General features: G+C 48.7%; 43 protein-coding genes across 43 annotated transcripts in view; 23 read left to right on the plus strand and 20 right to left on the minus strand.

The window, feature by feature from the left end:
• Positions 1-6,984: 6,984 nt before the first annotated feature.
• BO85DRAFT_504052 (uncharacterized protein) lies at positions 6,985-7,514 on the plus strand (the record flags this gene model as incomplete). The annotated part of the gene is made up of 2 exons (XM_025664279.1): positions 6,985-7,005; positions 7,042-7,514. 2 exons carry the CDS (start codon positions 6,985-6,987, stop codon positions 7,501-7,503), a joined length of 483 nt encoding a protein of 160 aa, XP_025511359.1. The 3' UTR covers positions 7,504-7,514.
• Positions 7,515-10,235: 2,721 nt separating this feature from the next.
• Positions 10,236-10,642, minus strand: BO85DRAFT_152245 (uncharacterized protein). Its single transcript, XM_025654157.1, has one exon. It carries the CDS (start codon positions 10,600-10,602, stop codon positions 10,348-10,350), a length of 255 nt encoding a protein of 84 aa, XP_025511360.1. The 5' UTR covers positions 10,603-10,642; the 3' UTR covers positions 10,236-10,347.
• A 1,350-nt stretch (positions 10,643-11,992) lies between these two features.
• BO85DRAFT_523465 (MCT family MFS transporter) lies at positions 11,993-13,703 on the plus strand. The gene is made up of 2 exons (XM_025665353.1): positions 11,993-12,396; positions 12,468-13,703. The coding sequence occupies exons 1-2, from the start codon at positions 12,040-12,042 to the stop codon at positions 13,425-13,427; spliced, it is 1,317 nt and encodes a 438-aa protein (XP_025511361.1). The 5' UTR covers positions 11,993-12,039; the 3' UTR covers positions 13,428-13,703.
• A 3,474-nt stretch (positions 13,704-17,177) lies between these two features.
• BO85DRAFT_452980 (alpha/beta hydrolase) lies at positions 17,178-18,883 on the minus strand. The gene is made up of 2 exons (XM_025660963.1): positions 18,474-18,883; positions 17,178-18,343 (listed from the first exon to the last, which is right to left on the minus strand). The coding sequence occupies exons 1-2, from the start codon at positions 18,579-18,581 to the stop codon at positions 17,549-17,551; spliced, it is 903 nt and encodes a 300-aa protein (XP_025511362.1). The 5' UTR covers positions 18,582-18,883; the 3' UTR covers positions 17,178-17,548.
• Positions 18,884-20,045: 1,162 nt separating this feature from the next.
• Positions 20,046-28,118, plus strand: BO85DRAFT_381333 (putative polyketide synthase; the record flags this gene model as incomplete). The annotated part of the gene is made up of 15 exons (XM_025656413.1): positions 20,046-20,430; positions 20,508-20,625; positions 20,713-20,820; positions 20,883-20,902; positions 21,005-21,315; positions 21,377-21,460; positions 21,520-21,643; positions 21,709-22,332; positions 22,425-23,834; positions 23,904-25,972; positions 26,031-26,108; positions 26,175-26,249; positions 26,333-26,670; positions 26,727-27,207; positions 27,273-28,118. 15 exons carry the CDS (start codon positions 20,046-20,048, stop codon positions 28,116-28,118), a joined length of 7,071 nt encoding a protein of 2,356 aa, XP_025511363.1.
• Positions 28,119-32,087: 3,969 nt separating this feature from the next.
• BO85DRAFT_381225 (sugar porter family MFS transporter) lies at positions 32,088-33,687 on the plus strand (the record flags this gene model as incomplete). Its single annotated transcript, XM_025656407.1, has 2 exons — positions 32,088-32,203; positions 32,262-33,687. 2 exons carry the CDS (start codon positions 32,088-32,090, stop codon positions 33,685-33,687), a joined length of 1,542 nt encoding a protein of 513 aa, XP_025511364.1.
• An 831-nt stretch (positions 33,688-34,518) lies between these two features.
• BO85DRAFT_471788 (DUF453-domain-containing protein) lies at positions 34,519-35,924 on the plus strand (the record flags this gene model as incomplete). Its single annotated transcript, XM_025662505.1, has 2 exons — positions 34,519-35,038; positions 35,103-35,924. The coding sequence occupies exons 1-2, from the start codon at positions 34,598-34,600 to the stop codon at positions 35,922-35,924; spliced, it is 1,263 nt and encodes a 420-aa protein (XP_025511365.1). The 5' UTR covers positions 34,519-34,597.
• A 120-nt stretch (positions 35,925-36,044) lies between these two features.
• On the minus strand, positions 36,045-38,423 carry BO85DRAFT_429116 (fungal specific transcription factor domain-containing protein; the record flags this gene model as incomplete). The annotated part of the gene is made up of 3 exons (XM_025658236.1): positions 36,045-37,714; positions 37,787-38,118; positions 38,320-38,423. 3 exons carry the CDS (start codon positions 38,421-38,423, stop codon positions 36,045-36,047), a joined length of 2,106 nt encoding a protein of 701 aa, XP_025511366.1.
• A 231-nt stretch (positions 38,424-38,654) lies between these two features.
• BO85DRAFT_471790 (mitochondrial carrier) lies at positions 38,655-39,784 on the plus strand (the record flags this gene model as incomplete). Its single annotated transcript, XM_025662506.1, has 5 exons — positions 38,655-38,687; positions 38,751-38,819; positions 38,889-39,032; positions 39,087-39,259; positions 39,316-39,784. 5 exons carry the CDS (start codon positions 38,655-38,657, stop codon positions 39,782-39,784), a joined length of 888 nt encoding a protein of 295 aa, XP_025511367.1.
• Positions 39,785-40,205: 421 nt separating this feature from the next.
• On the minus strand, positions 40,206-41,164 carry BO85DRAFT_504082 (uncharacterized protein; the record flags this gene model as incomplete). Its single annotated transcript, XM_025664280.1, has 4 exons — positions 40,926-41,164; positions 40,765-40,860; positions 40,479-40,672; positions 40,206-40,424 (listed from the first exon to the last, which is right to left on the minus strand). The coding sequence occupies exons 1-4, from the start codon at positions 41,122-41,124 to the stop codon at positions 40,206-40,208; spliced, it is 708 nt and encodes a 235-aa protein (XP_025511368.1). The 5' UTR covers positions 41,125-41,164.
• Positions 41,165-43,030: 1,866 nt separating this feature from the next.
• BO85DRAFT_381460 (SDR family oxidoreductase) lies at positions 43,031-43,965 on the plus strand (the record flags this gene model as incomplete). Its single annotated transcript, XM_025656419.1, has 3 exons — positions 43,031-43,061; positions 43,120-43,578; positions 43,625-43,965. The coding sequence occupies 3 exons, from the start codon at positions 43,031-43,033 to the stop codon at positions 43,963-43,965; spliced, it is 831 nt and encodes a 276-aa protein (XP_025511369.1).
• Positions 43,966-45,075: 1,110 nt separating this feature from the next.
• On the minus strand, positions 45,076-46,470 carry BO85DRAFT_381471 (TauD/TfdA family dioxygenase; the record flags this gene model as incomplete). Its single annotated transcript, XM_025656420.1, has 4 exons — positions 45,076-45,235; positions 45,298-45,603; positions 45,672-46,158; positions 46,221-46,470. 4 exons carry the CDS (start codon positions 46,468-46,470, stop codon positions 45,076-45,078), a joined length of 1,203 nt encoding a protein of 400 aa, XP_025511370.1.
• Positions 46,471-47,263: 793 nt separating this feature from the next.
• Positions 47,264-49,510, plus strand: BO85DRAFT_442159 (Zn(II)2Cys6 transcription factor; the record flags this gene model as incomplete). The annotated part of the gene is made up of 4 exons (XM_025658827.1): positions 47,264-48,212; positions 48,308-48,701; positions 48,756-49,047; positions 49,106-49,510. 4 exons carry the CDS (start codon positions 47,264-47,266, stop codon positions 49,508-49,510), a joined length of 2,040 nt encoding a protein of 679 aa, XP_025511371.1.
• A 420-nt stretch (positions 49,511-49,930) lies between these two features.
• Positions 49,931-51,828, minus strand: BO85DRAFT_523473 (uncharacterized protein; the record flags this gene model as incomplete). The annotated part of the gene is made up of 5 exons (XM_025665354.1): positions 49,931-50,882; positions 50,944-51,092; positions 51,145-51,186; positions 51,242-51,443; positions 51,500-51,828. The coding sequence occupies 5 exons, from the start codon at positions 51,826-51,828 to the stop codon at positions 49,955-49,957; spliced, it is 1,650 nt and encodes a 549-aa protein (XP_025511372.1). The 3' UTR covers positions 49,931-49,954.
• A 1,917-nt stretch (positions 51,829-53,745) lies between these two features.
• BO85DRAFT_405511 (uncharacterized protein) lies at positions 53,746-54,380 on the plus strand. The gene is made up of 2 exons (XM_025657302.1): positions 53,746-53,884; positions 53,946-54,380. Exon 2 carries the CDS (start codon positions 53,954-53,956, stop codon positions 54,155-54,157), a length of 204 nt encoding a protein of 67 aa, XP_025511373.1. The 5' UTR covers positions 53,746-53,884; positions 53,946-53,953; the 3' UTR covers positions 54,158-54,380.
• A 740-nt stretch (positions 54,381-55,120) lies between these two features.
• BO85DRAFT_462858 (uncharacterized protein) lies at positions 55,121-56,434 on the minus strand (the record flags this gene model as incomplete). Its single annotated transcript, XM_025661874.1, has 4 exons — positions 55,121-55,174; positions 55,204-55,522; positions 55,575-56,297; positions 56,376-56,434. The coding sequence occupies 4 exons, from the start codon at positions 56,432-56,434 to the stop codon at positions 55,121-55,123; spliced, it is 1,155 nt and encodes a 384-aa protein (XP_025511374.1).
• Positions 56,435-57,492: 1,058 nt separating this feature from the next.
• Positions 57,493-59,142, minus strand: BO85DRAFT_452992 (cytochrome P450). The gene is made up of 2 exons (XM_025660964.1): positions 58,961-59,142; positions 57,493-58,883 (listed from the first exon to the last, which is right to left on the minus strand). The coding sequence occupies exons 1-2, from the start codon at positions 59,006-59,008 to the stop codon at positions 57,690-57,692; spliced, it is 1,242 nt and encodes a 413-aa protein (XP_025511375.1). The 5' UTR covers positions 59,009-59,142; the 3' UTR covers positions 57,493-57,689.
• A 397-nt stretch (positions 59,143-59,539) lies between these two features.
• BO85DRAFT_381503 (cytochrome P450) lies at positions 59,540-61,084 on the plus strand (the record flags this gene model as incomplete). The annotated part of the gene is made up of 2 exons (XM_025656423.1): positions 59,540-60,587; positions 60,648-61,084. The coding sequence occupies 2 exons, from the start codon at positions 59,540-59,542 to the stop codon at positions 61,082-61,084; spliced, it is 1,485 nt and encodes a 494-aa protein (XP_025511376.1).
• Positions 61,085-62,157: 1,073 nt separating this feature from the next.
• On the minus strand, positions 62,158-64,564 carry BO85DRAFT_381268 (MDR family MFS transporter; the record flags this gene model as incomplete). The annotated part of the gene is made up of 8 exons (XM_025656408.1): positions 62,158-62,564; positions 62,818-63,075; positions 63,153-63,268; positions 63,320-63,673; positions 63,751-63,970; positions 64,158-64,353; positions 64,414-64,428; positions 64,508-64,564. 8 exons carry the CDS (start codon positions 64,562-64,564, stop codon positions 62,158-62,160), a joined length of 1,623 nt encoding a protein of 540 aa, XP_025511377.1.
• Positions 64,565-65,012: 448 nt separating this feature from the next.
• Positions 65,013-66,293, plus strand: BO85DRAFT_491975 (uncharacterized protein; the record flags this gene model as incomplete). The annotated part of the gene is made up of 5 exons (XM_025663749.1): positions 65,013-65,241; positions 65,294-65,361; positions 65,420-65,793; positions 65,862-65,935; positions 66,022-66,293. The coding sequence occupies 5 exons, from the start codon at positions 65,013-65,015 to the stop codon at positions 66,291-66,293; spliced, it is 1,017 nt and encodes a 338-aa protein (XP_025511378.1).
• A 308-nt stretch (positions 66,294-66,601) lies between these two features.
• Positions 66,602-67,295, minus strand: BO85DRAFT_452996 (uncharacterized protein). Its single transcript, XM_025660965.1, has 2 exons — positions 67,223-67,295; positions 66,602-67,149 (listed from the first exon to the last, which is right to left on the minus strand). The coding sequence occupies exon 2, from the start codon at positions 67,129-67,131 to the stop codon at positions 66,895-66,897; it is 237 nt and encodes a 78-aa protein (XP_025511379.1). The 5' UTR covers positions 67,132-67,149; positions 67,223-67,295; the 3' UTR covers positions 66,602-66,894.
• A 636-nt stretch (positions 67,296-67,931) lies between these two features.
• Positions 67,932-71,680, plus strand: BO85DRAFT_452998 (terpene synthase family protein). Its single transcript, XM_025660966.1, has 3 exons — positions 67,932-69,062; positions 69,119-69,399; positions 69,464-71,680. The coding sequence occupies exons 1-3, from the start codon at positions 68,393-68,395 to the stop codon at positions 71,198-71,200; spliced, it is 2,688 nt and encodes an 895-aa protein (XP_025511380.1). The 5' UTR covers positions 67,932-68,392; the 3' UTR covers positions 71,201-71,680.
• Positions 71,681-72,435: 755 nt separating this feature from the next.
• Positions 72,436-74,016, minus strand: BO85DRAFT_504129 (alpha/beta hydrolase; the record flags this gene model as incomplete). The annotated part of the gene is made up of 4 exons (XM_025664281.1): positions 72,436-73,405; positions 73,455-73,563; positions 73,627-73,765; positions 73,828-74,016. The coding sequence occupies 4 exons, from the start codon at positions 74,014-74,016 to the stop codon at positions 72,526-72,528; spliced, it is 1,317 nt and encodes a 438-aa protein (XP_025511381.1). The 3' UTR covers positions 72,436-72,525.
• A 185-nt stretch (positions 74,017-74,201) lies between these two features.
• On the minus strand, positions 74,202-75,716 carry BO85DRAFT_504135 (short-chain dehydrogenase/reductase 2). The gene is made up of 3 exons (XM_025664282.1): positions 75,365-75,716; positions 74,915-75,308; positions 74,202-74,854 (listed from the first exon to the last, which is right to left on the minus strand). Exons 1-3 carry the CDS (start codon positions 75,684-75,686, stop codon positions 74,587-74,589), a joined length of 984 nt encoding a protein of 327 aa, XP_025511382.1. The 5' UTR covers positions 75,687-75,716; the 3' UTR covers positions 74,202-74,586.
• Positions 75,717-76,519: 803 nt separating this feature from the next.
• BO85DRAFT_381321 (uncharacterized protein) lies at positions 76,520-78,100 on the minus strand (the record flags this gene model as incomplete). Its single annotated transcript, XM_025656412.1, has 2 exons — positions 76,520-77,818; positions 77,876-78,100. The coding sequence occupies 2 exons, from the start codon at positions 78,098-78,100 to the stop codon at positions 76,520-76,522; spliced, it is 1,524 nt and encodes a 507-aa protein (XP_025511383.1).
• Positions 78,101-80,247: 2,147 nt separating this feature from the next.
• BO85DRAFT_381515 (Zn(II)2Cys6 transcription factor domain-containing protein) lies at positions 80,248-82,131 on the plus strand (the record flags this gene model as incomplete). The annotated part of the gene is made up of 3 exons (XM_025656424.1): positions 80,248-80,325; positions 80,383-80,519; positions 80,586-82,131. 3 exons carry the CDS (start codon positions 80,248-80,250, stop codon positions 82,129-82,131), a joined length of 1,761 nt encoding a protein of 586 aa, XP_025511384.1.
• Positions 82,132-82,249: 118 nt separating this feature from the next.
• Positions 82,250-83,648, plus strand: BO85DRAFT_153257 (Kelch repeat protein). The gene is made up of 2 exons (XM_025654159.1): positions 82,250-82,527; positions 82,599-83,648. Exons 1-2 carry the CDS (start codon positions 82,368-82,370, stop codon positions 83,459-83,461), a joined length of 1,023 nt encoding a protein of 340 aa, XP_025511385.1. The 5' UTR covers positions 82,250-82,367; the 3' UTR covers positions 83,462-83,648.
• A 94-nt stretch (positions 83,649-83,742) lies between these two features.
• On the minus strand, positions 83,743-84,555 carry BO85DRAFT_453002 (uncharacterized protein). Its single transcript, XM_025660967.1, has 2 exons — positions 84,459-84,555; positions 83,743-84,399 (listed from the first exon to the last, which is right to left on the minus strand). The coding sequence occupies exon 2, from the start codon at positions 84,304-84,306 to the stop codon at positions 83,836-83,838; it is 471 nt and encodes a 156-aa protein (XP_025511386.1). The 5' UTR covers positions 84,307-84,399; positions 84,459-84,555; the 3' UTR covers positions 83,743-83,835.
• An 826-nt stretch (positions 84,556-85,381) lies between these two features.
• Positions 85,382-86,098, minus strand: BO85DRAFT_442172 (uncharacterized protein; the record flags this gene model as incomplete). Its single annotated transcript, XM_025658828.1, has 4 exons — positions 85,382-85,503; positions 85,535-85,569; positions 85,671-86,024; positions 86,076-86,098. 4 exons carry the CDS (start codon positions 86,096-86,098, stop codon positions 85,382-85,384), a joined length of 534 nt encoding a protein of 177 aa, XP_025511387.1.
• Positions 86,099-86,985: 887 nt separating this feature from the next.
• Positions 86,986-87,887, plus strand: BO85DRAFT_523484 (WW domain-containing protein). The gene is made up of 2 exons (XM_025665355.1): positions 86,986-87,140; positions 87,216-87,887. The coding sequence occupies exons 1-2, from the start codon at positions 87,073-87,075 to the stop codon at positions 87,754-87,756; spliced, it is 609 nt and encodes a 202-aa protein (XP_025511388.1). The 5' UTR covers positions 86,986-87,072; the 3' UTR covers positions 87,757-87,887.
• Positions 87,888-89,326: 1,439 nt separating this feature from the next.
• BO85DRAFT_491984 (aminotriazole resistance protein) lies at positions 89,327-91,086 on the plus strand (the record flags this gene model as incomplete). The annotated part of the gene is made up of 3 exons (XM_025663750.1): positions 89,327-89,571; positions 89,643-90,152; positions 90,222-91,086. The coding sequence occupies 3 exons, from the start codon at positions 89,327-89,329 to the stop codon at positions 91,084-91,086; spliced, it is 1,620 nt and encodes a 539-aa protein (XP_025511389.1).
• A 254-nt stretch (positions 91,087-91,340) lies between these two features.
• BO85DRAFT_153300 (seipin co-factor family protein) lies at positions 91,341-92,644 on the plus strand. The gene has a single exon (XM_025654160.1). It carries the CDS (start codon positions 91,595-91,597, stop codon positions 92,273-92,275), a length of 681 nt encoding a protein of 226 aa, XP_025511390.1. The 5' UTR covers positions 91,341-91,594; the 3' UTR covers positions 92,276-92,644.
• A 758-nt stretch (positions 92,645-93,402) lies between these two features.
• On the plus strand, positions 93,403-94,998 carry BO85DRAFT_462872 (metabolite transport protein; the record flags this gene model as incomplete). Its single annotated transcript, XM_025661875.1, has 3 exons — positions 93,403-93,528; positions 93,603-93,974; positions 94,075-94,998. 3 exons carry the CDS (start codon positions 93,403-93,405, stop codon positions 94,996-94,998), a joined length of 1,422 nt encoding a protein of 473 aa, XP_025511391.1.
• A 1,454-nt stretch (positions 94,999-96,452) lies between these two features.
• On the plus strand, positions 96,453-98,145 carry BO85DRAFT_491987 (amino acid transporter; the record flags this gene model as incomplete). The annotated part of the gene is made up of 5 exons (XM_025663751.1): positions 96,453-96,570; positions 96,639-96,747; positions 96,812-96,927; positions 97,020-97,262; positions 97,322-98,145. The coding sequence occupies 5 exons, from the start codon at positions 96,453-96,455 to the stop codon at positions 98,143-98,145; spliced, it is 1,410 nt and encodes a 469-aa protein (XP_025511392.1).
• A 253-nt stretch (positions 98,146-98,398) lies between these two features.
• BO85DRAFT_429161 (pectinesterase precursor) lies at positions 98,399-99,775 on the minus strand (the record flags this gene model as incomplete). The annotated part of the gene is made up of 5 exons (XM_025658237.1): positions 98,399-98,805; positions 98,861-98,925; positions 98,980-99,371; positions 99,438-99,545; positions 99,614-99,775. The coding sequence occupies 5 exons, from the start codon at positions 99,773-99,775 to the stop codon at positions 98,399-98,401; spliced, it is 1,134 nt and encodes a 377-aa protein (XP_025511393.1).
• A 515-nt stretch (positions 99,776-100,290) lies between these two features.
• Positions 100,291-102,597, minus strand: BO85DRAFT_453008 (sugar porter family MFS transporter). Its single transcript, XM_025660968.1, has 8 exons — positions 102,519-102,597; positions 102,417-102,468; positions 102,109-102,364; positions 101,814-102,062; positions 101,521-101,762; positions 101,078-101,465; positions 100,892-101,022; positions 100,291-100,841 (listed from the first exon to the last, which is right to left on the minus strand). Exons 1-8 carry the CDS (start codon positions 102,585-102,587, stop codon positions 100,636-100,638), a joined length of 1,593 nt encoding a protein of 530 aa, XP_025511394.1. The 5' UTR covers positions 102,588-102,597; the 3' UTR covers positions 100,291-100,635.
• Positions 102,598-106,047: 3,450 nt separating this feature from the next.
• BO85DRAFT_153471 (tat pathway signal sequence domain-containing protein) lies at positions 106,048-108,399 on the plus strand. Its single transcript, XM_025654162.1, has 2 exons — positions 106,048-106,244; positions 106,345-108,399. The coding sequence occupies exon 2, from the start codon at positions 106,368-106,370 to the stop codon at positions 108,318-108,320; it is 1,953 nt and encodes a 650-aa protein (XP_025511395.1). The 5' UTR covers positions 106,048-106,244; positions 106,345-106,367; the 3' UTR covers positions 108,321-108,399.
• Positions 108,400-108,477: 78 nt separating this feature from the next.
• BO85DRAFT_504151 (dienelactone hydrolase family protein) lies at positions 108,478-109,487 on the minus strand (the record flags this gene model as incomplete). The annotated part of the gene is made up of 3 exons (XM_025664283.1): positions 109,251-109,487; positions 108,740-109,213; positions 108,478-108,686 (listed from the first exon to the last, which is right to left on the minus strand). Exons 1-3 carry the CDS (start codon positions 109,336-109,338, stop codon positions 108,478-108,480), a joined length of 771 nt encoding a protein of 256 aa, XP_025511396.1. The 5' UTR covers positions 109,339-109,487.
• A 399-nt stretch (positions 109,488-109,886) lies between these two features.
• Positions 109,887-111,718, plus strand: BO85DRAFT_429171 (MFS transporter; the record flags this gene model as incomplete). Its single annotated transcript, XM_025658238.1, has 2 exons — positions 109,887-110,807; positions 110,915-111,718. The coding sequence occupies 2 exons, from the start codon at positions 109,887-109,889 to the stop codon at positions 111,716-111,718; spliced, it is 1,725 nt and encodes a 574-aa protein (XP_025511397.1).
• A 1,406-nt stretch (positions 111,719-113,124) lies between these two features.
• BO85DRAFT_523493 (FAD-dependent oxidoreductase) lies at positions 113,125-115,143 on the minus strand. The gene is made up of 5 exons (XM_025665356.1): positions 114,111-115,143; positions 113,972-114,011; positions 113,681-113,776; positions 113,566-113,597; positions 113,125-113,476 (listed from the first exon to the last, which is right to left on the minus strand). Exons 1-5 carry the CDS (start codon positions 114,810-114,812, stop codon positions 113,156-113,158), a joined length of 1,191 nt encoding a protein of 396 aa, XP_025511398.1. The 5' UTR covers positions 114,813-115,143; the 3' UTR covers positions 113,125-113,155.
• Positions 115,144-115,712: 569 nt separating this feature from the next.
• BO85DRAFT_381378 (cytochrome P450) lies at positions 115,713-117,328 on the minus strand (the record flags this gene model as incomplete). Its single annotated transcript, XM_025656415.1, has 3 exons — positions 115,713-116,261; positions 116,336-116,911; positions 116,978-117,328. 3 exons carry the CDS (start codon positions 117,326-117,328, stop codon positions 115,713-115,715), a joined length of 1,476 nt encoding a protein of 491 aa, XP_025511399.1.
• A 1,651-nt stretch (positions 117,329-118,979) lies between these two features.
• Positions 118,980-120,453, plus strand: BO85DRAFT_504164 (FAD-binding oxidoreductase; the record flags this gene model as incomplete). The annotated part of the gene is made up of 2 exons (XM_025664284.1): positions 118,980-119,117; positions 119,179-120,453. The coding sequence occupies 2 exons, from the start codon at positions 118,980-118,982 to the stop codon at positions 120,451-120,453; spliced, it is 1,413 nt and encodes a 470-aa protein (XP_025511400.1).
• Positions 120,454-121,564: 1,111 nt separating this feature from the next.
• The window catches only part of BO85DRAFT_504170 (lovastatin nonaketide synthase), a gene marked incomplete at its 5' end in the record, with an annotated part of 12,175 nt that continues 2,643 nt past the window's right edge, over positions 121,565-131,096 (plus strand). The window contains 3 exons of the mRNA XM_025664285.1: positions 121,565-121,849; positions 121,924-130,671; positions 130,752-131,096. The exon at positions 130,752-131,096 is cut by the window's right edge and continues 2,643 nt beyond it. Coding sequence (XP_025511401.1) covers positions 121,565-121,849; positions 121,924-130,671; positions 130,752-131,096 — 9,378 coding nt within the window. The remainder of the gene's footprint in view (positions 121,850-121,923; positions 130,672-130,751) is intronic.

Raw genomic sequence — 131,096 nt, forward strand, 5'->3', positions numbered from 1 at the left:
TAAAACCCTAAATAAAACCCTAATAAAACCCTAAGCCCTAACCCAACCCTATAAATCATAGATTCATAAAGTTTCTGGTTATACTAGAATCTACTAGTACTTGAGCTGGTTAATCTAGTATAACTGTCTAGATTTTCAAATATTTTCCTGATTTAGTAGCTGCCAACTGTTGGTCTGGCTAATGAAATTTTAATAGCTTTAAATATCCCTGTGAAAATCTTGAACTTTCTATTTTTATTATATAATATATTATATACTGATTATTAAAGTATATTATCCAGTATATTATATCATAGTATAGATATTACTTATACTCTATATATAAATAACCAAAGTTAAGATATAAATAATGGTTACTTCTAGCTTCTACTATTTCTGGTATTCTCAGTCGGTATCCTGTAATATATTTCTGGTTATAGTATAGAAAATATATATCTATATAATATATAATCCAAGAAAGTTTATTATGTTTTTAGTATTTCTTATTTTCTTTGAAGTATTTATATAAATATCTTTTATAATTATATTGAGGATCCAGTCCAGCCACTCTTATTTTTTAGTTAATTTTAAATAAGTAGTAATAATAATCTATATTATCCTGTCTATATATTAGACAAAATTTTAGATAATAGAAGTATCTCTACAGATATAGTTTTTAATCTTTATTCTATATCTTCTAATATCTTAAGTCTTAATATAAATAATATTATATAATTTCTTTAAGTCCTAGATAGAATTGTGCCAGATTCTTCTTAAATTCTTTTATAATACAGTCTAATCAGTAAGAGATATTATTTTTATTATTTTCTTAGTTTTTCTTATCTTCATCCCACTGCGTCGGGCATGATTCGCTAGTTTCTGATAAAGATTTTTCTAGAATATTAAATATTTTATTAAATCTCTCCTTACTGGGTTCAAGGCCTTTTAATTAAATATTATACTCTTTATCTAAAAGATTAAATTTATTTTAAATTATATCAGAATATTTATTCTCTAGAACTAGCTTATTATTATTATCAACTTTCGTGGGCTAATTAAATAGCTTAAATAATTAATAAGTTTTTTGTAGCTCTGTTAGTACTATTAATTTATCTATATTAATTTATTATCTTAACCAGTTCTGGTATATTCTATTTACTAGTACTAGTAATTATTTTTATTATATAATTCATAGCTTCTTATTATTTAATAACTTGGTTTCTGTCTAGACTTCTGGTTATTTATTAATAATATTATAGATTTCTTTAGCCTGATCTTTATTAGTAATTCTTAACTATTTCTGAGATTATTATTATTTCTATTTATAATTCTTTAACTAATAATTTATCTTATTGTAATTAAAATATAAGCAGTTTTTTTTATATCTTTTAAACTCCTTCTTGGAGACTCTGTTTAATTAAGTCTAGTATTATATTATATCCAGTTCTATTAGTTTTAGTCTATAGAAATCTTTATATTCTAGATTTCTAGACTATACTAGCTATCTATTATTAGCTTAGTAATCCTGTTAATTATTTTATTAAGATATAGATTTACTGGTTTATCAGTCTTCCTTCTATTTTATATTATACTTATATAACTTATTGTTGATTTTAACTGTTACTATAATTATTTATTATAAAATATTCAATTATTCTTGCTAAATAAGTTTCTCTTAGACCTTTATTTTAAGTCCTTTCTTAAATTATATAATATAGGCGTCTTCATTCTAGTCCAGGTAACTAATAACTTACAGAAATTTAAAGATATATTTAAATATTAATTCAGTCTGCTTAAGTTGCTATAGTTTTTATTCAATATTATATACTGTATTAATATCTCCGAATATTTATTTAAGATGTTCTTTGAATTTGGTATAACAGATAAATATTTTTTTAGTATTATTATCTTAATCCTTTATTAATTTCTTTTAGTATTTATAAATATACAGCTTAAACCAGTTAAATACTATCCCAGTTAGGTAGATAAATATAAAGAAAATCTTATTAATCTTATTTTTAAATTTCTTTTTATTTATATTAAGATACAAGTCTAGCTGGGTCAAGAAAGCTCTAAGCTTTAATTTACTATTATTAAATAGTTTTAATAATCTGACTTTAACAGACTTGACTGCTAAATAATCTTTAAGTAATTAATTTTATTACTTCAAAGCTATAATACTTTCTTATAACTGATTAATTATATTTATTAATTTTTATATTATAAGACTCTGCTGCTGTTCTTCTTCTTAAATATTAGAATTCTGTTACAGAGTATATAATAAGCTTAAAATAATTAATATAATAGATAATTATAACAGGTAATACTTATATTAACTGGTACTTAATATATTAAATTCTAGGATTACTTTTCTGTTTTTATTAGCTTAGCTTTACTAGTATATATACTGTTAAACTGGATTGAGATAATATCAGACTAATAATTTATCTAAGATAATTTAGTCTTAAATAGAAGAAAAGAAGTAAAGCTAGATAGTACTGTGCAGTTATCTATAAATAAGTACAGATAAGTATTATATTATTAAGCTTTTAATAATAAATTATTTAAAGATAATATAGATTAAATATAAAAAACAGAACTAAGTACATGAGTGAGTATTCTTATATATTTTATTCTTTATATACTATATTATATACTATCTAAGGTAGATTGGTGGTCAATCCAATCATGGCTTCAAGATTCCAGTATATTCTAAGTATATTCTTGATAATAGATCTGATAATAGATAATTACATGACATGAGGCCGTCCTGGGTATTATAGAAGTAATCTAGAATTCTTCTTAATAAGAGTTTCTAATTACTCAAGCGCTGCCTTTATCAGTACTTTCTGCCTAACGAGTCCGCCTTACTAGCAGGTTGACTAGCAGGGGTCCGTAACACTAAGTTACTGCATAAATCATGGATTTATAAAATTCCTGGTTATACTAGAATCTACCAGTACTTGAGCTATTTAGCCTAGTATAATTATTTAAATCTTTAAATATCTTCCTGATTCAATAGTTACCAACTATTAATCTAGCTAATTAGATTTTAATAACTTTAAATATTCCTGTAAAAATCTTAAACTTTCTATTTTTACTATATAATATATTATATACTGATTATTAAAGTACATCATCCAATATATTATATCATGGTATAAATATCATCTATATTTTATATATAAATAACCAAAATTAAGATATAAATAATAATTACTTCTGGCTTCCACTACTTCCAGTACTTTTAATCAGTATCTTATAATATATTTCTGATTATAATATAGAAAACACATATCTGTATAATATATAATCCAAAAAAATTTATTATGTTTCCAGTATTTTTTATTTCTCTTAAAATATTTATACAAGTATTTTCTATAATTATATTAAGGGTCTGGTCCAGCCACTCTTATTTTTTAACTAATTTCAAATAAATAATAATGATAATCTATATTATCCTGTCTATATATTAAATAAAACTCCGGGTAACAGAAATATTTCTATAGATATAATCTCTAATCTTTATTCTATATCTCTTAATATCTTAGATCCTAATACAGATAATACTATATAATTTTCTTAAATTCTAAGTAAAATCACACCAGATTCTCCTTAAGTTTCTTTATAATATAATTTAACTAATAGAAAATATTACCTTCATTATCTTTTTAGTTTTCTTTATCCTTATTCTATTATATTAAATATGGTTGGCTAGTTTCTAATAAAAGTTTTTCTAAGATATCAGATATCTTATTAAATCTTTTCTTACTAGATTCAAGGCCTTCTAGCTGAATTTTATATTCTTTATTTAAAAGATTAAACTTATTTTAAATTATATTAAAATATTTATTCTCTAGAGCTAATTTATTATTATTATTAACTTTTATAAATTAATTAAATAGTTCAGATAATTAATAAGTTTCTTATAACTCTATTAATGCTGTTAGCTTATCTGTGTTAATTTATTATTTTAACTAATTCTAGTATATCCTGCTTACTAGTACTAGTAATTATTTTTATTATATAATTTATAACTTCTTACTATTTAATAGCTTAGTTTCTATCCAGACTTCTAGTTATCTATCAGTAATATTATAAACTTCTTTAATCTAGTCTTTATTAATAGTTCTTAATTATTTTTAAGGCTGTTACTATTTCTATTTATAATTCTTTAATTAATAACCTGCCTTGCTGCAGTTAAAATATAAATAATTTTTTTTATGTTTTTCAAGCTCCTTCTTAGAGACTTTATTTAATTAAGTCTAGTATTATATTATATCCAGCTCTATTAATTTTAATTTATAAGAATCTTTATATTCCAGACTTCTAAGCTGTACTGGCTGTCTATTATTAATTTAATAATTTTATTAATTATTTCATTAAAGTATAGATCTATTAGTCTATTAATCTTTTTTTTATTTTATATTATACTTATATAACTTATTATTAATTTTAACTGCTGCTGTAATTATTTATTATAAGATATTTAGTTATTCTTACTAAATAAATTTTTCTTAGATCTCTATTTTAAACTTTTTTTTAAATTATATAATATAGATATCTTTATTCTAGTCTAGGTAACGAATAACTTACAGAAACTTAGAAATATATTTAAATACTAATCCAGTCTACTTAAGTTACTATAGTTTCTATTCAGTATTATGTGCTGCGTCGATATCTCTAAATATTTATTTAAAATATTTTTTAAATTTAGTATAACTAGCAAATATTTTCTTAGTATTATTATTCTAATTCTCTACTAGTTTTTTCTAGTATTTATAAATATACAGTTCAAACCAGTTAAATACTGTTCCAGTTAGATAGATAAATATAAAGAAAATCTTATTAATCTTATTCTTAAATTTCTCTTTATTTATATTAAGATATAGATTTAACTGGATCAAAAAAACTCTAAGCTTTATTTTATTATTATTAAATAGTTCCGGTGGTCTGACCTTAATAGACTTAATTATTAAATAATCTTTAAATAATTAATTTTATTATTTTAAGATTATAATATTTTTTTATAACTGATTAACCATATCTATCAATTTCTATATTATTAAATCCTATTACTATCCTCCTCCTTAGATACTAAAATCCTGTTACAGAGTATATAATAAGCTTGAAATAGTTAATATAATAAATAATTATAATAGATAACACTTGTACTGACTGGTATTTAATATATTAAATTCTAGGATTAGTTCTCTGTTCCTGTTAACTTAGCTTTATTAATATATATACTATTAAACTAGATCAAGATAATATCAGACTAATAGTTTATTTAAGATAACTGATCCTGAATAAAAAAAAAGAAATAAAGCTAGATAATACTGTATAACTATCCATAAGTAAGTATAGATGAGTATTGTATTATTAAGCTTTTAAAAATAAATTACTTAAAAACAATATAAATTAAACACGAAGAACAGAACTAACTAAATATATAAATAAGTATCCTTATATATTCTATCCTCTGTATACTATATTATATACTATCTAAGATAAATTAGTAATCAATCTAATCATGACTTTGAGATTCTAGTATACCCTAAATATACTTTTAATAGTAAATCTGATGGTAGATAATCACATGACATAAGACCATCCTGAATATTATAGAAATAATCCGGAATTCTTCTTAATAAAAGTTTCTGATTGCTCGAGTGCTGCCTTTATTAGTGCTTTCTGTCTAACAAGTCCGCCTTACTAGCAGGTCGACTAGCAGGGGTCCGTAACAATTTTCTTCAGAAAGAATATTACCTGAGTATAAGAACTATAAGAAAACTATTAATTATAATTTATATTATTTTTTTTTATTATTTATTAGCTCAGCAGGATCACACAGATTTAATTATATTAATATAATATTATTTTATAAATTTTTATTTTATTTTTATAATATTATTATTTTTATAGTTTACAGGCTAGAATATAATCTCTACTTTATTATAATTAGCTATAAATATATATATAAATTATTATATATTAATATTATAAGAAAAAATATTTTTTGAAAGTATATAATTTAAGCATAGTAAATATTATTAAAATAATAAATATATTTAATTTGATTTTTCCAGTAGATTAGGATTCCGAGGATCTATAAGTATATTAATATATTAATTTATATAATACTTATTAAAGTAATATTTATAAGTATAATACTTATTAGAGTAACACTTATAGCTGTAATATTTATTTTTATAATATTTAATAGACTTAATTAAGCTTAGTACCTGTATAAAAATATATTAATCTAATTTAAATTTCTATTATATATACTAATCCGATTAAATTTCTATTATATATATTAACCAAATTCAGAAGTATATACTATTATTTTTAAATACTTATAACTCCACAGAACAATTGAATAAAGAAATAAAAGTTATATTATTATATTTTCAATAGAAAGTCCTATCAAATAATATTATTTAAAAACTTATCAGACATTATTTGACCGTTGTCCCGTTGTGACGATTTCCCTACTAGAAAGTATTTAGTATAGACATGTATAGACAAGTATAGAACTAGTAGAAATATAGTATTGTGGAAAATCTGATTAATTCTATCATGATGCTTTCCCATGGCGTATATAAGGTAGGCGGTAGGCTAGATTATAGGTGGTGTAGTAGGTGTGGGGCTAGAGGCAAATACTTTTAAAACCTGACTGTGGGTACCCTGTACACGGTTGTGTAGTATGTTAATATATACTGTAATACCAAGGTTCCTACCCAATCATCTCAAGGAAGCTTTTCTTAATTCCTATATATTAAAATAGTTATCTGCCTAACTCCAAGAGCACTCATGATTCTCTGAGTTCAACTCATGTAATACACAACATTGGTCTTATCTTATTTATAACCTTATTAGAACATGAGGTTTAGCAGCATACTCGTCTCCATCATCTTCAACTTTCTATTGACTCTCTGCCAATAAGTCATTGGCTGCTCATTTCCCATCAGCATTTCCTCTATTTTCTCTTAATAAACAGTAATGCGCGACTCAAGGATCTTTGTACTAATAGGCCCTGCTCTATCAACAATTGAATAGACTGTTTTTGATCCTGGAGGATGTGTTGTCTACGGCTACCCCTCCACTGGCAGGATCCTTATCAAAGATAGTCCTGACCTTCTCAACATACTTTTCCTATCGGTCCCCCGCTCCCATGCATCACAGCACTCACCCAGTACCGATAAAGAAGACAGATTCTGTAATCTTATACAACGCACTGGTGCGAAGTTTTGGCCAAGTAAGGAGGAGTGGATTGCAGTGAAGATGGAAAGGAGGGATATCACGGAGGAAGAAGAAAAGGTGATGGTGTATGGTTGGCTGATAAATGGAGTGGGTGTGTGGGTGTTGAGGTATAGGAGTACCAGTCAAATATCCCGAGATTTTGGGAGAATGAGTTTTGCGATGAATATGGATGAGAGGATACAGATCATGAAAGAGTATGGCGCTACGTTTTTTGAAGATGTGACGCAGGTGAAGGAACTTGACAGAACCAGTGACTAAATACATTTTCATGCCTGCTAGCTAGTCTTGGGATGGGTATTTGCTGAGAGGAATTTCAATATGCAACATGAGAGCCGTGGCCATCTGGGCATTCAGAAACCGAGATAAGCTTTTGTTAAGCAAAATATAATTATGAGTTTGAAGCCTCTGCAATACCTAGAACCATTTCATTGATTTTGGTCAGGTAATGCCCTATGCAGTACAACCTTGGAAGGCTCTTAAATATCAGTTGAAGCCTTTTGGATATGTTTTAAATGTGAAAGAGTTTTGACTCATTCTTCTTAACTTCGATAACAGATAGGAAGGATCCTTGGATCGCCAATACATCTACCAGACAAAATCATATTTTAATTAGGGTAAGTAACTGAATTGATACTTATACAGTGGCAGTGTATAAGTTTGAAACCATTTCCTTAATGCCAAGGCTTTTCTGCTAGTCAAAAATCTATCGAAGAACAGAGATTTCATCCCAAACAACATTATATTTTGTATATCACTCTTCTAAGTCTATAATCTCTTGTACCCTGTGAGGCATCGCACCTATATCAGCTAATAAAATAAATAACGCATCTCGCGAAAGAGGTAGACGGTAATTGGGAGTCAGTAACAGGTGGTATCTGTTTTCAGATCAGTGATATTTCTGGTAGTGACACAAAAATTTAGAATGAGCTCGCATGGGTTTGTCTACCAGGCAAGTAGAAACATTCATCGTTAATACCCAGGTCATCCAATGAAAGGTGTTATCTGATAATAGAATAGCTACACTATTTCCAGAGGTCGGCACCAACATTGTCTATGGAGATAGATCCCATCACTTCTACGTTGGGAATCCTCTGTAGCTAAGTAAATTCTTTTGAACTTTCTTTTCTATGATTCAGTTGAGCCGCCAGAGCCTTTGGAAGGATCAGGTTGCGTACTTTGCACACAAATCTCACAGTGTATTTTTCGCCCAGGCCATACCCTCCAATGTATTGGCTTCTTAACACGCAGTCTGTAATTTATTGTCACTCTCATCTTGCGATCTGTCTTTCGCAGCCCCTTCTCTCTCATTCAGCGTAGAGACACGTCTTTGAACCCTTTATAGTGAGGTTGAGGTCTGCTGCAGGAGCTATGTGGTTGTTACTTCTCATCAACAGGGCCAGCCACTGGAATCTCTTCCCACAAAACCTGGAATTCCACTAATACGTCGGACCACTAGGCCATTGCTTCGAAGGACGGCTGTATATTTTTCGGACGCCCACGGCTATGTTAACGGAATCCATGCTAAACTTCTCGAAATGTAACCCTGAAGCAGCAAGCGTGCGGACAAGATCATATTACATCATGATCACAGTGGTGTTGGTCACACTGCTCGTAGACTAGCGTAGCTCGATAAAGACACTGCTAACTGGAAGTACTCTTCGGCTGGCCTCAAGAATGAAAGGAGTGGCCACAGAGCTACATAACTGTTTCATGGGGTTTTATCAACCCTGATCAGTGATTTTGATACATAAGCGTGAGCGCGGACTCAGTTAGATAGCGTAGCCTTATGGTTTGTCGAGATCAGACCGCTGTATTAATCACCTGCGAAGACCTAGAATCACACATGCCAGCAAACTCAACGACGCTGCTAATGCCCTGTAACCATGGTGACATAAAGCACGCATAAATGCAATGTTCAAAACGCGCATTCACCGCGGTACTGGTCGCACGCTATCGGTTGACTAGTAGGATCGGAATTGCCACAGGAACGCTACCTTCCCGATGACCCGAAGCCCAGGGTGGATTATCTGGAAGTAAAAATTGACAAGCTCGGTCGCCCCTTTCCCTGACAGCTGAGCATGAGCCGCCTTAGAGCCTCCTGACTGCCCCGATTACTCCGTTGCTTCACTTGGGTGTCAAACAAGACTATTGTGACCTCTTGGCTACAAAGGAATTCACCAATCTCACCCGCCTGCGACTTCTCAGCAGCGACCCGCTATTCTCCGGCGAGCATGGTCGTACGTATGCACAAATCTCGCTTGCTGCAGTGGTTGGGAATCACCAAAAATATTGCAACGAAACGAACAACAACCTGCTTCTATGGGATCAACGACTCGCTAATTGGTTTATCACAAGTTTCAACCATTTTGACACACTGATTGTACATTACCAAAAGCAGTGCTTGCCCGCGGAGTAAAATGCCAGAAGGGGAAGAGTTGATTTTGCTACTGTCGTGAATGACACAGTCACATTGCGCTCGAACTTTCCTCTACTATGGTATTTTCCGTGACCACAGATCCTTCGGATACTTCGCAGACGCCAGATGCACGAGGGATGTTTTGTCTCCTAGCGTAGGATCTCTTAGTACTAGCCGTTCTGGTAATGGACATTCTGTCATAGCGATATCTCAGTATCCGTGTCTCTCGTCGATAGGCTTCGACATGTCGAATCTGGCTCCAAGACGGACCATCCGTTGCGGAACCGCAACCCAACCCATTTTCCTCTTCTCTAGAGAAGAACATTTCCATGGACGATAATGCCTCACGTAATTGGTAGTCCCAGATCCGAGCCTGAAAGAGGGGTGATTCCTGTAACAGGATGCACATCTCCTTGATCAAACACTGATTGGGATCCACTAGCAACGACCGTAATGGAACCATTTGACACGAGATTGGGATCACCGATAAACTAAATACAGATCAGGGCCAGGCTTCCTTGCTCTCCGATCAGATGGTTTGGCAACTACAAACAAGTCGCATTCAGGCTCTGCGCCGATATCTGCTCAATCCCACAGGGGAGGTAGCAGAGATGGTTGCGCAGTTGATCGCAAGATATGGTCGAATTGATGAATCGGTACTGTGCCAGATAGTTGTGGATTTGTTCCTAGCACCGCTGAGTGTCCCGGCAAAGTTGTTGCCATGTCTTCCCTTTCATGTCGGCAAAGCTCTCCAGGCCAACCTGCGGGTCCCAATCCTCTTCACTGCGGAGGATGATGTCCCCTAGTTGCCGAGTATCCCCAATCGTTGCCGGTAGCGAGGACTCCAGACTCACGTAAGAGATTAAAAGAAGGAGTCGGTGGAATGAGAACCGTGTTGTGATTGTAGAATTGGCACCAGGGGGGCTGATTGATTGGATCATTTCAACCTGAGATAAGAAGTTCTTCGTGCAGGGGTAGTTGGAGAGGAAGCGAGAATTTGTAAGTACATATTCTACAATTCATATGCCGCATCACTCACATGCCTTAGTTGTTTCCTAGGTTCTTTACCTTTCATATGACGTATCATGACCCGTGATTGAATCTGCCTTGTATGCAAACCCATAACAGAGCTTCTATAGCTGCAAGGAGCGTTACTCTCATGTCTAACATCCTTCCCCCTAAGCACGCTAAACTCTGCTAACCATTTGGGCGAACTGGGAACGGACATGTTACTATTACATTAACAGTTCAATTCCACATTGCCTTTGGCAAACCATGAGACACCAGACATTATCATGTTTATTAGTTATATAAGAATCTATAAATTATAATAATTAATTATATCTGAATAAAGCCTGTGTATTTATAAGAATTAATAAATTAAAAAAAAAATTGTTTATTTTTTAGAGATTAAGCTATTTTATATATCTTTAAAAATTAATTTTTTTTTTTAAAATTATATTCTTTCTCTATTAATCTTCTACTAATTTTCTATTAATCTTCTAGTTTTTTTCTTTTATTTTTCAGCTGGTTCCTGTCTTATCTCTAGTAAATCCTATATTTTAAGTATCTTCATCGAAATTACTGTTAATAATCCTTTGGGTTTGGAAGATCATGTGACCTGTATATGACAGTCATGCGATAAGGCATGGAATGACCAAGGTCTCACACATATTATGCGGTAACAGAGATGGAGGGATGGACAGGGAAATAGTAAATTGCTTTTGTTGGTTGCCTAGCAATGTTTTTGACTTGGTTCGCATTGTTCACCGACCAATGGATGATCAGACGCAGATCCAAACAAACCAGATACATGTTGGCTTCCATTTTCTGGAAATAAAGGTTTTTTATTTTTCCCCTATCTATTGAAAGATAGGTTCATTGTTTTCGGTTACCTATAGAAGGCGAATCTTATTACAACTATGCAACAAATATTCGACATTGAGGAACGTGTCCTATCGATAATGGGTAACCCAGAAATGCTAAGAGATAGCCACTGCAGTGGTCAAGGCTGAGGAAAAGATCATATGGCCAAGGGGAAATAATACACAGAAAGTGGAAAAGGTTTCTTTGTTCCTGATGTTCCGAACCACCTTCGGAGATCGGACCTCCAGACTCCGTCTCACCCGCCCTCAACAAAAAACCACACTCGTCTCCTGTCTACTACTAATGCATCTACTAATACTATTACGGAATACAACAGTAATGCTATATGTCCATCCGAGATGATTGTCCGAGAAGAAGAAAAAAGCAATAACCTGTGGTCTGTTGATCACAATTTCAGCTTGTAGCATATATAGTAGTGTTCCAAATGAATATCGTTGGCCCTACATTGACAATTTCTCTTCCATTCCGTATCGCTGTCATTTATAGACACCATGGGTGCTGAATGGGAGGCTTCATTGGAGGGAGAGACGCAGGCGACGACCAACGTCGAGGCCAGCGCTCCGGACAACATACAAGCTGACGAAGGTCAATCCAATGCCTCCCTCGCTGGTGATCAAGCCCCCGATGGCGGCACCAAGGCATGGCTTGTTGCAGTGGGCGGAACATGTATCTTCTTCGCAACCCTGGGCTTTGCGAACTCATACGGTGTACTGCAGGAGTACTATATGGCTCACCAACTTCGAGAATACTCGGCCGACGATGTCACCTGGATTGGATCAGTTTCTGTTTTCCTTCAGTTTGCATTTGGCTCTATAGGAGGACCAATGTTCGATCGGGTAGGCGCATGGGTGAGTTAGCTAACTGTTCCCTGAACAAAGGAGCATCTTTGACATCATCCTAACATGAATTTTCCAATTAGCTCATTCGACCCGCCGCCGTTCTTTACGTCTTCGGTATGATGATGACCAGTCTCTGCCACAAGTACTATCAGTTCATCCTAGCCCAGGGAGTTGTGCTAGGCATTGCGAATGGCTTCCTTCAGTTCCCCGCCATGGCCGCCGTATCCCAATACTTTGACAAAAACCGCGCTGCTGCCCTCGGTGTGGCCGTCTCCGGTTCTTCTATCGGAGGCGTGGTGGTCCCAATTGCGTTGACCCGAATGTTTGACCACACCTCACTCGGATTCGGCTGGTCCGTTCGAATCATTGGCTTCATCATCCTTCCCCTCCTCGCCTTCGCATGCCTCACGGTGACGGCTCGACTCCCGCCTCGCCACACGAATTTGTTCATCGCGGATGCCTTCAGAGACCCAACCTACCTGATGATTGTCGTTGCTCTCTTCTTCATGTTTCTCGGAATGTTTCCTCCATTCTTCTTCATTCCCACCTACGCCGTTACTCGTGGTATGGGAGTTACCCTAGCTTCGTACCTGCTTGCCATTCTGAACGCCGCCTCAACCTTTGGCCGTGTCATCCCCGGCATCCTGGCCGATCGATTCGGCCGCCTGAACGCCTTTGCCATCGGCGGCATCACCAACGGCATAGTCACTTTTTGCTGGAACAGGGCAGAGAGTAATGCAGAATTGATTGTCTATTCGGCCGTCTTTGGTTTCACCTCGGGGACAATCATCTCCGGGGGCTCTGCGGCCTGCACGATCTGCACGAAATCTTCCCAAGATGCAGGCACGTATCTTGGCATGGCGTTAGCCATTGCCGCTCTGGCAGCACTGGCCGGTCCGCCCATTGCCGGCAAACTCGTGGATGTCTATGGAGGATACCTCGAGGTTTCCATGTTCTCCGGTGCTACTTGCATATTTGGGGGTATTGTTGCATTTCTGAGCAAGGCAACCACTCCACAAGGACTTTTTGGGAAGATATAGGATTTTCCAACATTTACTCCGTGGCCAGCTTATTTTCCTCTTCTTCTTTTCGAATTACTCTCTGTTACTTTCTTCAAAATCTGTTCGTAATGCAATTCATGGTCATTATTCGTTTTCTTTCACCTCATTGAGCGTCCTGTATATGATTGTACTATCTTTCCCTAACTTCGGAGTATATATATGAAAAAAGCCGAATCAATACCGCAATAAAAGCATATGTAGAGTTAATCAAATAACGAGGTACTGATATGGACATCAGCAAAATCTTATCATTACCTTCTCACTCATGTCCAAATTGGTAGTATCATAACTTTTATCATCATTCTCCAGTAAAAACTTCCTTATTCCTGGAAGCACAACAACGCCAGTAGAACTGTAATATGCATTTGCCGCTCGTGAAGAAATAAGTACGTACAAAGGGAGATCTCAACCAAGTACAAATCACATTGTCACATCATGATTGAACGCCCTATAGATTGACTGGGCACGGGGTTCGGGGCTTACAGTCCGGCCATCGGGAACACGGAGGTCGGAGACCGCATGACCGATGCATATTGTATTCCAAATGATATTCCAAACTTGCGACCGGCATTGCGAGGCCTGAACTCCTGACTTGCATACTATCGTCGATCGAAGAAGTTTCGGGCTTCGCCGTATGCAAATCGACGACGCTATCGGCAAGATGTGCTTGCGGACTTTTGTCCACGTTGACTACTTACTCACTCTTGCAAATCCTCTAAGCAGCTCGGGAGATTTGTTAGGATCCTTACTGGTCCGTGACTTGGACGGGATCGGTGGATGTAGTATCTATCTATTTAGTAAGTTGGCGATTAGCTGTGTTTCTTGCTTTTCGTTGGAAGTTTTTTGTCCTTGCCCGCCCAGCCACCGCCCCTTCGGTTGTCTTCTTGTCTATGTAGATTATAATGTAATCTGATGCACAACTTTAGTATACTGTATATATTGAGTGGCGGAAAAACACCTATCAGATTTAGATAGTATTTATTAGTCTTTTATTTTCAAACTTACAGTATCAGTAATCCGCGTAGTTGCTTTAAATATTGCATTTACTCCATCGAAACTCTGATATACCTAGAAAGTATACGTTTTCAAATCGATAGACAAGAGTGAGAGTTTGGGTGTAGATTATATAATTTTCTCGTGTACATTGCCGAAAATATTATCCATATGATATGACTTCATGCATCTATTAGTTCACTTGTAGGTGATATACTATATATGCTACTGCTTTCTTTCAGATTGATGAGATAAAGTATGGATACTACTATATCTATATGTAGACATCAATTTAGATAACTGTACATATTGCATAGTGATTGATATCATTATATGTTCATATGTACAGATATAATCTCTTTATTTTTCGACTAGAAAATATATAAATAAAGAAGATATCATAATATGATAGGATCTACTTGTCAGGATGTAAAGCCTGTTGACTAGATAAGAACTTAGAAATCAGTTACTGAATAATATAGATTTATCTAATAATAATAAAGATAGATCATATTTATAAAATAGAGTAATTGTTAAAAGATGATTAGTTCGGATAAAGAAATCAATATTTTATAAATATTAAAAAAAGTCTAAAATCACCATTAATATTTTGATATAGTCATAATTATTATAATATATTACTTTAATAAAATTACTCCTGTCAACTGGGTCATTTTAATATGAATAATATTTTTTTTGCTGGAATAAGTTATCTGATCTAAGTATGAGAGAAAGTCTTATACATTCCTGATTCAGAAGAGTAGAAATCTAAAATAAAAAAATAAAAGCCTTATGAAATATATGCATTATTTCTGTATGATTTTATAAATACTTAAATATATTTATATCAGTAGAGTCTTAATAACATAAATTAAATAAAAGTTTTCTATCTATTACTTTTCTTTTTCTTCTCATTCACTTTTTTGCTATGTGGATATTCTTTATTATTATCATCATCACTACGAGTATTATTATTATTTGTTGATTGTTTTCACTTTATTAATGTCTTTTTATTATTATCCTGCATTTTAATGATTAATAATTATATATTTTATTGTATTCATTCTATTCCTCATTTACTGATACATTATATTACTCTTATTATTTTATATATCATCACTGCCACACTGGTGGAGTGGTTGGTTAATATTATCATTATTATGAAAAATAATCAATGATATATAAATAATATAATTTATTTATCAAGCAGTGATTAAACTATCTAAATTGGAATATATATGTTGTTTATATACTTTTACAAAACATCTTAAATCTAAAAACATGGAAGTCCAGGAAACCTTTAATATTAATTATATTCTCAATAAAACGATTTCTTTTAGTAATAATGTTTTGGTTATTAGAAACTAAAATAATTACAAAGCAGTAAACATTTATAGCATGTTTAAACATATTTTAATTAATATATTTAGATACCCGCTGCTACTTCTAAAAATATTATTTAATTTAATTAAAATTCTAAAATAGTATTTTATTTATGATATAAAGAAAAAAAATAATAAGTTATATATAAATTTTAATGAGAAAAATCCTTCATAATATTAAGCAGTATAAATAGAAACTAATATACACCTATATAAAACTATTAATCTAGTGTTATTTATAATATATATCATAATAAAATTACAAGTATTATAAGCAGGAAGATTAATATATCATATTTCTCTATCTTAGTAACAAGAAATATATAGATACAACAGATAAAAAATATTATTACAGATCAGGTACAGATTAGAATAGGGTTTAAATCTATAAAACGAAAAACTAGAATGTAGATTATTACAGGTATTGAAAGTATTATTGAAATCAAATATATAATTAATAAATTACTGGCATTCCGCGTGTTTACTCTGATAAAAATATCATAAGGCGAGTAACAGAAATACTGAGAAAGTTCGTATGGATTCTTTTATTATAATATACTGAGAATCCAATATTAATATTACAAAGAACTTCAAGATTCTTATTACTTATCACAATATTCTGAGCTGCTTTTAGCTTCTCGGAATTATAAACCAGGCAATCTAAAATAATACAAGGTTTGAGACAAAGCTTAAAGAGATCCAAGGTAATCATTCTATACTTTTTATACTGGTAGTACAGCCTACACTGAGGACCGGGATCAATGCATTGTGCTTGGCTGCGCTGATGTTCTTGAGAAAGTCATCTCCTGTTGATATAGACTCAACCGGGCAGATAGGTTGAATCCAAGTAGCTGGAGACGAACTCTGAACTTGATTCTCATGGACACTATGTTTCATTACGTGCCTTGTATTGGATTCGAAGGGGCGGTTGTATGGTGGAATTCATCTGGTCAGATTAGCGTTGTTCGATATACCTTGCCAGAACAAGAAGTCATGAAATAAGGCTCCAAACTGGCGTATCATGGTGTGATATGTCATCTGATATTTGATATTATGAAATGACAAGCAGATGTAACCTACAACGTGGTCCCTGCCCAGGTCGGCTATTCATGTGGTGCCATACAAAGGATGCCCTATTCAAATTAGGATATCCCAACAGTACCGACAGATCGAGGAGTAGGATAACCTTAAACATTCAATATCCGGAGGTTAATTTCCATCGTAAGACTAATTCTCATATATCGACCTAAATATTTGTTCTACATTATTGACTTGGTCAGTATACTATGCAATTCTTGATTGAAAGATGCCTATCAATATTTAAAAGATAGATATATATGTATCAATGTGATAATTGAAATCAGCTATCATGAGTCTCTAGTCATTGACATAGTAGTTCAATCTGACAAAGACATCTTTCAGATGGCATTACATTGCGCTGCCAATACTATCCTGAAGTACCCGTCCTCGTGTCAATTTAGTTTTAATGCTCCTGCTGCTGCTGATGATCATCTTACTTTGACTAGATCAGCTTTTTTTTACAACTTTTATAAGCACAACTTTTTTTTTCTTTTTTCTTTCGTTATCTAACCAGGCAACGGTATTTTATATCGAATACATTTGATGCATGTCTAGTATGTCTAGTATTTCGTATCCTCCTCGAAACATGGCCTTGGTAGCTGTGGGAGTCGAATTACCACCACATCATCCGGCCATCTGGCATAATCAGGGTTTCGGCCCAAAGACTTCCCATAAATACTCAATCTGCTTCTGCAGACCCTCCTCCGCATAGTCACCCGTTACCACACCACGATGTGGCTGGCCCGGGGCCCAGAATAATCTCTTCGGCCCCGGCACGTTATCGTAAATCTGCTTCTGCAGGTGGGCGGGCGAAATCTCGTCGAGTTCGGGGGTTAGGAGCATTACCGCAGTGTTTGGACTGAGAAACCGCATAGTGGACACAGGGTCATACTGTACCAACTGGAAGTATGACTGAAGGGTCATATCGGGGCTGAAATTAGGCGCCACGCTATTGCGAGCGCGTTGCGACAGTTCATAGTCGTCCTTGGAGTAGGCAGGGCCGAAACCAACGGGGTTTTTGCCCTCCTCGTTGACTATAGGCACATAGAAGGGTGGGTTGCCTCTGACAATCGACTCCCGGTCCTTCATGGCATTCTTTAACATTTTCATGGAGGCTGGGGAGGGGTTGATATCTTGGACCATGGGGCACACGGAGAGGACGAGTTTGGCGCGCGGGTCGAGGGATGCCGCCCCTAGAGCGACGGCACCGCTCCAGGAGGCTCCCCAGAACGCGATCTTATTGGGATCGACCATGGGAAGACCTTTGAGGAATGTAAGTGCATCACTGTAGTCAGTGACGTTGCGGATAGAGTCTATATGGTTGCGTGGTTGACCGTCGCTATCACCGTAGTTACGGGGGTCATAAGCCAGTGCGGTGACGCCGTTGCGTTGGTACTGTAACGCGATGTCGCCGGCCAAAATCTCCTTGACGAGATGAAACTAGGTGAGTAGTCAGCATGTGGTGCTTTGATGGAGACTTTGCGTTTCATAATTGATTGCCCAGCACGGTGGTAGGGGTTGAGACTTGATAGTATATAGATAAAATAGAGGGAGTAGGAGAGATACATACCCCTGGGGTGATGATGATGGCCGGCCCACGGGTTTCAGCTGGATAGAGATCTCCCCTCAAAGTAAGCCCATCGAGGGTCTTAAACTCTACCCTCTGCCTACTAGACATAGTAGCTGGGATGGTTCGGGATTCCCGGAAAGAAAGAGTTTTTGACAAAGTTTGGCCGCTAACGATGCTTCAATGGAGATATTAGAAGAGCAAATTCAGCTATCAGATGAGAGTTTTTCCTGTATGATTGAGCGTCCAGCACGGGAGGCCGTCCTTTTATAACCAAGGCCACGTTGTAGGAGGATTAGGGCACGCCAGGGAGGGCGGCGACAACCTCTTCCGTGCGATAGGCATGCGTTGGGGTGACTAATCAGCTCGATACAGATTTCCCAAATCTTTGTGGCCGCATGGAATTGTGTGTGTAGAAGGATACGATTCAATTTGCTCCATCGGGGAAGCGGAAAATCATCTCACAGCTACAGCTGGCGCCACGGCGATGTTTTGCTTTTGTTTTGTGCTTACTTACCTCCGAAGGCGGCCGGCGGACATTCTTTGTGCCTTATTTGCAATTGTTTTGTTTTTCTGCTTCTTTTCTTCCTCTTTTCTTTCCTTCCTTTTTTTTGATTTGCTTTTCATTTTTTCCTTTATTTCTGCAATAAACCTGCAGCCATCATCACACATTCTACCAGTGTGCCCTCTCGTGCTTACTTGCATTTGGAACCATTGGCAAGGCTGCAGGCCAGAACTCCTATCAGTTGTCGTTTTGTCCAATCGCCGACTTGGCATCGGATTACCGGCTGTAAGAGGGAACTTCAGTGACGAATGCTGATGGTGAATCCGTAGCTTGGATTCGGACCCGAAAAGATGCTCACCGGTTACTTACCAAGATTAAGTTCGATGAGAGCTTGAGAGCCCAAGACGAGCTACTTAGACTCATGTGCGCCAATCCGGGTGTTAAAGTACCAACACATACTGATTTCTAGTTTGCCTGAACACTGTCAAGAAGCTCTTAGGCGATACAGCAACGTAAACGATGGCGGCCAGGCTGCTAGTAGGGGAAGCTGAAAACAATGCCGCACAGCCCCATCTGCTGCAATTCAAAAGTCAATATGAGGGCAATGTCGTACCAGGATGGATCTGTGCATAAATTCTGCATGCATTAGCTACCCTAATGCCGTGATGATCATGTCCGGCCTGGGCAACATCAACAGGCCAGAGCAGGTCAGACCTACTCCACACAGCCTGAAAACTGGGATTACCGCTTTAGCACCGAACATGTGGAAACGTAGCATTCAAGAATCGCTTCGGTTGAATTAATTCGGAATATTATTACGGAGTTGAGAGAGTTAGTGATGAGATAGCAAAGGTCATTTGTCATAGAACCTCTGTGAGTGATGCCAAAGTATGCAGGGAAGTTACTACATTCAAGTAGCATCAAAGTATACTATATAAAAGTGGCTGTACACCTCCCGAACCTAACCTTCAACTTCGCAACCCGAACAGAATTCCGACTTCCCTTCCCAAAGTCATCTAATCTTAGACATTTGCGAACCCGACTCAAGACCAACTCAGACAAGCAAAGCAATGGCTGAACCAATCGCTATCGTCGGCATGGCTTGTCGCCTGCCTGGAGAGAACTTCTCGCCCTCACAGTTCTGGGAGTTTCTCAAACGCGGTGGCCTTGCTTCCAGTGAGGTCCCTGAGTCTCGGTTCACTATTGATACTCATTACGATGAGACGCGAAAGCCTCACTCCATGAGAACTCCTGGTGGCAAGTTCCTCGAAAAGGTCGACTTGCGTGACTTCGATGCCGGCTTCTTCAATATATCTCCGGGTGAGGCAACGGCCATGGACCCGCAGCAGCGCTTGCTGCTGGAAGTCGTTTATGAGTCACTGGAGAATTCTGGTATCTCTCTTAGTACTGTGAACGGGGCACAGGTGGGTTGCTTCGTTGGGTCATTCCTCTCCGGTACGTAACCCCTCCCGGAAAGAGGCCAACAATTGGCCTGGTGATATGCCACTGACAGCTGCGTGCGTGGTATCCAGACTATGACTACATACAAGCCCGGGACCCCGATAACCGGCCAAACTTTATCTTGACTGGCATCGGGCGTGCGATTTTGAGTAACCGTATTAGCCATGTCCTGAACCTCAAGGGACCCAGGTAAGGGCAAGACGAAGTTCAATTTTACGTGTTCTAGAGGGAAGCCCTATCAAAGTGCAAAGCTGACCCATTATTCCATGGCAACAGTATGACAATTGACACTGGCTGTTCGGGGAGTTTGGTAGGCGTCGACGTGGCGTGTCGATATCTGAGTGCTGGGGATGTGGATTCTGCCATCGTTGCAGCATGTAATCTGTTCTTCAGGCATGTTTAGCCCGCCTTTATGAGTATCTTCTTCCAGCTGACGTTTAAAATAGCCCAGAACATACCACTGACCGTAAGTGAAGCCATAACTTCATGATATTCCGCATCCTCCACCTCCCATGCCTCGTCCTGACAGTTGACTGGCCGGGATGCTAATGAATCTGGGTCGTCACAGCAAGTTCGACGGGTGCGATTTATACTGGGACTGGACAGTGCCACACGTTCGATGCGAAAGCCGACGGATATGCCAAGGCAGAGGGAGTGGGGTCGGTAGTACTGAAGCGCCTCAGCGATGCCATCCGTGACCGCGATCCCATCCGTGGCGTCATTCGGGGATGGGCTGTCAACAGTGATGGCCAGACCGCAGGAATTTCCACACCGGATGCCGTGGCGCAAGCCGAATGTATCCGTGCTGCTTATGCAAAGGCTGGCATCGAGGATCGTAGTCTAACACCGTACGTCGAGTTTCACGGCACGGGCACGAAGGTAAGTCAATATGCCATGCTTCTGACCCTTCGCGTACTGACAGGATTTGTGAACCACATAGAGAGGCGATCTGACCGAAGTGGAAGGCATAAATCTGGCCTTTAATCCCGCAGAGAACAGAGATCAACCTCTGATGATTAGCTCCGTAGGCCCCCCTGAAAACCCCCCAAGCATGCCGGAATTATGCTAAGTTTTGGGGACCAGGTCAAAAGTAATATCGGACACGGTGAAGCAGTGGCCGGTATGAATGGTCTTCTCAAGGCCATCTTGACGGTTGAGAATGGCATGATTCCTGGCAACCCGACATTTCTGGAGCCCAGCCCACTGAGTAAGACTAGAAAAGATACCAAAGATATTGTTACAGGAACCACATGGCTGACAATTAGCTCACAGTCGACTTGAAAAAATTGAATCTACATGTCAGCAACAGGGCCACCCCTTGGCCGCAGGATGCTCTGCGGCGTGCCAGTGTCAATTCGTTTGGCTACGGAGGTACCAACTGCCATATCGTACTAGACGGGGCCGATATGTGGATGGGACCTTCGGGTCCGTTTCATAAATCGTCGTACAGCTCAAATAAGGGAGGTCTCATGTTGGATGACGACAGTGATGACGAGGACGGAACCGAGTTCAAGCGACCCTTCCTGCTTGTGCAATCCGCTAGCGATGAATACTCCCTAAAGAATAACTGCACGGAGCTGGCCCGACACTTTTCTAAAATCAATGTCAAGGCTGAGCTACGGGACGTGGCTTATACGCTGTCGGAGCGACGGAGCCACCACATGCACCGGGCCTTTGCCATCACCGATCGGTTGCAAATCAGCGAGAATGACTTTGTGCATGGCAAAGTCGATGTGCAGTTGCCTCATATTTGCTTTGTCTTCACTGGACAAGGAAGCCAGTGGCCACAGATGGGCAAGGAAGTCCTTCAGACATTCCCCGTGGCCGCTGATACTATCAAGGAGCTGGATGCGGTCCTACAAACACTTCCGGAGGCCCCCTCATGGAAGCTCTTGGGTACGTCTTGCGCGCTGTTTCTTATTTCCCCATCGTAATACTGCCATCATTTAAGGAAAGCATTCAGTTGCCACTGACCGTAAGGAATACAGACGAACTCACCGAGTCACGAGACGGCAGCCATATCCGTCAACCGGAGCTATCACAACCATTGGTGACCGCTCTTCAGCTGGCGCTGGTTGACCTGTTCCGCAGCAGTGGGATAAGTCCCAAAGGGGTTGTGGGTCATTCTTCTGGAGAAATTGCGGCAGCCTACGCGGCCGGATACGTATCCAAAGCCGACGCCATCAAGATTGCTTTCTACCGGGGTTATGCTGCCAAGGTGCACCCCATGAATTCGGTCGGAATGATGGCAGTAGGACTAGGCCCTGAAGCAGTGCAGCCATACATCGAGAAACACCAGGATCTGGTCCAGATTGCCTGCATCAACAGCCCTCAGAGCGTCACACTATCTGGGCGTACCGACGGGCTGGAGGCTGTGAAGGAGCCTCTTGTCGCAGATGGCCACTTTGCGCGCCTGCTGCAGGTGGACCTTGCGTATCACTCGCGCTTCATGACGGAGATCGGCGAGTCCTACCACTCCCTCCTGCTGTCAAATATCGCGTGCGGTGAAACTGGGACCGATACTACCACAATGTTCTCCTCGGTGACCGGATCACGCATGGAGGCCATCCCCGACGCGACTTACTGGAAGCGGAACATGGTGTCCCCAGTCCTCTTCTCAGGCGCCGTCCAAGAGATGGTTAATGCCCACCGGGGTAGCAATTTCGTCGTTGAGATTGGCCCCAGCGCCACGCTAGCGGGGCCGATTAAGCAGATCACCGAGAGCGTGACCCAGGCTGGCATTAACGTCAGGTACGCCGGACTGCTCAGTCGGAAAGAGGGCCTGCTACCACTCTTCCGGACGGTGGGCAATCTGTACAACTCAGGCGTGTCCATTAAACTGGACTCGCTCAATCGGACGCGCGATGACGAGACTACGAAGCCGGCGGTGCTTGTGGATTTGCCCAACTACTCCTGGAACCACACCACCAAATATTGGTATGAGACCCGGCCCAGTCGCGACTGGCGTTTCCGCCGGTTCCAGCATCACGACTTATTGGGGAGCAAGATCCTTGGAACGGCGTGGCAGTCGCCGTCATGGTCCAAGATCCTGCACCTCCGTGAGCATCCTTGGTTGAAGGATCACAGAATTGGCGACGATATTGTGTTCCCGGCGGCCGGATATGTCTCTATGGCTATGGAGGCCCTGTACCAGGCCAAAGTGGCCACTGACGCAATCCAGACCCAAGATCGTAATGAGTTACAGTACCAAATCCGGGACCTACGTTTGACCAAGGCGATGGTATTAGATGAAAACTTACCCGCAGAGATCCAGCTGGTGCTGGAGTCGCATATTTCACCAAATGGCCCCTGGTCCCGTTTCAAGATCTCCACATTGAGGGACGATGTTGCGGACGTAAATTGCACCGGATTGATTCGCCTAGATCAGGGCGCGCCAGGTATGGCTCCCCTGCTTGCCTCGTCCCTGTTGGGAAATGCGAATAACTTGAAAATGCTAACATAATTAGCGGCTGTACCACCCCAAGACCTAACGATGAGGGGCGCCCAGACCCAAGGGGCCTTGTGGTACTCGAGCCTGACAAATGCGGGCCAGAACTACGGGCCAGCGTTCCAACGCATCAAAGGGGTGAAGTCTCTGCCAGGGGTTCAGCGAACAGTATCAGAGCTGCTCATCCGGGACGAGGAGCAGGAGAAGGGCCAGTCGTCTTATCCCTTACATCCCGCCCCCATGGACACGATCTTGCAGTGCATACTGACCGCTATCTGGCAAGGGGACCGCACGTTAATTCCGGGGCCTGCGGTCCCCGTGCAAGTCGACTCCTTTACTATCTTTCCTATGGCTGGATCCTCCCCTTACGCTACTTGTGTGGCCACTTCCGGCTACAAGGGTCATGGCCGACCTACAGATCCCCATAGTCTCAAAAGCCATGCATATCTGCACGATTCCCAGACAGGCGCGATACTGGCGTCAATCGAAGGCATGGTTATTCAGCCGCTGGGTAGCTCTGGGATCAACCGGGTAGATACGTCTCCTGTAGCACCAGTGTGGCGCCCCGATGTGTCACTCTTGCAGGACCCAGCTCAAAGCCCCAGAGCCACCATGGAGATGCCGACAATGGAGGTGCAGGCCTTGATCGACCTAATCACCCACAAAACTCCCTTCATGAATGTGGTCGAGGTCAACCTCACGCAGGTATCGACCAGCCTCTGGCTTGGAGGCGCCGAGAGCAAACGGAACCGTAAGTTCCGTGATTATCGCTTCTTGCTGGGCCATAGTGGTGCGGCTGAAGAGGCTCGTGAGCAGCTGGCGGACCGAGGCGTGCGGGTCGGATACATTGACCCGGCCAGCTCCAAGCTGGGGACGGTCTCGGGTGAAATCGACCTGCTCATCATTCACTACGAATCAGATACCCAGCTCCAGACATTGCAGAATTTGGTCCCCGACGCCTTGAAACTTATTTCGCCCAACACCGGCACTGTTTTACCAGTACAGAAACTGACTCCCCATGCCCTGATGAATGGTAATACTCCCACAAAGCCCTCAGAGGTCCTTGATCAGATCCTTCAAGCTGCCAGCTACACCGCAGTTCTGACTGCTGGGGATCCAGCTGGCGAGGCCATCCTGTGGCGAGGCTCCAATTTGGCCCTCATTCCAGAAAAGACACGCACAGTTGCTATTGCGCGGTTCCGAGGGGACGCTCTCCCGTTGGGGTCCTTGGCCAAGGCCCTTGGTAGGTACAACTATGACTTCCAGGAGCACTTCTATCCGTTTGCCGAAATCCCCACGGACGCCATAGTCCTGGTTGTTGATGAAGTCCAATCCGCACTGCTCGCTGAGGCAACGGACAAGATCTGGAACGGATTCAAGACACTTGTGGATAGACACTGCCGCATGGTCTGGGTGACCCGAGGTGCCCTGGTCCAGGTCAGCAATCCAACGAACGCGGTCAGCCATGGTCTGCTCCGTACTGCTCGTCTGGAGGACCCGTCTCAAGCCATTATCAACCTTGATATCGAAGGCGACCTAGGGTCTGCCGCAGGATGTGCAGCCATCGTGGAGATGCTCTTCCGCGTGGAGCATCTAGAGCGTGCCAAGGCCGCCGATTGTGACTTCGCCGAGCGCGGTGGACTGCTCCATGTTAGTCGGCTCGAAAATCAATCCGCCATTGAGGGCTTCCATGAGCCCCTGGGCGGCTCCCAGCCATTGACGGAGCTGAAGATGCACGAGTCCGATTCCATTATCCGTCTGCAGACTGGGACCGTCGGGTCTATTGAATCCCTGCGTTACGTTCAGCTCCCTTCCAATCTGTCAGAGCTATCAGAGGATAAGGTCGAGGTAGAGTTGTACGCCTCCGGTCTGAACTTCAAAGATATCGCCATCTCCATGGAACTGGTTGATGAGGATGAGCACATGCTCGGCAGTGAGGGCGCAGGCATTGTCCGCCGGGTTGGCCGCAATGTCTCGGGCCTCCGATGCGGCGATCGAGTCGCGGTGATCTCGCAGGGCTGCCTTGCCAACCGTATCCAGGCTTCTCCGTCCAACGTTATCCGCATCCCCGATAGTATGTCCATGGAGGTATGGAACCCAGTCTATTCCATGCGTTCGAGCTTCATATCGCTAATGATCCGCACAGGCAGCGGCTTCAGTTCCCGTCGCTTACTGCACGGCCGTCTTGTCACTCCTCCATCTGGCCAGTCTGAAGAAATCCCAGGTAATCCCCTTCCTTCCCATCAGACTGCTCGATTGTCTTTCTTTAAAACCTACTAACTATTTCTAGTCCGTTTTGATTCATTCCGCCACAGGTGGTGTTGGATTTGCGTGTATCAAATTGGCGAAGTATATTGGTGCCGAGGTAGGAGAGAATTATGCACTTCGTTTCTCCGCAAAAGAAGCAAGCCTATGTCCGGTGACTGACCTGCTCCCGTGCTCCTGTAGATATTCGCGACTGCTGGATCGGACGAAAAGAGGAGCTATCTGCATGAGGCCCACGGCATTCCAAAAAGCCACATCTTCTCCTCTCGAGACTCGTCCTTTGCTTCAGGCATCATGAATGTCACAAACGGCAAGGGCGTCGATGTTGTGATCAACACTATGATGGGAGAGATGCTGGAGCATTCCTGGCGTATCTGCGCCCAGGATGGTGTCCTCGTCGAGCTTGGAAAAGCCGACATCCGGTCTAAGGGTTATTTGTCTCTCGAGCCTTTCGACCGCGGTTGTTCGTTCCGAGCCCTGGATCTGACCCTGGCCTTGGCTCAACCTGAGAGGGTTAGCAGGTATTATATGATCCCTTAAGCGAACGAGTTTACATTTTCTGACGGGTCGACTCTAGCGTCCTACGAGAAGTCTTCCAGCTCATCGAGGCTGGTCATGTGCCCCCTGTCGAGGAGCGGTCGGTGTACACATATGACAAGGTCAAAGATGTCTTCGCGCAAATGCGGTCGTCCCGTCATTTGGGCAAGCTAATCCTGTGCAATGGTGAAGGCCAGGACTGTGTCGTACCCGTACAGACAGCCGTCCAGCAGCCAGCCATTCGAAAGAATGCCTCCTACCTGATTATTGGAGGCCTGCGCGGAGTCTGTGGTCGCTTTGCCATCTCCCTGGCGCGTTGGGGGGCCCGTAACTTGGTGGTCATGTCGCGCTCCGGTTTGGGCGATGAAAAGTCCCAAACCATCATCGAGGCTTGCCGTCGCTTGGGCTGTACTATCGAAGACATCCACGGCAACGTCCTGTCGCCGACCGATGTTGGTCGTGTCTTCGACACAGCTCGACTCCCCATCGCTGGTGTCATCCAAGGTGTCATGGTCTTGAACGTAAGTTTCTTTACTGTGTTTCATAAGACACCCCTGACTTTGACCCCGGCTCTAATATCGATTAGGATAAGCCTTTGGAAACAATGACCCTGGAAGAGTTCCAGAGCACTTTGTCTGGTAAGCTCCACGGAACGTGGAACGTTCATCATGCCGCAGTTGAGCGCGGATTGTCCCTGGACTTCTTCAGCATGTTGTCCTCTATTCTCAGTGTTATGGGACATGTTGGGCAGGCCAACTACGTTGCTGGCAATATCTTTCTGGATGCCTTCGCCGAGTACCGCCAGAGCCTGGGCCTCCCGGCGCACAGTATCAACCTCAGTGCTGTCGAGGATATTGGGTATATCGCTGAAAACCAGGGTAACTGGCAACGCCATCTTCCACTGAACGACATTTCCTTGATCCGCGAGATGCACTTGGAATCCATCCTTCGAGACTCCATTCTCCAACAGATGGATCCAAGTCAGAAGCGCCCTGGAATCACCCAACTCGTTGTGGGGATGCGCGAACGAATCAACACAGACTCCCAATATGCCCGAGACAACCGATTCCTCCCTCTCATCGCGCAAGGAGACGAGGGGGGTCGCGCTGACGGCCCAGGGGGGGGCAGTGGTGAGTTGGCTAATTTCATCGATGTGGCTACCTCAGCTAGTGACCCGGCCGCTGTGGTCGGTCATGCGGTCAATCTCTTCAACATCCAGTTGACCAAATTCTTGCATTTGGCCGAGCCCATGGAGCCCTCGAAGCCGCTGGGCGCCTACGGTTTGGACTCGCTGACTGCGATGGAATTTCGGAACTGGCTGCGTGATACTCTGGCTGTGGAAATGTCTACTCTTGACATCGCTAGTGCTGGGTCCCTTTACTCTTTGTCCGAACGCTTTGTGTCCAAGTTCCTGGCCGCGCGTAAGGAGTAAGGGACAAACCTCGCCGTAGTCGGCCTCGTTTCTCCAGCCCCTATCATGTATATTCGTCCCAATTGAGAAATCAGGGAGGTAGTTAGTACAGGACACAATGAAACCTCATTTACTTTCCCCCAGTCTTGATGATCTATCAAATCCTCTTTATAGCTATCTACACCCTCACGGCTTTCCCCCACAGCTTTTTGCCTATACTCCTCAACCTCCAATCTGGCTACTAACAACGAACGTTTCAGTAAGATCGGTCGTCGCATCCTGGAAGTCGGATATAGCGAGAAGAAGAGAAAATACGAAAGCTTCAAGCAAGGAATGGATGAGAGCGGCTCACCGTGCAGCCCAATGAATCAATGGTGCTCGGGCTAAAGACTACATTCCCACATTTGGAGAAAACGGTGCAAGCTTTGTCTGGCCAATAGAAGTCAGAAACAGTATCACGGACTACTCCAAACATCAGATACCTTCAAGGTACTTGCAAGAAATACTGAAAAGCACAACCTTCCAATAGCATTACAAATCAGGATGTCAGGAACCTGCTGCTGAGCACACGGAAGTAGCCAATGCCGGAACCCGAACCTCCCTACTAAGTGAGTCAGAACTGTCGGCGTCGCAACAACGATCGCGAACTAGAAGAAATGTTTGGATACCATCGGTCATGTAGACTGTGTTATGATTACGCCGGATGGAGGGTCAAAAATCACATTAGGGACCGTAAATGGAGGATGGATGAGGGGCGGATTGGGTTGGGGAATGGAGGTGACGATTGGAGAGGAAGACAAGGCGGGGATATGAAGTTCAAAGCTTAGATGAAAGATGAAGAGGAACTATGGAGGGAGGAGACTGTGGTGATGACTTTGACAGATGGGTTACTCTCTAGATTATCTGGGCTTATCCTAAGCTTATTGTCGTCTTTGACTGTGCTATACATCCTGGATCCCTCTAGCTGCCTACAGGCTGGCATTACTGTACTGAGGCTCAGCTCTTCGATCATTCTCTTGGAAGAGGACCCAATATATGAGCCGAGGTGTAGTGAGCGGGACTATGTCGCGACTACATGGCCTGGCTCTCGAGTGCCGAACATCATACTAAATGACGGAGTGTCTATTCACGACCGCTTTGGACCCGATTTTACTCTGGTCGACTTTACGATTGATGGGGCCTACGCAAAGGAGTTCAACAGGGCAAACCCCCAGGTCATGAATAGGCTGACTATTATACATTTGCCCCAGGAGACCATGGCTCGGAAGTTGTGGGAGAGATCTGCTGTTTTGGTACGCCCTGATATGCATGTGGCTTGGCGGAGTGGTGAGGCGGACGGACCCTGGAGCAAGGAAGACAGCGAGAGCGTTCTGAAGAGGTGCTTAGGATATTTATAGAACCAGTGGCCCCTATGTAGAGTCAATAGGAGTGAATTGAGCGCTGAGGAAGCGAACTTGTTCGGGATGAATCAGATCGGGGGTGGTTGGCGGGGTCTATGCTCTCTATCTGATGGGGACAGTTTATGTGTGGACAATAGTGTACAACACCGAGATGGGGCCTACACTTAGTGCTATTCCTCGTGGATCAATGGTGATTTGAGGTTCTTTTTTTTTTTTTTTTTTTGATAACAGAATCTTAGTTCCCAGGCGACTCATATACCCAGAGAGCATCGCGCCCGTCGGACCACATCCACAAGAGACGACATCCGCTGTTTCGTATGGCGCCAACAACATGTTCGTTCAGAGGTCGTCGAGCTGACCCTTTCCGACTAGATTTCTATTTTCTTGCTGGTTGCTAATGGGGATAATGCGGTAGTTGAAGAGATACATAACTATTTAAGCAGTAGCAGCTCGTCGGTCCTTCAGGTGGCCATATCCGCGGTGGAAATGTCTCTTGTGCCACTGATAGATCCCATATCTTGTTGAAGGTATTCATAGGGCTATAGGTCACCACGACGAACTCTCTCGTCCCATTTCCCTCCCCGGGTTGAGTATGGAGACTAGCCCCACGGCAGGGCTGAGGCGGATGTACTCAGCTTTGCCGAATGTGGGACCTACTCGGATTGGAGGCTTGGCATACACTGCCAACATTCCACGGATTTACGGGTGTCCGAGCAAACACTATACTCCACTAGAGTGTGGACTTTCGTGAGCGACGCGGCATGCCGCGAGACGACAGTCAGTTAGGCAACCCGAACTTGCTGGAAATATTCTTTAGCTCTCTTTGAAGATGTTATAGATGGTCGGAGGATGTCCAGCCAATGAGGCTAGATCAATGAGGCTAGATCAAAGCAGGTCGGGAATAGAAGGTGCCCCGAGCAAGTCGCGTCCACCTTCGTTTCCTACAAAAAAGGCTGTAGTATCAGGGAAGTGGCTCGTGGCCGTTTATAGCTAGATCTATCACTCTGATAAATCGATTAAACAAGACAGTAAGAAATATATCGCATTTTCACGCAGGATAGAAATACTTTTGACTCTGTTTAAGGTCAGCCAGTCCCTCTGGCAGCCCAAATAACAAAGACGCGTGAGGTTATCATCTCCTGGTATTTGTTCATATAAGACACCGTCGGACTAATACGTCATTTTTATAAATTTGAAAATCCTTGCAGGGCCTGTCCTTTCTGCTGTTATGAATAATTCTTAGAGAGGGTATGGCCTTAATGTAATACGTTATTGTAAGAAAAAGAAAAGATCGACGCCTTGCCTGTGATATAGTGAGATGAAAGACGATCATATATAGGAGGAGGGATAATAGCTCTGGATTACATCAGTCAATGAACTGTAGAGATAAAGCTCAGAGTATGGTAACCTTCACATGAATTTTATTAATAGGACTGATAGCATATTTTAATATATAGCTACAACAATTTAATCAGTTTTCGATTCCTTGACATACCCAGGGCCCAGCTATCTTATTGATACAGATCCGTATATAGTAAAATTTGACCAGACAAATCACGATCTGACTATATATAGTGTTTATCAATCCCAAAACCAACTGCAATGATCTAGATAACAGCTCAGATAATATTCTGACAGGAGATAGATATTTCTTTACTTTCTAGCTATATTTCTATACCTGCAGAGTGTCTCTAATACTATACACATAATATAATCACATTAGCTATCCCTCCAAATAATCTGATAGTGTGTAATAAATATATTTCTAAAATACTCGGTTATTTCAACATAGCCGCTGTCCAACAGGCATTAATAGTCATACTCTTACCAACAGGAAACATTCTGCTATGGATTATATATACTAATTATATATATGAGATCCTAGACTACTATATTACAATATACAAGTGATCTTATAGTATTAATTTCATTCTAATATAGATAAGATGGATCTCTAGATTTTTGGGACTTCTTCTACGTATGAATTCACCAGTAATTACATAATCATATATAACGTCTTTATATTTCGTTACCCATAATAATTATATTTTATCTGGAAATATGATAGCATCACATCTCCAGTTTCTTTAACAAGCCAATTAATCAAAGGTTTTTCGGGTCAGGTACTCTAATAGCATCAATGATAATAAACAATGAAATGCTATGTCTTTCTAGGTATCGAATTGTGGTGCATAAACCGGAATCTTCCGAGAAAGAACTGGGGCCGCCAGGCAGCTCCGAATGTACAAGCAAAATTCTGTATGATTTTAGCCGGCAAGGAGTTAGCCCATTTTGCGCCACGGGATCTTAGATTCCGCGGGAGGACACAATCGTACACCTCTGAGTGGCGGCTTATTCAATCCCCGCACACGAAAACTGGGGTAAGAAGACTCACAGTTAAGCGAATGCTTGGACTGGGACTCCATTAGCAAAGTCCATGTCTTTCAGCCCTGAATGGCATGGCCAAAGCATATTGCGGGGTCCCCGGATTTCTAGAAAAATTCTGACATGATATAAAATGCATTGACATCCTTGGCTCAATCTGATCAGCATCATACTTGACAGGCAGCTGATACTGACACCATTCACTATGCTTCGTGGAAAGTCGCTCCACCTCGCACAGGTCCTTCTCACGGTAGCTCCCGCATTCATTACCTACGGATACAACCAGGCCGGAGTAGCACCCCTTGCCAGTCTGCAGTCATGGTAACTCACCCCTTGAAGATGTTATTGGAAGATTTGGTTCGGCTGATCAATTCTGTAGGGTAACCACATTTCCAGAGATTGACACGGTTAACACCCATGGTGCCATTAAGGAGAGAAACTCAACGAGGAAAGGTGCAGTCATTGCCTCTTATCAACTGGGAGGCCTTCTTGGGGCGCTTGCGTGTGCGCATATCGGTGACCGCTTCGGCCGGCGAAGAACTGTCTTTATGGCTACTATTCTTACGATCATTGGGGAGCTGCTTCAGGCATCTTCTTATAGCATCATTCAGTTCACCCTGGGTCGAGTCATTCTTGGCATCGGGGTCGGGCAACTGAGCGCCACTGTACCAGTATGGCAGGCTGAATGCAGTTCTGCAAAGCATCGTGGTCAGCATGTGGTAGTAGATGGGATCTGTATGGTCCTAGGCTTCGTGATCACGAACTGGGTTTCCTATGGGTTCGGGAAGACGGCGGGTGAAACCCAGTGGCGTGTCCCATTAGCCTTGGCTCTTGCCTTTCCCCTGATTATCCTCGGGTCGTTATTTATGATTCCGGAATCACCAAGATGGCTAGTTATGGTATCCAAGAGGGACCAAGCAGCTCACAGTTTAGCGGCGTACAGGGGTCTTCCCATCGACGATGACATGGTCCAAAGGGAAATTGCGAGCATTGAGTCATCGCTGGAGCTCACAGAGCAATTCAAGAGCTTCACCCTACGAGAGCTATTTACGGGCGATGATAAAGAACGTCTACTGTACCGGTTCGCCCTTTGTCTTGTCATCCAATTCTTCCAGCAAATGTGCGGAGGAAATTTGATCTCCACCTACATTTCCACCATCTTCGAGGAGAATTTGCACCTTGATAAAGATCTGTCCAGCATACTAGGCGCCAGCGCACTCACATGGAAATTCGTATGCAACTTCATTCCGTTTTTCGCAATCGACCGCTTTGGCAGGCGCAAGGTGTTCATGCTTAGTGGGGCTGGAATGTGCATTTGCATGATAGTATTAACTATTACGACCAAGTTCTCTGACGCCAGTCGGGGCCTCTCAATTGTCTCTGTGGTCTTTATCTGGCTTTTCAACATGTTCTATCCCATTGGATTCTCAGGCGCAAACTTTCTCTATTGTACCGAAGTTGCTCCTATGCGTCTGCGTGTGGCTATGTCGTCCGCATCAACCGCAAACAAGTGGCTGTGGAATTTTATTGTCGTGATGGTTACACCGGTGGCTCTGGATACAATCGGGTGGAGATACTATATTGTATATGCTGTTATCTCTGCCTGTATCCCAGTCACTGTGTATCTCTTCTACCCTGAGACCATGGGCCGCAATCTCGAAGCCTTAAACGAGGTGTTCCACGATGCTCCGTCCGCATGGCATATCGTGGCAATGGCGAGAAAGCTTCCGCAAGGAGATGTGACGGACGTGCATGCGCAGTTCGAGGACGAGAAGTGTACTGTGGAGCAGAAGGAACATGCTTGACTTTCTTGCTATTACTGTCTTTGTTTCTGCTTTTTTTTTCATTTCCATTTCATTTTGGGCTGGAACAATGCATGTTTAGCTGTGTCAATGAAGACCCCTCTGCATTGGCTATCCAGGTAGACTCCTCTCATAGTATGTACAGAAGAATGGAATGCCAGATACAGCACACAGTCTAAGAATATGTCAAGTGCGACTGTACAAATCACATAATTCGAAACTAATGGCAGACATATATAACCGGCCATGGTAAATAACGAATAGGAAAGCAGAGAGGTACAAAATGAAAAGAACGCTATCTCGTACAACCTTGATTACAAGAGTCCTGAGGACCCTTCAAAGTATAGCAATCTGGCATAGTCATTATCCGACTTGGTATTGCGAGTTCGTAGGGACCAGCCTCTTTGCGTCATCTACTTCAGCATATCGTCCCAACAAAACAGGCAATGATGTAGGGCCATGGTGTCGCGAAGGATTAGTCACCAAGCGGGAACGGATTAGTTCGATGCTCGGCCTTATTGCCTTCTGCTGCCTTCATGTCGTGTCCACATGGGGCTGCGGTGGCGTGATCCGTTCCGCGGGAGCCCAAGGAACATACAGTCTTTCAGCTAGGCAGTGGAGTGGGTGGATAGTTATCATGGCTGATGGACGGAACAAGATATGCCGCGGAATAATACCCATGGAAATTACATCAGGAAACAGCTACCTTCTATCTGATCTCGCATTTCCGAAGCCAGTTTTAAATCTAGAAGTACTACTATCACATAAGAGAACTTATATAAACGAGGTGTATAGTATAACGACAAGGTTTTCGCATCTGGGAAAGCAGAATACCACTGTCTAACTCACCCGCCCGGCACAAAGCATTTGAGATTTCATACGAAAGACCGTCCATTTGGACATCCAGCCAATCATGACACAGACATATTCAGTCACCCGGAGTGAACCCATCCCCGTCTTCCCGAAAATAACATACAGGTCGAAAGAATCGGTTCGGAAATCTATTCCGGCGGTATGGATGCGTGCGGGCACATCCAAAGGCCTTTTTCTCCATCGCCATCATCTTCCCGCGTCGACAACGCTTTGGGGACCGATTTTGCTATCCGCGATGGGCTCGAGTACAGGTAGTTCTCGCCAGATTGACGGGGTTGGCGGTGCATCCTCGACAACTTCCAAGGTCGCCATTGTAGAACGGTCGAGTCGTCCCGGTGTCGATGTCGAGTATACATTTGTGCAGGTGGCGCCGGATCAGCCACGGATCGATATGACTGGAAATTGTGGCAATATTGCATCTGGAGTGGGGCCGTTTGCACTGGATGAGGGTCTTGTCAGCGTCCCTGAGCGGGAGAAGGAGGTTTGTTCTCTTTCTGGTTTTCAGTGGGGTGGTGTGAGAACAGCAGAGACTGATTGAGCCACAGATCAATATCAGGATTTACAACACCAACACCGGACAACATATAGTCGAAACAGTCCAGGTCGCAAATGACGGCTCATTCCGAGAGGATGGCGACTATGCGATTCCAGGGGTTGAGGGCACAGCCAGTCCTATTAAAGTTGCATTCCTCAAGCCATGCGGTAGTATGACGGGCCACATGTTTCCGAGCGGGAGACATCAGGAGATGCTAACGGTGCAGTCCCGGGGATTTGGAACACTATCCGTGCGAGTCAGCCTTGTAGATGCCGCGAATCCGTTTGTGTTTGTTGATGCTGCGTCCCTGCCGCGGGAAGCCTCGTCCGCTATCGCGGATGCTGCAGATCCAGCCTTCCTGGCATTGATCGAGGATATCCGGCAACATGGTGCGGTGCGGTTTGGCCTCGCTGAGAATGTGCAGGCTGCGAGCCAAGTCCGCGGAACCCCGAAGATTGCTATTTTGTCTCCCGCAAGTGGTACTGTGGACGGCGTGGACATCGAGGTGAAGGCGTTCAGCATGGGAAAACCCCATCCGAGTCTGCAGCTGACGGGTGCGGTATGTCTCGGCGCGGCGACAATCATACATGGCACCATTGCTTGGGACTTGGCCCATATCAAAGAAGGGAAGGAGATTCCAAAGCATGGGATGTCGCTAGGAGACCACCAGATTGCGGGTGCGGTGCCGGTCGGCATCCGCCATTCAGCTGGGGTCGTCCATGCGGAGACGGTTCTGGGGATAGACAGGAAGGGCGCGATCGACGTGGACCGGGTAGCGGTATATCGGACGGCTCGACGGCTTTTTGAGGGCCGTGTTTTTTATAGACCTTAAAACACAGCGGTTACGAGGTTCGCTGCAAATAGACTATGCCATCCCTGGCCCAATATAGGATGCGGGGACGTTCCGATCGACTGGACCGACACTCACAGCTAGGCAATAAGCAAATACATTTTAGTTGTCCGTGAATGCATTATCCTGCGGAGAACCGTTGAACCCAAATAGCATATCGTCAAATCTGGGATAAGAGTACGCGTCCTCGTACGGCCCTACAACGGGAGCCATAGGAGCCGGAATGTTCGAATGAGATACCGTTGGACCAAAAGAGAGATCCATAGGTTCGCGCATCAGTCCATCTGCAGGCCTGGGTTGTGTTCCGATAAAACTTTGAATGACCATTTCAATGTCCAGCTCGGACGGTTCAATCTCTGGCGGGGAATCGTGGCTGATTGCAGGCGCCGGTCCCAAGGGTCTTTCGGTTGGGATTGTCAAATGGTCTGATCGGCCGTCCATACGATTCGGACTGTCGTCGACTACCGTTGTGCAATCATCTAAGCGAACACCCATGCGGTCCATGAGGTGTAAAATCACGTTGTGGGCTCGCCGCACTGCCCAATTTGTCTCCTGGTTCTTCTTGAATATGTCGAGGCAACTCTGGAGGCTCGTATGGGCCCGACTGACACGCTCTCGTTGGGCTGCGACACGGACGAAGATTGTCGCTGCTACGTATGTGGCGTATGAAATCAAATACGGTGCTCGTCGGATGGAAAAGGTGTTATCGTAGGCCTGCAGCAATTGAATGATGCTGGAAGCGGCAGTGGTGCAGGTGGTAAAGGAGCTCTTGGCCACTGATGGATCGGCAGTGTAAAGATGGCCCTCGGAAACAAACGGTCGGTGAAGCAGGATCACCAAGACATTGTACAGAGCGAGTAACGAGATAACGTGTGGTGGCGGCACTATCCCCACGGGACTGTTGTAGCGCAGGTGATCTGGAAGGCTTTCGTACCAAGTTTTCAACTGCCCATCGAGTCTGTTAAGGGTAGCGATGAGATCGTGGGGCGACCGATTGGAACTCCTTTCCGAATAGACCTTGTTCAGAATCTCATTCAGAACTAGCGACAATTTACACAGCCACGTGAATGTCGACACGCTATATGCCGGGGATCCAGGGTATGACTGCACATCAGAATACGCAAAGGGTTGCCAGGGCTCTAGCTCCTCATAACGGTCCAGGAAGGACAAAAGGACTTTGGTATCAAAACTTTGGAGACTAGCGGGTCGCCCCTGGTATAGGGACTGAATCTTGTCCACCACAAAGGCACCCCAGAATACACGTCGTCGGATTTCGAGGTCTTCTGGCGAAAGACGGCGCATGTTGGGGAGCATCGTGGCATCCACGTGCATGCCGAGGTCAATGATCATTCGAAATGCCGTACCAGAATAGAGCCATGCGGCGCTACGTTCATCCCCCAGTGCGAAGAGAGAGCTCGTCATGACTAGCAGTGCCTGGATGGTGGTGATCTCACTCCGGTCCAAGGCACTCCCGAGCAGCTCCTTCACCCTCATGCGAAAGGTCCACCCAGCCGTGCGAGCATCATCCGGGTCTCTCCGCACCTCGGGACGATTACTGAACTTGGCCGCCCCGAAGTATATCGCATTCAGGAGCAGCTTGGAAAAGTAAGGCCCGTTGGTGGCCATATCACGCATAAAGCTCGGGCGATGCGTTATCAGGAAGGAGTGGTGCTGACGATTCCAATGCAGGGACAGCAGGTGCATCCCCAATTCGGGATCTACGCCATCAAAGTCCAACTTACCTTGTTGGAAGTTTAACGTTTCTAGCTGCCCTTTGACACGAGAGTATTAAAGCCTGTCTGCGAGCAATTTCTGTAATGGGAAAGGGCATCTCTACTACTCACTTTGATACGCGGCCTCTCCCATCAACTGTTGCTGAATAGGCTCCACCGGACCGGGGCGATTGGCCAGTTGGGCTGAGCCATGGCGGCCGACGGGGGCACCGTCAAAAAGGGTACTAGTGAGGCCATGGTAGCTGGAGTCTCCGTTGGCGGAGATAAAGATGCCGGATACAACAGACTGCGGATGATCCATCTTGGTGGACTCCGACTGTTGGTGGAGATCTGCATCAGGGGTTGCCTGTTCTCCATGGGCCGGCGCGGCACTTCCGTCGCCAAGTCGCTGCCGAAGTTGCTCATTTTCGATCACCAAGTGAGCGATCCAGGCTTTGGATGGCCTAGGCAGGTCAGGTAATCAGCATCTTCTGCAGACGGATTTAATTCTGCGCACCTGGGCCTTGCAGGGCTAGTCATGTACACGCATTCCTTGCCATAAGCTTGACAATTGGAGCACGTTGGCTTTTCGTCGCAGCGCAACTATAGCAGCCGTGAGCGGTAGGGCACGGTCGGAGGGGGTGAATAAGTGGATCTCAACTCACCTTCCTCCGGCGACAGAAGCTGCATGCCTTGGCTGCTCTCCGAGAACGGGACGGAGCCATTCTTTCCATGGCTTGACAAGGTCTCCGTGGATAGCACGAGACATGGACTTGGGAAAAGAAGATGGAAGATGGCAGATGGAAAGATATACGTTACCCGGGTTTTTGCACGGAAGGACGGGTTCCGCGGCAATTCATCCTCCGTCGGCAAAACCCGCGATTATTGTGGAGATTTGGTATCACGGTTTACCAAGTAGCTAGTAGTTATAAGTTGGTGCAAGCGATTGGACCACTCAGCAGCTAACCATTATCGCTCTATTACTGGTACTTGGATTATCATGGCTGTTCCTGCCTCAACGAAATCGCAAAAGGTCGGCTTATCTCTCTCTCTCCAGCGACCGGGAAGGACATTGATCAATTAAACTAGTTCGCAGCAATACACTCCACAGTGGGTCTCTCTGGTTGCCGGCGGAGTGGCTGGGGGGGTGGAAGCTGCATGCACCGTCAGTAACTACTACATCCTTCCGGCTTGCAGCGCGTATTAGATGCAGGACTGAGAAGATGATGAATAGTACCCGTTCGAATACGCGAAGACCCGTGTGCAACTCTTGAGGACCAGCAAATCGACCCCCTCCAACCCATTTCATCTCATATATACCGTTGCGCAACGGGAAGGCATCGGTGCTTTATATACCGGATGTTCTACACTGATCATTGTGCGTTCTGATCTAATCCTCTTTCGCTAAGGATCAAGATTTAATCGTTCGCAGGGAACGACGGCCAAGGCCGCTGTGCGATTTGTTTCATACGACACCATTAAGAACTCCCTGTCCGATGAGCGTGGGTCGCTCTCCCCAGCACGGGGCATTCTGGCCGGTGTTGTCGCAGGGGCCACAGAAAGCGTCCTGGCCGTAACGCCTACGGAAAGAATCAAAACAGCACTGTTGGTCTCCTGCTTTCCACGCAAACCCCCAAAGCCCTTTTCACTGATGGACGAAGGATCGATGATGCGAAAAACGCCAGGCAGTTCCGATCGAGTCTTCACGCCACGCAATTCTTAGTTCGAACCCACGGTTTGCGCGAGCTCTACCGGGGTCTTGTGTCCACCACGCTAAAACAGTCGGCAACGTCGGCCGTGAGAATGGGCACGTACAATATCCTCAAAGAGATCGTCAAGGCACACGATATTGCGCCGACTGTTCTCACTACCTTTTGCATGGGAGCCGTCGCGGGAGTCGTCACGGTGTACGCGACGCAGCCTTTTGACACGATCAAGACGCGGGCGCAAGGGGTCCAGGGGGCAGGGCTTGTCGAAGCCGTCCGGAACATACAGAGTGACTATGGAATTCGGGGTTTCTGGAAGGGCAGTTCAATGCGGCTGGGCAGGTTGCTCCTAAGTGGCGGGATTGTCTTTTCGGTGTATGAGAAAATGACATATCTGCTGCATCCGAGTGTTCGGATCGACTGAATGTTTAGCTCTCTCGGTTCGTTCACATATTTTTAACTGCATGTGGAGCATCAGGAGAACAGATGGAAATAATGTTCTTTATTGGGTTTGATTCTACTAAAAAAACTGGTAATAACTAAAAAAGTGAAGAATAACGGAATAATTGCGATAATTTGTAAGGTTTTAATGAGTGTAGTTTCTAAAATCCCCATGTAAACTATGTCTATTCAGTGGGTTACTACCTGATCCGATCAACAGGATCACAGGAATATATCTTTCAAGAGCCTTACTTCTCGCATGGTTGAACGTCTTGTCCATTGACCACACGCCTTCTGAATATATATTACCGCCCAATATACATCATATTTTGCTAGTTTTAGCTTCTCACAAGGCGTTACGAAAGTTTATTGCCTTCCAAGAACGATCACTTCAACCCTACGATTTATTCATATGTGATCACAATCCTCCCATCCTCCCTATGTTCGACATTGGCGCGCAGCGCGCCATCGGTATTCAAAAACCGAAGCATGCCCGCAGTCTGGATCGCGTCGGTATAATCCACTATCTCACCTTCCTCGGCGTCATATGCACAAACCCAAAGTTGGATTACGGGCGCCATGACAGCAAATTGAACTGAATTGGTATCGGTGGGAGCCGGATACTACTACTAGGTTAGCTGCTTTTTACCGTAGGACAGGGCAACGGAGGAACATACATAAGCAAAAGGCCTCTTGCCCACAGTTCCATCGGGTAACCTGTTGCCCTTGGCCATTCCATACACAATGTATTTCCCATCCGATGGGGAAAGGTCACCACCGAAATCAAACCGGACCATGTCCATTGGTGCAGTCTTCTCTTTCACCGTCATGACTGGGTCGCCTGTTTCGTTTTTTGTGAGGCCAAAAGTACCTGTAATACTCTCATTCAGTCTCTAGTCACCCCGCCTGTTCCTTCCAGCTTTTGACAACTCTTATAAAGCGATGATAATGGGGTATACATACTCGCAGGCGTCGTGGGAGTCGCGGGATCAGCCTCATTCACATCTATCGATGTTACCTTCACGCCAAACCCGGGTTTCTCAGCGGTAGTCCCAACCCCTTTGCTAGTATTAGTCCGGTGTATCTAATGGGAAGTGTAAGGGTGGGTAGAGTATGTCACGCACATCCGTATAGTTGATACGTGGTTGATGTCTCCCACGGCTCTTTGTTGTCGGTGTCAAGTTCCTTTGCGTGCCAGACAAGACATCCCCCTTCATGCTTCTTATTTTCGCTTCCGAGGGTCATCATGGGTGGAGCGGGAATAATGACATATTTCTGTTTGCGGCCGGAGTGGTTCACGACGCTGATGGTATGGTCAGGCATGTTTCCAGGCAAGTGACTGAGATGATGTACAAGGCAGGGCTACTTTAGGAGTGAGGGTCAACAGGTAGTAGTCGATGGGGCTACTTATATCCCTCTGATGTGGTATCTTTTTTGTTCCTTTAAGGGCAAGGTGTGGTAGTCATGATTCATTAGACGCCGTGAACGGTAGTTGCATTTATAAGGAAGGTAGCATTGGGTTTTTCCCAAAGGTGGAGCTCCTGTCATCATTACATTTACATTGTTTCTTCTGTCATTCTGGTGGATTCTATGTTTTTTTGCTGTGAATGTGGCTCTGTCAGTTATGAGGAAGACTGCATGACGAGGTAGCAATAGACTGTCTACACTTTTATGTTGTCTATGTTTCGGCTGTTCGTCATCCGAGGAAATTCGGGCGCTAACACCGAAGTAGCATCTTCCTATGAGTTGCCCTATCACCCAAATGTGTTAGGTTGAATTTAACACACTTGTACACCCCAAAACCGGACGGAACCTGTTAAACCGAGCCTTTTATTCTGAAGTATATCGTCAACATCATCAGGGCCGTCTTTGGTTTACCTACTTCCACAGATTGGTGCCTTATTAATGCCTTCTCAAGCCGAGGCCCCAGCATCCGAGCTGTGCCAACGAGAATAATAACCTTCCCCTGGTCGGCTACTGTGAAGGCCCTCGGGCATTGTTAGAAATGCTAATCTGTCCTTATTGTCATTAACAAATAAAGTAGACTTTCGAGATAGTGGGTCAAGACGGCTGTCCAAGGTTGCCGACATTTCGCAAGCCACAGCCGTTCTGTCAACCGAGCCTTGAGAGCATTGCCGCAGATCTCATTACCAGACCAACTAATTTTTTGGCTGCGCAGGTCCTGGTTTCTGTCGGGAGGGAAAGGAACAGCCAAAGTCCTAAATGACAGTTAGTCAGTCCGGCTTACAAGCAGTGGAATACTAACAATATTGCCGAACCGGGGATTCAAGCCAAGAAAATGATACCCATGTCCAATAACGCCCGAATATCAGTGAACCATAGTAAGAGAAAACCCATTTTGTATTTGTTGCTTGATCTGGCCAGCAACTTACATGAAGCGTGCGTGCACTTTCGTCTCATTCCCTTATAAGAGCAGGATCCTACTTGTAAAGCTAAGATCTCTGGTGAGCCGGCTTAACGTAATTCTCTCTGATATTATTCCGGACTTGATACGACAATGGTTTGATACCATATAGATGATAAGCATTGATGGTAAATTTTTTAATCTTCATCTCAAATGGGGAGCGTGATACTAGCTATTCTGTGACACTAACTGAACACAATAAGCTGGAAGGCTCCGGGCTTAATTTCCGGGCTGACTCAGGATGAGGGGTTCCAAATGCTGCCATGCTGGAGTCATGTGACCTCGGCTAACTCAATTTGTAATGGACTAGTATTACATTCCAACCTCTCATAATATTTATTGATGGGAGGAGATGCCTCAGTTGAACCTTATTGGGCCATTAAGAAGGAGGGGGCGGGGAATGTGACCGTGGATTACATTAGTCGAGACAGTATCAGGGATTGACTGACACAATCCGATGACAGTGTCCACTGGTCAAACGACCTTCTCATTTATAATCTACAAGGTAAAATATAGGAAATAGTGAGCCGAGTGTAATGCGTGACTAGAAAGTGTCGGAATAACTGAAGTTGGGTCACTGTTTACTGTTGAGCTGATCGGCAACAACAGCAACGAGGTGAACAGCACTGGTAACATTCTTCTTCAGCTTTACCCACATTCTATTCCATCTTTGTTTAGCATATTTCGGTAGTTCGCACAAACCCTCTTCCATCATGATCGCCATAGGAAATATAAATCCATGATGTTCTTGTAGTACTTCACTTACCACTGATGTCATCAGCATTTCTAACCGAGTAATACAGTATGGTTTTGGTAGCACTTATCACAGGAGGAAGTAAGTTACCATCCCCATATGCCCATGATCATGGCCGACCCTGAATAACCATTCATAGCCAGTGGCATCGGCCTCGATGTCGCTCAACAACTCGACCTCACCGGCCTCTGGAAAGTTCACATCATTGGTAGCAACTTGGAACGCGGCAAAGCGGCCGCTGCGTCGCTTAAAAATACCACATTTCACCAGGCTGATGTGACAAAGTACGAGCAGCAGGGCAATACGTTTCAGAAGATCTTCAACGAGGAGAAGAGATTAGACTTTGTCTTTGCGAATGCCGGCGTCGCCGAAGACACGGTCTTTTTCTCCAAGCATGAAACAGGAATCCCGCCACGGCCTGATATTGCTGGACTAACGGATATTAACTTGACCGGCGCCATCTATACAAGTTACCTCGCCATGCACTATTTTCGCCGATCGCCGGAGGTAACGATGGGGAAGAGAAACCTGATTATCACGTCGAGCATCGGTGGGTTATACCCATGCATGCATACGCCGGTATATTCAGCGACAAAACGTAAGTACACGATGCCGCCATGGCGGATCAAAGCTAAGAATTCTAGATGCATTGGTTGGGTTTACACGCTCGATCGGTAAACAATTGTGGAACGAAGGTGTGAAAGTGAACGCGATTTGCCCAGGAGTAGTCATCACACCTTTGATTACACCAGAGCTGAAGGCTTACTTCTCGGAGAAGGTCCTGATCACTACGAGTGATGTGACCAACGTGATCTTTAAGCTGATCTCGCAAGATGACGTAAGAGATTCAAAGGGGACGTTTGTCTCGCGCGATCAGCTTCATTCGCAAGCAATCCTAGTGTCCGGGGAGAAGTACTACTGTGTCGACATACCAGAATATTTTGATGAGGTGACGCAACTAACTCATCAGCATATGATGGGTTGAAGATGCCGGGCGTTACTCTTCGTTTATATAGTTGGCAGGCGTCCCGGGGGTCTTACTTCTCGACGATTGAAGTAATAATGACCTTGGAAAGCCGAGTTGAGATGGTTTGCACCTCATCATCAGTCTCAGGTCATGCTTTGACAATATACATTTTGATAGAAATTGGACCCACCAACAAGCGCTGATCGATCCTGCACATATTTCACTGTACCCACCAGTCCATCGTGTTTCCAAATTGCGTAATCAGTCTTCGGTCGGAACGTATTTTACATGATGGGCGATAGTAGTGGAAAATCAGTCACTATATGGGCCGGGGAAGGATTAGCTTTGACTCGACCATCCCTCTTCCTTGATTCCCCGCCTCTTAAGATGAGATGTAGGTCGCTATTGATTCGAATGGCTGACCTCAGTTCGCTCGCTTACACTCAAAATCTCTCTACCTGGGTGACGTACGACCTTTTACATAAAGCATACAACGTGATGACCGATGTGAGGGTTACTACTGCTCTTGGACCCATATAAATAATAATGTCTGCACACATATATCGTTCCCGATAAGATTAAGTTAATAAGAATAAAGGGAAAAAAAAAGGGGGGGGGGGGGGGTTACTCGTTCTATGTGGACGTAAATGACTGCGTGCCGGTAAAGCTTTATTAGTGTGTTCGTGAGGATTGCAGCAAGAAAGGATCCAGAGTCTAGTGGGCCTCATCGGAGCATAGTCCCAGGACTGACCAGCTCTGTAAAGGTGACCAAGAGAAGCCCGATATTCTCTTTCTGAGCCAAGGGATCCCATTGCCTACTTGGCGATCGCTATAGAACTTCACCAGTGACTGCTCCCATGGGATTAGTGTGAACGAATTGAGCACTGGGATGAAGTAGCATCTCCGAAGCGTCCAGACATAGCTCCAATATTGAAGTCACTATCTTGTATGCATTACACGATGCCTTGATTTGACAGGCCAATTATCGTCTAATATATTTAACTTAGACAATAATTCGCTACACGAAGTATATTTTCGTAGTAGTTTTTCGCAATATCGCGTCTGTGAGAGCATTACAGGCTCATATGATATACTATACTCCACCACACTGTTATAAACATGTGGTCTCTATGTAGCCACGTTGCTACTACGTATGGTAGCTTCCAGCGGGTAGACTGAGTTCTCAACAGTTACGCCGTCATAGACCCGGTCAAATCGCTCCTTCAACTCAGAGGGCTTCTTCCACTCATATTCTGGATCACGCAGCCAGAGTCGCAGGAGGTGCCGCCTGTCGAGAAAGGATAATCAGCTCTTCTTCTCTTTTAAGCATCTCGACGCCAGGATACTTACTGTTTCTCGTTGGAGTCGGTGAAGGCACCCCTAGCGTGTAAGATGCTCAAATTATTGGCAAACTGAATGTCGCCCTTGCGAAAATCCAAAGAAATGGAGTGAGCCTCAGCAGTGAAATGGATCGCGTCAAGCGCTTCTGCCTGGGCCTCAGTGAGTGGCGGTATATGGGCTGATCGCTTGCAGTCCATGTACCCTGTCAGATTTCGCCGCGAATACTGAATCATCAATCGCTCTGGGTCTTTCCCGGTGGCAGACTGGTAATAGAGAAGCGGCCGTAGCTTGTATACATCGCCTGTTGGCGCGAAGCTAAATGCAGACATGTCTTATCAGTCTCTTGCACCGGAACCTATGCCATTCTGCAGCGGTGGACTCACTCATCGAACGGCCAAGGCTCAGACAGCGTCTTGATCAGGTCTGGTCGTGTAGCTGCTAGGACATTGTACACATGGCAGGTACTGGCAAGGTAACTCTCACCACCCCAAGCACCCTCATTCAGACAGAATAGGGCGATGACATCACCAGCATCCGTGTGGAACACTTGCTTGTCAGCCGTCACCACCGGACCAGGGATGTCCTTGGAGTTGCATGATTGACTCAGATCCTTGACATGAGCTATCATAACATCGGCTGGCCTTCCTTGCCACTTACTATCCTGGCGACCTCGGATAGGGGCGACGTGTGATGAAAGACCAGTGTAAATTATCACGTTCTCTTCACGTGTGTACTTGTCGACTGGCAGACCCCGGATGACTTTGAAGCCATGGCCTTCGTGAACCTGCTTCGAGATATCGCGCAATGTAGTATGCAACTTTGGCAGTGGGAAGGTGTTCGGACAGATTTCGCCCATCGGCTTTGATAAGGCTGATAGAAACTAGGATGAGTCGGAGCCGATGGTCCAGGAAGCATGGGAAATAATCACATACACTGGAAGTATCGGAGAGCCCCATCTATCTCAGAGATATCCCCAGTGCTGAGTTGATAGTTCCAATCATACCTATCAGCAATGGTTCTTGCATCCCACACTAGGTCACCTGACAGCTGTGTAGGGAAACCCTCAGGAAGATGCATGGCCAGCTCTTCGGTTTCTTGTCTGCGCTTACTACGCGCCAGATATTTGTCATGGTCAGGCATGTAGTCAATATCAGCCTGCTGGGAAATCGTAGATGCAACCATGATGGGCGAAATATGACCAGGTGTTCAAGGCACGCAGGAGTGCAGGAATCCGATGTAGATAGAGACGTGACAGGTGTTGCATCTAAGGACACTGAGTTTTATATTACTCAGGGAGATGTATGGCGTGATAGTACATTGTGAAGCTGGGCTACCTCATTTGCGATCATGTAGGGCTATCTAAGAGAACTGTCCAATGGTTGGACTTGGAATGTAGTTCTCTGTAAGAAATGACAACTGCGGCATGTCGGGGTCAGTATCGGGGTGTCGGCGTCACTGTCGGCGTTCCAAGATCTTTGCGCCGGCGTATAGAGGACCCGCTCATCTGATGAGTTGACGCCATGAATATTGGTAGTAGACTATCAGTCCAGTTTGAACCCCATCAATTACCACCGTCTCGTATGAGTTGCCATAGAGTAAGAAAGGTTGATAATGATGTTGGCACTGTGATGCTAGTCCTTAGTTAATTAGTCATGTTCCCGTCGGGTCTTAAATTGTCGACTCCCTGCCCATAACCGAGACCTATTGCAATTGGCCGTTGGGCTTGAACAATCTAGTATCAGAGCGCAATAATGTCGTAATTATGGAGAAAGATTATGTGATTACTTTATACCGATGATGTTAAGTAGGCCTTCTATCCCACAGCTCCGTTGAATGCTCGCGAGACACTAATTTCGGAGTCGGAGTAAAAATCGGAGTCTCACAAGTCACAACCGCTTCCGCCGGAGAGAAAAAACATCGCACAGCGGGCGGTGTGGCATTTGGTGCAGAGATTTGCAGTCACCGATGCCTCAGGATGCCGACTCCGACATCATCAAATCGACTCACAGCGAAATCTGGCAAGCTCCCTGCCTGTGATCCATGCCGAGCGATAAAGCTGCGGTGCGACCATGACAAACCGGTTTGCTCACGGTGCAGGGAGCGTGGCCGAAGTGCAGATTGTACCTATCGTTCACGACCTTTCAAAAGACCATCTGCTCGGGCTGCAAACTGGCGAAGGCAAGAGAATGATCCGTCTCGTAATTCCGGAGTCACGGCCGATGAAACTGTCAACCCTCCAGCAGCTTTCCAATACCCCAACCCAGGCTATTTAGGCTCGTCGAGTCATACAACATTCTTCGATCAATTGCAAATCCAGAAGACCGCAGAATTAGGCCCCACGACTGACATCAACTCTCACCCAAATCCGGCCGATGACTATATCTTCGATGACACCTGTATCGCCAAAGGTGCCGAGCTCATTCTCGAACTGCACCGAGACTCATTGATTCCGCAGTTTACTCAACTTTTCAGAAGATGGATAGCTACGGGGACCAATCTTGCTTTAGCTGGCCCATTGACTACGCCCTGCGCATCTACAACTTCTCACCTAATCTCAAACTTTGATGGAACACATGCATCGGCCACGACTATTTCCAAGCGCCTCTTCTACAATTCCCGCTGCCCTCTCCGTCCCAACCATGACACAACATTGGACCAATACTGTGCTAATTTTTGTGGGCCTCATGCGCGATGGGAGACTTTGGGTTTATTTTGTACCGCTGTCTGTCGAGCCTCTATTGACTTGACTTATGCAGAACCAATGTATGGCTCGGAGCAACAGCGTCGTAAAATTCAGAAGTTGACCCTCTCGTACTCGGATCAATTCTTGGATCTATGTTTACCCCTGGACTGTATGAATGACCTTCAACTTTTTCTAACCTACGAAAACTTCATATCTCATTCCCAGGTTGATGGCGATCAAAGTATGTAATTCCTATTCCCCACCCCCAAAAGACAAAGAATAAACGAAGTCTCAGCTACACATATGTTATTAAATACTTATTTGATATGATTCCAGGCTACTTGTCCTGGAGGAAATTGGGGGATGTCGCAGCGGCTCTATTTGCCCTTGGTTACCACCAACAGCAAACAGAATCCTTTCGTGCAGCTCCTGCATTCCTACGAGATCTGCGTCAGGCCGCCTTCTGTCGAGCATACTCTGCCGACAAAAATGTTTCCATTTTTCTTGGCCGCCCACCTCGAATCCTACGTAGGTTCTGTCATTTTTACCTACCGGGTGATCATGATGCGAATTCACACGAGGCATCCCGCAGCCCAGCAGTTTGGCTTCATACTCAAAAGCTGGACTTTGCTACTGATTCGAGATGGGCTGGTCTCTGTGCCATTCTGAAGGATGATATATTGGACCTGTTCACCGAGGACAATTATGATGAAAGGGCCCGAAGAGCATGGTAGGTTGAGTGTTCCGTGTTAATAACCCTTAGTGTGGTACTAACCCCAATAAGGCTGATAGAGGCGGATATCCAGGCCCAATGGCTTGCGGTTCCTCGAAGCTGCCGGCTGGAATGTGGCCTTAAAGCCTGTGATCGACGACCAGTAGAACGAGACTTCATGGTTAATATGAAGTTGAACTACCTACATGTCCAATTCCTTCTAAGACTTGCATTAGTCCGCCCTATGTCTACGGAGCCCGACTCGGAGTTGCTCGAGATTTCCTTGAAGATGCTGGGCCTTGTTGTAGAAACCATTCTACTCAAAGACCAGATAGTGAACTCTGGTACATCGCTCGTATGGAAGGTGGGTTACGTTTGCATCAAAACTTGCAATGTCCTGTCTAATGAGAACGATTTCGAAGGTCGCATACTACGGCTTGTCCGCTGCGGGAATGATATGCCTAACTCTTGTCAAGCGCTCATTTGCCATCCAGAGCTTTACAACAAGCTTTTCGAAGATATTCCAAGAACTAAGCATCCTTGCCGCAGAAATCGAACGCGGAACTTTAGTATATATAGACTCACCCAACTATGCCTTGCTAGCTCGCGCGACCCAAACCATAAAGGCTATCCTGGATCGGATGATGACGCCTTCCTTGGACAATACGATGGTCGCTTCAGATAACCGAATTGAACATCCGACTGCCTCCGAGCAAAGGGAAACTCTAGATGACGGATCCTGGTGGTTATGGGACAATACCAACCTCCAAGAATTTGAGCTCAGTTTCTGGCACAATCTTGCTGGCCACCCGTCGCTAAACCAATAAAACACACTTCCATACTGATAGTACTTTGATTATGATCAGCTATGCATTGGTTTCGCGTCAGCTCGTAGGGCTTAGTTATGGTGAGCTGTATTCACCAACAAAATGACGTGGATGTCACACATGGTAGAATTTTAATGAAGAGTACGACATCGGTTCCTTGTCTGCAGATTGCATTGGCAGATTCTACTGCCACTAAATGGTTAACTAGGGGCCTTGATACTAGTTTACTGGCCTTTGTCTATTGCACAGGTACCACAGCTCGCTGCTGTGCATTAATTTACACATTAGGGTATCCTGGCATGTATAACTTGATCATTGTGGGAAGCGGAGGTTTACTATTCGATCTGAAGATAGCCCTCAGTCTTCCGATACCTTGTTGTAATATATGAGGTTATAACTATTCTATCTATTTGATCATTACTCGCCTAACATTGATCATATCTTTCAAAACATCCAGTTTCTGACTGCTTTGAAGAAAGCCAACGACCATGTCACACACCTTAGCTGACCATTGTTCGGACATCCCTCGGAGACATGCAAGCCGCGATCATCAACGTTATCTTCCCGCTGGTATCGGTCTGTTTCCAAGTCAATCTCACCGAGAGGAACAAGCTTGGTTTTCTTGTAAAGCTTCCAAATCAAGAATAGGGAGCCCATGATTGGGATCTCAATATAGTATGATACAAACCCAGCGGCATCGAATCTTGGACTAAAGGATTTCCAGCCCTGTATGAGTACCAGAAAGAGATTCAACCCGGCTGCGAGCGCCGGGCCCCACGGGTACGTGACATTTTTGAAAGGTAGCAGGTGTTCGAGGCTTTGATGTCGGACGGCGGACCGGAAACGCAGCGAAGTCAGGCAGATGAAGAACCATGATATCTGGTTTGACACCCCCACCAGATTCTGCAGCCACGACCAGACCTGACCGGCACCAATCTTACTTGCCCCGAAGCAGAGAGCACTGATAGCTGCGGTCGAAAGGACTGACACCCATGGGACATTGAATCGGTTAAGGTGGCCCAAGAAACGAGAACCGGGAATGTGACCGCTAATGGCAAGGGTGTAGAGAAGGCGTGCGCCGGCGAAGAGGGCGTGATTGGCAGCAGATATTGCACTAGTCATGATTACAGCATTTATAAAGCTGCCCGCCACGGTACTGCCGGCTTTGTCGAAGACAATAGTGAAAGGGCTGGTGGAAGCACTCTGTGTCGATAAGCCAGGATAGTTGTAAGGAATATCGAGACCGATGATGATGATAGATACGACGTAGAAGAGAAGAATGCGCCAGAAGACATTGCGGATGACACGAGGATAGGTCTGAGATGGATCCCGTGTCTCGCCAGCTGTAACGGCCACATTTTCGGTTCCGCCACTAATACTTAAAATCAGCGATCATGATCCAAATTTGCTTGGGCCATGCATGTGAGTGTTACTAAGCGAAGGAAGCTGTCACAAAAACGGAAGCGAAGCCTCCAATCCCCCCGACAAAGGGCGCGTCCCCGGTGTAGAAGTATTTAGCGCCCAGGTATGTTTGATCAGTATTAGCGCCACAGTTCACAGCAATCCCAACAATGATGAAGACCTGAATGATATAAGATGGAGGCACGGATGTAAATGAGGGCTTGCGCACATACAATGATGGTCACGACTTTCAGTAATGACAGCCAGTATTCGATCTGGAGGGATGATTAATAGGATGTCACATCTCACTCTTCGTTATCACCAAGATACCTCTCCAAAGACCCTGACTGAGCAGGTATTCAGGGTCAGAACAAGCGCAAGGCAAATGAGGCTTAAGCCCCAGCCAGGGAAATGCTTCGTCCAATATTCCAGCAAGACTTGCAATGCTATAATGTCTGAAGCTGTGGAGACGGCGTCATTTGCCCAGTAATTCCACGTTAAGGCGAATCCAAGCGCATCATCGACGAAACGCCTGGTCAATGTCAGCAAGAAAACCCAGAGCGACGCTTTCATTGATGCTCGGCATACCCTGAAAAGGTGCAAAACGAGCCTGCAACAGGCATGAATGCTACCATCTCTCCCAAAGAGAGCATGGTGAGGAAAACAATGCCACCGCAAATGGTATATGCCAACAGTATCGACGCGGGTCCTCCAGTTGCCAGCGCCTCGCCTGTTCCCAAGTATAGCCCTGTTCCTATAGTACCCCCAATGGCAATCATCTGAACTTGTCTAGGGGACAATTTTCGAACGAGTCGATTCGGTCTAATATCCTCTAATTCTCCATCCATCGGACCAGCTGGAGGGAGTGGTCTCGGCGTACTGCCGGGTTGCAGCTTTTCGGCGTCGAAAAATGACATTTTGGTGGGCGAAAGCAGCGGTGCTCTTAGAAATTCATATACTGCTGGTCAACGGGCGTTGCTTTGTATATATGTTACCGGATGTGAGGATGCATTCAATACTGAATGATTGCCACTGTTGGAAGCTGTGGGTCTATCAACCCCCGCTAGCCAGTCGGCGGGAGGACAAATGAGCAATCCAACCTTCCTGCTGTCGTCATTCGACACTCCGAAGCCTAGGGTCAATGGGGTTAGCTGATATTCTAACCCGTGGCCGCTAAATGCAGCATTTCCTTGACGTATTGCCAACTTGCATGCTATCGAGGTGAGCGCTAACCATGTGTATATTTTAACCGTACTACAAAGCTTCCTACATTGGCAGGTGATTATCAATATAGAATCGAACATGACCGTATAATGGGAGTTTGGGTGTTCACACAAATTGAAACTAGATGTATATAAATGTCTTCCATAATCACATACAGGTCGGCTTTCATGCCTGCTCGTGTTCTTCGTTACTACCTATTCTACTAGTATTAACATTACCTCAACCGTGACTGCGCCCAACAAAGTATTATAGCCATCAATATGCTTCCTTATGCTCCCTATGTTACGAAACTTAAAAAGTTTTTACCTGCTACTTATACCTAGAGCTGCTTTCGAATCTTCGTAGATGGCTGGTTTCCTTGAAGATTTCCAGGGAATCCCAGAGCCTTCGTATTACAACACTTCCAAGCTATTTAGCAAAGACCAGATGCATAGTCAAAGATATAATGAACAACTAGCCATTAACATTTTAGGCATGCGGGGATCGCAAAGAAATGATGCATGATGAGGCAATCAATTCTGATTGGCTTTTTCAAAGATAAAGGATATGTCTAAAGCGAGGTATCTGATACTTAGATAAATGGTACCTAGATTGCTGAGTATGATCCTCTTCCTACATGCTTAGGTCGACGCTAGGGAGAAGTCATCGCGTGTCACATTATTAGTTTGGAAGAAATAGATTCAAGCTATGCTGTCAGTATAAATCGGATTGTTCGGGGTAGTCTAGCAGTAGGAAAATTTATGTGTGGGTTTTATTGGAGTATTAAACGTCTAGTAACATTTAGGGAGATTCCCCGTAATATTTTCTGTCGAGATCCCGGGGATATCGTTTGAAAGCCCAAGATCGAAAAGGCTTACTCCGAGAAGAAAACGGTACATGGTTCAGATGTGGCAAACAAACATCTGACTGGGTGTTTTGCCAGTCTAAATGAAGATACTGTCATTGTGGTAACATACTGTCATCAGTCCGGGCGGGCTTCAATGGTCATCTACGATGGCCCCTAAAGATGAGGACCACCGCAAAATCTAGTTACCCAGCACTGTCATAATTGGATTAACTAGTGATATCTATTGGATTTCTGCAATTGCATCATGTTTACATTAGACTGACCCAGTATTAAGTCTTAGTGCTGAATCTGTTCTTTAAGGGATAACTAGCACGCTCTGCGTATTACTGTAGGCGGATGCATTTATAGTACATCCCCCAGTGCAGTCTCTCGACCTGAAACAATTGACTGGTACCTGGACACCTAACATTTGGTCTGACACATTAATTGAGTCATCAACTACAAACGTAGTGGAGCTTTAAGTATCAAATAGGAAGGCACATATCTTGGAAGAATTCGATCGGAGTGCCTTGGACGTTCATTGACAGAAACAATCAGAGTATACAAGTCAATAAGTAGCCAGTACAGAGCTGTAGTGGTCTAAATTGCGCACCCACAGTGTGCTCAATACCCGAGGATCATCTTCGGGGATGCGCAGATGCAGCCACAAGAGACTAACCACTAATCGGGACTAGGGGTCGGCTAGTTCTCCGATATTGTCGAGGGAATTGAAAGGGGCGGCCAAGCACCCTTGGTCCAGAATCGCCTCTTATACCATGTTCCATGCTCCTTTCCTTTCCCCTCGGTCATTTAATTCCACTCTTCCGAAGGACCATTGTTTTCTATGATTTGAACTCTTCTGCCTCTTGATCAAACCCATCCACTCCCATTGGGTTGCAAAAGTCCAAAGTCTTCAGTCTAATGTAAGTCCTCTATCTGCGAGGCAGACATTTAAGAAAAGGCCTATTCTAACGGTTTACGAAGACAGCAAGATGATTGTGACGCGCGGAATATCATTGACAAACTTTGTCGTGGCATCGTCGGCACTCGCATTCCAAGTTTTTGTTCTGTATCCATGGCACAAGCAGCTCGATGAAGGATTTGAGGCCCTTAAGAAAGAGCACCTCCGAGTCTTAAAGTCTCTCGAACAGCTACAGCATGACAGCCGGAAGCAGCTTGACGGACGATTGGCTTAAGATATTGATGGATCACTACGGCGAGATTTGGCGATAGAATAGACGGATAGGGTTAATCAAACGCGACATAGACACGGCCTCCTTCTCGATAGTAATGTCGGATTGCATGAGCCAGCGGAAGGTATTACTGGGGATAATGTACAGGGGTCTTACAATGAGCTTATCGAGATTCTTGTACATTCCAGATTTGAAACAGCGATGTATTACTGCCTTGAAAGTCGAGAGCCTGTAACATTAAGCCACTCTCTTAAGTTGATGGTCGAGCGACGCAAGCTATGTGTAAATTGAACTACGATGCGTCATTATTCGAGGAAATGACCGCCGCAGAAATTGAAGGTATTTTGGTTCGCATATGGCCGCTATGATCGGAGCGAACTCCGGTCCCGTCGGTGTTGGTTTAAAGATACACACATAGCCCCCCTTGGGTAACGGGATAGGCGTAAGGTAGAAATTCATTATTATCTCATAATAAGGCAGGCATTGATATTGCTCCCATCATTGGTCAATGTGGGTCTTTCCAGTGTATTTCAATACGAACCCCTTCTGAATAATCTGGCCGGAGATCGTTCGTATCAGTCGGATCCGACTGATAAGAAACCTGGAGTCAATCATTGCCCCAATGGACAACAATCAAGAATAGGTCCTTGCTACCAGTAGGCTCTTACACACTTCCCCTTTCCCTTCGTTAACAACATTTTCCCGGCTTTCCAACACGCCGGCTAACTAATTACTATTTCTACTGTGTGACTTGTGAGCTGCGATTGTCAATATTCATGCCACAGGCATTATTTCCCAAGCGTCGGGAATCTAAAAGGTTCGCCACCCAGACAGTCAAGTCTTACTCATCGGAGAGTGCAGATATATGCATAATAAACACTTTGTCTTTTTCATCACCTGTCTTACCGAGGGACCATCATTGGGATCCTCGCAGAGGAAATGGGACCATCTGCCGAAACTGGAGCCCTAACCAAATTGCAGAGTCAACGAGCTACTTGGGAAACGGAAGTTGCGGCACTGCTGGTGCGAGGAACCACCACAAAGTTGACAGGCTTGGGGCAAGACCATGATTGCAGTTGTTGCTGTATATGATCGCAATATACATGCCCATTACAGGCATTCTGGAGAGGTCGGCTGAAACCAGTTGTCCGGTAATTACGATCGAATGTTTCGCCAAAGTCTGCCCCTTTCTGACAAGTATATGTTTTCCGTGCCTTGGGGTAGCCGAGCAACGCCCTGCGAAGGAAATTATGCCTGCCATTAAGGATGTGCCAGGGGTATAGTACCATGACCGCTTTTGCACATGGATCGGACCAGCGTTCAGTCAACATTCTGGCACTGTTATACGCGCATGCATCATAGACAGGTCTCAGCTTTTCTACAGTGATAACGCCCGTCGCATATATCTGCTGTATTTAACAGTGCGTTGAGTAGCTCTGAGTTGAGGATATCGGATCCGACATCCACAATGTCTGTTAACGGAACACTCTGCATCAAGTCATGTGCTGTAGCGGCACAATCAAAGCCGCGTGCTATCGCCTCAACGCCACACGGCCAGATAGAACTCTCGCATATCCATAAAGGTAGCGCCTGGTCACGATTGACGCGTGCCACTTTCCCCGAAAGTTGTGTGACGTATTGCTCCTCTAGTGATGTCTTTTCTCTCATGTATCGCAGGGCCAAATCCGCGGCGGTCCTTCGATCTCTGCCGCCTGGCGTAACTAGCGCATGGGTGTCATGAATCGCCTGTTCGAGGGTCTTGACAAAGTCGGGAAACACCAGGTGATAGGCATGCTCCCAACAGAAGATCATGTCAGCACAGTAACTTGAGTAGAGTGTGTGGGCATCGTGGGCTCCACACAGCATATTGAACAGGCCACTTCCGAAGAGTGCAGCTCGGGTTAAGAGCGGCTCAGGCCAATCCCGTGGATTCAGCAGTTCGACCACCTTCTCTGGCACACGTGCCAGTCCGTTGCCTTTGGATAGTAATATCCATCCATTATGTCGTTGATCAATCTGCCATTGCTGCAGCTCTGGCAATAACTTGAGATTGACTACCGAACAATGAGTAATATTCAACGTTGAGGATTCATTTATTGCCTCAAACATAGACCTGAGCTTCTGCAGGCCGCTGCCAACCATTCTTTCAAGTCGAGGAATGGATCAATCACCCATTAGGTTCCGACATTCTTCATATCCGGCCACCGGAAGAGGTTTGGACACAGAGGTATTGCCCCAGAAATAAGGTGGGGTTTGCTTGACAGCTTGGGTGGGCTGCATCGTGTTCTTTGAAAAGATATATTTGATCATATTTTGCTCGGATTAGCTTAAAGGAGTCAATTGAATACGAAGTGTTGGATCCACCTAGAGCTGAGGGGAGGTAGTGAGTGATGGTTCAGTAAATGCCATGCTGCGCTTGCTGTTTATATGTGTTTATAGACTGGCGCTGACAAGTGTGACTTTGATGAACATTATTGAATTGCTAGGGTTCCAAGGAAAATGATAGTAACTACATCTAATCTGCTGGCCGCGTAAGACCCTGTTTTTAATAACTACTGATGTAATATTACCCGATCAGGAAACAATGGGTTGCATGAATCCGATTCTGACGCAAGGGACTGAAGATCAGACGGCCTTACCTGGTTACACACACATTGAGACCCATACTACACCTCCCACAATTTGCTCTTGCCCCTCCAATGATTTATTGGATAGAGTGTGACAATCTAACATATGCTCTGGTCAGTAGCCAGTGATGTAACTGAGTGATTAACGTCTCCTGTGCTACGCAGTATCGGTGCCCGTTTCTATTGATAAGGTCATAATCTGCAAATCGGTTGCTACTGCCAACGAACCAATCGTAGTTGTTGCTTAAATGCAACGTACCCAAATCTGTAATGAGCATTGCCCATAATCGTATGAGAACATAGTCATCTCAACCTAGTATTTCACCCGCGCTTTGAATATCCCTATCACACCACCAAGTCTACCTAAGTGTGGGGAGTACATATGATTAGCGTCATTGATCTGTCCAGATAGGTGGTTGTTTTTGCTCTAAGAAAATGCCGCAGCCTCGACATACATCAAAGTTCGATTGGATGCCTTTTGAAAAGGGACACTCATTTCATGTCCTTTCTTGTTCTCAAATACACTGGCAGCGGAGTCTTAACCCAGACAGCATATGTCTCCTGATCCTCCCAGCGTCCGAGGGTCTCCTCTGGCTGCACGTCAAAGTGATACAAAATTTTGCCCAGAATGAGGACGATCTCCATGCGGGCCAAATTCTGACCAATACAGTCCCGCGGGCCTTGTAGAAACGGCTGCGTAGCATGTCGCCGGTCCTTTTCAAAAGGGTCATCTTGCGGAGATAAAGCCTGCGGGCGCGAGTTGAGCCAGCGCTCAAGGTGGAAGGCCTGAGGGTCGGTATAGTTCTGTGGGGAGACATTGGCAGCCCATTGCATGTAGGAGACAACAGTCTGTAATTCATCGTTAGCTTCTATGAGTCTGTTATCTCATGTCCCCGCTCCGGGCTAAATTAGACACGCAAGTAATGAGAAAAGTGCAGACAAAAGTGACTTACTCCCTCTGGGAAATATTCCCCGTTGATGGTATGGCCCCCAATGGGAACCAGTCGAGTCAACCCCAGGGGCACGGGGGAGGTGAGACGGATGCCTTCCTTGATCGCTGCTTCTAGTATGGGCAGCCTGAGCAGGGTGGACACATTTATCTGGTCGGCAGAGAGAAATGCACTGCGCACCTCGCTCGTCACGCGATCCATTATTGTTGGATTCCGAAGGAGGTGAAATAGAATACCAGTGATGGCGGTTTGAAGGGTGTGGCTCCCAGCAACGATGAGAGTTGCGGCGTTCACTACCATCTCCCCTTCGGAAATTTCCCGGCGGGATTGCTGCTGCACAAGATGTGCTAGGAAATCCGGCCTAGTAACCCCTGCGGCATCATTGCCTTCAGCACTGGCATCGCTGTCCAGCTGCTGTAACCGGCGCTTCACCTTTTCCTTGGTTGTGGCTTGGTGCTGGGCCATGAGGACACCCGCAGACTTGGGTAGGCGCTTGACAAGGTAGTTGAACAACCAGGGATAGAAGCGGCAGGAGGCTAGCTGGACTTTGGCTTTGAGCGAGTAGACGAGTTGGCCCACCCATTCGTGGTAGCGTTGATTGTCCAAACAGGCGAAATCTTCGCCGAAGCTTAATTTGCAGACGATATCAAAGGTGCAGAAGCTGATCCACTCTTGTAGATCAACCTTCTTTGTAGCTAGTTCGCTCTGGGACTGCATTTGGGTGATCATCTTGTCGACGTAGCTGGCAACGAGCGGCTCCTGGGCGCTTAAGGCCTGGCTGCTGAAGGCGGCCGCATAGGCCTTGCGGAGTCGTGTGTGGTCAGAATCGCCCGCATCGAGGATGCTAATGGGCTGCCCTGGCCTTGGAGGTGCCTGGCGGATGGGATCTTTAGGAAGTGACTTGAAACCGCCGCCGCTCGGTCTGCGCTGATAGATGTCTTTGACAGTGTCGGGGTTGATGAAGGACACCTCATTCGGGGCAACGCGGACGGTCTCGCCATAAACGTCGTGAAAAGACTTTATTTTATGTGCTAACTTGCCATTCCGGAATGCCAGCATATACGGCACACGGGTTAATGCCCAAAGAAGCGGTCCATTGTACCGAGATAGCGGGTGGAAGTAAAGCCGCTTCAGGGCCAAGAGGATGGGAAGCTAGAAGGCGTGGGTCAGAGAAGGGGACACTTTTCGTGGTTTCGGCCCCCGGCGGGGCTTGGGACGGCTGAACTCACGAGGAGAAGGGTGATCAGGGTGGCAGTGATGGACGACGGGATTGCCATGGTTTCAACATGCACTCAGCTACGACACCAGATAGTAAGGAGTCATAGGAATTGGGACCGACAGAGGAGGCAGCGCCTGCAGGGGAAGAAGTGCCGTTTGTTTAATAAAGGCTGCCCCCAAAAGTAGAGGCCCGTGACCTAAACTCAATTCCGCCGTCGTCTCCACAGAAATGCATTACAAATGATCCTATACCATAGTACAGTTCACCCACCGTTAGGTGGCTGATCCATGCGGGTGAGAATTTAGTGTCACTGTTAGCGCGGTGGGAAAGAAAGCTACAGACTACCAAATTCGCGGTCCCGAAAGCGCCTCGCATGGTCTCCTCCGAATCCATGAGCGATAAGAGCCTTCGGCTTGCCCTACGTTGACCACTTCAACGACTCTCTTGATCCTCATCGTTATCACCCATCCTTGATTTGACATTCCAAATTGCTCTTTTGCGCTTCAAGATGATTCAGTCAATGCTTCCAATGATCGACCAGACGTTCCGGTATTACGTTACCATCGCCAGTCTGTCACTCATATACTTCATGATCCAACACTGGGTCCGCCCTAAGGTTGGAAATGCCGCCTTCAGTGCCCCTTTCGTTGGACTCAAGTATGCTTGGTTGGCTCGATTTCAATTTTTCTTTTCGGCCAAGTCTATCTTGCACGAGGGATACACGAAGTACAAGAACAGGCCGTGGAAGCTCACTGGGAACGATGTCATCGTCCTGCCACAGAAGTACCTAGAGGAGATCCGCAAGCTGCCCCCGAATCGGGCAAATGCAATGAAGGCAAACCTGGACAATATGCAGAGCAAATACACACATCTGGATGTGCTGAATTCGACACGCCTGTTCGTCGATGTGCTCAAGTGGAAGGTGAACCCACAGTTGGCTATCTTAATACCAACGGTGCGGAAGGAGCTAGATGCGGCCTTTGCACACGAGCTACCTCCGAACATCAGCGAGGAAGAATGGACAAGCGTTCCAGCATTCCACACCCTCCACCGTATCGTTGGGCGCATCTCAGCTCGTATTTTCGGCGGCCGCGAGCTGCGAGATGACAATCGCTGGGTCGCCTCGGCCGAGGGCTACCTCAATAACATATTCATTACTGCTATCTCCATCCGACTGGTGCCCTATGGATTTAAGACGCTTGCCTCCTGGTTGCTGCCCTGCTCGTGGGAGATTTCGTGGCGTTTCTGGCGCGCAAAACGTATTCTACTGCCATACATCCGCTACAGAAAGCAGATATACGCGGAGCGCCGTGATGAGATCCAACGCAAGGGTAAATCCGAATTTCCAGACGTGCTCCAGTATCTCATTGAAGCTGCGAAGGGCAAAGATGCCGAACCGCTGCGGCTGGCGTCTATGGTCCTTGCTCTTTCCCTAGCCTCCAACCACACAACCGCCATGGCTTTGACGGAAACCTTGTACGACCTTTGTGCCTACCCAGAGTATCAGGATGAGCTCCGCCAGGAAGTCCTCAATGCCTTGGAGGTTGATGGCGGATGGGAAAAGACTACCCTTCTGCGTATGCGCAAGCTCGACAGCTTCATGAAGGAATCTCAACGCATGAACCCCCCAAGTCTCAGTATGAATGACCCCATCTCTTCCCGCAATTCAGTCTGACCGTTTCAATGTACTACTTTAGTGGGATACAAGCGTCAATTTACCGATGAGATTGAGCTTAGTGATGGCTTGCACCTGCCAGCAGGCTCACACGTCGAATTTCCTATCGTCCCAATCCAGCACGACAGCGTAGAGGATCCCACACGATTCGACGGGCTGCGCTACTACAGGCTACGTCAGAACCGCAGCGAGACCTACCGTCATCAGTTCGCAACGACCAGTCCAACCAGCTTGCATTTTGGGCACGGGCAGAATTCGTGTCCCGGGCGCTTCATGGCTTCGAATATTATCAAAATGGTCCTCGGCACGCTGTTGACCGAGTTCGAGTTCAAGCTCGAGCAGCCGGGACGGCCCAAGGGGCTCCACCCATTCGAGTTCAACTTTCCTAGTCATAGTGCTAATCTGATGCTGCGCCGACGGCGTAAGCCCGTAGGGGTAGCAGGAAGGCGGGAGCCATGAGCCATGATAGGTGGGTTGGAGGAGGGGGCTAGTACTTACCGAGTCTTCACTCGCTCCTAGTTTTGCCATTTCCGATGCTGCTTCACTCAATGGAGAAGTATAATTCAATATTTCCCGGTTGACTATGGCGATTGTGCATTGCCCGTAGGATAATCCAAGGGGGCAGTGTCCTGCCGGCCCCTCAACAGCCCGTATAGTGGGCCTGGTGAGCGGGATGAGTTATCTAGTTACCTTTAGGGTTCATCCCGCAGTGTCCTTGCGTCGGCCCCGCAAGACGCCCACTCTCAATCAGCTTGCCTACAAAGTGGCTTACGTTGGCAACTCAGCCTAATATGTCGATCATCTAGGTTGATCCTCCCTCCTCTCTAAGCGAAGCACGGAGATACAAACTAGAAAAATCTCTGCACGCATGTTGGCTAGTTTTAATCACGAAATTTGGCAAGAATAGCCGGTTAGCCCACCGAGCTAACGCTAGGAAATATACCCTCTGTAACATGAACATGATGAGGAAGTTCATAATGTAATTTGAATACAGGCCACTGGCGTTCGTTAGTGCCAATTTCCAACTGTTTGCTGCTTGCAGGATCAACGAATCGGGTGCTAGAACTTGTACAAAGTACTTGGGTGTGGGGATGCAGATCCCTGGGTTGGTCTCTCCGGTTACGGAATCGGATGGCTGAGCCGCCAATCCAGGCTTGATTCTCAGGCAGCCCCACCAGACTCGCACTTAGCGAGACATGGAGTATATGCCATACTGATTGGAATTCTCCATCCCAAAAGTCCGAGACTTAGCCCCGGCCTTCTACATCGTAGCGCCCAAACAACATCGAATTGATGACACTACACCCACCATTCCGCCGTAGCGACAACGTCGACCACCCCACTCCCACAAAGCCATGGCAACAACGCCTGATGAATAGTCTGCATGTTCATGCAACAACCGTCACATTTTCATCTGCTAATAGCTACCTACTAGGTAAGTAAACTCCGTACTCATCCCCCCCCCCCGGGCAAATGTGCCTTTGCCAGTTACTCAAGGCTCCACTGCTTAGCCGAACAACGATCTGAACTCCTCAGCCAGCTTTGCAATCAGACACCCCAGCCCCGTCCACCTCACCACGCTCTTCCTCACCCATCTCATCAGTGGGACGGCGTTTGCTATCGCCATCACCCTCCGTAGTAGGCCGGACACCGGTCTTTCCAGCTATGGAGATCGGCGGTGCCAACACACCGGCCACCACTGCCGCCCCACAGAGGGCCAGAGTCAGAATCCAAGCACCATGGATCCCGGCCAGATACGCCCGACGAACCCCCTGCAATTCTGCCTCGCCAAATGCACTTTGTAGCTCCGACGCCCCAGCTTCCAGCACTGCTGTCGCCGATGTCCCCGGCGCATACTGGGCTAATTTCTGGATCACCCGGTTGGAAAAGATACTTTCGCCCGCCGCGATCCCGATGACGCCACTGCCTAGTTGAAAGACTTCATGGGTGAGGGTCAGTAAAATAAAAGACATAAAGGAAGAGAAAGAAAAAAAAAAGGCAAGGTGCTTGAAAAGCAGGGAGTAGAGTCGGAACGTAGGAATTGGGGTTAAAGGATGACAGGCGGGTAACATTGATGGGGAGGGACAAACAAGCAAGCATAACGGAACAGAAAGTGATCGCCGTGTCTCCAGTGTCTCCATAGAAGCAGACGGGATCGTGAACACACTAGTAAGAAAGAGGAAGGTGCTTACACAAAACGAGGGCAGTCACCGTGGCTAGCTCTTTTTGGTCCACAAATGCTTGCACAGCCGTCACTGGGACTTGAACGCAGATCCCATCTCCAGCCCCCGCCAAGATCTGATAACCGATGATTTTGGCGGAAGGGGTGTTGATGTCCAAGGTGTAGATCAAACCAGAGCCGATAGTCACTGTACCGGCGCCCGCGAGGAGGAAAGGTTGGTAGTATCCGACCTTATTGAGGACGCCGCCAGCCAGCATCGTGAAAACGGCTGTACAGGGAAACCGAAGCGCAACAGTCAGGATCTGGTTGGAGATGCACAGATATCGGAAGAAGGGAAAAGCATACATGTGGGAACTATATATGCCAGTAGGAGAATTCCGCTGCGTTCTGGCGAGGCATACTTGATCGCCTGGAAGTAGAGAGGCAAGTAGTAGACGCGGATATAGTTGGCCGCGTTTAGGCTGCCATGCTCAGTTAGCGTAATGACTGAGTTGCCAGTAATCTTCACCTACAAGAATACGAAGATGCAACACATCAAGACGCCGCGGTTACGCAGGTATCGCGACGCAACCAGTGCTTCATCCCCCTGGAACCACTCCACGGCCGCAAAAAGTAGCGTCAATAGGATCCACCCGACCAGTAGGCCGATGGGCTGTGACGAATTCCAAGGCTTGGTAATTCCTCCGTATTCCAGCGCCAATAGATAGCATATAAGGGCACCAGTCATGACGAAACAGCCCGGGAGATCCAACTTGAGGAGAATTTCCAGCACCGGTGTAGGAGCCGGTCGGCGGCTTTGAGGGAGGCGTAAACTCAGCAAAAGTGCGGCAACAGCTACACCCCCAAGAGGAAGATTGATGTAGAAACTAGATGAAACAGGAAAGATTGCAATATTAGTTCTTGGAGAGTGTCTGCGAGGCCTAGAGAAGCCATTACTACTCACCACCATCGCCAAGTCACGGTGGACGTGAAGGCCCCTCCAATCAAGGGTCCGGCAACACTTGCGATTGTGAAAATGATGCCATTCAGACCGTAGAAAACCGGAACTTTTTCAGGTTGTACAATGTGGGCTATAATAATATAAGTGCCCGATATCACACCAGCACCACCAAAGCCCGCGACTGCACGGCCAGCAATGAACCCGGCACTGTTCTTGGACACCGCTGGTACTGGCTTAGAATCTTCGTCCCAAGAGAAAGAAAAAAAAAAAAAAAAAAAAAAAAAAAAAAAAAAAAAAAAAAAAAAAAAAAAAAAAAAAAAAAAAAAAAAAAAAAAACCCAAAAAAAAAAAAAAAAAAAAAAAAAAAAGAAAGAAAGAAACGAGAGATTCAGGAGAGAGACACAGACATACCACACCCAAGTGTTCCCAACTCGAAGCTCAAGATTGCCGTAATGAAAATGTACTTTATGGAACAGTATCGATACAGCTTTCCCCAGAATGTTTGGAAGCAACACATTGTGAGGAAGAAAGCCGAGCCATACCAGCCTACGTCGTTGAGGCTATGGAAATCATGTGTAATTCGTGGGACGGCCGTGGAGATAATTGTCTGTGGGCAGCATATTAACAGAAACTGGATTCAAATAGAAAAATAATAAACTCGACGTACCAGATCCAAGGCAGTCTTAGTGTGATCATACAATCGTTAGTCCAGAATCCCAACTGCAATGTGATTTTTCAGAGAAACAAAACCGAATGCCTACCAGAAGCATTGCAAGCAAGAGGGCTAGTATGGTGACTATGAATTGATATTTGGACATCCGCTCTGTCGCCACGAGGCTGTCCTTTGGGGGTCCCTTCTCGAGGGAGGGGAAACAGTCACCGCTGGACATGTCAATGCTGGTCATCGCGGAAGATATGCGAAAAAGAAAAATGTAGAGCAGTAAGAACCAGTGATCAATGTGTGGGGATTATATGAAAAGTTTTCAGAGCGAGGTTGTAAAAGTCTGATGACTGAGGATGGCTATCTGTGGCTTAGACAGTGCGGACGGGTCGATCGGGTACAAAGAATCTTTTAGACCTACGACAAGGAGACTCCGTCCGCCCCCAATGAGCACTAAGTCGACCTGCATATACATGCATCAGCTCAGGCTCGGCCAGTTAGCCAAATTTCTGGCGAGAGTCTGAAGGACACACCTATTTAGATGAGCCCGCACTCGTGTTCTTTCATTCACCTTCCAGATCTCGTATTATTCTTACATTATAATCATGTCCACTCTTTCCCCCATCGAGATCGCCTATGAGAAGGCTCACATCAATGAGACACGACAGCCTGCTTGCTATGGTGTTGTTATCACCTTTTATGTCATCGCAATCATCCTGGTGGTGATTCGTTTGGCCGTCCGGCGACAACAAAAGACGATGCCTAGTCTGGACGACTATCTCTCTATCGCAGGCATCATATTTCTGATACCGTTCATAAGTGCCACTCTTGGAGGTCAGTACAGTCGCTTGCAACCGACTCACTAGAGTACTGATCGCAACCACAGAGGTCGCCAATGGTATCGGTCGGCATAGCATAACCGTGACTACCCATGAGTCGATCATGCAGATGAAGGTGGGTATCAGCGGAAATGTCAACAAACAGCGACCTATTGCATCTGACAGGAACATAGTGGGAAGTAGTCAACTTGTACTCATACACAATGTCCATTACAACCATAAAATTATCGATCCTGGCGCTTCTGGGTCGTATCTTCGTTACTGCTCCGCGCAGCTTCCATATCTGCATCTATATATTGGCTTGCTGGATGGTTCTCTGGGCGATTGCCTTAATCTTCGCCTACAGTTTTCAGTGCCGACCATTCTCAAGCCAGTGGAGTCTCAGTGAAAACTGTAGCTCAAGTTTGAAACTCGAATACTCCGCCAGTATCCTCAACGCCGTTCACGACGTGATGATGTTTTGCCTCCCGCAGCGGATCATTTGGAATCTTCATCTTGCCGCCCGCAAAAAGCTGGCCGTGAGCATATCGTTTTTTATCGGACTCGTGTAAGTCATATCCTTCTGTTTAGTTTTACCATACACACTCGAGGAACGCGGGCTGATTGGTAACGTAGCGCCACGCTGATGGCATTGTTGAAGATAGCTTACATTCAAGGTGCACCCGGCACAAGCCACAAATCGGATTTGTGTAAGCCTTTGAATCCCATGTTACCACCCAAGTTCTTCCAACTCTTACGCAGGAGCTTTATCTAACATATGTATAACCTATTGTAGATGCCATCGCCCCGGCTCTTATTTTTAACGCTATGGAGCCTCTTCTCGCCTCCATTTGCTCCTGCCTTCCAGCCATCCCGTATTTCTTCCGCCACGTGCGACTAGACAGCTTCTATCAGCTCTCAAGCCTATTCCGCTCTAGCAGGAGCGTCAATAACTCGAAGGAGTCCGCAATCAACATTGGCAGGAATAACAGGCACTATCCTCCCTCCAACGGGGCGTCGACAGAGTCCATTACCGAGCTGACAAAACGCCCCGGAGAGGAGGTCTAGTTCTCATCGGGTGGCAAGGTTGCACTAAAATTTTTACTTGTGGGATTATGAGGCCGGTGCTTATTAACGCGGAAAGGGACAGACGGAAAGCAGACCCCGATTGCGAGTAGAAGACGAGTTACCTTTTCAGTCTTAGTCTGACTTCAATGTTTTGATTTAGCACGGATGTATGCAGCATACTTCTGCATGGTAGACCGCTTGAAGCGTCCTCTGTACAGCCCCAATACTAGCCATACTAGCCATGTTAGGCACTCATTCCTAGTGGCTCAGTTTCGTCATTAACTACGCTGTATACCAATACTTACGCTTTTTTTTTTTTTTTTCCAAACTAGCCTGTGTCGAGCTCTCTTGCAGGAATGTGACCATAAAGTGACTTGCAGGCCAGAAGCAAAATACTCCGCAAGCATGATTTGTTTGCTGTGATCAATCAAAATTAGTGGTAATAAGTCATTACCGAGCCTAAACTACTAGTGGCAACTTCCAATCGGGCTAGATACAAAGTAGTCAGATGCGTGCTTGTCACACATTTTGTGTGATAAAAACGGCCCCCATAGTGATCGGCATTACGTGCATATCTGGCTAAGCTAGTGAGCAGACATTCTTATTCGACAGCCTTGCCTTCCGCAACCCAAACCTCCTCATATCCCACCCTTCTCACCACGGAAGCTTTGTCAATCAGTTTGGCCTCGCTTGGCTCCACTACCTCTGTATAGTATGGATCTGCGCGCAGGCGGCCCAGAATGTCCCAATTTTCCAACAGGATTTCCGCATGTCCATCAAACGACTCCATCACGTGATCTCCCCCCGCGTGCCCCTGACCCAGGTACTGCTTGGCCATGTCAGGTGGGGTGTGGAACTGGTTGAAGGACGAACGTTAGCAATGAAACAGCCCCTAAGTATACTTTGACAGGAGCCTTCACGGGACATACCAGAGTATAACGGTATACCCCATGCCGTGCCAACCAAACTTTCAACAATTGAGCGTGAGTAGTGGTCCATGTGCTTGTGAGGTGGGGACAGAGTGAAGAAGTCAGCAAACCTTCTCCAATGTAAGTTGGGGATAAACTCGGATCTAATCTCACTGGTGAAAATCCTCCACGGTGAGGGACGGATGCCGCTTGACATAAGTGTCGAAGCGAACCAAACGATTGTTAGTGGTCATATCCGTAGAGAGTACCTGCAAACAGGGGCTGTGTGCTTTGGGGCCAGGAATGGGAGAAATAAGTGCCAAGGTAGGGAATGTGAGGTTCGTTAATGAGGTCGGAGTAGCGCGACCCTTATCTTATGTGGTTTCCCGTGAGGACGGAATACTTAGCACGAAGTAGCCACCTGTCCGTGCCTAGAGGACCGGTCCAGATTACCCAAAGCGGAAGTTTTACCTGGCAAGCCAATCTGCCTTGCTGCCCACGGTTGACTCACGCAGTAGAATGCGGAACGAGGAGGAGGTTTACGGGCACTAGCGAAGAGATCAATGCGTAATTGACCAGGAAAATTACCACTATCTGTGGGCCAAGTCTGCCTCACAACTCTAGACTGGTGCTGATCTGGTGGGGTTAGGGCCAGCCGACGGTTTGAAATATATCGTATCGAGGTCTACTATAGACTAGTATTTCGTTTAGTACCAGGCAGTGTGCAGCATAGCCACCATGACAAACGTCGTAGGTTCACTATCACCGTAGTCTTAGATTATATGCCTCGACGGCTCTCTTGATTTGCCCATGATGACTCCATGGCTCTCATTAGTAATCTCTGTCTCTCAGGTCGCAAGCATATAAAGTCCCGTATATTTGAGAAGACGTATAGTAGATCAGCACTTCTCTGGAATATCTTATAACATGTCTTTCCGCGATCAAGTCCACAAGAGCTGCACTCAGCTGTTGCAGAAACTGGCAGATAGCTGCAGCCATTCCCATGGACTAAGTACTATCTCATGCTCTGTGTATGATACTGCCTGGGTGTCAATGATACAGAAGCCGGTAAAAGGATCCCCTTCCCAATGGCTCTTCCCATCATCCTTCGCCCATCTTCTGAATACCCAGTCCCCGGATGGCGGGTGGACAGGGACGTCAGACTGCGGCGTGGACCACATCCTGAACACAATGGCTGCACTCTTGTCTCTACTTCGACATCGAACCTCCCTTGCCACTTCTAACGAGCACAAGGAGGAGGCGCGCGATCTGGACGAGAGGATCTTTCGAGCGATGGCTTTTCTGCGCCCGAAGCTTCAGCTTGCAGACGTCGCAAGTGTTGACCGCGTAGGATTGGAGCTTCTTATTCCCGCCCACCAACGTCTCTTGCAAGAGGAGGGAGTGTTTTTGGATTTTCCCGGTGCCATAGAGTTGAACCGGTTGCGAGAGGCCAAGCTGGCCCGCTTCTCCCCGGAAGTTCTGTACGGCAGCACACCCACCACGATCACCCATTCTTTAGAAGCCTTCATTGGAGTTGTCGATTTTGATCGGATCCGCCATCGATTGGACTTTGGGAGCATGCTGGCGTCTCCTTCCTCAACCGCTGCCTATCTGATGAGCTCCTCTCAATGGGATAATACTGCTGAAGCCTACCTGCGTGCTGCTGTAGAACATGGTGCAGGGCAGGGCTCAGGAGCCGTCCCTAGCGCTTTCCCAACAACCACCTTCGAGGTCGTCTGGGTGGCTTCGACACTTCTGCAGTACCAGGTCGTGCTTGGGGACACGGGACAGCAGTGTTTGCAAACTATCGGGCAATACCTGAACCATATTTATGAGCGCCAAAATGGGGTGTTCGGGTGGGGTAAGGACTTATTCCCCTTCATCTTCTTGAACACCTCTAACCCTCGAGATGTTTAGCGCCCACCCTGATCGCTGATGCTGACGATACGGCGCGCGGCGTCTTGACCTTGAACTTGATCGGCTACGCCGCACGACCAGAGCAGTTAATCGCACAATTCCGAAATCATGACCACTTTCGAACATATCCCCAGGAAAGAGACCCAAGTATCAGCACGAACTGCAATGTTCTTGCCGCAATGCTTCATACAACGGAACCATATCAGTATATTAAGGATATCGAGTTGACGCTCCGCTTCCTCTACCGGCAGCACAACGCAGGGCATTTCCAAGATAAATGGGTAGGCATGAACTCTAGAATTCCAGAGCGTCCCGACGGCCTGTCACTAATGAAGTGTGAAATAGAATATAAGCCCTATGTATCCTCGAATGCTCCTTGCCACTGTGCTTTCACGGGTGACACAACTTTGGGCTAAAGGGCCCCTCGCCTCTTTGGCACTTGACTGCGTGCAAACGGCTTTTGTTGTCCTCAGCAATCTGCTGCAGAAGACACTTATGGAGCAAGATCAGGCAACAGGATCCTGGAATAAATCCACTGAGGTCACCGCGTATTCTGTTCTTACATTGGCCGCTGCCTCCAACACCCCCGCCGGAGCTGTGGTCGGGGAGAAGCTTCGCACCAGCATCATTTATGGACGCGCATTTCTCGAAGCCAACTTTCAACTATGGGGCCATGACCGGCCTCTTTGGATTGAGAAAGTATTGTACAGCTCCCCCTTACTCTCGAGTGGGTTCTGTATTGCCGCGCTGCTCACCCCGACCTTTACCATGCAGGTGGCGAGCAACGAGGATGGGGTGACAACGAGGGTACCAAGTAACAGCCTACTCCACTTCCGAAAGTTCTATTCCCGTCTGCCCCTTCTTAGTGCCGAACCGCAGTGGCGGCTCACATCCTCTTTGTACGAGGCGGAATTATGGTATCATCGCTTGGCCGATCAGCGTCACGAAATCTTCCCTCGCGATAACATGGCGCCGGACAAATACCTGCAATATATTCCACAAACCTGGACGCTCTGCAACGCACGCAACGGCGATGCGCTGGAGCCAGATCTAATGTGGAACATGATGATTATCTCCATGCTCAACTATCAAGTGGATGAGTTCCTTGAGTCGGTCGTAGGGGCCTATACTGCGGAAGAGGTCAATGTCGTACGAAACATTATCCATAGATTGTGTGACGACGAGCAGCACCACCGAGAATCACCCCTTCCGAATCTTCTGCTCCAGGGAGAAGACCCAAGCTCAGACGAAGAAAACAGTGATATACACCTACGGCGCTCCGAGCCCACCCCTCCGGAATCTCCCAAAGACGGCAACGCGAACCACACCCTCGCTCACGCTAGCCACATTCTGTACAAATTCACTCGCTACATACTCTCACATCCGGCCGTTGCTCACAGCCCTGTGAATACACGTCGCCTCCTTGCCCGCGAACTCGAGACTTTTCTGCAAGCACATCTGACCGATCTGGTGACGAGCCAGCAACTGCATCAATCTCTCCCCTATCTCCACCTACATGAACAGCTTGCCAAGCCACCATCTTCCTACTTCACCTGGGTCCGTACCACCTCCGCTGATCACACCAGTTGTCCATATTCCTTTCACTTTTTTGCTGCCCTCGTTGCCTACTACCACCGCCCTCCAGATACAAGCGCTCCTCAATCTGCCTTCTACGGGCCCCGCCAACGCTACCTAGCAGAATCTCTCTGTCGCCACCTTGCCACCATGTGCCGCCAATACAACGACTATGGCAGCATTTCTAGGGACATCGTGGAAAGGAACCTCAACAGCGTCAACTTTCCTGAGTTCTGGGAGCAGGTTGGGGATGGAAAGATAGCCGACACCCATAATGACGGCGGCGACCACGGCAAACCGACTGACAAGTCTCTAGATGCGGTCAAAGCAGATCTAATCTGGCTCGCCGAGTACGAACGGGCCTGTTGTATGGGCGCCCTGGACCGTCTAGTGAATGAGACTGGGTTACCGACACGCACGGCTCGGATCTTGCAGACCTTTGTCGATGTGACTGATCTTTTTGGGCAAATCTACGTGGCACGAGATATTGCAAGCCGAGTGCGATAAGGCTTGATGTTATTTTATATGCGACTGCATGTTCCTTAGCCTAAATCTTGATTCTGCGCCCGTAGGTCTCTATTCCTAGCTTCCTTTGGGCTTTAAGCGATACATATTCATTGTGCACCCCTCTTCTTGACATGACAAGATGTGGGAAGTGACCTTTAAGTCGCTGTTTGGATTCAATTTTGGGCATGTTTAAGCCGCCTGGCGTAGATAGTGGATGGTATTTGCAAGACTAATGGCATGATCCATGCTTAAATCATGGCCCAGAACAAGTTGATTGATTACTATAGGGGTGAAATCGCGTTTGAATATGGCTTGGTGAGTCTCTCGCATCTATACTATTGTACCACATTTTATGCTTCAAATTGAGCGTGCTCCAAGGTATATTAATCGCTTCCAGCAGGCTGCTTCAGACCAACTCAATACGTGCGCAATTAATCGGCTTATGGAGGCTGCACTATGTTGCCGCGATTATAGTATACAGTTGCGCGGCTTCTATAATCAGCGAGTGCCCTATATCACATGGTTATCCAGATATGCGAATAGACACCATATATAACATCTTACTGTTCCACTGAACATAGTTAAATATTGCAGTTTATTTTCTCAGCTTTCCATAGAAACGATTGCTAATACATCAAATTTCTGTATCATCGGACGATGGATTCCTGCGTCAACATGTACTATAAACGAGGCGATGTAGTGTGTACTAGAACAACTCCCCACACGTGAATCAAATTTTCGAAATTTATATGACCACCACAGGGCCTACACTACAGGCCTTATCTCTTATATAGTTATATTTAATGTCTCTAATAATAATATTAGTTTAATATTTTATATAATTAACTAGTGGTATAATATAAAAATAATTATTAAATATATTTTAGAAAGTCAAGAGAACTTTTTTAAAACTAGTAATATAATTTATGAAGATAGTCTTGAAGACTATAAAGATATTTATTATGATTAATTTAGATAATAATTTAAAATATAAATCAAAAAAGTTAAGTAATTACTTTCACTCAGACGCGAACTCTTTCGAGGGCCACTTCTACCAGGCTCTGTTCTGTGCGCTTTCGAATGGCTACCTAGACAACTTCTGAGTGACAAACACACACATTTTCTGACGAAGCTATAGACCAAATCGGTCATATATAAGCGTCAAGCTAGCTGAACAGGGGCTTGGACCGCTTTGTAAAAATTTACTTCAATTCAGCTGCCTACGGGTGACTACCTTTATAATCACTGTCTGGAGTACCTATTGTCTGTCTTTAATATTGCTTGCTAGCTGCTCCCTCTGGCTTATAGTCGAACAATCACATTATTTATAATTTAGCGGATCTTTTGTCAACGGGTTTCCAAATACTCAGTGGCACCTTCCAGTCCTCTGGGATGGTGGACCTTTCCTTGACAGAGAGACTTTCCCACCCGGCGGCAATTCTCTGTTCATCCCTGCGCCAACGCTCACTTTCCGCCGCAATCCACGGCCCGATATAACTTGCCGTTTGGGTCACCATTTCCATTGGAAATGTGTGGCTCCCTTTGTCCATGACGATATGTTTTACACGAGAATACCGTTGGCCGCCACTACCAGAAAATCCGGTGCCTGCCATTTTGACGGCTTCACTCTGGTGCCCTTTTTCGTAAAGGCCACTTTCAGCACCACTGACGAATAGAGCCCCGGGTCGAAGGTGTGGTAGCAGACGGTACGCAAGAACAGAGTCTGGGCGGTAGAACTTCTGCCCATCCAACAGAGGTCCAAGAATGTCAGGTAGGAAAAGTGCATCATGGGGTTTACCGACCATTTCAGGGTTGTCCGCTGCTGTCTTGCTTTCCGACAGTCCCAGCTGTGTGTGCCCGTCTAAATTCGCGCGAGCGAGTGTAAATGCCTCCTGGTGTTTTGTGGTGGTTAGTGTCACTGGAACCTCATCATCCCCGTTATCCTTGTTAACCTCAGGATAGATCGCGGTTGGTAAGTTGCGGAAACCATAATGGACCCAGCGGTCGAGCACACGTGGATCCCAGCTGCGCAGAGCTCTGCGTATAAACCTCTCTGCTTCATTCCGAGAGGACCAGATATCCCTTCGCGTCACTGTCAGGTAGAACAGAGTCAGAGCATTGACATCCCGGTTGTCGGGGATCAGGTAGGGATCCAGTAAGGTCAATGATGAGAACAAGCGAGGGTGCATCAGTGATAACAGTATTCTAAAATTTGTGAGCAAAATATTTTGATATGCAACTTCGGGTAACATACAGCTGTGATCCCCCAGCGCTATGTCCTACACCCATGATCGGCCGTGGCATATCCTCTCGAAAGTGGTTGATCATATGCAAAAGGTCACGGGCATGATCAAACCATGATGCTATTCATAATTAAAGTCTTTTCCATGGGAAATTATTGTGGTTAGAAGACAAATATTACTCACTTTCATTGCCCATAATGTTTTCGTTTTGGACCCCACTGGCTCCTTGATTGGCGCAATCAGCTATCCAGATTGCTCTAATACGAAAGCCATCCTTCTTGCTCCTGGCCAAAAGGTCATCCCATAACGGCTCATAAAGTTCCTGTTATGATTCAAGTTAGCTGTATGAGCGGATTAGTTGTGAAGTTTGGTCAACGTTTATACTTTAAGAAATCCAACTCCATGCGCGCCAACTATGGTTATATCGCCCTCTTGCGGATTTTGATTACTTTTAGGGGTGTATTTCTTGATACTAAGCTTCACTGGCGCATCCTGGGGATATGTTGTTCTGGGGTACTCCCTTATATATTGGGCCTGGATGACATGCTCTGTAACGTTAAAAGAGGAGTCCATGGCTAATGTAGCTGCTGGATTTGAAGTAGGAACATAAGGGCACACTTCTCGCAGCAATGGACGTATAGATGGTATCCGTGTTTTAGGCTGTTAGACATCCACATGATTTATACCCATTGGTGTCAGTTTGCGACTCAAACACACTTCCAGGAAGTGTCACTAGCTATACCTTTTATGGATTAAGTGCAGTCGTGACCGGCTGAGAATGCGAAGTGGAGAGTGGGTACCTTTAATTTCACGAAGTACCAAAAGGGCTATTCTTTGACTCGTATCATCTTAGGACCCGAACAATCGGAACCAAGCTGAAGAGGACCAAGAATTCGGGCTAAGTGCATCTCTACACGATTCAAATCCAATTGCTGTGGGGTTTACTTTCCGTCTTCAACCTTCTTTGTAGAACACTTCCACTTCCATAGCTTGGATAGGTGGAAACTCACTGCGGCATACATACCCGCCGGCAGGCCGAGATCGAGAGTTCCTATCTTGACTACTGCCGTGTACTAGCGTTCGAATTTGGATACATCTGCGGTACTCAAGCAGGCTAACCCGAGTAGTCTATGGACGGACGATTCACGCTCTACTGCTATCTCCGAGCCTCTTCGCAACCTGCGAGCTGCTGCCCCTTATCGACTCCTGCAGCCAGGTAGGAAATCCCCGCAGCAAACTCAGCCACCAAAGCTTGCCCGGTAGAATTATTTGGCCACTCTTCCCGGACAGGATCTGTTGGCTGATTGCATGGCTCACTGTTTCCACTGCCAGTACAGGGCGTTTAAAGCGAGTTCCGCCCTTGGTCAGGGGCTTGATCATGGGGGTCCCCACATACAATGGATGGAACACACTGGCGCTACTTGTTAGCATTCCTCTATTATTCCAGGGAGCAGCCTGAATGCATGCTTACCTCGTTTTCACCCCATCGGCATTGTACCAAAATTTTAGTTCTTGGCCTATGGCTTCATGAAAAGCTAGCGCACTTGCTTTTGAGCAGGCGTAGCTGGCCATGTTACCCACACTCAGAAAGCTGGCCATACTAGCCAGGGTGACTACATGGCCGTGGTTGCGCTCGATCATCGCCGGGAGGAACTCCTTCACCGTCCAGTAATGGGCCATGGTATTGACCTCAAAGGTCTGGCGAACAGTGACTTCTGTTTGGTCGAGGATAGGAGTAAAATGCAATACGCCGGCATTGTTGACAAGGACTGTTGGGTGCCCATGTATAGCGCGAATCTCATCGGCTGTTTCATGTAGGGCAGCAGTTGAAGTGATGTCAGTCTCATAGAAGAAGACATTGGGGGCTGAATGAGTTAGCCATTAGTTAGTAGAGTAATTCTGTAAAATGATTGAAACTTACGAAGCTCAAAGGACGGCTGCTGGATATCCAGGATAATAACTTTAGCGCCATGCTGAGAAAGCTCCTCCATCACTGCTTTCCCAATGCCGCTGCACCCCCCCGTGACTAAGACAAGTTCTCGGTCATTCTGCCACGGCCGGCTCACTAGGCTGTTCAGTGACCATGCATTCAGGGTTCTGTTTACTTGGCGCAGTGTAATGTAACCCAATAGTGCGGCTAAGGATTTGGCGAGCAGGGGAAGAAGTAGAGTTTTCCGTATGTTTTCAGGAAGGCTCCTGACAATTACATCAAGCCCCCGCTGTACAGCTGTGGTTGGAGACATAGCGAGTGTTTTTCTTATTCACTCCTCAACGTGAAGTGGGAAGTGACGGTAGAAGTCTAGTGGATGGCGGGTCGCACTGAGTATTTATTTTCATGGTATAAACTACATCCACCAATAGAGATCGACAATGTCGTTGTTCAAAATACTTACGACTAGTCCCACCGAAAATCGGTGTGATGCATCCAAAGAACTGGCGCCCGTGAAGTCAGATGGGAGGAGATCTTACCCCGTGTTAGGTAGTGGAGACAAGTCCTGCAGCTGAAATCTTCCATGAAGACTCCGTGCGTCCCGGTGAATCCGATGAACAAGCATTAATGGCAAGTATCTACACCGCGTATCCACTGGCTCCACATATACCTTAGAGGTGGATAACGTGGTGATAGATACCCACAAATGGTTTCTAACTAACTTGTAAACACCTAATCTCGAGTGAACAGGTTAAACAAGTCTTTGAGGTGAGAAGGGGTGGTTGTTCCATGACACTGATTCAGCTGGGCTGTGGGTCGGTCCACCAGCGATTACCGAACGCTGCAAGTTCCAGTGGCTTTGCTCAGATCGACCGATTTGGTCCCCACTTGCAGATTTTTCATCTGGGAAGATCGTGTATCACTGAAAGTTACAACAATCAGGCCATTACAGTTCTGCTCACGTTACTCAGACTACGTTACTCCAAATCGTTGTTGTTAAACATGCTTATATGTGCTGAAATGGATAGTGTATTTGATACGCAACTACTGACGCACACAGAAAAGGACCTTTGGCAAAGCTCTTCATCCAATGCATCCCAAGTTATTGACGTACTAGGCATTTCTTCCCTGATGATGGTGTGATTCTTAGTGCTCCTGTAGCTGATCCAGCTGGCCTAGTTTATCTAATTTCTCCAGCCTTTCTAGTTCTTTCTGGACTGTTGGCCATGCTTGCGCACGTAATGTCCAGGCGAGCCACCAATCTCCCGCACCATCCTTGCCAAATATGATCCCAAGATTCCGTGTATGAAAAGATGCCGGTATCGCAGCCGTAATTTGTTGCAATGGCCTGCCTATGGTGTTTCTGCGGTCGGTGGCTGGGCTTCCGGACGAGGTCACCGCAGAAGAGAAATCGATTTCGTAGAGTTGGCACCTATGCCAATTAGTGCAGAAGATAACTAATGAGGTCGGCTCCCCCCAGAGAGCTGTGGCGCCAGTGGTGTCAAGTGCAACTTTCTGGATGGCCAACTGGGCTAGGCTTTGATGTCTGGTACGGTGCTGGATCAGCGCGGACCGAATGTGCCATGCCAGAAAGCTAAGTGGCTGGTAGACCATCTCTCGGGCGCGCAACGATGTCGTTGCATGAAGAATCGCGTTGGTAATGAAGGCGTCCTTGCCGGAAGTAGAGGTCTGTGGTAAAACAGCGCGAGCATCGAATAGATTGTACAAGGCAATTGGACGCCTTCCAGTCTCACCGAGCCCCTTCAGCATTGTTCGAGTCCACCATGCTAAGAGAACGTCACTTTCGCTTAGATAGACTGACTCAGCTTGTTCATGGGATGTCTGCTCAAGCTCTCGCATCATTTGGTTACGTATGATGCTGACCATGTGCCCGGGTATGCACAGCTGACGAGTTCCCTGCTGGCCGTACCTAAACATTTCCCAGAATATGCGGAAGCGGAATATGATCCATCTAAAGCCTCGAAGCCATTTCGGAAATTGGATAAACTCTGTCGCCGGCACTATGGCCCTATCCGTCCGTCCTAAGTCTTCGTCGATTCCCCGAAATCTCGGAACATGTTCTTCATGCCCGTTCACCACCGAGGACCATGCCTGAAAGAGATGCTTAATACCCATTGCATCCATGACAACATGCAGATACGTCAGTGACAGCAGGGTAGCGTCATGAAAATTCACGACATGGACGACAAGAAGTGGCCAGTCAGAATATAGCCAGTCATCGAGCTTCCGTGGGCAGTCAGGGTGAAGTGCAACTGAGGAGATATCTAAATGAGAGGAGAGGAACGGCTGTCCTGCACTTGTAGGCAACTTGGATGCCAGTGGATGCTCGCTGATATTCATTGACTGTTTATCGGAGGTCAAGACGAATCCCGGCCTTGCTGCATCAAAGTGAGCTGGGATATGGTACTCGAGCTTGCCATGGCTCTAAATGTCTGTCAGTATCCTTTCTTCTGGGGTTCTGATTAGAGGATGGTGGTCTACATTTATTCGTATCCGTGCTCCAAGTTTTCGCCAGTCCCCGATTTCCATCAGACGTTGCAATGCTTGTCGCAATTTATCCGAGTCCAGAACATCGTTGAATAAATACCCATAATGCAAACACCGTTGGTGCCAGCGAGGCTGGTCATCCAGCAGCGGCACAGGCACCACCGTATCTGTAGGGAGTGGCTGCGGCGCCGGCGGCTTGGACCTAGAAAACAGTCTCATAATAACAAGTTATAAAAAGTGCTGTTTTCGCTTCTCGACGATGTTGCTTCTCCCGATAGAGATACCCAGAGGACGTAATATATAAAAACGGAAGAGCACTAGAGCTCCCTTTTGAATCCCCTTCCTCAACCTTTCCTCAACTAGCGTAAGAAACACTAATAGAATACAAGACGCGGATTGATTTTCAGCAAAAGATTCAAGATTACCTACATGGAACAAAATTTTTATGGCATAAACTTGGCAGATTTGTTTTACCCGCATTTAGATGTAATGAATTGTAAACTAGCACTTCGGATAACGCCTAACCCAAATTTCTGGCGTAGAATAGGTACTGTCTGACTCGTCAGTCAGGACCATTCTACTTGAAGGGCGCCCTGAACAGCCCAAAGACAGTTCTGAACGAGGTCAGTCTGCTTGTGGGGCTGTCGAAGATTCCGGCCCATCTTCGCTATCCGAGATGGGTGTGGAGTTTGGTTACTAAGTACTGTGTACGAGGGTGAATGGCCCTATCTATGGGCACCGGGATCAACATTATCATCACTTCACAACTGTCAGCCTCCCGTAATGGAAGGGCTTCAATCAAAGGATAAACCCATAGAGGAAGTTTCTTGATATGGTTCATAACCAGTCTCCTTGAGCTGAACGGTAATATTCCGACTGTAGATTGTATTCAGTAGGCAAGTGTAGACTCTCCTTGCTACGGCCAAGCTGCTGTATCAATGTAAGTAGGAAACAATTGGTTACAGTAGCTGATCAACTCCCTGCAACCGGGACATTGTTCCTGCCAGGCGGAAGAGGTGGGTGTCGAGTTGACCCATCGTGGTGGTGTCGTTCGAGCTTCCCAACCAAGTATAGCCGTTGGACCTGAACGCAGCCGGGCTTCAGCTTACTCCACCACGACTCCAGATGGGCGGAACCGCTACGAGTCATGCCCGATGGCTGGCTGACTGTCTGTCGGTCGAGTGCCGAGAAGCCTATTGCAATGTCCCAACATGGAAAAAAACAGACAGTACTGAAATAGCCACTATATGCTACCAGATTTATCACTACGCTTGAGGTCTCTGCCGGCAAGTTTCCCGTCCTTTTTTTCTTCCGCTAAGCACGGAAGAGAGTAACGAACACAGAGAAAGCATGAACAAGACAAACGATATGAACCCATCACCGAGACCAGAGTAGCTATACATGTCACACTTGAGGATGTCGACGCAAAAGTCCTGTTATGCAGCATACATAGACTGATCTGAATGGAAACAGCCGCTGTGACGCTGGCCAGACTACTATCCCACCAGGCTTTGCTCATGCCACATCCTGCTACCTACAATAGAAGGTAAATAGAAGATAAGACTTGCTCTTGACTGCCTGCTATTTTGATCCACGCTGCAGCCTGGGGCATGAATTGTTCACATTAGGCAGTCACTTTATGCCTCAGGCAAAAAGACAGTATGTCCCTTCTAGGAAGGCGGTATGAAATCAAGATATTAGAAACACCTCTTACCTACTGAGGTAGGCGGAGGGTAGATAGAAGGATACTTCCATCGGGGGATAAGTTAGGCATAATTGACGTTACCATGCGCAATTACCTAGTATTCAACCTCAAGAGCGTTGCTCAAAAGCGTAGCAACCACGGAGATTGATCAATTGGGTAGCAATATGCAGAGTTTAGTACTATGTTGCTCCTGATATATGATGGGGAAGGCAAGTACATTTTCTTCCCCAGTAGTACTTCAGACCTATAGAACGGTACTTAGTATGATAGCTAGTACCAACTGTAGTAGTAACTTGGCATGAATATATATTGCAAAATGCAACTGTACTACTTACTACTTACCCTTTACTCCTTCTCAATCAATAACCTTACGTGAGCTAGTGCAACCAATGGGATCTTTTCTATGAGGAAAACATGATGCTCCGGATTCATTATTATTGAGTCTCTGATTTGAGTTTGTTATTTTGATTCGGGAGGAGGAGTGAGATGCGGTCGCTGTGGATGGCAATCGACGAAGTTGGTGGGTGTAATAATTGTATGAGACTGGTAACGGGCGTAATTATATCTCTCTCCGAAACCGGCTCGGAGCAAACACTTAATTCTTCCCTAAGTAACCTCCGATCGCAATTCATATCCACATATGCCTTTACGTGATCAGAGTATGGAGGGCGCGGGCAATCGGCCACGAATCACGAGGAAACATTCTGGCTGCAAGCCTTGTCGACGGCGAGGCAAAAAGGTCAGTTGTCCCCAGGAGTATAAGTAATCGGAGTAATCCTGCTCACCACCCCGATAGTGCGATGAATCAAGACCGCGTTGCCGGGCTTGCGCCCGGCTATCCTTAGAATGTATCTATGGCGTCGACTACAGCTTCCATAACATCACTCCGACGAAATTGCAGCGACAGCCGATTATTGTGGCGGAAGATTCCCCGTCAGCCCCTCTTGCTTTGAGTTCTGCGCCGAGTAAGGTGGCCGTTGAGCTCCGCCATCTGCCGAGGTCATGCATCTCCCACCACCTCACGCGATCCAGGATCCCTAGGTCTCTGGACGGCGGAGATAATCTTGAGACATGCTATCTAGCCCATTTCCAGAGGCATGTACGCAATCTCCTTCCTGCATCCACTTGGCCATCTGCAAACGCAACCTTCCATTCCCCGTACCTCCGAGCTGCTGCCTTGTGCATCTCCGCATCCAATCTCTCAATGTTGGATGCACAAGTACAGAGCCGTATCCTCGTGGGAAGCCATCGTCAGGCCTGGTTCAGTCCACTGGTCAATAAATTGCATCACGCCAAAGCACGGGACTATCATGATCGTGCGTTACGACTCTGTCGCGTGGCGGATATGAAAGAGGTGTCGGACGATGCCGCTGCTATTCTTGTAGCGCAAATTCTTCTTGCATATTACCATCACGCGTCGACCAACCACCAACGCTTTCGGTCGGCCGTGTGGGATACTGTTGAATTTGTCTCTCGGAATAGGGAGTACATCATGCGGTCCGCCGGGGGCGTGGGGGCCCTGCAAATGTGGCATCGCTTATGTGTTTCTCATCGTCTATCTAAGCCACCATCATTGCTTCTGGAGGGAGAGGGCAGAAGTTCCTTCGGTCCAAACTGTTTTCCAGACGCCACCGACCAATTGTATCTTAGCACCGTCTTGGGGATGAGCATGGATGACCTGATCTACGACATTCTTATCAAAACTATGGAGATCCGCTCGCGACTAGTAGTGTTCCGCTGCGTTGCCTACCATTACCGGATTCCTGAGTCATCAAGAGAGGTGGGTGGTCTCGCTCACGGTCTCCTGACCCAGATGTTAGGCAGACCCTTTGTCCACGAAGAGCTTTCCGAGGCCCAGAAAGGCTTTGTGCGTGGCTCGCACCTACTGGGGCTGTTGCAGGTGCAAAAGGAACGGTTATCTGTGTGGAAATCTCTCCGGCACACGGAACGATCGCCTGTCAGTCGCCAGGCAGACAACCATCGTGATATTGTGTCTCCAGAGGAGTGGAGCCTTGCAACTCATCGAGATGCGATGAACACCCTGTATGAGATACTTTGCGAAATGATCTTTGAGGAAGCCTACGCAGTGTATGCATCTGACTTTGCGTTGGAGCAGCACTCTGCCGCGACTGCGCTTTCTCGTCTGGCACAGAACTTTTGCCACATTGTGAGCACCTTAGATTTTGCTGCAGTAGGTACGGCCGATGTCTACACCTTTAGTCTGACCGAAAGTTTCCTCCAATTGGTCGTTCTCTGGCGGTCCGATAGCTTGTTTCACTTTATTCTGGACGTTGCGTGGCCGAACATTGAGAGGAAGACTCGAGGATTCGAGCACTCGCACTATCCCACTCACCTCGCGAAGCGGATCATCTCTCTGGTGGCGGACTATTGGTCCCGGGGGAAAACTGTGACCCTCGTGATGCCCGCCGTGCCAGAGGATATCCCGAAAGTGAGACTCCTCGACCTCAACCATCCAATAGAGATGGTGATATGCGGACATGATCCGGATCACACCGCGTGGATGAGCAAGATTCTTCTCCCTTGAACAAGAAAGCTAACCCCAATCGGGTCAAATTATACGCGGTAACACCGTTACGCGGGGAGAGTGGACCCACCCTGCGTACTTCCCGTATCACTGGTCATGTCTCCATGTTATCCATGTTTCCATAATACTACTCGGTACGGTCGTGGTTATAAAGGCAGCGGGTTGACCATCAAGATTTCGAGTCCCATTCACTCATCACCTATCCCCTTTCTTTAACTCACAGACATCTTCTCGCCATGCCACGTGCTGTTTGGACCAAACTTCTGTCCGATGTCTCTATTAAGAGATCATCCCAGACTCTCGCAATCCTGGCCAGCAATGCATATATCTATGGCGGAGAGCTGCGGCCGCGAGAACCAGTTGATTCTGCGGTATACCGTTTGTCTTTGGACGCTTGTAAGTCGCCATAGTCTCTGTCACCCGTCAGTAGTATATATCAAGACAATACATTGATTGATACAAACTAGCAAAATCCAGCAACCACAATATCATACAGACTTCCCCGTCTGCCAGTCACCCCCAGCCCCGCGTAGGTTCCGCCTCGACCGCGCTTGCTGGGAGACTTTACATCTTCTCTGGTCGGGGAGGTATCGCCATGGCCCCGATCGAGGAATCTGGCACCTTCTGGGTCTTTGATCCGACCCAGAACACCTGGTCCCAATTGGCCCCTGCAACCTCGAACTCGCAATACCCTGTGGGCCGCAGCTACCACACGCTCACCAATAACGGCACGGACACCATCTATTTGCACGGTGGCTGCCCATCCAATGGTCGTCTACGCGACCTTTGGGCGTTCAACATCCATTCTCGGCAATGGCTAGAGTTGCCCCCGGCACCCGGCCCGGAACGAGGCGGCGCGTCGATCGCGTACGCTGATCAGCGAATCTACCGGATGAACGGCTTTGACGGGACCAGGGAGCAAGGCGGATCCCTGGACGTGTACAATGTACAGACGAACGAGTGGACCAGTCTCACGTATGCATCGGATGGAATCTCCGGGCCTAGTCCGCGAAGCGTGGGCTGCTTGCTCGCCACGATGATCGGTGGGAGGCAGTCACTGGTAACAATGTTTGGCGAGCATGATCCCAGTAGCCTGGGACACCAGGGTGCCGGAAAGATGCTGGCGGATATATGGGCATTTGATCTCCAATCTCAGCGGTGGGCACAGGTGGATATTGCGGAGCCAAACAGACCTCCGGCGCGTGGCTGGTTTGATGCGGACGTCATCGGCCCTGAAGCAGATGCCAATCCTGGAAGCATAGTAATTCACGGTGGACTTGCTGAGACAAATGAGCGGTTGGATGATGTGTGGCGACTAGATTTTGTCTAGTCCTGCTGTTATCTGGCAATGATATCTTCTCTTGGACTCATATGTAAGTTTTTGAGTGTGGCGGCATGTCTGGACGTATGACTAAATAGGCTAGTAGGAGAACAACAGTGATTGATTGGAGGGCTTCAGTATGTGACATGAGAACTCAAATAGTAGGCCATCCGAATCATCGCACGAAGATACCTTGACAGTATCCCCCAAATGAAAAAGCCTTACAACAAGGTGCCGGCTGCAACGGGCTCGGTCAGATAAGTAGAAAGCACAGTTCTTGGCCCATCAAGCTTGACTTTGTAATATTTCGGCGAACGATCTATGTCAAAGGACAACACTTGTCGCTTCCCTTCTTATATCTTGCAGCTTCACGGTGCCGATCTCTAGGTACATGATATCTGAAAGCTCCTGTAAAAGTTCCCCTCCTTCCCGCTCAACCGGCCTCCTCCTGCTGCAACGATACAGGCAGGGGTAGCCAACTTCTCAAACTCTCTAAAAGCACCAGTACAATTCTCCTCGGCAAAAAGATATGGAGCACAGTTATCTGCCAGCCTGGTCACCCACATATCATAGCTCTCTTTCACAGACACACAATTACCAGGCAGTGTCGTTTGGCCGGTGACAGTCTCGGCAGTAATATTACTGCATGCCGGTGCATCAGGTCCACTTTTTGCAATAGCATAGGCCGTGCTATTGAAAATGCGCCCTAGGTCACTGATGAAGAGCGAAGACTTGAAGTCTTCAAGCTCGCGTGTCTTTTTCATTGCGATCGAGGCGACGATGAGAGCCACTACAGCGCAGAGCGACAGCAGAATGATGAGAATGCTGAGAAGCAGGGTCTTCGTCTTTGACATCCCAGACTTTTGCTTGGATGAGGCGGAGATCTGCTCTACAGAAAAGCGTTCAACCATCGCGCAGGGTTGGGTGGCTGGGCTGAGAACAATTCTCTTGTTTCAAATTCTCAGTCTTTCATACACTTTACTTGGGCAGTGTTGTCATTGCTTACCGTCACCGGGGAATCAAAATAATTTGCGGCGCTTTATTTGATTTTAGTTCACGTTTTCGCGGTCGTTGGGTATTCCAGTACAAAATCAAAGTCTCAGAATATTGATGAAGTGGTTGCTGGTATATCAGTCAATCACCCTCGGACAAGTGGGTCGAACATATATCCTTCTCATGCTAGCTATAGATCGCCTTACGGGACATGATAAAGCTTGATAGAAATTAAATGGCAACCCCACAGAATACCTCACACATGATGACCTGTTAGCTTCTGGCCCAAGGAACAAGGCAACCAATGGTAGAGAGCATGCTGGGATTCTCAACTCAGGCTAATTGTTAGGCTATATTATTTTGAAACCTACCCTATCATAGAAGAAAGACGCTTTGTCAAACTACCTCACCACAAAACGCTCTGGCGCTAATGTAGGGGTCCAAGGGTTCCAGCGATAGGAAGACACCTGCCCAGTAGACATGCACCTTGGCAGCTCCGCGCTCATGCATAGACCAAGTGCTAGGCAAACTCTTCATTTGATTCTGAAGAAGAAGAAAAAAAGCCAGTGATATTTCATACATTGTAGATGAAAAGTTTTCGGCGAACGCATGTCTCTTGGAACTGAATTTAGTGAGTGACCATGTAGCATTGGCGAGGAGATCGCACATGGCGTAGATAAATGCCCGCCTAGGTTACCCTATCATGAACCATAAATGCTTATTGTCTTAGCGGGCTAGTAACTGTGCCCCAGCTGAAAGAAGATACTATGGGTAGAATGATATTACTTGTGGGTCTACCTGCATACTAGGTCAGCAAATTGAATCCACCCGCTTATATGGAGAGACGTCTGAGAACCGGACTCCGTCGGCCATGCTGATGCCCAAGAGATTAGCCAAGGTGGCCCGTCGAGTAGCTGGAAATGAGGGTCAATTAAATCAGCCGATCTGTACATCGTACGACCATTCGGATTTCTTCCCCGGGCAGATGATGTTAAGCAGTACGTCATATAACCATTCAAGGTTGTTTGCTATATTCGTAGAATCAGGTGCAAATGTATCTGCGGCAGGGTAGTCGAAGCTTACTCTCACCTCGATTTTTCTTGGCCAGCAGAGCGAACGGGGGTCTGAGAAAGTATCAGTTCAAAGCTGGGGCAGAGACTCATACTCGTGAATAAGATTAATTGTCTATCCTATATAATTCATCTGCTGGCATATACGCACCGACCGTAATATACAAAAGTGACCAATTCGCCCATTCGGTAAGTTGAGCTGTTCACAGTAACCCCCGCTATATTCCCTCCCGAAAGAAGCATACCAATCACAACAGCAGATCGAGACAGCAACAACATGCAAAGGCCGAAAGAAGGCCTGTGCAACATTCCTCTTCTCCTGACGCTTGGTTACTCTGCTGTATACGTCCTGGGGAGACTTGTTGAGCCGCCATCGGGGCTGGATATTGCATCGACTGTGGTGGTGGGCCTTGTGGTGGATAAGCCGGCCCTTGAGGATATCCATAGGTCGCAGCTGGCTGGGGCACTTGCGGAGGAGGCCCTGCGTAGTAATTTGGCGGAGGGCTAGGCTAGAGGGTGTTAGTCGACTGTTTCACCTCACATAAGCTTTCAAATCTTACCGGAGGCTGGTATCGACATTCATTTTCTGCCATGTTTCCTTGATTCGCGGATATATGACAACCTATACTAGACTCCGAGGGGCTTCCAAGCTCCGGAAAACGTGTATAGCTGCTGATTTGCACTGGAGGGAGAACAATAGTGTGGAGAAAAAAGTAAGGAATCAGTTTATAGGAAACAGGACCCATTCATGTACGCCGTAAACATCGCCGCCGGAAGAATATAACTGCCTGTTTGCACGGAGAAGCCGGAACCCGGTGGATACTCCCGTTCGTCAGGCCTCAATAGCCTACCAATCGCCAACTAGATAACCCTCTTCCGAGGTATACACCATGGTCGAGCTATTATCACCTATACAAAGCCAGATACTGGCATCTATTCGGAGAATGTAATGGTGAAACAGTCCAGCGGATGCATAAAGATGATGATAGTCCGCCACAATCGAGGACCTTACTGGGAATCACGTAGATTGCGCAGCCGACACACCGACAGCGACGTACTATCTATGAATTTCTCTTCAGAGGATATATTTGAAGGCTGGGAGGTACTTCTCAGGAATAATCGGATCAGCCTAATACTATCGTGACAGGAGTGTTTCCTCGTGGCTCGGACATTCACTGGAAGGCTCCCTGGGGTTCATTGCCACGTTGGCCAGCTGCACCGCCTTCTTCAAGACTTTCGGCCGGCTGAATATGGATCTAGGATGCGTTTGAAGGCCGCACCATCAACAGTGTGGTTCCGCAGTTGTTCGGCATGGTATAGACAAGCCTCTGCGGTGTTCGGGATGATGTCAAGTGGCGCAGGCGCCTAAATACTTTGCCGGCCAACTCGGCCCGCCATATCCGATGCCTTATTTAAAGGGAAATATAGATCCACTCGGTATGTCCCGTCTGTCATCTTTTATTCTCAATCACAACATAGACCAGTACTTACTTCAGTACTTACGTTCATTTCATCAAAATATTCCCCGAAGTTATTCCAACTCATAAGGTGTCAAGAATGCCTCCACCTGCCCCTATCGTTCCCGAGGGCTGGAAAGCCGAATTTGATGACCGATATCAGGAATGGTACGCACCTACCGTAATGTTTTCGCTTTTTCCTCTCTCAACTCCTCCCGTACTAATGGCTCTGTTACTGTTTAGGTACTATGTCAATCTTCACACCGGACGCTCGCAATGGGAACGACCAGATCGACCAGCCCAGCCTGATGGCGCGGCTCCCCCTCCCAAGGGTCCCCCGCCCAGTTACGAGGCCACCACGCGTGATCGACAAGATCCAGATCCACGAGCTCGGGATCGTCCAGATGCCTACTACTCCTCCCCGCGGCCTGCGTCGCAGTCCAACTATGCGCCGATACGAGGGGAAGGGCCCTATGGCTACCCACAGCCCCAGTACGGGTACAATGGCTACGGCTATAACCCTGCGTATCCCCCGCAACCTGCCTACCCCTATCAGTATCCCAATGCCTACCAGAACGGCCCAGAGCAAGCCCAACCCCCGCGCAATCAGAAGCAGAATAAAGGCATGGGCAAGATGGGGGCCGCTGCCCTAGGAGTGGGCGGAGGATTGCTGGGAGGATTCCTGCTCGGAGAAGGCATCGAGGCGTTGGAGCATGATTTTGATGGTCCACCACCGCCAGGACCGGACTTTGGCGACTTTGGGGGAGGTTTTGGTCCCTTCTAGTGCTTGATTGTGGTTATTTTGCGACGACGACGACGACGACGACATGATGTCATGTAGGAGAGATGTTTGTGCCAACTCGATACCCAATAGACTTCAATACAGACTCCTTCGGCCACTATATCAATAAATACTGAGCTTAGATCGGTTTAAGATGGGGAAATATGTGCATTCGTAGACTGCGTTCAGGGGTGGAAGATATCATCGGTTGTCGCTTCATATTTCTCTCTCCTCCCTCGGTGGGTTGATAGCGTAATCTAGAACCCCATTAGATAGTCACCGCAGGCAGTGGCAGCCAAGATGCTGTCATACCCAGCAAATATCATCCCATTTGACATGTCGGGAGAGCGGGGCAAAATCCACTTCTCCTCTGGGTATTATTGCCATGGATTGTCCGTGTTTACTAATTAACAGGGGAGGGGAAGGGTATGCTCCCCGCAGTGGGCTAAACCCCGATCCAAGGGACGCCTGGAAGACGGTGCCCGGGTCCACCTGTGAATGGAACTTTAAATAACTTTGAATCTCTCAATATTAATTTCGATAGGAATAGAAAGGTCCCCACACCCCACACGACGCAAAATATCACTGTTCAAGTCCGCTGGATGCCAGCTGGACCGAAAGACCCCACCCGACATGTCTATCATGTTAGGACAAAGGTTGTAAGCACCGATTCTTCATGGTCCTTGGTGACGCATTTTTGAATTGATGGTAGGTTGACCATCCTTATTTCCTGCAGAAGGTCTCAGCGAGTTATCTCATAGTTGAACAAGTTGGACTCCGGTCGGAAAAGACAGCCAGTGAGCGGAGGATTACCACCAACCATCACTGTTTAGTACTTAGTAGACTTAGGGTGGCAAGAATCGGAACACAACTACAACCACTCAGTTTACCTCTTCGACGCCTGGGTATCCCCAGTGGCAGACCAGTCAGTTGTAAGTGATCCTCGTATTGTGATTGCTGGTATTCCCGGACATGACCTGCACCTTGACTGGCATTTACGGGTCTCGGTTTCCGGCCCTCCTTGGCTTGTCTGGCCCCGATCGATACACGATGATCTGACCGACACCCCGGCTTGCTGGTGCTGGTGCATCTTTCGAGGATTAGCAGACCAAGAGACTTACAATTATACATTGATTCCATTTTATGCTCTTCAAGTCTACAAAGTTCTCACCATTTGGGACAACCGATCAGCCTTGACCTCAGTCTCCCTCAACTGGCGGTGTCAACCAAGCAGAGATCTGCTGTGCAACTTTTGAACCAGTTGGCGGGTTTGCCGATCTCTGCGGAAATTCCCCGCGTCTTTCGTAAGCCGCGTGAGTAGCGACGAACTAGTCGAGTTAACTAGTTTACTGGGATTTTTGTTAGTGAATAATTATTTTGTTGGCTATACCTTTCTTTCCCTTCACTGGTTCTTCGGGTGGCACCAAAGGTGGCACCAATTACGCCTTCCTTCTTCAATTTTCTCCTTCCCTTCGTCAGCTACTATCCTCGGACGACTACTTCTTCGACGGTCTTTCCTCAACCCTTCGCGCCATCGCTCCCAATGGCGAACATGGGGGCAATGGAGTCCAACATGTCTAGCGCGCAGGAGAAGGACCCATCCTCCACCACGGCACTCCACGAACCACCACCCAACGATGAGGCTCGCCCCGCGGTCTTTTCTTCCACAGTCCAGGAGATCCTCTTTGTCGCCGTGGCCACCATGGCCATTGCCATGTCCTCGCTCCTGACCGGCAGTGTCACCGTCCTCACCTCGCAAGTGCAGACGGATCTGGACATGACCACCGCTGAACTCACCTGGCTGGCCGGTTCCTCCTCGTGCGCCATCCCTCATTTCCTCCCCTATGTCCCTTCGCCTGTCCGTGTATCTAATGATGAGCAATCTCTAGGCTCGCCTGTGGCTCCTTTCTTCTCTGCTTCGGCCGCCTGGCAGACCTGTTTGGCCGCAAGACCCTCTTTCTCGGCAGCCTCATCTTCTATGCTGTGTTCGCTCTGGGTGCCGGATTTTCCCAGAAGCCCCTGCAACTGGACGTGTTGAACGGCGTGATGGGCCTGATGTCAGCTGCCTCGATCCCGCCGGCGCAGGGGATGCTGGCCAACCTCTACCCGCGCCCGTCCAAGCGCAAGAATCGGGTGTTTGCCTGTTTCAGCGCTGGCAATCCTTTGGGCTTCGTATTTGGGACCATCTTCTCGGGTATTGCGACCCAACTGTTTAACTGGCGAGCGAGCTTCTTCTTGTTGGCGATCATTTACGTCGTGGTGGTGGCGGTCGCGATCTGGGTGGTCCCGACGGACCATGGGGCCAAGGAGCCTCTGTCCCTCCTCGCTCTGAAGAAATTCGACGTTGTCGGGACCATTTTGACGATCGCCGGAATTGGCATGTTTTCGGGCGCCTTGAGGTGCGTTGCCTGAATCTCCTCATCATAACCTCCCTCATCTTTCACGACTGACAGTGAGATCGGTTATAGTCTTGGCTCGGATGCTCCTTCGGGGTGGAAGACACCATACGTGCTCGTACTGCTCATCCTGGGCGCGCTGTTTATAATCGGCTTCGTATTCTGGGAGCGATGGTATGAATACCCCCTGGTGCCCATGTTCATCTGGCGCGACCGGGACTTCTCCTTGGTCATCACGATTCTGCTGCTGGGCTTTCTCGCCTTTCCAATCATGACCTTCTGGATCTCGTTGTTTTTGCAGGAACTCCGGCACTACTCCGCCCTTATGGTGGCCGTACACCTGCTCCCCATGGCGATCGGCGGCATCCTGGTCAACATTGTGGCGGGGCTCATCATGCATCGGGTGTCCAACACGTTGCTCATGACGATCGGGGCCACGGCGTACACGGGAGCCTTTCTGCTCATGGGACTGCAGCACTCGAGCAGCAGCTACTGGGCATTTATCTTCCCCGGGTTGCTGCTGGCGGTGGTGGGGGCGGATTTTCAGTTCTGCGTCGCAAACATGTATGTAATGAGCGCGCTGCCAGACGACCAGCAGAGCATTGCCGGCGGCATCTTGCAGACCGTGACCAAGCTGTGCGTGACGATCGGGATGGGCATCAGCACGGCCATCTTCGATGCCGTCGAGGCGGGCGGGCCCACCAGCCATGGGTACTTTGCCGGGGATGCAATCGCCCCGTACAGTGCCACCTTGCTCTACTGTGCTGGAATATCGGCCATCAGTATTCCCTTGTGTGCCTTTTTACGGATCGGAAGACAGGGACATGGCGGGAATGACAAGGCGCGGGCGGCGGTGGGGAAGCGAAGCAGTTGGTGTGGACGACGCAGGACCAAGCAGGAAGCGATCGAGGATGAACCTATGGGTTCGACAGTATAGGCAAAAGATGGGTGGTACCTCATGTGCCTTGTATACCGTGTAAATCGAAAATTGAGATCAATGGGCCACATGGTTGTTGTAAACATCCTACTAGGATTTCCGATAAGTACCAACTATCCCCGAGGATGTGCTGCAGGAGGGCAGTGACGTCACAGCCGAAGGGGGACTGGTCCTGATGGAGGGTGAAACTATGCGATGAGAAGCAGGAGATAAAGAGGTACCAGATACCAAATGGAGAGAAGTTAGAGTTCTACAGCGACGATTGTCAGTTGGTTGTGTCAGTCCATCCGTCAGGGCAACGCTGGATTCCCCCCGCCCTATACGTCATTGCTTCCCTACTCTTCCTCCCCTCCCAAATGTGCTATCTGTCTGTCCTCGAAATCCCCCTTACGCAATCTCTTGCTTCCTCTTTCGAGTTGTCTTGGCCATTTCATTCCATTTATTCCATCTTAACTTCCCATCTCCCTGACCTGCTGGCTCTCGTTTCGCCATCTCCAACATCTCCGCCATGTCTCTCAGCTCCGCGACCGGCAACCTGGCTGGCCGTCCGCCCAAGTTGACCAACGACCTCAAATCCACCGTCCAGCAAACCCAGGATACCACCACGCAAACCGCCACTCAGTTGTCCGACTCAGTCCTCCCCGGTGAATTTCCTGGCGATTCGGATCACATCCATGATGCGCAGCGCGACGACACCAACAACGGACCCGTGCTGGCGCCTCTCCAGCAGTGGTGTCGCCAGTCCCTCCCCCGTCTACTCGATCGCTTCGAGGCTTATCTCGCCGGACTGCTTTCCTGGATCCTACCAGCACCACGCCAGGCCTGGCTGTACGATGAGGCCGCGCGCCGTCCCGCCAGCACCACCTTTCTCATCTGCCAGGCCATCTGCTGTGGTGTGCCCTTACTCGTCTTTCTCGCGGGGGTCTTTGTCTTCGCTGCGGTCGCCATTCTTCTCTGGGCGATACTGTCAGTTCTCATCCTGGGGCCGGTGCTCCTGGTGGCCAGTATGATGGGCGTGTCGCTGTGGGGTTGGGGTTGGTTGCTGTATGGCCTCGTCAAGTGGATCGATGAGAAATACCTGGGCGGGTTGATCTCTCGGTTCTGGCTGTCGCGTATGCCATCGCCGGAGGGTCAGGATCAGGAATCGGCAGAAGGACAGGATGGAACCCAGGAGAAGAAAGCACAGTAAGGTGATAATGATGCTGAATACTCTTTCATTCCGTTTGATGATTCATGATAATCTTAATGCTCGAATTTGTCAGTTCTTCTTGTATCTATAGTCGGTTACTTCACTATTCAGATTGTATATATATTTTGAAGCAGTAGCTCGTTCGGCATGTCCTTGAAGTGTACATTCGTAGCCGTTGACTGCATCAAATAGTTGGTAGTATATGCGATATGATTGTAGTAAATAAACATTTGAGTCCTTGACTAGTACTAAGTAAGTGAGCAGTACTACTATCGAGGTTTTATAATGGATGTTAGTAATGAGTTGTTCCTGTCTAGCTCAGAATCTCCGAAGCAATTCCGCTGACACACACAATCTCGGCTACTGCGGTCAAATTTATATTCTTTCTTATTTTCTAGCCTGAGGTGACAAGAGTCTGGAATTATGGCTCACCGGCAAGGCCCAGCACGCCCCCTCTTTTGTTTTCTTTTTCTTCTATCCTTTCACACACTAACTTCCACACTACAAAGTAGTTCAGCCCTCTCTTGATATTCACTGGATACTAGCTGTGCACCTTACGTACCGACGCACGGCAAGTGGGTCATCCAACAGGGTCCAACAAGATTTTTTTTTTCCTGCTTCTTTCACGGCCCCCTCGTCTTCTTTACAGCCTCTACGTTGGTTCTTCTTCATCGTAAGTGTTGGAATTAGGTGTTGCAAGCGGTGATGGACATACCGGTGATATGATACCAGCATTTTGGGGAAAGGAGCAATGGGAAAAGAAGTAAGTGGGGATCGTCCTCTCCTCTCCTCCATCTTGGCTCGGGGATCGACCATGGTTGGTTAGTCATTGGCCAGTAATCAACCATTCTTCTCCTTCTCCTCCCCGCGGAGATTGATTGAATGGCCTGAGCAGAGAAGAATGCTTAACTCCATCTACTCGGCCAACCAGAGCATCGGACATTATCGGAACTGGGTCTGCTCTACTATCTTTTTTATCTGATGATAATCGGTTTCGCGGCCGGTGCCGGGGCCTGTTGTAGGGCTCCCGCCAAAGCTTCCCCTCAACTTAAATTTCTGCCCTGTCCCTACCCTCCAGGAACACCGATTTGATCCCTCCGCAAAGTCAATCTGCAAGAATACCCTCGATGCGCGAAAGCACGTCCGACAAGAGGGCGGCAGAAACGGTGGTGGCCGACCAGGAGGTGGAAAATGGTTCGCCGGCAGCCTACCGTCCCACGCGGTGGCAGAGCAATTTGACCATCCTGAGCTGCGTGAGTCAAAGCCGCTGAACTTTCATTTTCCTCTCTTTTTCGGAGAACGCGTCGCTAACCAGTTTCTCTGACAGTATATCGCCAATTTCAGCGATGGCTTTCAAAACCAATTGGCCAACCCCACTAATGTCATCTTCAAGAAGCTGCTGGGCAAATCCGGCTACCCATCGGAGATGCAGACCCGCATCAGCAATTCCCTACTCATCGGTGCTATCCTGGGAGTGGTTGTGCTGGGATACGTCTCCGACATGGCCTCCCGACGCACCGGTCTCCTCTTCACCTCGGGCCTGGTCACCATCTCCACGCTGATGGCCACCCTGGCCCTGCAGGTGCACCCTTCCCACAACATGCTTTGGTACTTTGTTATTGTCCGGGGCATCTGTGGATTTGGAGTGGGTGGGGAATACCCTCCCAGTGCTGCGGCCGGTCTGGAAGAATCTGACGATGTATGTTTTCCATCCCTTTCTCCCCCTACCAGCGCACTAGGAAGTAGATCGTGATGAAGAACTTCAAGATTGTGCAGCTAAACACAATGTTTGTATGCAGTTCAAGCGCCGCTACCGAGGCCCCGTCTTCGTCTCCTTCACCACGCTGATGGCCACCACCGCCTCTCCCATTTTGATGATCATCTACCTGATCTGCCTCAAGGCCACCGACAACAACCTGCCCGTCACCTTTCATGCCATCTACAGCATTGCCACCATCTTGCCCGCCATCATCATGGTCTTGCGATCTTTCATGACCGACTCGACCTTGTACCACCATTCCAACTTCAAGCGCCAGCGGAAGCCCGCCCGATTCTACTGGGTACTGGTGCGCCGCTACTGGAAGCGCCTCTTCACCACCTCGCTGGCCTTCTTCCTCTACGACTTTATCAACTTCCCCAACAGCATCATGTCGAGCACCATCATCTCCTCGCTCGTCAAGGATGGCAACATCCAGACCACCGCCATCTGGCAAGTCATCCTGGCTGCGCTGCCCGTCCCCGGCGTCATTGTCGGCGCCTGGCTGACCAATTCGATCGGACGCCGGTACACCGGAATGGCCGGATTCGCGGGCTACGTGGTCCTGGGCTTCATCATCGGTGGCACCTACGCTAAGCTCTCTCAGCATATTGCGGCCTTTGTGGTGCTCTACGGACTGCTGCAAGCTTTTGGACACATGGGGCCGGGCGCTACGATCGGCCTCATCTCCACCGAATCCTTCCCCACCGCCATGCGCGGCATGGGATACAGTGTGGCTACGGCTTTCGGTCGCACGGGAGCGGCGGTGGGCACGCAGTGCTTTACCCCCTTGCAGGATGCCGCGGGAGATAGCGCCACATTTTACCTTCTCGGTGGCGTGGCGATTCTGGGCATGATTGTGTACTGGTTTCTGCCAGAAAGCGGGAAGTTGGATCTGGAGAAGGAGGATCGCGAGCTGGAAGAGTATCTGGCTGGGCATGGGTTCGTGATGGAGAAGAAATACTAATCTATACTTGCTAGTATATGTCTGTATAGACAGCATTTATATCTGAAATGTGAAATGACAACGATCATGACAGCGCTATGGACTTCACCTATCCTAGCTTGGATGGATTAACCTCCTATGTTCCTTTAGAAAGTGATTCCATGCCAATCTTTCTCCCAGCCAGACCCAGGTGGATAGCTGTGTTCTCAGAGTCCGCTCGTCCAGGAAGATCTGCTGGGCGCCTCCTTTCCATGCCCATATCCATCGTAGCCACTACATGCTCAGCCCATTTTCGGTAGGGTGAAAGGTATCATCGGAGGTCAACTGACGGCGCTTGTTGATGGTCCTTCGGATTTGCAGGCTAGGTAGGGCATGTAACACCCCAGCCCAGTTGATTGTCAGCAGTAGAAGATGGCCGCGCAACATGACTGAGGGAATTGGCTAGGATTAAGCTGGTCCCTGTGCGATCTCACCAGCTCTTTTCCTCCTCCTTCAACTTTGCGCTACCGGTACAACGCATTGTGAGAGGGATTTGTGACGTAGTGCCGGTAACACGTTTCGCATGCGACACAATGAGATTCTGTCATTTATGATTCGATATAACCTCGGAGGTGCCTGATCGCCACTGTGCAGCTAAGGAGCAATCAGATATTCAGCTAAGCTACAAGCCGAAGATGGGATTGGGTGCCACTATTCAGCGACTGCGTGCAGTACCATATTTTATCTAACCACGTGCCGCATTTCTTCGATTGAGTTCCGGCGATAATTCACCGGTCGGACCGTCGGTTACTTTCTTCACGAATGAGCAGAGTGTGAAGTATTGGTCATGGTGAGATGTGACCAAGGAGACTGCCGACACTTATTGGTCACTGCCATCTCAGTCACTCCGAGCCTTTCCGAAAATGGTGCGTGCAATCGAGAGAACATTATGACAAAACAAGTTCATTCCAGAAGACCCAATAAATGTTCTGCTGAGAGTGGGGAGTTCTCTGAAGAACCCGATGGATGCAATTCACGCCATTCCAGCCCGCAGCCGCCATGATGGTGACATGCGACCGGGACGATCGAAATAGTTTAGTAGCGAACAGGATAGGTCAAGACGGGTTGACACACGACCCACGCGGGGAGACGATAATCCAGACAGAATACATTGTAGATAAACTAGATAAACTAACGCGATAGCTATACGATCCAGCCAGCAATCAAAGCAATGAAAAGGTTCTCCCTCGCCATTTTGGGGCTTATCACGCCATATCCACTTCCGCCTCGCCTGCCAATCAAACCTTCGATATCCTCAAACCATCCTTACCAGATTCTTCTCTCTTGTCTCTCTCACTCTCTCTTGACCCTTTGTTTACCTGATAAATTAAATACTTCTTCTTCTGCTGCAGGGCTCGTCGATCCTTGCATTCCGATCGAGTCAACTTCCCACTAGAATCTGCTAGCTGGTTTCCAGCAGTTCTCACCCTGCAACCATGACGGCTCCTCCGATGTATCGCCAGGAGAAGCTGGAACAGGCGCCCACTGATGTGGCCGAGCTGACATCCGATGAGTCCACTTCCACCGAGATCTGGAACGCGTTGGTGACCGAAGGTAAGCTGCAACTCAATTCGACATCTTTGGGAAGGCCGAAACTAACTCGCTGGGATGGCGGGATATAGACCATCAACATGAGATTCAACTCCGAACCATGTCCTGGCAAAAGGCCGCCTGGTTGCTTGCCGGAGACCAAGTTTGTCTGGCTATCATGGCTCAATCCTGGTCACTCTCGTAAGTCAACAGAGATTTTCATCTATTGGCCCGCGAACTGACCATCATCATTGGGTCCCCTCAGCGTACTGGGATGGGTACCCGGCATCATTACCATGGTTGTGTCCGGCGCTCTCTTCTGGGTCACTTCCCTCACCATGCACAAGTACATCATGAAGCACCCGCAAATCAAGAACATTTGTAGGAACTCTGCGCTCTCTCTCTTCATCTCTCTCCTGTCCCCCTGTGATGGATTATTAAGGCTGACTCGAGTTTGTCTTCCCCCGGAACAGGTGACTTTGGCTACTATGTCTTCGGCAAAAGCCAAACGGCATACATCTTTTCCGGCTTCATGCTGCTGGCTAACAACATCCTGCTGATTGGTTTCCATATCCTGACTGGAGCCAAGGTGCTGGATACTTTGTCTGATCACTCTCTGTGTACCGTGACCTTCTCCGCGATCGTGATGGTCATGGGCATCGTCCTGTCCGCTCCGCGAACCCTGCGTCATGTTTCCTTCATGTCCATGTTCTCGGGTAAGTTATAATCCACTCCACTGCAATGTCTGCGCCCTGTATTTCGCTAACAATGTCAGCGGCCTGCATGGCCATTGCCATCCTGTTGTTCCTTATTTTCGCGGGCATTGAGAAGGCACCCCTGGATTATCCGACCGATGGACCTGTGCGCACGTACGCATTCCCCTTGCCTGGCACCAGCTGGGTGGATTGCATGAATGCCGTCTTGAACATCACTTTCCTCTGGGTGCCCCAGATTCTCTTCCCCACCTTCATCGCCGAGATGGAGCATCCGGAGGACTTCCCCAAGTCACTGGCGGTCCTGGCTACCATTTCCACCATCCTCTTCATCGTGCCGCCCGCCATCGGCTTTCGCTATCTGGGCCAATACGCCACTGCACCCGCCTTTGGCAGTCTGGGCCTCGCCGTGTACAGGAAGGCCTCGTTTGGTTTTGTCATCGTGCCCACGCTGATCATCGGCGCCATCTACGCCAACGTCACCGCCAAATTTATCTATTCCCATCTGTTGGGCACCTCCAGACACGCGCACAGCAACACTGTCGTGGGCTGGGGCGTCTGGGCCTTGGTCATGATTGGCATCTGGGTGGTGGGATTCATCTTCTCCGAGGTCGTCCCCAGCATGGGCGACTTTCTCTCGTTGCTGGGTGCCGCCTTTGACTCCTTTTTCGGCTTCATCTTCTTCGCGGTGGCCTACTGGCATCTCTACCGGGGGAAGCTTTTTGTGGGACTCGGGCGCACAGCGATGACCCTGCTGCATGCGTTCGTCATGGCTTGTGGCTTGTTTCTTCTAGGACCGGGATTGTATGCGGCGGTAGAGGCCATCATCACGGATTACTCGGGATCGGTTTCCCCGGCGTTCAGTTGTGCCAGTTTGGGGATCTGATGGGCGCTGTGATTCTTCTTTCTTACTCCTTGTATTGATCGCTCGATGCGTTAGCATGCTGCGCTAAGGTTGTTATGATCATGACTCTCTCACGATTATCGAGATTAATAGATATTGCTTCCCCAATATTAGCCTGAGGGGCTGTTCCTTCCGTCAGCGCAACGGAGCCGGGCGTCTAACACGATATAGAAGATATTATATTAAATCGGGGAGGTGTATTGAAACAAATGATGCAAACCGATACCCGATCAAATTACTCTCCCGCAGATAGCTTAAACGTCTGGTGAATGCTGACCTGGTTTCCATGATACCAGGCTTCTCCCTCCGGGTTCAGTATCTCCTGGCTGCTATTGGCATCACTCCGTGGGCTCCCAGCCATCGGTGAGGAAACCGTGGTGACGGTCAGATGATCCATCTGACCGGGAACAAGGTCAGGACGCCAATATCGGGGATCGCGCATGCTCTTCTTCGAGGCCTCTCCCGTCCAGCTGGATAGTGCGTAGGGGCCATCGCTGGCCTGTTTCCCCGGAACCCGACGACCTTGGGTGCTGGTGTTCTCGAGGAACCAGCGGCATAGAGCGCGTAAAGTGACGAGGCTGCCAGCCGTAATGCCAAGTCCGGTCTCAATGATGGACCAAATAGCGATTTGGTATGTGGAATCTGTGTCGCGTCAGAAAATATGCATTATGCCAGGCGGCGTGGAGCGGTCACTTACAGAGGAAATCGGTGTCGCCATAGTGATGAAGAAAGGGAAGCCGAATGATGACAGCAACACTCGCACTGGAATTGGGTTAGGAGATCACGACTAGAGCATCTCAACGAACAGACACATACATGGCTCCGAGGCTGAGAATCACACCCAGTGCGACCTTGGTGCGACCGTTCATCTGCAGTCGCCAGATCAAAAACACGGGCAAAATGCCCAAAGTGAGGTCGCAGAAGATGGTGATGGCGCTGTACAAGTAGGCAATAGCCAGCAGAGTCCCGATCGACAGGCAGGTTCCCGAATGAGTGGGCTCTAGACGCAACCAGAAGTACGAGACAGGGTGGCAGTCGAAGAGCAAGACCAACCAGAACATCAAGCCGATGGCTGTGACAGCTCCGATGATGGTCCACAGAATGATGCGATGCGCTTGGCGTACAGTCAATCGCAGCAAAGCGAGCGCGATGGACACTTTGGCGACAGCAGAGGCCCAGAGATATAACATTTGACCCAGCCACCACCACTACAGTTCTCCATCTTAGCATTAGAGGTTACATACAGACAAGTGAAGGGGACGGATGCCTCTTACCAGCATGGCTTTCTCTATTGTCTTAACACTGGTAAAGTCCAGCATCTTGTGACCCACTCCGGTTTTTGCCCCAATCATGCAGCAGACGTTAAGGAAGATGAAGAGCACCTGCCGGAAAGTTAGTTATCTTTCGGTTCCTCCAGCATCATACATAACACCTGTCAAGGCGACCGTACCAAAGCAACAATCATCAGCGCGTCATCCCATCCGAATGCCCGCACCAAGTGCACACGGACAAACGTGCGCAAAGCCACTGCAATTGTGCCTATCCCCATCATCACCGCCGCAACGACGAAGATGGCGAGGCTGCGGCCCACCAAGGGCAGCGACTCACTCATCCTGAACCACACGAGATGTTTGGTGGATGCAACTCTGGGACGGAAAAGGAGTCAAAGTGTTGCGGTGCACTCTGGGAATGTCGCGACTTTTCATTGCGGTGGGCATTTGGCTCGTGGGCCCGACTGGATAGAAGCTGGAAAAAGCTGCTGTTTCAGCCACGCGGGTCCGGCTGTTGATGTGCACAAGGAAAGCCATGATGGTTGAAGAGTCGTAGCGAACCTGTGGAGCTGTTTGCGCCTAGGGGCACCGTTCCTGACTCTCGGTCACGCCTCAGCTGCACGGGTTAGGAAGGCCATGACTCTGGGCAGGCCCACCAAACTTGTATGCGAGATTGGCCCTGACTCGGTGTTTTGAGGCTGGAACCAATGCGATGGGAGGATGGTAATGCCAATGCGGGCGAGATCGATGCTAGCGGCCCTCGCTACCAAACACTCGCCGCCAACCCCAAGCCCGGCACTCCGGTTCATCCGGAGGAACAGGAAAATTTAGTGTATATTCTATCATCAGGAGTTGATGGAAGGAAGATCTTGATTACTATAATAAACACCACGTGGAGGCCTCGTCTCTTCGGTCTCCCGTCCAACAGTTCGTCAGAGCGTGCACAGGGAGAGAGCACAGATCCCGATGAAGCTATTGACAACCGGCGCCCTTTTTGGATACAGAAATAGAAAGGGAGACCCACAGTATGACGGCGATTAATATATCAACAGTGATTACTCTATTGTCATGCGGAAACCCCTACTGATCGAGCACCATCTCGCGCCAAATATTTATCGATAATCTCCGTCCCCATTCTTCGCGTCGACGATCCCTTCTTCCATCCCTTCTGTCTCCCTCCCAGTCATCCAAACAGGGTGGCTCACTCCACGTGGCTCACCGAAGCCGCGCTGCTGTCCTTTGACGCATCTAGACCTGCTTGGGCATTCTTCTGTCGCTCGTACTCTGCCTCCTCGCGCTGCCGGTATCGCCAGGGACGCTGCGTGGACACTGCGTCTGGATCCCGCGTAACCACCAACGGTGGGTTCGAGCGATAATAGTCGTCCAGATCTTCCAGGGTCCGATTCGCTACACCGAGTCAGTGAAGGGTGATTGAGATGGAGATATGATCGACTCACCAGTCTCGGGGTAGAAGAAGTAGAAGATGGGCAGAGAGGCCGCGTTGGTGACTGTCCAGACGATCCAGAACCGCCAGCCAATCTGCTGGATGCCAATTGGTGTGATTTCAACAATGGCAAAATTGGTGATCCTATCGCATGCTCAGCCGCTGTAAATAATCCGCACCAACTGCAAGCTGCACCTACCAGTTTGTCGCTGTCGACACGGCTGCACCCTTCGTCCGCATGGGCAGCGAGTTAATCTCGGTCGGATACAGCCAGGGCACCCCCAACATTCCAATGCCGAACGCGATATAATAGAGGAAGAAAAACGCGACCGAAGCAGTCGCGTATCGTGTGTCTATCTCGGCAAAGCGGAGCAGAATAGTGATCACCAAGAAGCAGACGAACTGCCCGAAGGTGGATAACAACATGAGACCACGTCGGCCAAACCGCTCAACCATCGTGACAGCCACGCTGGCAAACACGAAATACACCGTCGCATTGCATGCACTGAGCAGTCGCGACATGCTGTTGGAAAGTCCGACCGAGTTGATAAGCACCAGAGGCAGATAGTACGACATGATGTTGATCCCTAGGTGCAGTTAGGTCAACAACTCGAAGACATTGTATCATACCAACTATCATACCCTGAAACTGCTGCAGCGCCTGTGAGCCGGCCCCCAGCAGCAACCGTCGCAAGGTTTTGGTGTCGTTGGTAGACCGGCCAGTCAACAGATCCCGCCAGGGTACGGCATTTTCTCGCTCATACCGAATACTATAGACGATCTCGCGATGCTGCGTTGCCACATAGGGATCATCTTTCGGCTTATCCTCGATGCTCGAAATGACGTGTAAAGCTTCGTCTGTGCGACCGTGGCATAGCAACCATCTGGTTGAGTCAGTGGACTAACATGAAAGGGTCTCTGTGGTGCGCACATACCGGGGGGACTCGGGCAGCCAGGGAACCGTGGCAGCGAGGACGAAGATGAAGAAAAACTGAAGGGCAATCGGAAGTCTCCAGGCCAGAGCTCCGCCGTGGAAGGAAAGCCCGTAGTTGATCCAGTTGACGAGCATGAAGCCTCCAACATTCAAGGCCATCTCCAGGATGACCAGTCGGCCTCGCCAGGAGACCTGAGCAGTCTCGGTCTGCCAAATGGGTGCTGTGGAGGTGTTGATGCCGTTTCCAATTCTGCAGCTGTCAGCGAACGCCATACCACATGTATGTTATCTCTGACCCTAGGATGATTCGGCCAACAAACATCTGAGCGAGATGATACGAGCTCGCCTGCAGAATGGTGCCCACTGCCATAATGGCTATTCCGATCAAGATCGACTTTTTCCGACCGAGTTGTTCCGAGATGGCAAAGGCGCAGAGGGCCCCGAGAAAGCAGCCGACGTCGTAGATGGCTGTGACGGTCGACAGAGTGGAAGTCTTCGACGGTCCGACCAAATCGTGGACCTCGAGAAAGTTCTGGGTAACAACCACGCCACCTGCCACGCATCAGATTATGAGATCTGGGAAGTCATTGCCGGGAAGACGTACTAAAGACCCCTTGGTCATACCCGAACAGGGTCATATCCGTAGCACAAGCAACCTAGACAGTCAGTACTGGGCACTAGCTCTTTGCATACGCTGATCTTGTACCGTAATCCAAAATGTGAGCCATCCTCCGACAAGCCCAAAGTAGGGCTTCCTTGCAATTGAGTCAGTCATTGTGCGCTCAGTATAGATATGTGGGCCAGACTGAATCAGGGTGGGGGGGGGGGGGGGGCGCATGCTCTTATAAGAGGCAGACGCCTTACCCCAAGTCAACAGCGCGGGGGTGGGGTACCATCGTGGGGGTTGATGCTTCATTCAACAAGGCTGCATTTGGTGCATGCACTTGCCCTAGGGCTTGGAAATAGATGACGAGGGTGGCAACTCGATGGTTACGTTACATCCGACTAGCTGTTGGGGAGAGCAGTCAGAGGCTTCTTAGTCCGGCCGGAGATGGAGTCATGATACTGGTTGATATTCATACACATCCTCCTGTTAATAGCCGAGGATGTCGAGGTAAAGCTTTATCCCCCACGCTGGTCGATCTCCGTGGAAAGGAAGATCGGGCAAAAAGGGAGTGGGAATGGATGCAGATGAAAATCCGGGGGGCATGAGAGAAATGCGGGGAAGATAAGATCTCGGAGAAAATGCGTCGATCTTTTTTCCTATTCAGCCTGTCAGCTTGCTTCTCCCCATCCGTCCAGTCTTCTAAGTTTAGAAGATCCTGATGGCTTTGTCGCATTGGTCGGCGGATTCCTTTCGGCAACGCTGAATCGTTGCTATCCCGTGCATTCGTCAACGGGCGCTGCCAGATCTCCTCTACGACATCAGATGCTATTAACGCCGGATCCATTACCTCTTTTTGCACTCCCTGTAGGAGACTCTGATACACCGGAGAGACTCATATACGTGATTATTGCGCCCGATCTTCATAGCTATAACCCTATATCGCCGAGAATGAACTCAGGAGCCCTGGCTGGATGGCTAAGAATGTGGAGGAACCTTGTTCGCGAGCCTTCAATGATTTTTGATGAACGTGGACATGACTCAAGCTCGACGATTGCTCCGAGTCACTTGTGGGCTGCTCCATGTTAGGTCGCTAGTATGTTATTGCCTTTGCTCTGCCATGGTGCAGTTTTATACCCACCTTTACTGCTCTCTCTTAGCCCCTCTTTTTTTCTCATATTCTGAATACTACTCCCTGTTTCTATGAGGTAGTGTAGCGCAACGCTTATCTTCGAGGACGCTGCTGGTGACCCGAGCGGAACCAATCGCTCTATCGCTTCATCGAAGCCAGTACCGCTATGAATGGCACAAATGCTAGGGATTTTACAGGGGTACTTAATTCACTGCGCATTCTGACCTGCACATTATGGAAAGCGACAACTCATCAAGACGGTTCACAATGTGGCAGCCATTACATCGGCTGCTGTAGTGGCACATCGGCCAACACATCTCGGCCCAGACGGCATCCTTTTCCTTCAGGTGCGAGCATTCCAAGTATCGGGGATTCCGAAGATACCGAGAATAAGGACCTAACGCGATGCGGGACACCGAGGGGCTCTCACCCATCTCTGTCAGCCTGATACTGCAAGGCACTGCGATACACCATTTCAAGTACCTGCAGAGTGCAACTCCTACCCCTCAGTCTACACCAGAAGAATACCAATACAGCCTTTTTGATTCAAAATTACTACATCTTTTGAGAGAAGGCTGTCCAGCGCCTCATCTGAGGTGCTCAAGTAGTTCCCGGCTTCCTTGAAATAGCACATCATGTTCTTGTTCACACACACACACACACACACAGATATATATTCCAAGTCTCTATATATTTTTCTTTCCCACCTTTTCGTTCTAGAGTGGAGGAAAAGAAAATAAAAGAAAATGAGAAAGAATGATACCTGATGAAATAGTACAAGAATAACAAAGAAGTGGCTACGGTGATTATGATGGCGACAAGGGAAAAAAAAAAAAAAAAAAGAAAAAAAAGAAAAGAAAAGAAAAGAAAGAAAAGGGAAAAAAAGAAAAGAAAAGAAAAGAAAGAAAAGGGAAAAAAAAAAAAGGGCAACAAGGTTAGACCCTCACCATAGTACTGGGGATGTTATGAAGACTGACGCAATGTGCTCTCTAGTTCAGCCTAAAGACTAGATTCACGAATCATATCGTATCGTATAATCAGGGGGACATGTCTCGGTAGCAGCATCCATAACAGTCAGGCGAAATTATTGAGTCCTTCGGAATTAATGACTGCTCGAATCTTCAAATCCGAGGAAGAGAGGAGTGGCTTGGCAAAGAAGCTGATTAATTTTCTCCCTTCCTTGAAAATTCTCCACCTCCCCAGGCTTATCGGGAAACGATCAGCTCGTGTTTTAATATACGTGCGTGCAAGCGTGCAATTTCCCTGCATCTCATTCGGCGCGGATCGGGTGGAGTTGGAGTGGGGAGAAACGATGATCATGACTTGAAGAGAGTCAGACTGACTGCGTTTTGGAGGGGATCGGATTAAGTCCGCGAAAGAAAGATGAGGGCTTCTTGTTCTTCTTCAGTCTCTTTTTCTCTTCATTCTCACCAATACAGAATAGTCAGATGCCAGTTCCCTTGTTGTGCTGCAATGTGAAATTCCTCAGCACCGCCATTCAGGGTGAAGCGAGGGCCGAACGGGAGCGGTCCGAACAGTCTTGATTCCACTCCCCACTAGAATTAGCAAGATTAAGCGGGGACTATTTCCTGGTCCCTGGTTCGGCAGCCCGACTCTCTTCTTCGTCCTCAGGATTACGGTGTGGCGCTTTGGACTCGTCGGGGCCTTGTGTAGTGAGTCATCCAACAGATAGCACTGCGTCCGATTTTCAATCCATCATTTGAATTCTCCCATCCAAGACTTCCCCCATGGTTTTAAAAACAGCGGCAACTCTGTAGGAGCGAGAAAATGACCTCGGGCTTTGAAAGAAAACCACAAAATGAGCCAGCAAACGGTCCACTCTCTAGAACTCACAGACCTCTTTCTCCAAAAACAAACGCAAAGATGCGGAGACTCGCGGAGAAATTAGTTGCTGCCAAGACCGCCGGCCAGAAACCCCATTCCAACAATCTCCGAACCAGGCTTCCGAAAGATGTCGGAGATACTATACAGATAATGAGTCTCGGCGGCGGTTAGGCCGGAGACAGTATAGTCGTGGCGTCCTGTGTGCCAAGCCTAATCCTTTCGGAGACCTGCCATAAGCATGACAGATGAAGCTTCACTCGTGTTGGCGTGAAATACTTCAGGGAGGAAGCGATACATCCACGTCGGACCTTCCCCTTCCACTCAGTGTCGTATGTTGTGATATCAACTGACAGCACGTAAAGTCCAAAACCACAGCGGTACCCTGTGAGTGATGTCTTCGCCTGAATACGTATAGAGGTTTCTATGGGTGCCATCCCTCTTCTCCCAATCTATCTCCGGCGACGATGCGGACTTCTCCTCTCAATATTCCTTGGCAGGATCGCAGGATCCAACCATGGTCTGCCCTGGGTGGAGTAGGCAATGCTAATCCCTCAAAGCTGAGGCGTGGAAGGGGATGTCCAAGGCTCCAAGCGGTGCTGCTAAGCATGTCCATCCCGTCTGGGCCGTGGAGTGATCGGCATGTGTAGCCGAAGGCCAATTACGGGAGCCCAACTTCGTCAAAACCATGAGCGACATTCCCTGCCTCATTGGGAAGGCTATTGCGAAGCCCGAGGTCTTCTTCCGAACAAGCACCAGAGCCTATCGATCAATTCTCTCGCAACGAGACGCTCCACAACAGCGTGAAGCTTAAGTAGGGCCATGCCCAACTGCAAAATTCTCCGGATGTTGTGGTTCGTGCATCACTGAGTTCGCAGCCGCCAAGTTGGCACCGCATCAAGATGCGTCTTTCCTCTCTTCTTTTTTTTCCTCTCCTGAGCGGGCTGGCCACAGCAGCATCATGTCCATACGCCAATATGGCGCGCTCGGATGAGCAGCCCTCACCCCTGGCAGCCCGTGGCACGACTGTTGCCGGGAAGAAGGGGGCGATGCTGATGAATCGCATTGCACCGGGCATCTCGGAGCTTTATGTCGCCAATGCGGATGGCTCTAATCCCCGGCGACTGCTGGGCAATGAGAGTACCTTTGACTACCATGCGCAGTGGTCTCCAGACGGCGAATGGATCGTCTTCACCAGCGAGCGTGCCGGAGATGGTCAGTCGGATCTGTACCGTGTCCGTCCTGATGGCACCGACTTGCAGCCCATTGCCACAAGCCCTGCCGTGGAGGATGCCGGAGCCATCTCTCCCAATGGTAGTCTGGTGGCCTTTGCTGGCACCCTCGGCAACTACAAGAGTAACATCTGGATCCAGAATCTGGAGACTGGTGCATTGTGGAATGTCACCAACTCCACCGAGGTCGCAGGTGATTACACCCTCCCCGATGGCCACTTCCGACCTGCATGGTCGCCTGATGGCGAGTGGCTGGTCTTCACCTCGGATCGCAACACTCCGTGGCGCGGGCATAACAACATCAGCGGCTGGGAGCACACACAGGAACTGTCCATCTACGCCATCCGTCCGGACGGCACCGGCTTCCGTCGAGTGTCCAACCGCACAGGTTACTGTCAGGGCTCGCCGAAATTCTCGCCCGATGGCAGCCGCATTGTCTTCTATGAACTCCCCATGGAGCTGACCTACTATGCGCGTGTGGCCGAATCCGCCTTCTACGATGTCAACACTGCCATCGTGTCCGTTGACTTTGCCACAGGAAGTGATCGGCAGGAGCATGCGTCGGGAGATTCCGGCGGCATCAAACTGTTCCCTCAGTATGTGGACAACCAGACCATCGGTTACCTGGTCAAGAGCCTGCTCACCAATGCCACTTACCCGGGCTCGATCAACTACACGGCCGCGCAGCCCGAAGGTAGCGTGAGTGCCGCCTACCGCAACGCCTCGCTGGTGGGCTATCATCGCTCGCCCGCTTGGTCCCCCGATGGCCGCCATATGGTCTACGAGCACGTTGAGTGGGACCCTGTCCGGCCCGTAAACAAGCCGTTGTACAGCTGGAGCAAGGACTGGGAGTACCGCTTCACCGACGTGTTCCCGCAAATGTCCGCACAGGGCAAGGTGGTCTACACCTCACAGCAGACGGTGAACTCCTCGCTAGTGACAATGAACGCCGACGGCACCGGCTTGAATGACATCTTCGATGGCTCTCGCTTTCCCGTCCGCGTCAACAGCTCCAACACCAACGGCACCTTCCAGGGCTCGTGGCGCGGCGATGGCGAAGTCCTGGCCGTCGGCCTGGGTGACTGGTTCGAGTATCGCTATGCCAACCCAGGCTGGGTGTACCTGGTGGCCGCCAACGGCTCGTGGGCGCGATCCATGACCAACGGTAGCACCAACGCTGGCTTCCCCACCATCTCGCCCGATGGCCGCTGGCTGGTCTGGCGTGAGTTTGCCTACAGCGCTAGTGAGGATCCCATCCCACTGGGTCTACGCCGCATGGATTTGACGACGGGTGAAGTGGTGGCTCTCAGCTCTTCCTGGGATAACACTCCCATGTTCGCCCCCGACGGCTCCAACCGTATTGTCTTCACTCGTCGCACCAGCTGGCCCATCTCTGGACCGTTGGATGACAACTACGATGTCATGACCATGGCCGTTGACGGCAGTAGTGTGAAGCAGCTGACAACGTTGGCGTGCAACGATGCTCACGCCGTCTGGACCCACAAGGGCAAGATTGCCTGGGCGACGGGCATGTTTGGCTTCCAGGATGAAGCGACCATCTACGACAACAATCAGCAACCGTACCCTTTCATCATGCAGATGGAGGCGGATGGGTCGAATTGGACGGTGCTGACGCAGAGTCGATGGGAGGACACTATGCCCTTGTATATCCCGAACGATCTTTTGGCGTCAGCCTAAAGAAAGACATTGACCGGGAGATACTCTTTTCAACATGTACATAGGTATGCAGCGCACTTGTATCTTATCTGGTAGTAGATTCATCGGACATGCTTGTTTTAGAAGAATAGATACAGATATACGTTGTTCTCTTATCCTTCCATTCCCGGCATCGTGCTCACTCCTTTAAATAAGCATCAAACCAACCAGCTGCCTGGGCGAAACTCTTCTCCTTGGCCACTCTCTGCTGCTTAATGTCCATGTTGCAGCGAACAGCGTATCCATGCTCGACATGCGAATATACTGTTATCTCGTAAGGATGGCCCAGCTCGGACAAGATGTCCTCGGTCTCGCGACGTTTCTCGGTGGGGAAGAGGTAATCCGACGCTATGTTAAGTCAGTCTCTATTCTTTCGCTCCATACTCGTTGTTGGAACTCACACGCGGCAGAAATGCTCAGTGGCCCCTGAATACCTTTCAACTCATCCACCTCTACATGGGTGGGATGGGCCATATAGCCTACGTCCAACAGCCCGGGCTTGAGGTAACGAGCGACATACTTGCCCCCATAGCAGTACCCAACCCCTCCAATGCGCTGGCAGCCGAGTTCCTGACGCATGTAGCGAAGGGTTCTGTCGATGATGGGGTCTGTCACTGGCGGGAGGTGGTTCTTCAGCCAGGCCATGACGTCGAAGTTTCCCTCGCGCTCGACGGGGACCGGATCGCCATGGAAGAGATCCGGCATGACCACAAAGTAGCCATTTGCGGCAAATTGGTCGGCAATCAGCTGGGAATTGACCAGTTTGGGACCGAAGATGTCGGAGAGAAATAGGATGGCATTATGAGTTGATTTGTCGGGAGGGTAAGACACATAGGTGAGGACTATTGCAGGAGATATGTACATTAGGATGAGACCTTGGGGAAGTCAAGATGGAGCAGGGAAGCGCCTTACTGTCATCTATTTTCGTTAATTCTCCCTTGGGGGTACCACTGTGCAGATGGCCAGCAATGCAGCATTGGGCTGGAGGAAGAGAAGTCATGCTTTCAGACTTGCTGTCGCAGTCAATGTTGCCTATACAAACAAAATCAATCGGTCGGCAGGGATATGGAGATACGAATGCTTATTTCTCTCTCCCATCCCAGCTTTTGGGAAAGGGCTGCCATTTCCGGTGATTGCCTTGCCTGCGTGTAGTAGGGCTTTGCATCGCCATGAGCTCATCCTTTTTTTTGAGGAAGGGGGAGTGATAACGCCAATCGGGAGACACGGTGGCATCCCGGTTCCATCCCTGTCCGGACTTGCAACCGTGGAACGTTGACGATCATTACTGGCATTCCTCGGGAGAGAGTTCTGGTTTTGCGGCCACGGAAACGCCTTCCCCCTTGCATTCCTTCTAGGGCTGAAGGGGAGAGAGAGGAGGAATGGCACGGAAGCGGTCTGAAGCTGCTCAAGCTTGACTGCACGCCCCTTTCCTCCCTTTCTCTCTCAGTCTCTCCCTAATTTGCCCGTGAAGTACATACTGAGGTCAGGCCCTCCTTGTGGGCTTTTGTGCTTCACTTGTTCTGCCTAAGCACCGATACTGCAGCGGCCATGCCACACCTGTTCGCCAACTCGGCCTTTGGCAGGATCACCCACCTTGTATCCGGTGGCCGTCTATTCAAGCCCCGCGAACTCAGCTCCGACTTCACTTTGCCTACGCCATACCGGCAGGCAGTCGACGCCGGGCCAGTCCAGCCATCACAAGAGAAGAAGAACACCTCCGATGCGGATGGAAGTACGTTATTTAGCCATGCGCTACCCCCCGACGAGGCGTGCAAGGAAGTTGATGGGATCCAAGGGGAAGCCTTCCCAACACCGCCCGAATCATCGGGGCAGTCATCATCGTCGTGGATTGATCCCGAGGTGACGCCAGAGGGGACCATTGTGGTGGACTGGTACTCCCCGGATGACCCAGACAATCCGCACAACTGGTCGTTCGCGGCCAAGTTGTTGGTATATGTCGAGGTAAATCTGTTCACCTTTCTGGTCTTCATGGCCGCTGCCATCTTCTCTTCGGCCGAGGGCGAATTCGAGACTATCTTCGGGGTGACGCAGACCATCAGCGCCCTGGGGCTGGCACTATATGTGCTGGGCTACGGCATGGGGCCGATGATCTGGAGTCCCATGTCCGAAGTACCCTCCGTGGGTCGCAACCCACCGTATGTGATCTCTGTCACCGTCTTTCTCATTCTCGCAATCCCCACAGCCCTAGTCAACAACGTGCCAGGGTTCCTGGTCCTGCGATACTTGCAAGGCTTTTTCGGCTCCCCCGGACTGGCCACAGGGGGTGCATCTCTGGCAGATGTGACCTCCATCCCGAACCTCCCCTATGGTCTATATATTTGGGGAGCATGCTCCATTGCTGGTCCCGCCATTGCGCCGACAATTTCGGGATTCAGTGTTCCCGTAAAGGGCTGGCACTGGTCCATGTGGGAGATCTTATGGGCAGCCGCGTTGTGCTTCGTGGCCCTGGTATGTACTCACTACTTCCCTCGTGTCGATTGATGGCCATAGTCGGCATTAACGGACATGTCTTGTGCTGACCATCGTCGCCTTTTCCCTTTTCTTGCCAAAACCAGCTCTTTCTCCCGGAAACATCTGCACCTGCCATCTTACACTTGCGAGCTAAGAGATTGCGCCAGCTAACGGGCAACACGGCCATCCGGTCGCGATCGGAGATTGAGTCGCAGAACGCCAGCCCCATGCAGGTTGCCTACGATGCACTAGTTATACCATGGAAAGTTAACGCACTAGACCCGTCCGTGCTCTTCACAACAGTCTATATTGGGCTAGTGTACGCCATCTTCTACTCCTACTTCGAGGTGCTGCCGCTGGTATACCTGGACATCTACCACATGAGCCTGGGCGAGCTGGGGCTAATCTTCATCGGCTGCGTGATTGGCACGCTGCTAACACTCCCCTTTTACTATGCCTTTGTGCATATCTCGCTGAACAAGGCCTTCCGGCGTGGTCAATTTCCCCATCCCGAGCACCGGCTCATCCCCGCCATCGTGGGCAGTGTGTTCATCCCTGTGGGACTCTTTCTGTTCGCCTGGACCTCGCGGGCTAGTATTCATTGGATTGTACCCACCATCGGCTTGGTGGTCGAGGTATCCGGCATGACGTTGGTGTTGCAGTGTATTTTCAGCTACCTGTCCGTAGCGTATCCGAAGTACAGCGCTAGTCTCTTTGCCATCAACGATCTGGCGCGCGCCAGTCTGGCCTTTGCGGCCATCCTGTGGTCTGGCCCGCTGTATGCTCGACTGGGAGTGGCACGGGGCACGACCCTGCTGGCTGGTTTGACAGTTGGCTGCATTGTGGGAGTGCTGGTGCTCTACTGGTTTGGACCGGCATTGCGAAGTCGCAGTCGGTTTGCAACTTAGCCGAATTGCCCCAGAAGAATAGCCTTTGGTGAATCATGCCAGTTACGCAACGCGTCACGTTCTCAAGAACATTCATGATAATAATAGAATTTCTACTCGGTAATCCATATAAAACTAGTTCTTGCTTCGTCTTTCAGAACGAATGGAAACACTACATGGAGTAAAGATATAATGACCTCTTTATCCATGCTGATCGTCATTGCATCATGTGTTTTAGTGCTAGGGCATGAGCTAGGAAAATTGTCCTATGGAGAGCCATCCTGAACGAATCTGATATGCTGTTGTTCTCTGTAGACGGCCGTCGCATTCGTAGCAGAACTTTTGGGCAGTCGGTAACATGGTATTCTTCTCTAACGGGGCCCCTTAAATTATAAAATATAGCCTTCGTTTTTCTTTGATCCAAGAATATTTTGCACAGATTTAGTTACTGCTATGCAGAACTAACGTTCCGTAGATAAAACTGTTTCGTTCTGCACGCTTGAATTGTCCCTGGAATATTGGTTGAAACCAGAATACAACATTCAAGAAGACTGTCTGACAAGAAAGGATGCTTGCGCTTCACACAGACCCATCGTTCACTTAGCAATGACATGTATCAGAGCCTCTCGCAGACCTTTGAAGGATATATAGATGCTTCCTAAACACTTAATACACAGAATGATATTGCTTTTTCGATCAGTCGACAAGGTAATCGGATTATATATTTTGGAGTATTGGTAGTATATAAATACTTTGGGGGTCTTGCAGCAAGGCAAGTCTAGTCCTGTCAAGAGAAATAGTTATCTATAATCTGGATCTTAGCATTCTTTTCTCCTTCCCACAAAGATCAAGATAATATTGATATCTTCAACTTTTCACACCATTATTATATCAGATATGTCTTACCACTGCACGACACTCCCGTAATTGAATTTTTAGATATCTATCAAGTCGGCCTGGTAACTACCAATAAAAGAAAAATAATCTGCATTCCACACATGTGATTATACACTATAAGAGGTACTACCTCTTAGTCTCTATAGCTGGTTGGTACCTTCGATCCGCAGACAGACTCGAGCAAATGGCAGGCTATGGTTTTGTCCTAATACTGTTACTCTTCGTCTTTCACAGGTCTCTTTCTCAATCTATTAGGTGCTCACATCATCAAGTCCGGTTCAGCATATACTGCCGTCTCAGGTGTGAACCATAGAGCCCTTCCAGTAGGCTTGCTCCCTTGCATTCCCCTTGCTTCGACTTCCCACCAATAGGAAAATATGGATTCATTACCCTGCTAGCAACAAGAAAAAAATAAAAATAAATTATGATAATGGATGGAATGATAATTGGGATGAATGAAGAAGAGAACAATAAATGGTTCTACTACCACGAATGAATTATCAAGATCGATGTCAAATTGATTTATGATGCTCTCTATAGAAGTTGAAAAAGAATATAGTTTTACCGGGACAACAGATCCAACGCGTGGACGCGCGGCTGGTACCCGTACAGTGGATTGCAAGCCCATTTCCAGCACCACACAGGGGCATAGGTGAAGGCGATCCGGCGTGCCAGTGGCCCCAGTCCGTACGGGAGGCGTCCTGTATGCACCTGTGCGAAGATGCTGGAATAGTACACGAGGTTGCGTGCCCGTGGCTCTCGGCTTTTGCGGAATTCCTGCAGCAAGTCCTGCAGCACCTGCGGATCGCCCGACTGGCCGGCAAAGTAGGTGTGCAGCAGGTTCGCCAATTCTCCCACGTCCTCAATTGCCTGGCAAGCGCCCTGCAGCGGAAAAAAATTCTGGTTAGCCGTGTTTTTCTCTTTCTCCTCCCCCTGGCGGAAGGAATTGTCTCGGAGAAATTGGTTTTTACCTGACCAATGAAGGATGTCATGGAGTGCGCCGCTGAGCAAAACAATGTCAGGTTAGTCTCCGATCCATTCATATCATTTTGGTTTTCTCTTTCGAGGATCATATTGGCTCCTTACAGTCTCCCACCAGGGCCACGCGGCCATGCGCCATCTTCGGAAAGGCGGTTTCCTCAAACACATCACTCGCCGTCACGCGTTCCGCCACATCGACCACTGCAGGTTAGGGTGAGTCAGTCAGCCACATAGTCACTCAGTCCACTAGGAAAATGTGAAAAAGGAAAGAGTGGGTGGGAAGTAGGAGGGGGAAGAAAAGAAACAAGTGAGACATGCCATCGCGTACGGTGTGATTCTTGCCAAACGGATGGAAGCGGTGTCCGTAGCTTTCGTTGATCATTTCCTTAGTGGCACCTTTCCAAGTGGACCGTGTGGTGGTCTTGGCTTCGGAGGGCTAACCCAGCAATTACAATCGTTAGTCTGGAGTCCACTGGTGACAGCTGAGACAGGGGTCGGTGGAGAAGGAGGGGGATAAGGTAAGGGAGTGACGGACCTTGACCCCGACAAACCATTGGCGATTTTCGGTACACGGCCAAGAGGTGAGAATGCAGTCATCATAGAAGACCCAGGTTGCTACGCCGAGATCGTTAGGTCCGAGATGCTCCAGCGGATAAGAGATGCCCGTCATGTGGGTGCGCCCGGTGAATCGGATGGTGTTGACGCCTGCCAGCCCTTGCTTGTCGGCAAGGAGCCGCCGTACGATCGACCGAATGCCATCGGCGCCCACGAGCACCTCACCGCTGAACTCGCGGCCGTCTGCCAGGCGAATCTTGACCGTCGGAGAGTTGGGCTCGTCCTCAATGCCAACAACCTCAGCTCCCAGGATGACGTGCTCCGGATCCGCCCGGTGGTACAAGGCGCGGTGCATGCTGTGCCGGGGCATCGAGTACATTGAATAGCCATATGTTGGCTCGAGCCATTCAAAGTCAAGTAGGCTCCATCGGGTAGTGTTGCGATAGACCTGAATCTTTCGCAGCGGCTGGCCTTCCTTCCGGATAATGTCCATGAAGCCGAGTTGGTCGAGCAACCGGAGAGCATTCGGGGCCAGCGAGATGCCTGCACCCACGGGGGTCACCTCGGCAGTACGCTCGAACACCTTGTAGCTGAGCCCAATTTTCTTACAGATGTTGGCCAGCGTCAGCCCGGCAATGCCGCCACCGACGATTAGGACCTGGACATCGGCCTTGGGAGCCATTGTGCGATGACGCCCTAATGGAAGAGAGATGGAAAGCGAAAGGGAATAGAAAAGACAACCGAGGAAATACGGCAAAGCAAAGAAAAGGGATAGAGAAAGTGGTAGTGAGAGAGCCCAGATGATAAGCCAAGGGAAGAAGATTAACAACCGCTTGATTGGACTGTTGGTGAAGATGGAGTTTGGGTTTTGTTCATCGCAATCTGCTGGTACTTCTTAAGTATCACACACAATGCCCTTACAAGTTTAGCAGGTTTGTATTGTTTCCAGTTCTTGTATATTTTGCAGTGCGGCGGCAAAACAGGTGCAGATGGCCGCAGCGCCCAGAGACGACCCTCTTTCGAGTGTCTTTCGAGTTCCTTATCTGTGTTGTTTGCATGCAGACCTAGTTCTGCCACTCTTTGCAGGATATGGTAAACAATGGTGATCCGCACTGTAACACCCAGAAAGGGTAAATCCATGTCCTTCGACTCTCGTGCCTTGCATCTGTCGACTCGAAAAGGACAACCGAAGATACGGCTAAACAGACTCCAAACTAGCGGTGGCCGGTGCGGCCTGACCAAGGTTTGCTTGACATTCTATTATCAAAATAAGCTTTAAACCCTCTGGTATACCAACATGAGTATAGTAAGGGTCTTTACTATCGTCATCCCTTACTATAACAATTGTGTCAATGAGAAGTACTCTGTTCCTCATCTGTTCTGGTCTAGCAGCACCAGCACCAGCGTTGAGTGCAAGTGCAGGGGCGTTACAAGACATTTTACGTAGGGAAAAATACATTGACAGGTACCAGATAAAATCGATTACTTAACTAGGTAAAGAAACTACTAAAAATGAAGCACATATCACCATAGCATCCAATCTGCCGCTTTCCCCTTCCCCTCCTACACAACGCCAACTCGTTCACGTGGACGCAGATTTCCGAGGCGTGAGGCGAATGCGCGCATCCCCTTGAAGCCAAGGACTGCCGACTTTGCTAAAGTCCATACGAGAGACATCGATTTTGGCCGGCCCCTGGCTTCCCCATTGGAAATCGTAGTTCTTGACCAGACGCGACACCAGTTCACGCGCGATTATGCCAGCCATATTCTCCCCAGGGCACCGATGGGAGCCCGCGCCAAATTGCAGGAATGCCGCATCGGTGGCGTTGTTAAGGTTCTGCAGGCGCGCCGTTGGGTGCAGCCAGCGCTCCGGCAGCCACTGCTGCGGCTGCTCATAGATCTCGGGGTCATGGTGGGTGAGATAGGGGGAAGTACACACTACCCAGTTCTCGGGAACCATATAGCCATCCTCCAGTTGCACAGGGCGATGGGTCGTACGCCACATGTGCACACCCGAGTAGTGACGACCACTCTCCTTGACGCACGCCAGTAGCACAGGAGACTGGTGAACGTCCTCGTTATTTTGAAAAGACTGTCGGATGGCCTCCACGTACTCTGGGTTCCGGATCAGCTGCGAATATTGTCAGCTTGGTGATACTTATAGGCTGGAAGAGAGTTATAATAGCAGGAATTGAGCAAACAGACCTCCAGAGCAGTCCAGGCTATGCTGGCCACAGTGCTCGTGTGGGCGGCAAACATGAGCACCGTATGGTGCGACGGATAGTATTCTTGAAGATGGGCCGTTCGCGGATCTTCCAGTGTATAGGTGATATAGTCCAGCGAACCCTTCCATTTTTCCGGGTTCTGGCGGCGGATCTCCATCTGTTGGGCGAAGATCTCAGCGAAACGATCTCTGGCCTTGCCCAGTCGTCGTGCTGGCGGGTGAGGAAACCAGTCCGGCAGTAAGAGATTCAGTGGGTGACCGATCTCGTCCTCCATCCGGTGCACAAGATCGTAGAGCTCGTCTACGTGTTCATCGTAGAAGTCTTGTCCCATGAGAGTCCGCACAATCACCCGATGCACATATTTGGACGCCTCCTCGAAAAGTTTGATGTCCGATTGCTGGCTCCATTTCAGCAGCGCCTTATCCGCCTCTTCGCCTGCAAGCTCGGTGTAACGATCCAGTGTCACCTTGCGATTAATACCGCGGTTTAGAGAGCCCACCAAATTGCGGAAATGGTCAAAATACCCAGGAATGGCGATTTTCTTCAAGAAGATGCCCTGTGGAAGGTCAGAAGGGTATTCTTCTCTCTACAGTAAGAAGGAGGGGAGGAAGATAATGCCTACAATACCGCCACCAAACGACCAAATGTCTTCCTTGACATCCACGTACATGCGATTGAGCTGGGTACCTCTCAGATAGACAATGTTCGCAAACAGTATCTTGACATGAAAAATGGGGCCACACTTGCGTGTCGCATCTTGCACGAAGGCGACGGGGCGATTCAGAAAGGCTAATGCGTCCCCAACTAAAGGATATCCCAGTCTGGGTGATGGGAAGGCCTTCGAGCCTCCAGCTCGGCGCAACTGGAAGACCACCAGCAAGAATAAGAGGGCCCCTGCCACGACCATGGGCTGCGCGAGCAATGGCTCGTCGTCGGCCAAGCGGGCCTGTATAGCATCAATCATGCTCTCCATCACTGGTAATCAGCAGTTAGACAGATTCTGAGATGAAAGCGAGGTTAGAGGCGAGAGGTAGACAATCTATGTCCAGGATTGCTCATCTGGTTCCTACCCAAGACATAAAAGTCCTGTGGGCCTCCGCTTGGTCTGAGGTGAGCCGATTGCGCCGCAGGAAAGGCCCGCGGAGTCAGGGCACTCCCCAAGAAAGGAAGTTCGAGACCGAGGATCTGCAAAGTTTGGCTGCAAGAAGCAAATCCTCCCGGTTTCTGTATTCTGGAGGGGTAATATTGAAAGTCTGGTGCGGGGAAACCATACAGGTCGCCCATCCATATCGTTCGACGATGGTACTGGCTGCAGGAATTCCCACCGCAATTTGGGCTCGAGGGCTGGCAGCCAGTACCGCGCATGATGGTAGCGGTGGGTATCTTCCAACCTGGCTTATATCCTTAGAGGGAAAAGGCAAAGAAAGCCCCTACATATGCACATTCCCCCGAAGCAGGTGCAGAAGAAAGTCCCGTTGACCTGAAGTAGGTGCCGCTGGAGATCGACAACCTACCTCCTCGCAGCTCGGAATGCTCACTCGGCCCGACAGAGATGGCAGATCACCTTCTTGGCTGAATTTGCTGCTGCACCAAGCCAACTACCAGGGAGTCGCCAAAATCTAGATTAGCTCTCATCTGATGCTTCTACACCTGCGCCAGCTCGGCCAGAAGCGCTTACCCTGCTGGATTCATAGTTCCGATGACGCCCTGCGCCTTCCAGCCCTTGCACCCGCACCGCCCTCTCAGGTTTCGCCTGAAACCACCTGACTACTCTAGTACTGGTTGTTAAAAGAATCGTACGCAGAACCAATGAACTCACTTGAATTTCTATCTATGTTGAAACATCAGAGTCAGGCTTGGTCTGTTATTGAAGTCCTCCGGGGAAAGCATTGATGGTCACTCTTTTAGTCATGTGTATAGCTTCATGTTTCCGGAGTGGGCAAGCGGTAGAAAAGCTGGAGTGGGCGGTCAGATTTTCCGTGGCTAACAAACTTTATCGAAAGTTGCCTGTGGGGACCTTTTGCAGCCGCACGAGTCTTTAGTGGCCTTCCTTCCATGCAGGGCTTCCCCAGGCTATTTTGAGGGGTTGGTACCACTTTGGCATTGTTCTTTAAATCTCCACAGGAAGTTGCCTGCTATTATAGAAGAATGCTAGAACTCCCTGTTAACCAATCATTGGTCACACCCCGTACGTTCGACACCGTGTTGCTAGCAATGTTGTTTCACGGGGATTAGAGTCCTCCTTAGTAAATCCAACCCTGATTCAGTGATTGCCATGCAGTATCGGAGATGCTGCAGAGCTGCAACAATGAAAGAGGCGAAAAATCAAAGGCACCCAAAGCAAGGGTGTCTGGGGATGAAGAACAACACTGGAACAATGGAGACATGGGCTGAGTGCTTGAAGATCGTCTCCTCACTGCGCGAGATCAGACACAGGGGTTATAGAGTATATCCGCCCCGTACTCCGCGCTGAATCCCGTCGAAGAAAGAACTTGGCCCAATTGCTTCTTCTCTGATTCCTCTTCTAACCCATTTTCGTAAACCGATATCAACTACCACACGGCAGCCTGATAGCAACGAGGCTAAGCTCATCTCTCCGTTCACTAGACCAATATTCTGCCATAATGCACTCGATCACTCCCTCGGAAGTCATTAAACTGCGCCAATTGCTGGCGGGGACCGATGCTGACGTTCTCACCGAGGGCGAACCCGGATACGCCGAAGGAATTAGGCGCTGGAGTGACACATGCGAAAAGAAAGCTGTCAGTGGTCCTAGGGAAAGAAACTCTTTAGTGAGGTTATGCTGACTGTCAATTCTTATAGGGTGCTGTAGTTCTTCCCACTACGGCTGAGGAGGTCTCGGCGGCCGTAGTCTTTGCAAGTAACCACCAGATCCCCATGGTGGTTCATAATGGCGGTCACTCTACCAGCGGCGCCTCCGCAACGGAAGGGGGGATCGTCATCAGCATGACCAAAATGCGCCGCGTCGTGGTCGATCCCGAACGCAAAACCATCACGGCCCAGGGAGGCACCGTGTGGGAGGATATCGACCGCGCGGCGGCTCCCTACAAGCTGGCCACGGTTGGCGGCACCGTCAACCATACGGGGGTTGGTGGGCTTACTTTGGGAGGAGGTTATGGTTGGTTGACAGGCCGCTATGGGTTGACCATTGACAATTTGCTGGGGGCCACTGTCGTGGTGGCGGATGGTCGCATCCTGAAGACCTCCGAGACGGAGAATCCGGATCTGTTCTGGGCCATTCGTGGTGCTGGTCAAAACTTTGGAGTCACCACCGAGTTTATCTTCCAAGCCTATGACCAGACAAATGAAGTGTATGCTGGCCTGCTGAGCTGGCCGGCGCAGTGCCTGCCCCAGATCATTGAGTTTGTCAACCACTTCGAAGACGACACCAACAAAGGGGATATGGGCATCTTCTTTGGTTTCTGCGGTGCCATGCCCCCTGGCCGGGTGAGCATCGTGGCGGCCATCTTCTACAATGGACCCCAGGACGAGGCCGAGCGGCAATTCGACCCCATTCTTAAACTTGGACCTACCATTAACACGGCAAAAATGATGCCCTATGAGCAGTTGAACAGCATTCAGAACCCCATCGCCACGTATGGTGGTCGCAAGTCGTTCAGTGGAGCCTTCGTCAAGCTGCCTCTGCAGGTCGAGTTCTTCCAGGAACTACTGGAGGACTACGGCACGATGATCAAGACCTACGATGGGGTCAGTGCCACCGCCGTTCTCTTCGAGTTGGTTTCGCACAAAAAGGCCATTCAGGTGCCCAAGGATACCATGTCTTACTCGACCCGGGGTCCTTGGTACAATGTAGGTTGTGCGTTCCGTTGGGAAGACCCCAGTCTGGACAAGACGATGCGCGAGACACAACGCGCCCTGATGCGGAAGGTTGGCGATCGCGCTGGTGGTGGTGCCCATGCCCGGGCATATGCCAATTACTCGCACAGTGACGGCCGAGCGAAGGATGTTTATGGGGACAATCTGCCCCGGCTGCAGAAGTTGAAGAAGCAGTACGACCCCAAGAATGTGTTCAAGAAGTGGTTGAACCTGCTTCCTGAGGAAGATGTTCAGGTTTAGTTGCATATCAGTTCGATGCGATAAAAATGGATCTGGTTCATGACCTTAGTATACTTTAGTAAGATGACAATATAGTAATCATCGTACATGGGCTACACACCATAGCAGAATAACCGCCATTGTCCCCCGCTGAGGGTTCTTTGCTTTCACGTCTTTAGTCGAAGGATTGACAGTATTCAGGATAGTCATGTTGGACGAGAAATGAGCCTTCTTAGGACTGCATACACAGCTTGATGCATTAATTCAATATTAGCTCTACTGGGAAACAGCCAAGAACTTCACTCAGGCTCGGCTTCCCTCAAGTTACGGCTTTGCGTGATCGGACAAGATATAGACAGATCCCTTCTTTCAGTACTACCATGTCGACTTCGTACATACTCTGGGCTGACACAGAATGGCTTTGTCCGCCACATGCCGCCGGTGCAGCAAGGTCGGATTCCGATGGTGGCTCCCACGAGTCCCTTGCCTGCCGGGAGGTCGTCGGGAGTCTAACTTGCCTGCTTTGCTCGTCCGGCTCCCGTAAGGGGGGGTCGGTCAAGCCTCCTACGTCGAACACTTTCGAACCTTGGGGTTATATGCCAGACGCATGCTGGACAAATAGAACAAAGATATCCGGCTGTTGTTCAGTTATCAGACTTGGCCAGCATCCCGTGCCGGAGGAGAGGGCGAAGGGGCTGACTAGTGTGTCCCCGAGTGACCCAAGCATCCCGCGGAGAATTGTGCAGTCTTTCGGTCTAGAAGAGTAACTGCAGAACCTCCTGAGACAGTCATGGATCGGCCAGCCAAGTTACTGAGGACGAAGCTCGCAGATTGCAGTGAACAGCAGATACCACCCGGCGGTGGGAAAGGGGGAGGGGTGTGGGTGGAACTACATGTGGACAGCCCGAGTAGCAGCAGCAATATCTGGATCTGGAATATCAATTGCTACCCTTATTTACCTCCATCTCCGTCGTGACTTTAAAACTCTCTGTCTTTCCCGCTTTCGCTCATTCAAGACGTAGAATATATTTTCATGCCTCTCGACTGGACCGTTCCCCTTCCCGCCTTCTTGCCCTAATATTGATAATACTTTTCTTCTCCTCTCCACCCTTCTATCTGCGCCTGGAAAGCCATGGCTGGAGACTTAAGAGGGAGACGAACTTCCCAAGAGCCAGAGGTCTCTACGAAAGAGTCCTCGCCGGGCTTTTCTCCTTTTGAGTCAGCGTCCTCGGTTACCTCCATCGATGGTCCCAACCCGGCTGTCCTGGTAGGCTATGCCTGCCGTGTTGCAGGTGCAGACCGGCCCAGCAAGCTCTGGGAAAACCTCGTCCAGCAGAAGGATGTGCGATGCAAAATGCCCGCGGATCGGTTCAACGTCGACAACTTCTTTCATCCAGATGGCACCCATAAGGGCACGGTCAGTGAGAGTTCCCAATCCATGCCCCTGTCCCTACGCTGTGTCCGAGCACGTTACGCTGATGAACGCACCAGACCAACGCAAAATATGGCTACTATCTCGATCAGGACCTGGGTCATTTTGATCGAAGTTTCTTCCGGATCTCAGGCAAGGAGGCCGAGGCAATGGATCCCCAACAACGACTGATCCTTGAGGTGGTTTATGAGGCATTGGAAGATGCCGGAATTACCTTGGAAGAAATCAACGGCTCACGCACTTCTGTGCTATGCGGGTCATTTACTAATGATTATAATGCGATGCTGACCAAAGATCTCGAACACTATCCGAGTTACACCGTGACCGGCACGGGCAATGCTATCCTGTCGAACCGTGTCTCCTACGTCTTTAATCTGCAGGGAATGAGTCTCACCATTGATACTGCCTGCTCCTCGTCTCTGGTGGCCTTTCATCTGGGAGCACAGTCTGTCCAGAGTGGGGACTGCGACACATCCATCATTGTCGGCTCAGCCCTCCATTTTGACCCAAACATCTTCATCACAATGACAGACTTGGGCATGCTATCTGAGGAAGGCCGTAGCCGTGCCTTTGCCGCTGGTGTCAAGGGCTACGCGCGGGGTGACGGTGTCTGCGCAGTCATACTACGCGGACAGCGACAGGCGGAGCTGCATGGCGATGATATTCGAGCGGTCGTTCGAGCGACCGGATCCAACCATGACGGGACAAAACAGGGCATCACACTCCCTTCTGCCGCGGGGCAGGAGGAGCTCATCAGGAAGACATACCAATCGGCAGGCTTGGACCCGGCTGACACCACTTACGTCGAAGCCCATGGAACGGGCACTGGTCGCGGAGATCCTCTGGAGACGGAAGCCTTGGGAACTGTGTTTGGCTCCAAGCGGCGCCAGCAGCCACTATATGTGGGCTCGATTAAGAGCAACATCGGTCATACAGAGGGGGCCTCTGGACTGGCCGGCATTATCAAGGCCACCATGGCCCTGGAGAAGGGCCAGATTCCCCCCAACATGCATTTCAAGATTCCCAACCCCGACATCAAGTTTGACGAATGGCAGATCCAGGTTCCCACTCAGCTGGTTGAGTTTCCTCTCAACGCACACGGTCACCGGCGCGTTAGCATCAACTCTTTCGGCTATGGCGGTGCCAATGCACATGTCGTACTGGAGGATTACCGGCCACACACCATTCAGGAACGACCGCCTATAGCTCTCCCAGCCGCCTTCAAGGCGGCGGCGCATGAGCGCCCGTTCCTTGTGCCTTTGACCTCCCATACGGATAAAGCTGGGAACATCTGGACCGAGAAGCTCGTGGAGTATCTGGACAAACACGAGGGCTGCGATATAGCCGACTTGGCCCTAAGTCTGTCCACCTCCCGCTCGATGCACGCCCAGCGGTCTTATGCCATCGGAAAGAATATCACCTCCATCAAGGATAGCTTGCGCAAAGTGCCGGCCTGGACCAAAGCCAACAAGCAGTCCCCACGACTGGGGTTCGTCTTCACGGGTCAGGGTGCGCAGTGGCACGCCATGGGTCGCCAGCTAATGCAGAAATCCCCCATCTTCCTTCAGACCCTGCAACGGACGGACCAGGTGCTCAAAGCGCTTCCCGATGGACCCCGATGGTCGGTTGTGGAAGAGCTCTCCCGGACCAAGGAGGACTCCCAACTCGGTCAGACTCACCTGTCACAGCCCATCTGCACCGCTTTACAACTGGCCATTCTCGAGCTTCTCAAGAGCTGGGGTGTCGAGCCCACTGCCGTTGTCGGACACTCGTCCGGCGAGATGGGTGCCGCTTATGCAGCTGGCATTCTCTCCTTCGAAAGCGCCATGTACGCCGCGTACTACAGGGGGCTCCACATGTCCAGTGGCGCTGCACAGGCCGGTCCAGATGCTGTTCCTGGGGCAATGATGGCCGTTGGTCTGGGTGAGACAGAGGCCCTGGCTGAGTTAGAGGCCTACAAGGGCAGAGCTGTCATTGCCGCCGTGAACAGCCCATCTAGTGTCACCTTGTCCGGCGATGAGGATGCCATTATCGAAGTCCAGAAGAACCTGGAAGCCCGCAAAATCTTCGCCCGCCGCTTACAGGTCGCGCAGGCCTTCCATTCCCACCACATGTTCCCTCTGGCCCCAGCCTACGCCAAGGCGCTGAATGACTGCCCAGGTTTCTCGGCGCAGCCCTCCGATAAGGCCCGCATGTTCTCCAGTGTGACGGCGCGCGTAGCCGATGCCGATCAGATGGGAGCGGACTACTGGACGTCCAACATGACAGGTACCGTGCGCTTTTCTGATGCCTTGGTGGGTATCTTGTTGGACGACTCGGAGAATCAGAACGTAGATGTGCTGGTGGAAATCGGACCCCATCCAGCCCTCAAGGGGCCGGCCCGGCAGGTGATGAAGAGTCTGAACATGGACCTGCCCTACTTTGCTTCACTCACGCGTGGCACTCCCGACTACGACGGCATCCTCGGGCTCGCCGGGCAGCTCTTCCAGGTTGGGTATCCCGTGGACTTGCCAGCTGTCAACGGCGATGCCTACCTGTCCGAGTCGGGCCTTCTCAGCATCGCGCCTCGAGGCCGTCGCCTGAAGGACCTCCCCAGCTATGCCTGGGATCACTCCGAGCGCTATTGGGCAGAAACCCGATTGATCCACAACCACCGACTGCGCACACATCGCCACAGTCTGCTGGGTCATCAGATGGCCGGCTCCATCGACAACCACGTGCGGTGGCGCAACTATCTGCGTCTGCGCGAGCTGCCGTGGCTGGCGGATCATGTCATCGACGGCAAGGTGCTCTTCCCGGCGGCAGGCTACATGAGTCTGGCCTTTGAGGCTGTGGCGCGCGTCCGCGGAGGCATCCAGCCGGCGCAAGGGTTTGCCTTACGCAACGTGTCCATCAAGGCGGCGTTGGTGCTCGACGACTCGGACATGGGCACGGAATTGATCGTCGACCTGCAACCCCAGGTTACCTCCGCCATGTCACGGTCCGATACCTGGTACGAGTTCAAAATATTTTCTTATGACAGCCAGTATAACTGTACGGAGCATTGCTCGGGACTGGTGGCCGTCGACCAACCCTCCACTATCCTCGCCGCCCCCGATCGCGACCTGCGCCTGAAGAGCAGCACAGCCTCTGCGCCTGTCAGTCGCTATTATCGTCATCTCGGCGACATAGGCCTGCAGTATGGCGATGAATTTCGCTTGTTGACCGGCAGCATCGAATCTGGGCCCGGCTTTGCCTGCGCCAGCCTCACTTTCAGTCCGGATCAATATGCGCGGCAACCGGCGGATGTGACTTTTGTGCATCCCACGATGTTGGATGCCACCTTCCACACTATCTTCCCGGCCCTGGAGCAAGTACTGGGTCATGACCTGGATTCCGCCTTTATTCCTACCTTCGTGGAGAGCTGCCACATCTACCCAACCATGCTGACCCTTAAGGATGCTGTCGGGCCGCAGGAGGTGTGGGTGGACACCGCAACGCAGCAGTCGGGCTTCCGCTCGGCCATCAGCCAGCTGCACGTCGAGATGGCGGCCACTGGCCAGCCGCTTCTGGCCTTCTCAGGCCTGCGAGTGACTTCGCTCGGCAGTGGCACCGATGCCAATGACCGGTCTCTTTTCTTCCGCACGCGCTGGCAGGCGGCCTTCGATCAGCTCAGCGCTGATACTCCCAGGCTGGCAAAGACCTCTCGTGCAGAAATGGTCGACATGTTTGTTCACCAGCACCCCAACACCCAGATTCTCCATGTCACCAATGGGGTTCAGGAGACGGAGCAGGTTCTTCAGGCCCTGAGTGGCCCCAGCCAAGAGCGACGCCGATTCAAATCCCTCACCCCCATCACTGCGGATGGCGGCTGCTTAACAGGCGAAGCATGGGAGCAGCTTGCCAGCCAATGGCCAGGACTGGTTCTTCTGGAGGAGCCAACTGAGCAGGGCTACGACCTCGCCGTTGTTACAGCACCCACGTCACGCAGTGTGGTGCCCTTCCTCAAGCAAGATGGCCAAGTGATTGCGCCTCTAGGGTTCTCGGAGCCCCAGCTCGAGAAGCGCCTCCAGACTGACCAGGCTTCGGTCTGGAAGACAGCTACGACCGCCCCTGATGAATCCAATTCCAGGCCGCTAGTGATTGTCCATTCATCACCTCCCTCCAGCCGGACGGTTGATCTCATCTCCCGCCTCGGGGCCTCCTTGAAACATCGCCCGACCTCCTGTATAGGTTTCAACGAGTTATCCAAGATGTCACTCGTAGACGCTGATGTCGTTGTTTTGGCCAGTTTGGACAGCCCTCTGTTCATGGCGAGAGATTCAACCAGCGAATCCGTGTTCGATGCAGCACGGGCCTTGTTACTGCGGCCCCAGCTCAACCTTGTATGGCTCCTTGAAGGTGCCACTGACCAAGTGCCCGAGAACCCAGTGAGCGCCATGATCATCGGCCTGATGCGTGTGGCCCGCATCGAGAATGAAGGATCCCGCATTGTCACCTTGGATGTGCCAGTTAAATCTTCTCCCAATTCTGTGGTTTCATTCATTACGCAACTGCTGAATCGCGACATTGTAGACGAGGAATGGTCCCTGCGCGAGAACACCTTGTTTATTCCACGCATCGAAGCCGATGATGCACTGAATGCTAAGGTTCGCGGTGGTGTCAGTTCAGGGCCGAAGCTGGAGTCGTTCAGCAGACAGCGTCCAATCAAGCTGACCGTCGGTCAAGTGGGCCGGTTGGAGAGCTTGGTCTGGGAAGATGACGATGAGCTGCTGCAGGATAACTTAGGGCCAGATGAGGTCGAGATCGAGGTCAAGGCCTCCACGGTGTCAGCCCGTGATGTCGCGGCCGCCACGGGTGCCATTGACGACTATCGCCTGGGCGATGAATGCGCCGGTCTGGTGCGACGCGTAGGGAGCCTCGTGGATCCGACCAAGTTTCAGCCGGGCGACAAGGTGCTGGCCATTCGCCCGGGTCAAGGGGCGCATCGCTCAGTCGTGCGCAATCCAGCGTCGTGCTGCTTCCGACTGGGACCTATGCCCTTCGAGGATGCGGCAGCTCTGCCCCAGATCCTGGTCACCCCTTACTATGCACTGATCGAGATCGCCCGCCTGCAAGCCAAGGAGAGCGTGCTAATTCATGCCGCGGCCAGTGGGGTGGGCCAGATGGCCGTCCAAATTGCCCAGATGGTGGGCGCCAGTATCATCGCCACTGCCGGCTCAGAGGCGGAACGCGCTTTATTAACCAAGCGATACGGACTGTCAGCAGACCGGATTTTTTCGTCGCAGGACCTCAGCTTTGTGAATGGGGTGCAACAGCTGACCAGCGGCCGCGGCGTGGACGTCGTCTTGAATAGTCTCACCGGCAAGCTGCTGCATGGATCCTGGCGCTGTGTGGCCGCATTTGGCCGGTTCGTGGAGATCGGTACGCATGACATCCGGGAGAATGCCATGCTGGAAATGGCACCTTTCCAGCGCAATGTCCTATTTGCGGCCGTTGACCTGGTGAATCTGTATGCCACCGATCGGGCCTTGGGGGCCCGTCTCTTCCAAGAGGTTTGCGACTTGTGTCATGTCGGCAAGCTGGGGCTCCCCGAAACTATTCGGGGCGTGCCTTATTCCGACGCCCCTCAAGCTTTCCGTCTTGTACAAACCGGGGAGCACATTGGCCAAGTGGTGCTGGTGGCTCGCGAAGACACGCAGGTGCCCGTCAGGCCTGCCACCTGGAGTCGGCGTGCCAACCAGTTCCACCCAGATAAGACCTATCTGCTGGCAGGAGGTCTGGGAGGGCTGGGCCGCACCTTGGCGGAGTGGATGCTGCAACGCAACGCTAAGCATTTGGTCTTTCTGTCGCGGTCTGGTGAGTCTCGTGCTGAGGCTAAAGCCACCGTATCGTGGCTGCGGGCACACGGTATTGACGTGACCGTGTATAAGGGGGATGTGGCCAATCCGGCCGATGTGCAGGCCTGTGTGGGTGGAATTCGCAACCTGGGTGGAGTCTTCCATGCGGCCATGGTGCTGGCTGATGCCGCATTGGAGAACATGACTTACGCGCAATGGCATCAGTGTGTACAGCCCAAGGTGGTTGGCGCCTTCAACCTCCACCAGGCCACCAAGAGCCTGCCCCTGGACTTCTTTGTGACATTTTCCTCGGTTTCGGCCTGCTTTGGCACGCGGTCCCAGGGCAACTACGCTGCAGCCAACACCTATCTTGATGCTTTGATGCGGTATCGACGCCAGATTGGGCTGCCTGCTTCCACGATGAACTGCGGACGCATCACTGGCATGGGTGTCGCTGCCGAGGCAGCGGCCTTGGAGCGATTCATGGAGCAGGAAGGTTTTGACGGCGTCAACGGCCAAGAGCTGATGCAGCAAGTCGAAGAGGCCGTGTTCGGGGATGGCCAGTCCCAAGTGGTCTCCGATCGCGGCGTCGACCTCTATCAGACAATAACCGGAGTCATCCTCACGCGTGACGACGTGTATTGGGCCGCCCATTCCCTTTTCAAGAACCTCTATCAGAACCATGACTTTGATCGGCATTCAGGCCAGAAGCCTGGAGAAGTCAGCTTGCCCATTCTTTTCGCGCAGACTACAGACCCGGAACAGCGGGCTGGTCTGTTGCTGGAGCGCTTTGTCGAGAAGCTGGCCGTCTCCCTGGGCGCCAGCAAGGAGTCGCTGAAACCGGCGGATCCCATCTATGGACTCGACTCGTTACTGGCGGTCGATCTGCGCAACTGGTTTACCAAGTCCCTGGGCGTCGACGTTGCTTTATTCGATGTGATGGGGGCTCCGTCCATTCGTGTTTTGATCGAGAAGGCCGTGCGTCTGTACGGCGAGCAGGAGAAGAAAACTGGCCAGTCCGCGCCCAAGAAGGCCGATAACGCTGCTGCTTCTGCATCCTCAAGCTCGTCCCCAGGAAGCAGCGGCAATGTCACCACTATCGGCATTCCTACGGCAGATGTGTCGCGTCCTTTGCCCTTGTCCACCTTCCAGCACCGTCTCTGGTTCGCGCATAGCTTTGCCGAGGACAAATCCTTCCTGAATATTCCAGTGACCATGCACCTGCGCGGGACCCCGGATCTCTCTCTCGTCCGTCAAACGCTATTCGAACTGCAGGCAAGAAACCCAATCCTCCGCACGGCCTACCAGGAGGGAGACGAGTATGCAGAGCAGACGATCCTCCCTCCCTCTCCGTTGACAGTCAAGTTCCGGGATGTGTCTGCTGCAGAAGACCCAACAGAAGCCCTGCAAGCCCTGGTCTCCACGCTGAAGCGTATACAGTTGAACATTGAAATCGGTCAGCTAATCGATGCCACCCTCGTCAAGGTGACACCAGGAAACTATGCACTGGTGCTCATAATGCACCACATCTGCACTGATCGCGCCAATACCGACCCTCTCCTCACGCAGATATCGACCTTATATGATACCCTGCGCAGTGGCCGAAGTCTCAATTCCCTGCCTGCCCCGAAGATCAATTATGCCGACTTCACTCTGTGGCATAACCAGCTGCTCGAGTCCGAGTCAATGGTATCCCACATTGACTACTGGCGACGCACGCTAGACGGTATCCCTGTCGCCAGTCCTCTGCTTCCCTTCGCCTTGACTGAACGCCCCGCGCTCGACGACTACTCGCGCGAAAATCTCACCGTCCAGATTGACGCATCCCAGCTCAAGCGAATCAAGCGAATCTGCACCCAGGCCCAAAGCAGTCCCTTCCAGTTCATCTTCAGCGCCTTCCGGGCCTTCCTCTACCGTTTCACCGAAGATCCGGACCTGACCATGCTGATGGTGGATGGCAACCGGCCACACGCAGAGTTCAGCGACTTGTTGGGCTTCTTCGTTAACATGACACCCATCCGATGCCAGGATGCTTGCTCGGGCACCTTTGAGCAGCTGCTCCGCACCATGAGCGGACGCATCCGTGAGGCCATGTCCCACAGCATGGTTCCCTTCGACGTGATTGTCAGCGAGACCAAGGTCCCCCGGAGCCCAGGACATTCTCCGTTGGGCCAGGTGATGGTCAACTACCAGCAGCCTGAGGGCCAGGCCATTTATCAAGCCGGCGACTTTGTTTTACACAAGCTCGAGGCTCAGAACATGCCCTCGGCCTGTGAGCTGAGCCTGGAGGCGCGCGAAGATGCAGAGCACATGCTACAGCTGCAGCTGGAATACTCTACCACCCTGTACGGAGCGGAAGACATGCAGCGCTTCTTTGAGAATTTTCACACCTTCTTGTGCTCCCTCATTCAGGACCACCGCCAGCCTATTCCGAGTGTTCCTCTTGCCGGCGCAAGTGAAATCGAGCGGCTGAGCATCCAATTCTGGAATCACCCGCTGCGGCCCCATAGCTGGCAGGACACTTCCATCATTGGAAGAGTGCTCGGCTTTGCCGACACCCAGCCAACGGCTGTGGCGGCGAGCACATCCGAGGGCGAGAGCATCACCTATCGGGACCTCGTGTTTGCGGCCCGGCGCCTGGCTTTCTCGTTGCAAGATGCAGGCATTCGTCCAGGACAACATGTGGCCATCCTGGCAGAACCCGGTATCCCCTTCGTGGTCTCCATGCTCGGTGTATTGTTCAACCGCTGCGGGTACCTGCCCATGGACTCGACTATGGCCGTAGGTCGCTTGGCATTCATTGCGGATGACTCCGAAATGGGACTGTTGCTCTTTGATGAGGCCTGTCGCGGACTGGCATCCCAGGTCCGGGCCCAAAGTCAGGGAACTTATGCCCTGTTGAGTATCCGCGATGCCACAGCCACCTGTGTGCTGTCTGATGTGCATCACCCCCTTCCCAGCGACCCGTGCTACATGTTGTACACCTCGGTAAGTTAATATCGGCTGTTACATCTAAGATATGGCTCACGGCTAACCCGCGGATCCCCTTCTCTCCCCACGCAATACAGGGTAGCACTGGAACTCCCAAAGGCGTCCGCCTGTCCCAGACAAACCTCTTTGAAATGCTGGCAGCCGTACAGCAACACTTCAATTTCAACTCGAAAGACCGGTTTCTACACCAGATCTCTCCCTCATTCGACCTATCGGTAGGAGAGCTATGGTCGGCCCTGACAGTAGGGGGGCAGCTCTGCATTGCCACCAAGGCTACACGCCGCAACCCCGTACAGCTGGGTGACTACATCCGTGAGGCCGCCGTGACCTTCACCTACTTCACCCCGACCCAGATGGCCCTTGTTCTTGAGCACAATGGCGCCGCTCTAGCCGCAAATCCCAACTACCGTATCTCCCTGCTC

The sequence above is a fragment of the Aspergillus piperis genome, assembly GCF_003184755.1.
Source record: "Aspergillus piperis CBS 112811 unplaced genomic scaffold BO85scaffold_23, whole genome shotgun sequence".
Lineage (NCBI taxonomy): Eukaryota > Fungi > Ascomycota > Eurotiomycetes > Eurotiales > Aspergillaceae > Aspergillus > Aspergillus piperis.

Excerpts from the sequence above, each read along its gene's own strand:
- BO85DRAFT_452980 (XM_025660963.1), bottom strand. The coding sequence starts at position 18,581 with ATGTCTAGTAGGCAGAGGGTAGAGTTTAAGACCCTCGATGGGCTTACT. Across the intron at positions 18,344-18,473 it reads CCATCATCATCACCCCAGGG|TTTCATCTCGTCAAGGAGAT; the intron begins GTATGTATCTCT and ends CTACTCACCTAG.
- BO85DRAFT_453002 (XM_025660967.1), bottom strand. The coding sequence starts at position 84,306 with ATGTCAAAGACGAAGACCCTGCTTCTCAGCATTCTCATCATTCTGCTG.
- BO85DRAFT_452998 (XM_025660966.1), top strand. The coding sequence starts at position 68,393 with ATGGCTGCACTCTTGTCTCTACTTCGACATCGAACCTCCCTTGCCACT. Across the intron at positions 69,063-69,118 it reads AAATGGGGTGTTCGGGTGGG|CGCCCACCCTGATCGCTGAT; the intron begins GTAAGGACTTAT and ends CGAGATGTTTAG. Across the intron at positions 69,400-69,463 it reads GGCATTTCCAAGATAAATGG|AATATAAGCCCTATGTATCC; the intron begins GTAGGCATGAAC and ends AGTGTGAAATAG.
- BO85DRAFT_153257 (XM_025654159.1), top strand. The coding sequence starts at position 82,368 with ATGCCACGTGCTGTTTGGACCAAACTTCTGTCCGATGTCTCTATTAAG. Across the intron at positions 82,528-82,598 it reads CCGTTTGTCTTTGGACGCTT|CAAAATCCAGCAACCACAAT; the intron begins GTAAGTCGCCAT and ends GATACAAACTAG.
- BO85DRAFT_405511 (XM_025657302.1), top strand. The coding sequence starts at position 53,954 with ATGATTGTGACGCGCGGAATATCATTGACAAACTTTGTCGTGGCATCG.
- BO85DRAFT_153300 (XM_025654160.1), top strand. The coding sequence starts at position 91,595 with ATGTCTCTCAGCTCCGCGACCGGCAACCTGGCTGGCCGTCCGCCCAAG.
- BO85DRAFT_452996 (XM_025660965.1), bottom strand. The coding sequence starts at position 67,131 with ATGGCCAAGCAGTACCTGGGTCAGGGGCACGCGGGGGGAGATCACGTG.
- BO85DRAFT_453008 (XM_025660968.1), bottom strand. The coding sequence starts at position 102,587 with ATGACTGACTCAATTGCAAGGAAGCCCTACTTTGGGCTTGTCGGAGGA. Across the intron at positions 102,063-102,108 it reads GTTGGCCGAATCATCCTAGG|AATTGGAAACGGCATCAACA; the intron begins GTCAGAGATAAC and ends TGACAGCTGCAG. Across the intron at positions 101,023-101,077 it reads GTGTCGACAGCGACAAACTG|GATCACCAATTTTGCCATTG; the intron begins GTAGGTGCAGCT and ends AGCATGCGATAG.
- BO85DRAFT_153471 (XM_025654162.1), top strand. The coding sequence starts at position 106,368 with ATGGCGCGCTCGGATGAGCAGCCCTCACCCCTGGCAGCCCGTGGCACG.
- BO85DRAFT_523484 (XM_025665355.1), top strand. The coding sequence starts at position 87,073 with ATGCCTCCACCTGCCCCTATCGTTCCCGAGGGCTGGAAAGCCGAATTT. Across the intron at positions 87,141-87,215 it reads GATGACCGATATCAGGAATG|GTACTATGTCAATCTTCACA; the intron begins GTACGCACCTAC and ends GTTACTGTTTAG.
- BO85DRAFT_523493 (XM_025665356.1), bottom strand. The coding sequence starts at position 114,812 with ATGGCTCCCAAGGCCGATGTCCAGGTCCTAATCGTCGGTGGCGGCATT. Across the intron at positions 114,012-114,110 it reads AATGGTTTGTCGGGGTCAAG|CCCTCCGAAGCCAAGACCAC; the intron begins GTCCGTCACTCC and ends TTGCTGGGTTAG. Across the intron at positions 113,477-113,565 it reads TGACATCCTTCATTGGTCAG|GGCGCTTGCCAGGCAATTGA; the intron begins GTAAAAACCAAT and ends TTTCCGCTGCAG.
- BO85DRAFT_504135 (XM_025664282.1), bottom strand. The coding sequence starts at position 75,686 with ATGTCTCCAACCACAGCTGTACAGCGGGGGCTTGATGTAATTGTCAGG. Across the intron at positions 75,309-75,364 it reads GCAGCCGTCCTTTGAGCTTC|CCCCCAATGTCTTCTTCTAT; the intron begins GTAAGTTTCAAT and ends TAACTCATTCAG. Across the intron at positions 74,855-74,914 it reads GCCGATGGGGTGAAAACGAG|TGTGTTCCATCCATTGTATG; the intron begins GTAAGCATGCAT and ends AAGTAGCGCCAG.
- BO85DRAFT_452992 (XM_025660964.1), bottom strand. The coding sequence starts at position 59,008 with ATGGCAATCCCGTCGTCCATCACTGCCACCCTGATCACCCTTCTCCTC. Across the intron at positions 58,884-58,960 it reads CCCTGATCACCCTTCTCCTC|CTTCCCATCCTCTTGGCCCT; the intron begins GTGAGTTCAGCC and ends CACGCCTTCTAG.
- BO85DRAFT_523465 (XM_025665353.1), top strand. The coding sequence starts at position 12,040 with ATGGGTGCTGAATGGGAGGCTTCATTGGAGGGAGAGACGCAGGCGACG. Across the intron at positions 12,397-12,467 it reads TCGATCGGGTAGGCGCATGG|CTCATTCGACCCGCCGCCGT; the intron begins GTGAGTTAGCTA and ends TTTTCCAATTAG.
- BO85DRAFT_152245 (XM_025654157.1), bottom strand. The coding sequence starts at position 10,602 with ATGATCCAATCAATCAGCCCCCCTGGTGCCAATTCTACAATCACAACA.